Source organism: Lithobates pipiens, unplaced genomic scaffold, assembly GCF_037356315.1.
Source record: "Lithobates pipiens isolate NorthernLeopardFrog02 unplaced genomic scaffold, aLitPip1_a1.2 Scaffold_22, whole genome shotgun sequence".
NCBI lineage: Eukaryota > Metazoa > Chordata > Amphibia > Anura > Ranidae > Lithobates > Lithobates pipiens.
In genome coordinates, this window is record NW_027507784.1 from 127,110,569 (window position 1) to 127,254,747 (window position 144,179).

Genomic DNA, 144,179 nt, shown 5'->3' on the forward strand with positions numbered 1-144,179 from the left:
CGCGATGTCGGCACCCGAAGCCGATCTCTCGATCGTCTCTCGGGTGCTGCCGCCGCCATCTTGGGTATGGAAATCAGGAAGTGGAGCCTTTCGGCTTCATTTCCCGGTTCCTTCATGCGCATGCAGGAGTCGCGCTGCACAATAAGGATGGTCCCCGCTGTCTCTGGGATCCGTGTGTTTCCCAGCAGGCAGTGGGGGACCTTCGGAAAGGGGCGTAGATTCTGCGGAAAGGGGCGTACCTTCTGCAGAATCTACACCGGAAGTGGATGCAGATACCTGTACTGTACAGGTACCTGCACCCCCCTCCCCCCTGAAAGGTGCAGATTGTGGCGCCGGAGAGGGTTCCAATGAGCAGAAGCTCCACTTTAGGGTGGACCTCCGCTTTAAACATACTTGCATGTGTATATATACTAACGTGTCAGCAGAGCAATAGACGGTGTCAGTAGGGCAAAGATTGGTGTAAGTAGGGCAGTGGATGGTGTCAGTATTTTTTTTTTCTTTTTATTAATGTTTATTTTCGTTTTCAAAAGTAACATATGGTATACAGAAAAAAGAAGGGAAAAGCACCCAAAAGGGCAGCAAAACGGCACCACATCACAAATTACAATTAGTCAAGAATGGTATTAATGACTCATCGGTACATTCAGTTACGTACATTAAATAATCATTCCAATTTCTTCCTCAGACAAGACTGGGGGTTATGTTTGTGAGATGCCGTACCAATCATGAGCTTAAAAATCCACACCTGAAACCAGGAAAAAGAGAAAAAAAAACGGTGAAAATGGGAGTGGATATAAAGGGTGGGGAGGGGATAGGAAAGAGGGGAAGCAAAGGAGATGGGGAATAGGTTTATGCATAATAGAAAACAAGAATAACCTGTAGATAAACCAAAAACAATCAGCACTATAACTGGATTCAGATAAATCGATATCAAAAATGGTCTGAAAAAACGTAGATCTGCAGCAAGCCTGTCCCAATCTATAACAGCAGCATACAACATTGCTTTAGTTCCCCGGTAATAAAGATAGAGTCAAAGAGGACCCAGAAGTGGCAGGTTGGGGAGACTGGGAAACGTTAGAAGTATAATTGATCCAGGTGGCCCAAACACCATAGAACTTCTCATATCTGTCTTTACAAGTTGCCACCCACTTCACTGCCATAATGGTATTGACCAAGCGGATCGAATCAGCTCTGCTAGGAACATGAGCCATCGTCCAATGGATGGGGATCAGGCGTCGGGCAGCATTCAAAAGGTGAGGCAGAACCAACCCACTGCTGGACAGGTGAGAGCTGGGAGGACTGGTGCTTCCCGAGGTGTGTGTGACACTCCCTCCCACCTGTCCCGCTGCCTCTCTACCTGTGACACTCCCTCCCACCTGTCCCGCTGCCCCTAGGGTTGCCACCTCATCCCTTTAAGGCCAGGTTCACACTATAGAGATGCGGGAACGCCGCAAATCCGCGGCGTTTACCCGCATCGCACACCTCCCGCCGGCAGTTCACACTGCCCTATGCGGACGGCTGGGAGTGTCAATGTTATGTTAATGACACCCCCAGATCCGTCGGCATATCGCAGTGCGATCTGCCGACTCGCACAGGAATCGGATCGCATGGTGTGAACACCCATGCGATCCGATTCTGTTGCGGACCCAAAAAAGGGTCCCGTGCGAGTTTGCTGCGGGAGCGCTGCGAATTCAGCCATACTATCTGTATGGCTGAACTCGCATCGCTACGGAGATCGGATGTGATTTGCTGTGCGAATCACATCCGGATCTCCCCCCGCAGTGGTGTGAACCGGGCCTAAAACTGAACACATATTAATTACACAGGTTCTGTGGCTGATTAAGGTGGTAATTAAACTCACTTGGTGCCTTATTGCCCGCTGCCCCCCTACCAGTGACACTGCCTCCCATCTGTCCCACTGCCCCCCTACCTGTGACACTGCCTCCCATCTGTCCCACTCCCTCCCACCTGTCCCACTGCCCCCCTACCTGTGACACTGCCTCCCACCTATCCCACTCCCTCCTACCTGTCCCACTGTCCCCCACCTGTAACACTGCCTTCCACCTGTCCTGCTGCCCCCCTGACCTCCTCCCTTGACACTTCCCCCTCCAGTTCCACTGCCCGCCCCCCTTTCCTGCTGCTTGTCTCCTGTGACACTCTTCCCTCCTAACCCACTGCCCCCACCTGTTCCCCTGCTCCCTTCCTGTCCCACTTCACCCCTTTTGTGGTAGGAAGAGATGAGACTGAGGAGGAGAAGGAGGACAATTGACTAGAGGAGGATGACATGGGATGGAGGAGATGAAACTGGCGGAGGAGGACATGGGATAGAGGAGATGGGATTGCAGGAGGATGAAGAGGACATGGGAGAGAGAACATGGGATGGAGAAGGAGGACGTGGGATGGCCAGTGGACACATTCGATGAGACACACAGAGGGCGGGCCCTGGGGAATGTTGACGGTCAGGCCGGGGGGGGGCAGGCCAAAATCTGTGCAAGGGGCCTCACCATTTGTGATGGCTGACTTGCTCTCTCCCACCCCCTTAGTGTCAGTAGTTTTTATTTATTTTTTGGGGAATCTGCGCCACACAGGGTGATTAGGGTGTGCATGTCAGTAGTGGTAAGATTTAAAGTGATTGTAAAGGCATAAGGTTTTTTATCTTAATGTGCTCTATGCATTGAAATAAAAGACCTTCAGTGTGCAGCAGTTCCCCTCAGCACCCCTAATACTTACCTGAGCCCCATCTCTATCCAGCGATGTCCACGAGTGCCTTGGCCGTCCAGGACACTACCCATTGATTGGGTGAGACACAGCAGAGGCACCATTGGCTCCCGCTGCTGTCAATTGGGGGCACCACTCCTCCATGTACTGATCACAGGTGGCACACAACCAGGGAGGGTCAATTAAAGTTAGTTGTTAAAACTATATAATTTCAAGACAAACCTAAGCATTATGTGAGGTTTTTACAATCTCTGTACAATCTCCTTTAGATCTGCCAAAACTATGTTAAATGAAGGAACCCTAAACAATCAATGTGGATTAAATCAGGCAGGTCCTTGCACTACAATAGTGGATTTATGGGAGATTGTCCAATCACATTGTATGGTGTGTGGTCAGCTTTAGGAAATAAAAACAGCCATAGTCCTGTAAAAATGCAGACACCATGTCACTCTTCTGATCTCCGGAGAAGAACCAGTTGAAGTTCTCTGCACCGAAAAACTTCAGTCTGCGGATCTGAGAAAAGTTTTGTGTGTCCCAGCAGAAGGAGTGTGTGCCTGCTGTCACATCTCCATCTACCTGACCCCGCACTGCCAGCTGTCCCCATAGTGTGTGATCCGGGTGTACCGTCCTTCCTCCCCCCCCCCCCCCCCTCCTACAACCAACGTCAGTGTGAGCCGGGGGACATGCAGCGCGTGCGGCTGACCCTCCCTCCCTTCCTCCTATACACACACACGGGAGGGCTCCCCCTAGCGGCGCCGCACGTCTATCTTATATATAGAAGCTCATGAGCGCTGAGAACTCATAGAGCAGACAGAGAGAACTAGTGAGAACACTGCTCCGGTCTAGGTCAGCGCCATCTCAGCAGCAGGGTAAGCCGATGGGGTTAAAAGTCACCTATGTGACAAGGGAGGGGGGGATGTGACTCCACCCAGGCTTGTCCTATTACCTGATTGTCATTTTATGGTGGGCAGTAGTGGCGGGGGGACTTGTCACATAGAACTTTTTCTGGAATGACTCTGGAGAGGTGACACTCATCAGGGGGACCCTTCTTATAGAGATCACTGACTGAGGACCATTTATTATATGATGGGTGATGGGGAGTCTGGTGATAGACAGCCAGGAGGGCAGTGAGGGCACCTCTCCTCCATGTACTGATCACAGGCGGCACACCACCAGGAGGGTCCCACCAACTGGAGGAAAACTTCTGTTCAAGTCTACTATAATCGATCATTTCATGCGGGACATTAGTGCTAATCCACAGATCTATATAACCATATATTTATATGTCTATGCATATCTGTTTCTGTATCTCTATATCTATCTATCTATCTATCTATCTATCTATCTATCTATCTATCTATCTATCTATCTATCTATCTATATTATCTATCTATCTATCTATCTATCTATCTATCTATCTATCTATCTATATGCATGTGTGTGTGTCAGTATTGCATCTTCTACTTTACCTTTGTTTATTTTATGTATTTTGTAATGTATCATCTTTTTACTCCTAACAACTCTTCTATCACTATTTTGTATATTATAGATATAATAAACATACCTATTTATTTAAAAACATGTACAAAGTTGCTGATTTTGCAAGTTGCAGTATTAGAGCATCCTACAATGTTAGATATTGATTCATGGAGAAAGTTTGGAGTTTAACCCCCCATTCACACTTGAGTAATTTTGGAGCGTTTTTATTTTTTTTATTTTTTTGTGCATTTGTATACACTTTTTTTGGTGTTTTTAAGTTTGCGTTTTTTTTTAATTTATTTATTTTTTGCTAATGGAAGGCTAGGTGGAGGAGAATTAAGAAGTCACATAAAAAAACAGGCTTTTATAGATGCTCTTATTGAGGTCTATGAGGGCCAGAAAGAAGCTTTTATACTTTTTCAAGCTTTGAGCGTAAAGCTTTAAGTGACATGATGCTCAGGTGTGACTGGGCACTATTGAATATATTGGGTATATTGATGCTGTGTGTTGAAGTACTTTGGAAAAATGTGGTATAAATCGTTCAGGTGTGAGAGTGGTCTAAAAGATACCCTTTACTGGCTAACTTTAGGTATTAAGTATGCAAGATTTAAGGTTGCCTTAGATCCCCTCTAGACTTTATAAAATTGTACAAAGTTTGAAAAAGGGATCTATGTGATTACATTTTAATTATCTAAATTAGCCAAAAAATTTAATCACTTAGCCTAATCATACATTATATCATTTTCTTGTTCAGTTTTCCTTTATGTTTACCAAAACCATATGAGGTCAAACCTAAATGCGAACACATTGTATGCAGTCAGGCAGGCCCTTGCACTACATAGTTGAAGGTAAATTGAACAAGAAAATTGTATAATGTATTGCCAGCTTTACACAACAAACTTTCTGCAGTATAGCCACACTTAGATTGACTTGCTAAGGGAGCAGACAGTGCTTGTTCACTTTTCAAAGTGAGTGTTAGTGGATAAGATGAAGTTATGTTCACTTTGAATACAAATCTTTTATTTAACCCCCCCCCCCCCCCACCCAACCCCCTCTTCGCACATCATCAAGTGTTCAATGGTTCACCTTATTCATTGACATTCACCATGCTAGGTGAGCAGCCTTTAGTAAATCAGCCCCCGTGAGTCATTTTATTATAGGCGCAATGATGCAGGACCCAGTGACATGCTAGTGCTATATACAAGCTCTGTGCGTGACCTCTGGCCGCTGGGGTTAACTTCTATCATCCTTCAGCCATTTGTTTGCCACCCATTAACTTGTATAGCACTTTTAAATTGCTGCTTAGAAATAAACACTCCCCGGCCTGAACTCTGCAATATAAATCACAGCAAAGATTAACAAAAAAAAAAAAATACCCAGTAAATATAAGTATAGGCAGTCATGTGTCTTATGTGTCACCTAACTGCATCCCAGCATTTAGCTTTTTATTTTTATTCCTTGGGATGCTTTCAGAAAATAAAGTACAATGTTGTGCAGACACATTTCCACGTGCGGCAGTTTACTGCTGTGCCTTTGTTTTTTTTGTGCCCCAACCTGTGAAAAAACTCAGTTTGCATTTAAGAAAAGACTAGTCCAGACCACATCCAGTAGAGTCGTGTGCTTTTTGTTGGCTTCGTAGGGAAGTTGCAAGGTCCTGCATAGTCTGCTCTGTTCGTTTGGGAAGTTCTTGGGCTCCGTACAAAGTTATGAGTCTCAGTCAAGGTGATTTTGGGGGTTTATTTACTAAAGGAAAATCCACTTTGCACTGCAAGTGCACTTGAAAGTGCACTTAAAGTGCACTTGGAAGTAAAGTTGCTGTAGATCCGAGGTGGACATGTAAGGAAAATAAAAAACAGCATTTTAGCTTGCACATGATTGGATGATAAAATCAGCAGAGCTTCCACTCATTTTAGATCTACCCCTAAGATTTAGAATGACTGCACTTCCAAGTGCACTTGCAGTGCAAAGTGGATTTGATTTTTTTTTTTTTTTGATTTCGTAAATAACCCTCTTTATGTCAGCTTACCTGTCTTTGGGGCTGCTGGAAGTTTCATTGATTGCCGCTGCGCAATAGAGATGGGTTGACTGTGCACTTGTTGGCTTATTGTATGTTAAGTATTAGTAGATTAAGGATCAGATCCAGAGATCTGGAAACTTGCACTTGTTCTAGAGCAGAGCTGAGTAATAGAAGATAGACGAGAATGTATATCACCAGCACACCATAGATCTATATCATATTGAGGTTGATTTGCTAAAACTGGAGAGTGCAAAATCTGGTGCAGCTCTGCATAGAAACCAATCAGCTTCCATTTTTTTTATGTCAAATTGAACAAGTTGAAACTGGATTCTGATTGGCTACCATGCAAAGCTGCGCCAGATTATCTGACAAACGATTTGCGATGTATTGCCTTTTCAGGAGTTTAGAGATGGTTTACAGGCATTCAGGATGTGATACTGCTGCCTTGTGAATGTCTTTTTTTTTTACCCCAACGGATATTTCACATTAAAATACTGTACCGGCACTTGGCACGTGGTTGTGGCGCAGTCCCAAACCATTTGCCAAACTTGACATGCTGATTTAAAATTTGCCACACTGCAAATTTTCGCAGCAGTGGCACTGCAGACAACAGGGGGTTATTTACGAAAGGCAAATCCACTTTGCACTACAAGCGCACTTGAAATTGCATTGAAAGTGCACTACTTGGAAGTGCAGTCACTGTATATCTGAGGGGGACATGCAAGGAAAATAAAAAACAGCATTTTAGCTTGCACATAATTGGATGATAAAATCAGCAGAGCTTCCACTCATTTCAGATCTACCCCTCAGATTTACAGCGACTGCACTTCCAAGTGCACTTTGCACTTGTAGTGCAAAGTGGATTTTCCTTTCGTAAATAACCCCCAATGTCCCACTATAGGTGGGCGGTAAAAAGGAGGATCAACCATCTGTTTTTACTGTCCGTTTGTGTGAACTTAGCTTTAGTACCAGTGCAATGTTTTGGGGCAGCTCAAGACCCCTTTGTCAGGCATGCCTTCCCTGATGTGGTTGCTTCAATTAATATCTGGACTATATGGTATAGATCAGTGATGGCGAACCTTGGCACCCCAGATGTTTTGGAACTACATTTCCCATCATGCTCCACTATACTGCAGAGTGCATGAGCATCATGGGAAATGTAGTTCCAAAACATCTGGGGTGCCAAGGTTCGCCATCACTGGTATAGATCCATGGTGTGCTGGGGATATACCATTTCTCTTAGCCAGTTAACCAGATGGTTGTTTGCACAGCCCCCTCCCCTTACTCTAGGATCTTCCTAGGAAGAAGTGTGTTGGGAATATAACTAGTATGGTAATAGCAGACAGGGCGAAGTACTTGTAATAGTTTAGCACACATATCAATGAGTCATTTAATTGCTGTCCTACAAAGGAGCCAATAATTAAGAATTGGATCGTACAGAGAGGGGAAGGTGATGATGTGCAAGGCTTTTGGCAAGTTGAATTACAGGTGTTGTGCTAGGATTGCCAGTATACATAAATCACCTTTGCCTCACAATGCAGTCAAAAACAAATGACAAATCTGTGTGTGTAGACCTGAAGTAGATGAGGAGAAGAGCTTTTAAATGGCTCATTGAATCCGCTCACTGCCACGAAAGTTTATGATGTGCTGGAAAAACATTGTTTTAGCAAAACAGTGGAAGCCTTCCAGTTGTAGTAGCACAAAGTTGGCTTTTGATCAGCTAGGCATCACTTTGTGCCAAAGGTTGCCAACCCACCCATGTGTAGTACACAATCCTGGACAAAGGGGTCTCTGAGCATAGACTACATTCGGCATTAACCCTATCAGACACAATTCTGTTAAAGCAAAATTGAAAAAAACTAAAACAAATGTCTTCTTAATTCATTTACATAATTAAAGTAAACACAGCTTTGAATGGCTGATGTAAAAATACAAACTTTAATGAAGCTTCAGAACACCTTAATGAATAACAACATAGCTCACTAAAGGAGGTATGGAGAGAATTATTACAAAGACCTGTAGAAGTATATTGTTTGTAGGCAGGTGCCCAAAGTCTGCTACTTATGTCCATTAAGGTATTTCCATGTGAAACCTTTTGTTTATTCCAAACAATTGTGTCTTGCAACCTAGGTGACAAATCCTTTATTATTGTTAATTGAGGGATATACAAAGAATAGGAGGGCGAAAAGCCCTATGTAAAAGTTTACGAAATTGCTAGGAATTAAACACAAGGTAAAAAGTCTTAGTTTCTGTAACTGGACCTGCTAGTTCTATAGCCACAAGGAAGGAGGTAAGAGGCGCTCCACCTATAAATTTATGTTTTTGGTTATGGTGGGATCCGGTCATCCATTAAAAGTTATGTCTTAAGGTGTCAACATAGATTTTGAAATCATGTTTGAATCAAAATAGTCATGTTGATCTATAATCGTAAACCACCTCACCCCCGGGTAATTTTGACGTTAACCCCCTCTTACCTTTCCTGGGTTGAGCTAAAAATGTATACTCACCCACCCAGCAAATCCGATGCTGTCCTGCCGCACACTCGGTTCTTTGCTGATGTCATCAGAAGGCTGGCTGTCCCCAGATGATGCTCCGTCCACTGTACATGCACAGTGTGTTCTACACAGCCACAAAGCTTCTGGGGTGCATGACTTGGGTATCCCAGGTGGCTTTGGGAGGGGATATGTCATTCTCACCTAGGTGAGAAAGATATACCCCCCGATCAAAAAATAAATAAAAAATTTGGTTGCAGTTTGCTAAAAAGAAGAGGAGGAGGGTAAGATGGAAGGAAGTGGTAAAAGTGAGTGAAGGTGTGATTCCACTAGGGAAAGTTCTTTGCCATAATCCCCAGTCTTGGTCTTTCCTACCTTTGAGTTTGGGTGTTCTTATTTGCCCAGGGCTGTGTCCATTCTCATTATTCCCTTCTCCTAAATAGATAATATAAATACATTAAGATATAATACAAATATTATATAATGTAAATAATAAAAAGTCTTTGTTCACAATAATGTTCATAAAATCATGCTAATTTTAGTATTATTTTGGTATTTATCTAGAGTGTCTAGACCAGGGTTTCTCAATCAGGGTCCCTCTAGAAGGTTGATAGCGGTTCTTTGAGCAATTTTTGCCTCTTGGATAAGTTCCCATTTACGCCGTTGATCTTTTTATCTCTACGGGGATAGTTCTTTCCATTGACCACAAGTGTAAGGAGCATTCTTCCCACTGACCATCACACTAATGTATCATGAGTTGTAGATAGAGTAATTTTTAGTAGGGGTTCCCTGAGACTGGAAAATTATTTCAAGGGTTCCTCTGTGTTGAAAAGTGGTCTAGACTAATCTAAACTCTTAACTCCACTGCGGATGTCGTGGTGTTATAAATGTTTAAACAGAAGGCTATCATACTGGTTTTCCACTGCAAATTACTCAGCTTGATAAATGCAAAGCAACGTTAACATTACAAATGGTAATTCAACTCTGTTCTCTGCATACATGACAGAAGAGGTTGAATAATTGTTTATTTGTTATAATAAAATAATATGTAGCACTAAAAATGGGTATCCCTTGGGAAATAGTGCCTGCACAATAAAACAACGCCCAAAGGAGAATAATTAATGTAAAACAGGCATATACATTGTGTTCCAGGCCGGGTTTACAACGTCCTGTGATAGGGTTAATCTGCGTGGTTAGTGTGAGCACCCCAAGCCCGGGGATATGAAGGTACAGCGGGGATCCCGAGATCAGTCAGGCACAGCCAATTTGTACCCTCAAAGGACAGGAAGATTGCTAGAAAATGAGAAAGGAGATGCAGTTTGACTTTAAAGGCTGGAAGGGAAATAAGAGGAAAAAAGGAGTGTGAAAGGGGAGAGTCGGGAATGGGAGCTGATGAAGAAAAGGAAAGAAATGAGAGGGAGTGAGAGAGACAGACAGCAGGGGACAGAACAGAGAATAGCTGCTGGGTTTCTATGAGGTGGATGGAATAAAGAGCTCACCAGGGTGCCTTATTACCCCAGTTTCGGGGAGGATCATTTCTAAAGGGCATTTTCTGACATTTCACAAGAGCAAACAGTAAAGAAGTGAGATCAAGAAAAGTCCTGGGAACTGTGTCAAAAAATACATTAACTTTTCTCCTGCTAAAATCTCCTTCTGATTATTTCAAAACCATTTCGTTTTTTAGGACTTTTTTTTTTTAATATTAGGTAGTGTAGACATGAAGTAATATGAAATAAACTGTACAGATTTTGCCGGATGAGGTCATTATGGGTATGCTGTTATGACATAATTATCATCATTAGCATACAACACAGGCAAAACACTGTCTGTCCTCTGCTATACCATGAATTTGCTCTTTTGAAACATACAATGTAGAATAATTGTAGGACGAGGCACTTGGGTTTACATCCACAGCAGTGGAAGGGCCAACTTTAAAAACTTGTGTACTGATGGGGGCCAGTAGTAGCCACACCCTGTCTGCCTACTTTACAAGTGCCATTGTCTTTACACATGTAAATAGATAAATAAACCAGTACAGTGAACTTGTGTTTTGCCATACCCAATGCTGAAGTGAGCCTGTCACCTGCTGAGAGTTAATAAATGCGTAACATTATTAAACATCATCATGGGTGTCAATGAGCCGCAATACCCATTTTTTGCGCATTCAGATTTTTTTGCCCGTCTTCCGACCTTTCACACTTCAGTCGCCATTTATCACAGTAATGAATCAATAATTAGGGAAGGCCCATCCTTCAATTTTGGAGGGATAGTTAGAATTTACATAATAAATCTCCTTAGTTTGTTGGCTCCCAGGGTACTAATAAAGTTGTTGAAATGTAGACGCAGGCACCTCTAGGTGTTTGCATTTTACTTCTGTTACCAGTAGACATCAAGCTTACTTTAGTGTAAGTGTAAGTTGTTAGCCTTTTCACAAAAAAAGAAAAGGTGAACTAACTTCATAGGTGATTAGGTTTCACTGCCCACGCAGTCGATGCAGCAGTGTAGGAACTTGAAAGCCACAGTCTTCTTCTGGGATGGATCAGAGCAACTCTAGCTAGCGCGTGACTGCTTTGACAAATCAGATTCAGTCTGTTCTATCCCCAAGTAAAGATGGTGAAAAAAGAGGTAATCTTTCAAATCCCCAGACCGCTGCGCCAGCTGTGTAACAGCTAATCATCCGCGGAAGTAAGTACAGTGGGGACTGGGGAGGTGGGGAGGATGGAGGGTCTTCACCTTTTTTGTTTTTTGTGAAAAGATGAACATTTTAAGCAGAACAGTACCCTTTTTTCCCTCTCAACCTGATACCCTTAGTTTTTGGAACAGTTGGATTGGAATTTTGTGGATGACTGGTATGGTTACCCCAAGACAGATTGACATCTGTCTTGTTAGGTCCAAGTCACACAGGTAATTCTGCTGTTGGTGGAATGGACCAGCAACAGGATTTCTAAGTGAGCAGAGAGGACACTCACTTAGCCATGCAGAGTCTTTTATTTACTGGCTGAACCAGAAGAATGCAGGTGAGTGCTCTCTTTAGTGATCCTGTTGCTGAAGGGTTGTCACCTGTGACTCAGTCGTTATGTGCCGGGGCACTTTTAGGCCTTGTTCACACCATAGCCACTGAGCTGTATTCTTCTGCACACTATTACACATGTATGGTGTGAAGGAACATAGAAAGCAGTTGTTTTCTATATGCCTTGTTCACACCCAACATATGCAGTCGTGTGCAGAAAACTGCAGCTAAACAGACTTGGTGTGAAGAAGCTGGTTACTAATGGATGGTCTTTGTAGTGCACACAAGCCCTAATAGGCTCTCAACTTCCGGCTTTACAAGTTTAGGTTGCAAATGAATAGGACAGTACAGGTGGTCAAAAACTGGTTTATCTTTAGGCAGCTAGTGTGACACTTCTTGGATTTGTCCATAGCCATTAGTTGCTTATAACCACTTGTGCTTACTCCATCTGCTCCTTTTTAAAATAATTTGAGCAGTTAGCAAGAAGTTAGTAGGCAGTCTGTCATAGGTATTTACAAAAATGTTTTCCTATTTCCATATCATTGCCAGTTTTCTAAGTATTTTGCCACTGTTTGAAATGCTTTTTTGATGAATTTTGGAACTTTTTTTTAACCTTTTGGCAACCATGTCACATGGGACTCGCCTTGGAGTGTTCCAAGGCTGTCATAGAAAGCAAGCAATTGGGCACACTCCAGCAGCATCCATTCACAATAATGGAAGCCTTTAGCAAGTGGTTAGAAGGAAGGAATTCCTTATTTTTTCCTGTTTTTTTTTTTTTGCCTTAGTTTTTATCTGACACATGCTTTCTAGCAGCTCAGCAAATGCCAAGGAAGTGCTGTAGGCTTTTGATATACCATTGAACAAACCTTGCAAAAAAACACAATGGGATTGGTTTACTAAAACTGGAGAGTGCAAAATTGGGAGCAGCTCTGCATAGAAGTCAATCAGGTTTTTTTGTTTTTTTTCAAAGCTTAATTGAATAAGCTGAAGTTAGAAGCTGCTTGGCTGCCATGCACAGCTCCATCAGATTTTGCACTCTCCGGTTTTAGTAAATCAGACTCGCTCAGATCTTGAATTAGGTGGAAAAATTGTCAATGTATATATCCTAATTACTTTTTATACCTTAAAATATCTGTACATTTTAACTTAAAGTTGTTTTGTACACACTTGAGTGTAAAGAATTGAATGAAATGCATGTATATCTATTGAACATCCACAGACTGTTCATCTCAAGAGTGTTGTGTTAAGTGCTATGCTTTCTCAGCAAAGGTTGTATAGCCTTGACTTAGACGACATTAAAAGAGCGTTTGTAACCCCCCTGATTGTAACTAAACAAATTACAAAACCATCTTACCTAAATTACTTTCTGTCCCTGCAGGGATAAAGTACCAACATCCTTTGTGATTCCGAGGAAGACCGCAATCCAACAATACAATAAACCCCATTTAATCTAATTTGGATAAACCTGTTTAGCTGGACCTCTTTTGAAGGTAAATCACACAACTTGATCATACTTACCTGTTTCACTCAGATCCGCTTTCTATTGTCCAGAAAACTAATCATAATCCCTACCTCATTGTCCTAAATCACAGAGGAATTGGGTTACAAGGGAACTTGGTAACTTGCTGCAAAGCCGTATTCTTGTCAGTATTGGCAGATGCGAAGAAGTAATTAATACTGAGTGTAACTGTTTATTTAAACTTGTTTTGTATGCAGGTGCTTTTTTAAAAGGTCCCTATAGATAATAGATAAGTGTTGGTAGAAACAAACTACCTGTACACATTTTACTGCCTGAAAATCTGGGAGAGAAAAGATTATTTCAGATGCTAAAAATCGATTACAGTGAAACATTGGTTTACGAGTAACGCGATTTACGAGCGTTTTGAAAAACTAGCAATTTAAAAAAAAAATTGCCTTGATCTGCAAGCTCTGTCTTGAAATACGAGTGTTTTTTTTTGTTTTTTTTTTATGTAAAAAAAAAAAAGAATTACACTGACAATGGGAAGGAGTCTGCTGCTCATCCATGTAAAGTCGCTGTGTATATGTACAGTGAAGCCGCAGGTGTACAGCTTTGTATGTGACCAGAGATTTGCAGGCGGTGGTGGCTCCCAGCACTTCCTGGAGACACTCAGACACTCCCAGTAGGAGCGGGCGTACCCGGAAGTGATGTCAACAGTTCCCGAGTTCTCTAGGAAGCGCTGTCAGCTGAACCTGTGGCCACATCAGCGTTGTACTCTACACCAACAGCTTTACTGAACATACAGTACTGTATACAGAGCGGCCTTAAATAGATGAGCACCAACCTCTGCCACATACAGAGCTGTGTACACCAGCGGCTTTAAATAGGTGAGCACCAGATTCCTTAACATTGTCACTGTGAACGTTCTTTTTTTTACCTTAAAACTTTTGCATCACAGAGGTACAGTACAGTATTCCTACCACTGTACAGTACTGTATGTCTACTACTGTATAGTACTGTATTCCTACTACTGTATAGTACTGTATTCCTACTACTGTATAGTACTGTATTCCTACTACTGTACAGTACTGTATTTTGAAGTGCAATCTTATTTGTTTTATGTTTACAGTACACTTTATACTGCATTTTTTTGTTGCCGTAATCATTTTTGTATGAATAAATGGTTGTGGAACGAATCATCGGAGTTTCCATTATTTCCTATGTGGAAATTCGCTTTGATATAAGAGTGCTTTTGATTACAAGCATGCTTCTGGAACGAATTATGCTTGCAAACCAAGGTTTTACTGTAACATCTAACTTTCTGACTACTATCTAGCCAAAATGTTTATTGTTTTTGATGTGAGTTTGGGAGTGTTTTTGTGTGAATTCTGGCTGTTGACAGTGACAAATGACTTTGAACGCAGTGTATTCTGGAAGTGTGTTTTGTAAAAGCTTAGGCTGGGTTCACATTGGTGCGATGTCAGACATCGTATGTAATTTGCACCGCAAGGCTTTGCAGATCGCATGCTAAGTCTGTGAGATGCAAATGGCTGAATTTGCATCGCATTCGTACCAAAATGGTGCAGGACCCTTTTTTTTGGTCCACACTGGAATCAGATCGCATGACCAGTTGGCAGTTTGCACTGCGGTATGTGAACCGATCTGGGGGTGTCATTAACTTTCTATTCACACCAGCAGCGGGTCACATAGAGCAGTGTGAACTTCCTGCGAGTCCTATACGATGCGGGAGCCGCCACAGGAATCGCGCTGGTTCCTGCATCACGTTAGTGTGAACAGGCACTTAAAATGGTTGTAAAGCCTCAAGGTTTTTTTTCATTTTGGATAGAGTAAGGGGGGTTATAACCAGGGCTTTTTTTTTATCAGCGGACAGGTGCAGGAACTCTCTCCTTCCGAGTCACCCCTTGTCTTCACCAGTACCCACCTCAGATCACCGTCCCTTGGTTCCACCACCTACCCACCTCCCAGTACCACCCCTTTTAAAGAATACAGAACCAAATACAATTTTGTGGTTGGTGCTAAGTAATTTTTATGGAACTTGTTAATGATAACAAGAAAGGCAGTAAAATAGATCCCTTGCTGCCAGCAATAATATATACCCCCCAGCAACAATAGATTCCTGGGTAAAAATAGACCCCCACCAGCAACACTAAATCACCCTAAGTGATAACAGACCACCCCCCCATAAAAATAGTCTCCCCCTCCACCAACAGATCCTCCTCACATAAATAGACCCCCCCCCCCCAGCAACAATGGACCCTCTGCAACAAAATACCACCTAAGTAACAACAGATCTCCCAACAGCCAGCATCACTAGACCCTTCAGCAGTAAAATAGATCCCCGGCTGCCAGCAATAATAGATATCCCATCCCCAGCAACAATAGACTCACTGGCAACAATAGACCCCCACCAGCAACAATAAATCCCCCTTAGTGGTAGCAGACCCCCCCAACAACAATAGTCTCCCCCTCCACCAGCAGATCCTTCTCACAACAATAGACACCCCCTCCAGCAACAATAAACCCCCTGCAATGAAAAAACACAAAAGTAAAAATAGACCCCCAGCATCAACAACAGATCTCCCTGCATCAATCAATCTCTCTCTCAACAATAGATTTCACCCAGTAACAATAGACCCCCATGCAAAAATAGATTCCCTCCAGTTACAGTAGATCCCCCAGCAGACAGCATCAAGAGACCCTCCAGCACAACCCAGCTCCTCTTGCCATTGTATACATTCAGTGCTGGAGTTGCCGGAACTGCGTTCCTCCACATTCCCACTGAAAAAAGCCTTGATTATAACCCCTGTATTTTTTGCCCTCTTTGTCACATTGGGGAGATTTTCTGACTTCCTGTTTGGCTATAGGACAGGAAGTGAGAAAATCCTTGCAAATAAAGGGAATCTCTTGGGGACCTAGAGGTCACCAGAATAAGTGCCCCCATTGGAAGATCCCCCCAGCATACTTTCCTGGGGACAAAAACTGACAGATGTTCTAATTCATCTCCACTCTATCCAATCTATCCTAAAAAAATAAAAAATAAATAAAAAGGTTGGCCTTTAGGCTTCATGTTCACTGTTGCTGGTAAACGGACATTTAGGAGCAGTTGGGTGTTTTTTTCAGCTGCCCCTGAACTCTCCTCTACGTTATCTTTTTTAGTACATGTACACTGGATCGTTTATAGAAGTTTCTAGGCAGTTGAGTTTAGAAGACTTTTTTGGAAAGTTATACTTTAATATAGGACAAAAGCTAAAAAAAACTATCATTCAAATCAAAAGTTATCTAGAACATGAGAGAAGAATGATAAGTTTACTGTAAATAAAATTGGAAAGTAAAACGATTTCACTGTATTATATGCCCTGCAGTCACCCTCCAAATGAAGATAGAATTCCTGCTATAACTTTGTGAGCACATAAGGGATTGGCATATGTCTCATTTCCTATCTATGGACAGCTTGAGAATTGCAGCCAGATGGGACCTCGCTCTTTGAAATTCATATAGACAGTAAATGGGGGTCGCAAGAGCCAGTACATGTATGATCATTCTAATGCCTTGTACACACGGTTGGACTTTCCGACGACAAAATCTACTGGATTTTTTCAGACGGATTTTGGCCCAAACTTGTCTAGCATACACAGGGTCGCACAAAGTTGTCGGAAAATCTGATCTGAACGCGGTGACATAGAACACGTACGACGGCACTATAAACGGGCCAGTAGCCAATAGCTTTCGTCTCGTAATTTATTCTGAGCATGCGTGGCACTTTGTCCGTCGGAATTGTCTACACACGATCGGAATTTAAACGATCGGATTTTGTTGTCGGAAAATGTTAGATCCCGCGCTCAAATTTGTGTGTCGGAAATTCTGACGGAAAAAGTCAGATGGAGCCCACACACGATCTGATTTTCCGACAACACGATCCAAACGCACATTTTCCGTCGGAAGGTCCGACCGTGTGTACGAGGCACAAAGAATGATTGTGACATGAGTATGCTTGATTATTTCAACCAGGATTTCATGTTTATGCATGGAGCACACACCTGTGGGATTGATCAGGTGTTGAAGAAAAGGTTTAAAAGATTATCAATTTCCAGAAGTGCACTTTTCCCCTGTACGCTACAGTTCTGAAGCTAGCCATAGACATTGGATAATTTTTGTAAATTTTTGAGATGATATAGAATTCTGTGTAACTTCAGACCTAAACAGATGCCCTGTCTGACTAATGCTAGAGTCCTAAAACTTTCTCACCAAAGGGTCAGTTCAGTAACCTTCAAGCCTTAAGCTGCCAGTATTCAATCCATCTATGGGCAGGCTGGTTGTACTGAAGTCGATCCATCGATTGACTTCAGTACAACCAGCCTGCTGGATCTTTTGCATGCTATCACTGCCAGCAGCTATAGCCGCCAGCAGGAAGGCTCCCCGCTACCAGAACACAATAGCGCTGCATGAGGTATCCCCCAATGACTGTGTTGATGGGGGAATCAAGCAATTTTCTTTCCTGCAATCTATGGCTTGCTTTGGGAGGGGAGGGGGAGGATGGAGTACAGAATGCCCGAGCGCCAGTGTTCAGTTTGAGTAAAAAATGCCCCAAGGTTGGTGGTCAATGAGAATAAAAAGTGGCCCTGGGTTGGTGAGCAATAAGTGTTAAAAGTGATCTAGTGCCTGTGGTAAGTGGAAGGAGGAATAGTGCCCCATTGTTGGTGTCAGTGGAAGGAATAGTACCTCATTGTTGCTGTCAGTAGGAGAAATAGTGTCCCATTGTTATTGTCTGTGTGAGGAATAGTGCCCTATTATTGATGTTGGGTGTGAATAGTTGGTGTCAGTGGAAGGAATTGTTTCCCATTGTGTAATTGGGAGGAATAGTGCCCCATCATTGGTGTCAGTGAGTGTCGGGGGGGAATAGGGACCATCATTGGTATCATTGGAAGGAATTGTGCCCCGTTTCTTGTTTCAGTGGGAGGAATAGTGGCATATCATTGGTGTCATTTGGAAGATTGGTGCTCTTTTCTCTGCTGTCAGTGGGAGTAATAGTGCTCATTGCTGGTGCCAGTGAAAGGAATATCTCCCCATTATTGGTGTTAGGGATGAGAAAAAGTGACCAAAGTGCTAGATAAAGATAAGCTACGGTCTGCATCCTGTTTGTGGTGGACCATAGTTTGGAGACCACCGTTTTACTCAGTGATGCAAGAGGAAGCCAATTTAAACACACATTTATTTTTTCACTTTACTGAAGCAAACCTATCTATGTTTGATAATCTTGAGCACACAAATAGAATTCTGTATATTTGAATTTTTACATCCAGGGTTACTGAATATTGAAGATTTTCATAAAACACAACTGTCATACATTCATAGTGACTCTATGGGATTGATTTACTAAAGGCAAATAGGCTGTACACTTTGCAAAGTGCAGTTACTCCACAGTTTGGTAAATGAGGTAAAGCTTCACTTTGCAAAGAGTACCTAATCACGTGAAAGGAAGGAAAATTAAAAGACAAGAAAAAATGGACGGTAAAATTATGCCAGTCTAGTGCCACATCCAGTATTGAAAGCAGAAAAGAAAATATCCCCTAGGGTGGACTTTACAGGCACATAAAAGTATAGTTGAAGGACTATACAAAGTATTTATAATGCAAAAATATATTTATTAATGGTTAAACCATTAACCTCCCTGGCGGTACGATTATTTCGGATTTTAGGTGCTAAAAGCGGTACCATTATTTTGCATGAAAATTTGGCGTTTTATATTGTAGTCCTGCAATTCTTAGGAATAACTCTCTTAAATCTGTCCAAACCAGAGTCTAGCAGACATCCCGGGTATGATAAAGTTTGAAAAATGAAATCATAAATTATAATATAAGAAATAATTATAAATAATTGTACCAAATAATAATATAACAATAATAAAAATTATTCAATAATGTAATCACATCAAAAACACTGAAATTTGCTCAGTTGCAGAATTGTCACTGTCATTACTTTTCAGTATTTGATGACGAATCTCCCCACAAATCGCTATCGCTCAATTCTGCGAGTGATTCTAATTTATTATCGCTGTTTTCTAGCTGCTCTAAAATCATTTTTGATGTACAGTGACAGTTTTGGTTGCTATGGACAATCTCCAGTTTCCAGGCATAAAGAACAGTTTTTATTATATAAAACTGCATGCAGGACACTGGGCAGACCACTAGGGACAACGGGGATGTGAAATGTTTACATACAGCAATGTAATCTGTAAGATTACATTATACTGTATGTTTACTGTTTATTTCACTTTTTGAATTTGGCGCCGATCTCCGTGCCCGTGCGTCGCAACGCTCGCAGGGCACGGAGATCGCCGATGTGATAGATCGAGCGAGACACGGCTCGCTCGTACAGCGGGGAGACGACGCTGGATCCGAGGGAGAAGGTGAGTATTCCTCCTCCTGGATCCAGCGATGCAGTCCCGAGTCTGACTCGGGGATACCGCTCTTGGTATAAAAAATCCACCCCGAGTCAGACTCGGGAAAACCGTCAGGGGGGTTAATAGATATTTTTTTGCATTATAAATACTTTGTATACTCCCTTCAACTATACTCTTATGTGCCTTTTAAGTCCATCTTAGGGGATATTTTCTTTTCTGCAAGGAGAATTAAAAGCAGCATTTTTGCTTACACATGATTAGATGACGGAAGTCAGCAGAGCTGCTGCTCATTTACTAAGCTCTGGGGCAACTGCATAGTCTATTTGCCTTTAGTAAATCAACCTCATATTTTCTTAAATTTTTTTACAGTTTTAACAAGAAAATAGATGCACCGAGAGGTCAAGAATATGTGTGCATCTGTTGTTACGGAATTATTTAGAAGCATTTCCTAAAAGGTGAAGTGCCTAGAGTTCCCTAACATTAAACGCAATCGCTATGCTTTTTTCCTTTATTGGCTTTCTAGCATTTTCATGTATTTTAACATCTGATTAGATGGTGCGGGTAATAGTGTAACTTTCCTGCCTCGGAGACACTAAAAAAAAAGTCACACTAGCCTGACAGCAGCTCAGTGACTTTGGGAGACTGGGTTAGACAGGACCCCTGACAGTGCAGACACAGTAGAAGCCGCTAGGTTTGCCACTCTTACCTATTGTATGCAGATTTATCAGCAGGCAGCGTGCTAGGTAAAGGACTTTGAGAGTTGGTGCCAAAATCGCTTTGTTGCTTTTAAGATTGTGGAAATATTCAATCCAAACATTTCCATATGTTACTACTTGTACAAAAAGTTGTATATATTCCACAAAAGGTCAAGTCACCCGAATGTTATTTCCATTTTTTGGCAATGAAAAGTACAAGTTAGGACAGGAAGATTTTGTTATTGCTAAAAAGATGAAACTGGAAAATGTCTGGTGCCACTGAGTGATTCTTCCCTTTTCTCCAAAGAAAAGGTTGGCAGGGTTTCATGATGGCCTCTACGTTCAATATTAACTCAACTCGTATGTTATTCCATTTGGGGCTTCTTTTCAAACATGACTTCTTGATAGGTGATTTAGCTATTTTGGCCCATTTTAAAAGATTGGATACGTTATTTTTAAGGTCATCGGGGAGCCTTGGTCCACCTCTTTCAGTTGCTGTTATGGATAAGCAGGATAGTGGAAAGTTGTCACAATTTGTCTAGGCTTTTCCTGTAGTCTTTTGTATCTTTGATGCAATGTAATCACCCAACATAAACAAAGTTGTCTAATTGGAAGAATCCTCTTTCATGGACTTAATAGATAATTGTGTGCATGTTAGGTCAGGGAGGGTCTCTCTTTCTATTGTGTAGAGAGAAGTGATGCTGAAGTAAATCCCTGTCTCGCCTAATCTGTCACATTTTGTATGCCCTAATCTGCTGGATACACACAACTAGGTATCGGTTAGTGACCAACATATGATCTAAGGATACAGCAAAGAGGTAACGTCTTTAATGTCACATCACAATGGGAGCCAGAAACTGAATGTTTTCACACGTCCCCCAGTGTAAAATAAAATAATACTGTTAAAGTGCAAATCGCTCCTTTTATAGATCCAGCGATTTAACACTATAAACACTTAAACAAATATACACAGCTACAGCCAGATGTGTAGATCCATATATAGTAGCAATACACAATCCATTACATTCAATTCATGTAGCAACAGGCAATAATGAGGCCTTGAAGCTGCAATTATTACATACTGACATTTTTAAGCATGCGTCAAAATCTCTGCAGACAATCAGCTACGCAAGGAAAAGTATAACCATACATGGGTAGAATTTCATTCGTACAGAAATTCTGAGAAATCTTTTATCAAAACGTGATAGTATCATCAGTGGCTTGACAAATTTAATTAGAAAGCCCTTAAGAATTTTGTTATAGTGCCATACCAATGGTTCCAATTTTAACACTTGATTTTGGGATGTACAAAAGTGAGACAATGTTTTTGCCTGTGACCCTAGCACATACCATGTACAGTATAAAAGAAATGAATGTTTGTGATAAATCAATAAAAGTTCTACTTCTGGATCAAACTTTACCTAACACATGCACATTACAATCACAAGTACAATTTTTAAACAAAAACGACAGTACGTTAACCGTTAGAATTGTGTTTGTTCCAATAAGAAAAAATGAAAATTCCATCCTTTGATTTTTCTCGTTGCTACAATTGAGAACACTTGTTACAATAGAAAATTGAATGATCATTTTGAAAATAATTATTTTCAAATGAAACTCTAACTGTGCATGGCTAGATTTAGTTCACTGCCTTTGAGTTGCTTTTGTCTATAGCAGTCATTCTCAACCTTTTCAACACAGAGGAACCCTTGAAATAGTTCTCTGGTCTCGGGGGAACCCCTGCTAAAAATTAGAAATCTACAACTCATGATACATTAGTGTGATGGTCAGTTGGAAGAATGGTCCTTACACTTGTGGTCATTGGGAAGAATGACCTCCTTTCATATAGCTAAAAAGATCAATAGTGTCAGTGGGAACTTATCTGAGAGGCAGAAATTGCCCAATGCTGAAGGAACCCCTAACAACCTTTGGAGGAACCCTAGGGTTCCACAGAAACCTGGTTGAGAATCATTGGTCTATAGGGAGAGAGTATGTGACTGTCAGCTGGGCCAATGTGTGTCAGACACAAGACCAATTGTAAGTATCTTTATGTTTGAAAAAGTTCCGATATTTCCTCATCCTTCTTTTTATTGGGGTCTTTTGCCCATTTTTGACACACTTAAAGTGATTGTAAAGGAAAAAAATTAAGAAAACAAAACAAAAACAAACATGTCCTACTTACCTGCTCAGGTTTTGCATTGAGCAGTCCCGATCCTCCTCTTTTTGAGTCCCCAGACCAGCGCTCTCACCCCCCCCCCCACCCTGCCAAGCGGCTTGCTATGGGGGCACTCATGCATGTTCGCTCCGTGTCCATAATACAAAGAGCACAACTTAGCCCCGGACCCCTGCTCTCGCCCCACTGGCTGTGATTGACAGCAGCAGGAGCCAATGGCTCCCACTGCTGCATCTCAGCCAATCAGGAGGGAGAGACCCGGGAGAACCTCGGCTCTCATGCACATCGCTGGAACTGGATCAGGCTTAGGTAAGTATTGGGGGGGGGGGGGTGTAAGGGGAAGCTGAACACTGAAGGTTTTTTACCTTCATGCATTCAATGTTTCCAAAAATCTTTAGCCTTTACAACCACTTTAAGCTGGCCATACATGGATCGAAATTTGACCGGTTCAGCAGGAACTGGATGAATTCAGATCCATGCATGGGCACCCTTGTTGTGCAGAAGCTGATCTACAGATCGATTCTGTACAACCAGCCTGTCAGGTTTTTACCCAATCGATCAGTGTCGACAGCTATAGCCAGCAGTGCTGATCATTGTATTCTGACAGCACATTGAATGTGGGAACGGGGGAATCCGCTGGTTGAATGATAAAAAGGATGAATGTCTGGGCTGCCTTAGAGTGATAAAAGAATGTGCTTTGGGATTCAAGCTTCTTTTGCTAATAGCAAACCATGTTAAACAAAATAGTGATAGTGAATACGTTTCAGCTTTAAAAGTGCTTATTACTGCATTAAGAGATTTTTCAGCTTGTTTTAAAATCCCTAACCTGGTCCCTTTTCTAGATAACAAATGCTACACCATGAGTGAATTTGATCCATTAATCCTAATCCTAGTAAATTCCTAATCCATCTAATCTAGGAACAGTGGTGGATCAGGTCATTTGAGTAAAGGACCTTAAAGTGGATGTAACCCTCTCCTATACCCAGTGAAGTGAACGGCCTCAGATGATACACAGGGATGAAACAAAACTCCCTACATACATTTTACATGCATATCTCCTGTCTTCAGCTCTCTACACTGTTTAGAAAGGGAACATGTGTTATGCCCTGTACACACGGTCGGAAATTTTGCCGAAAAAGGTCCGATCGGATTATATTGTCGGAAAATCTGATCATGTGTGGGCTCTATTGGACTTTTTCCATCGTAAATTTCCGACTGAAAAAATTTGAGAGCAGGATCTAAAATTTTGAATCTGATCTGACTTTTTCTGATCGTTTGTAGAGAATTCCGACGGACAAAGTGCCACGCATGCTCAGATCAAATTACGAGACCAAAGCTATTGGCTACTAGCCTCTACTTAGTCCTGTCATACAAAACGAACATTACCACATTACAAATGATCGGATTTTCCGACAACTTTGTCCGACCGTGTGTATGCAACACCAGTTTCTGACAAAATCCGTTGGAAAAAATCAGACAGATTTTGTGGTCGGGAGTGTCTGACCGGGTGTACAACACATTCGAGATTTTCTCTTCCTGTTCAGCACTGGGTGTGGATTCTTGACATACACTGGAAAGGCACACACCCCCCTCTCCACAGGCAGAGGAAGGAAGGAAGGAATGTGCATAGCTGTGCTGTGACTGGACTAGCTCTCTGCTAATGTATTTATAGCACCCACCCCAACACAAATTTCAAGCTGGTTTTATCTTGGTTGTCTGAGAACTTTTCAGAAGTCATCATGCTTATAACAGAAGAACGGAGCAGCATAAAGACACAGGACTTAGAGCTTTGGAGAGAGATAAGAAAACACTGCAGATATATGTGCTTAGGTCAAATTTCATGAATCGGGTTTACATCCACTTTGATTCTCTCCACCTGTTCTTCAGCTATTTATGGTCACCCTCTATCAGTGATAAAATTCTTAACTTCAGTAAGGCCCCTTTCACATGGGTGCCTCCGCTAAGCGGAATCTGCTTGCTCAGTGGGGGATCTCTCCGCTGATCCCCATTGAGCAGGCGGATTACAGTTCTGTGTCTGCTCCACTATGCAGAGAGCACACTGGCACAGTCCCACTCTCCTCTATGGGAAAATCAGATGGAAACGGACCGCCCATCCTTTTCCATCTGATGCCATCCGATCCACCGGATGGATGGAAAATAGGACCACCATCCATTTGTTTTTGGCGGATAGGAGCAGACTGGAGGGTCTGACTGGAGGGTCCGATCACATCTGCTTGTCAGTTTTTCAGACCTGACAGCCTGTGTGAAAGGGGTTTAAAGATTTTTAAGCTGGCCATTCATGAATCGAAATTTGGCCGGTTCAGCAGGGACCAGTCAAATTTCTGTTTATGTATGAGCATCATAATTGATGGACTTGTGTACAACCAGCCTGTCTGTTTTTTCCCGAATGATTAGTGCCATCGGCTATAAGCTGGCAACACTAATCATTGTGCTTTGCCAACAGGGAGGCTCCTCACACTCCCCACCAGCAGAATACAATAGCGTCGTGGGAGGGATTATCCCATCAACATCGTATTGATGGGGGAATCAAGCAATTTTAGTTCTTTCTACCCGTTTTGGAAGGAAAGAAAATTGCATAATGTATGGCCTGCTTTTGCGTATAGAGTATCTGATGTTGGTGCTGATTGGAATTCAGGACTGCTGCCGGCTGAATGAGAAAATGAGGCCACTGTCACAGTGAGCAAAGTTATATCAGGTCATTGTCATAGCCAGCTAAGTAACGACTGAAAATCTTTCAACACTTAAGGACATGAAAGATATTTACCAATTAATACGTTTACAGCAGCCCTTCGTTAATTGCACTTGCTGTGTTTGTCACATGTGTTTCTTGTTAGGGGGAGGGAGCTGAACTGATGCACATGTGTCTTTGGGTTATTTAGTCATCAAAGGGCACGTGTAAAAAGAAAAGCAGATCTTGGGTCATTTTAGGCTGATTTCCTGTTGCTTATTTAAGAGAAGATGCATGGTTATGTAATACAGACTCAAAACGAGCATTAAAGAAAAGTATGAAGCCTAGCATTATATTCATAAACCTAATGTGGATATCCTGTACATCCGTTTTCTAATGGCACAATGCAAGATAGAATTTTAATGGCGTTCTGCTAAAGTATTTTGTCTCTTGATTGGGTGACCCCCCCTCTTTTGGAAGTAGACGTTTGGAAACAATGTCTACTACATATGTAGGGCTTACATTCTCATTGATGTCCCTTAAAAGTTCACTGAACTACATAGACAAATTACACTTCTGTATCAATCAATTTTTTCCGCAATATTTAACGTGATCGGTCAGCAGAGTTTTAGGAAATTCTCTTTCTGAAGAGACAGCTGTACATCGTTAAATGAGAAGTAACCATGTCAAGCTTCCAGTTTTAATGCATTGAAAACCTGGCCCTGTCCATCTCCATTAATACGGTATAAACGCTTACTGAGCTAAAATGAGATTTCATACTAATGTATAAATAAATAGGAAACACCACTGTATGAGCAAACATTCCTGAAAATCACGTATATACCAACATTGAGCGCCAAATTATTAAAGGAACATGTTCACTTAGCAAAGTTAATAAACCTCACTTCACTCATCCAATCAGGCAAATCTTTTATTTTTATTTTTTTTAAATATGATTGGAGATTTTTTTTAAAAAAAGCAACTTCAGTTGACCAAGTGAGAAATGTCTACTCTTTTGGTAAACCAGCCCCATGGTGTGCAGTTCCTGCCAACTCGCTTTCATGTTTCCAGAGGGTAGGAAATCTATAGCAGACATGAGTTATTCCTGAGCAGTTCCTTGTGTGCCTGATATACGCTTTACACAGAACAGCTTCCTGTAAAATGCTGCACATAATCTACCGGTAGGGGCAACTGTAAATTCCTGGGGGGGGGACAGGAGGGGCTGGAGGGTTACTGCTTTTCACATTGCTGGTACCCTTTGATCTCAGCAGAGAGCCTCTTGTGTGTATGTAAGCATCTCTAAAAGACGGCATCTGTCTGTTTTTACGTAGCTACACTTATATCCCTGCCTTATTTCCTACCAGTGTTAACTGTAAAAATGATTGAGTTATCATCTGCAATGAAAGAAAATTCTGGCCCATATAAATCGAATATAACCAAATATTTTAAAAAAATCATGTTAAAGTCACTGTTATCTAGTTAGTACCGGTGGTGCCGTATATTCATGTAGTGATGTTTATTTACTACCATGTTGACCTCAATTTGAATGGAATTTGTTCTCACCACCATGTTGTTGCTTTGACATACAGCAGGTCACTAATTAGGTAAAATAACATGTTACTTCTGAGTCTGGCAGTATTAAGATGATTTAATTCATGATTTAATGCTTAGTTCAGCATGAGCATTGCCATTTAACATAATTATATCCGGCATCCAGACACAGAGCAGTGTCAGGAGCTCCCACTTCTGTTATGAGGACATTTCAATAGAAGACACCAAGAATGGACATTATTATTATTATTATTTAAGGTACTTATATAGCGCCGTCAATTTACACAGTGCTTTACATATACAGTACATTGTACATTCACATCGGTCCCTACCCTCAAGGAGCTTACAGTCTAAAGTCCCTAACTCACATTCATATACTAGGGCCAATTTAGACAGAAGCCAATTAACCTACCAGCATGTCTTTGGAGTTGTCTCAGTTTTAGAAACAGCAGCGTTAAAATGGTTGTAAACCCCCCCAGACATTTTTACATATAGGTAAGCCTATAATAAGGCTTACCTATATATACTGAAAATATTAAGGTTTACCTATATGTACTGAAAATATCTTCTAAACGTGCACCATTTAGGAGACATTTACCTTGTAGTGTGCCAATGAGGTCATCGGCGCATGCGCAATGAAGAAACTGCCCTATGTGCCGTTTCTCCCCAGCGTGTGCTGTGACTGACATGCGCGGGACCATCAGGGTTTACTTCCTCTTTAATATAAAAATCTATTTCTACGTTTATTTTTAGAATGCTATATATATACACTATAATGCACACATTGGACCAAGACACCATTAAAGTACTTTTTTTTCCTAGTTTTGGATAGAGTGGAGATGGATTAGAACACCTGTCAGTTTTTATTGCTGTCTGTGTCCTGGAGATTCACCCTCTCTATTTGTCCAGTTTACCATTATCATTGAAAGGGAAAGTGAAAGAAGATCCCAAATTTTGGATTGTCCCCTGTAAAGTAATAGAGGGGAAATCTTACAATGGGGACACTAGTTCTGATGACCTGGGGGTTTGCAGGGTTTTCCTCTCAGTTTATGTTTGGCTATGGGGCAGGAAGTGAAGGGAAATCTCCCCAATGGGACAAGAAAAAAACAAAAATAAAAAATCTGACAGAGGTTATAAATGTTGTCTACAGTTCTATAGTTCTACCATAGTTTCATGTCACCATTTTATGAATTTTGTAACAAACTAATTTTAAGAGACTTAGGACCCTTTCGCACAACAAGCCCGCTCGGATCCGCCTGTCTGTTTTTCAGGTGGATCTGAGCGGGCCATCCATTGATCCCTATGGGGAGACGGATGTTACCGGAGATGTGTCCACTGACATCCATCTGCCATCTGATCCGCTCAAAGCAGACATGTTATTTTGGGGGGGGGGGGGCAGGTACCCTGTTTCCCTCTGGCTCCCACTTCCTCCTCTGGCTCTACCGTGCCAGAAGAAGGTTCACTTCTCCCCCCTCCCTCCCTGCAATCTTCTGAAACACGTCACAGGTCCCAGAGGATTGCCTGGCCATTCACAGCACGCAGTGTATGCCCGGCTGTGAAGCCACAGCCAGGCGCCCACAGTTATAATACTGGCGCAGTGGAGAGGAGGGGGAGAGAAGTGAGGCTTTGTGCAACCGCATCGCTGGACTGGTGTCTGATTATTAAAAGCCAGCAGCTACACTTTTTGTAGCTGCTGACTTTTAAATGGATGGAACTCTGCTTTAAAGTTTTTGTCTTGCAGTGCACCAAAAATAACTTTTTTATTTTTACATATATATTTAATTTAAAATATAATGTGAAGGATGTGCCTGGTTTTCGAGCACACATCATATTGAGGCGTGGCTCCAAAGTCGAAAAACGGAACAAACAAATGGAACGGTCTCTATTATTCTAATATAATTGGAGCGAACGAGTTCTCCCGTCAAACAAACCACCCGACCACCCTCCCCTCCCTTCCCATGAGTGATGCAGAGCACTGAGAGATCACTCTGGCCGGCCATCTCCCAAGTCCCAGATCTTCCTGTACATCCTCCCTCCTATTCAGCCAATACAATCACTTTTTCTCAGGGCCAGTCGTGCTCTTCCCGCTTCCTGATTGGCTGCAGGGAGAAGCAGGAAGACAATAGTGAATATTAATTCGCTATTGTCACACACCTGAGTGGGCCACTTAGAGCCCCTGCATGTACATTATGGGGGTGGTGCCCCTGTGCCCTGTATGGAGCTACCGCCACTGCAAGCCTGTAAAGAATATTTAAATGTTCCCCTATTGAGTGTAGGATATGTTTTCCATCTTTGATTTCTAAACAGTTTGAATGATTTGATCACACTGAATGGTTGATGACATGCACATATTGATGTGTGGCCACTATAACATCTGTTTGCATTTAGTGAATAAGACAAGTCACACTTGGCAAATTCTCTAGTTTTTACTGTAAAAGGTTTGGAGTCTTGTCTACAGGTTATGGTAGATCATTGGTATTGCAATCTATACGTTTTACAAACCTTTTTTATGCGTACATTTTAACACTCACCCACACAGACACTTGTACTGAAATAAGTGTTTTTTTGTTTTTACTGGGTTGTCATTCTGTTGTTTGTGCATTGCTTTCCTGTTATTGCCCTGTTTTGTCTGTTTTGATGTGCTGTTGTAGCTGTTGAGTGACTACGATTTAATGCTATTGTCAGAGACCTGTTGTGGCCAGGATGTTAGAGACCTGTCTTTAGGGGATTAAGTGAGCTATGCAGAAAGATGGACAGGTTAAATCATGTCTGTATAAACGCCAGCTTGATAGCTGCTAGTTCCTTCCTTCAACTGACAAAGCATGCTGGAACTTGTAGTGTCAGATCAGTTGGAGAGCTGGAGCTCATTTCTAGAATGTAGCAATTTAGATGATATCTGTATGTTTTTCTTTTTATAATGTATTGTTTTGTTTTGTGCAGGCTACTGTGTCCTACTGATTCTATACAACAATGAATGCTGCAGAGTACACCGCCGGAATGGATTATTCGGACAGCATCAACTCCAGTGACCTAAACAGCAGCTGCCTTTCTGGAGACTGCATCACCATGGAGTCTTTATCATGCCCCAACACATTAAACAAGAGCGCTCTGTTATATACTCTTGCCATTGTCTACATCTTCATCTTTGTTATGGGACTTCTGGCCAATTCTGTTGTCATTTGGCTCAATATTCAGTCCAAGACTACTGGCTATGAGACTCACCTTTACATTTTCAATTTGGCTGTGGCTGACCTCTGTGTCCTTCTAACTCTACCCGTCTTGGTAGTGTCATTAGTACAGCATAACCAATGGCCAATGGGTGAGGTGACCTGCAAAGTGACACATCTGATCTTTAGCATTAATCTTTACAGCAGCATTTTCTTCCTCACATGTATGAGTGTTGATCGTTACTTTTCAGTGTCAATGCGTGGAGCTGTTGGTAAACGCAGAAGGAAGATAATTCGCCGAATGGTTTGCGTTCTTGTGTGGCTCATTGCCTTTGTAGTCTCCCTTCCAGACACCTATTATTTAAAAACCGTATCTTCCCCAGTCACTAATGAAACATACTGTCGTTCCATGTATCCAGAGGAATCCGTCAAAGAGTGGCTATTGGGAATGGAAATTCTTTCCATTGTGTTGGGATTTGTTATTCCTTTTCCAATTATTGCAGTCTTCTATTGCATGCTGGCTTGGACTCTGTCATCCTCCTCCTCCTCTTCCTTGACTTCAGCAGGAGACCAGGAAAGAAGAATTAGTGGAAGGCTAATTGTTTCTTATGTTCTTGTATTTATGATTTGTTGGTTTCCATATCATGTTATGGTATTGTTGGATGTCTTGTCCTTTCTCCAGGTCCTGCCATTCACCTGCACATTTGATAACTTCCTGTATGCAGGAGTTCACATCACGCAATGTTACTCACTCCTTCACTGCTGCATAAATCCAATCTTGTACAGTTTCATCCACAGGAACTACCGCTATGAGATTATGAAGGCCTTTATATTCCGTTACTCTTCTAAGACTGGGCTTTCCAAACTAATTGACTCTTCTAAGGTCTCTGAAGCAGAATATTCTACTGTAGACCAAATCCCAAAGTGAAACACGAAGAAGATTTATTTGACTAGTTCCTTCCCTTACTACAGCACAGACTGAGGTCCCAGAGACCAAACTGGCGCATTCACATTCCTGCCAGGGCTGGCAGAAGCGAGAAGAGTCCCTTGCCCATGACTACAGCTTAATTAAGCTGGCAGCTCACCAGGATACACTTCCTCTACCAAGAGAGCAAATGCTAACTAAAAACAATGGAGCAATAATGACTGTGACCTGTCAATTTCCAAAACGCCTGCCACTGAACTGTTCTGTGAATAGGTATAAATGGCGCTAAAGAGCACTGACTTGTGATCCTGTCTCACTTGCCTTACTTATAAAATAATGTACTGCATGTATATCATTTAATAACCATAAAATGGTGTAACACATCAGCAACACGCCATATTTTTCCCCGCGTCTACAAGACACAACACTTCTGGAAAAATAAGGCCTGAAGCCAAGTATTTCATAACTGGCAACCTCCCAGCAAATGAGGTATATAAAACCCACAGGGTAAACCGAGCCCAAACTTGTCATGTCAGCCAATGCTTTTGTATATATGTAATGTAAAAGGTTTTCTGTAAAGCACGTATATATATATTTTTTTTCTATAGCTTATTGTATTTAAAAGCCATTTTTACTGGCGGTCTTTGTATTTGAAATTCAAATAGACATTTATATATATCTATATATGTATTATCTATATTTTTTAATTGTTTATGTTATTTGACCATTGGAAATATACCTTTTTTATATTTTACTTTGGTGGTTTTGCTAGTACACAAAAGCTCTTTTAACCATTAAAGCTTTGTACAAACCTCTGGTGTCGAAGTGTCGTGATTGAAAGGGTGAGAAGCAAGAGTGGGAGTGTTAAACAGAATTGGCCTCTTTGGGACAAGTCATTCTTCAGGCCAACGGGCAGTGGTTCAGCTGGAGTGTCTGGGAAAAAAGACAAATGAGATTGTCATTTAGAGAATAGTTAGCAGGAAGATGTTTAAACAGTAGATAAAGGAAATCTGCAACGAGATGCTAAAGTCTTGAAAGCATGAAATAGATACACAGTTTAATGAGAAAAAAAGGCAGTAAAAGGTGTTCTCAGGACAAGACATATATCAGTTGAAAGCTGAATTTCAGGCAAAACTAAAAAAATATAAAGCCAATGATATTTCTATTGAAAAATAAAGCTTTCTATGTACTCTAAGCCCTTGTACACACGGTCGGAGAATGTGTCCTATCGGACCGTTTTGTCGGATATTCCGACTGTGTGCGGTCTCCATCGGACTGTTTACGTCGGAATATCCGACGGACCAACTTTTCCAACTTGCCGGTAAAATTTTCCGACAAAATGCTCCAATCGGACATACTCCGATCATGTGTAGCCTACTCTGATGGACAAAGTGCCATGAATGCTCAGATCAAATTCCTAGACCAAAGCTATTGGCTACTAGCCTGAACGTAGTCCCGTCGTAACGAAATAACGTCATCACGTTATGTACATTCGGATTTTCCAACAACTTTGTCCGACCGTGTGTATACAACAGTTTCGGACAAAATCCGTCAGACAAAATCCGTCGGACAAAATCCAACGGATTTGGTTGTCAGAATGTCCGACCGTGTGTACAAGGGCTTAGTATTTCAGGATTTTGATTTTTATATGAAAGTATTACTTTGCCAAATGAGTAGTTAATGCTTTAAACAGACTTCCAGAAGAGGTAGTGAGGTAGGAGGCTATTCACACCAGCCACTGCATTACAACACAGTGTCTGGTGTGCGTTGCAATGCTGTGGGATCACTGCAGTGCCAATGTGGGGATAGTGGCGCATCACACTGTTCACTTTTGTTTTTTTAACAAACTTTATTAGACTGTCACACAGTGACATTTCATTAACTTCTCCCGGCAATCACACAGTTCGAAGTGATGAAAATCTCACGCTGCATTGGAAAAAAGTACAGCCTGCCATACTTTTTTCAGCACACACCCCCATATTACGGTGTTGGGAACCAGCCAGGTAGGAGACAAGCATTTTGCCTTGTCTTGTGTTAGAACTGTGGTGAGACTGTGCTGTAACAGCCACCCAACACAGTCCTACTGCTTCTGGTACTAATAGACCCTAAAGCCTAGTACACACTCAGTTTTTTCTTTCTGTCGGCCCGGTTGCCAGACACGGGCTGAAATTCGGACGTTTTTTATTGAACCGGCTGATGCTGCCCGGCATTCGAGCCCATGTGTACTAGGCTTTAGGGCCCTTTTCACACTGGTGAGCTTTTGCCATGCTAGAATGCACCTTTCCAGCATGACAAAAGCGCATCAAAATTATACCCCTTTAAATGTACCCTTTAACATCACTGTGCTGTGTTTGTGCTGTATTTTTCTAAGTACTACATGCTGCATCTTTGGTGCATTTTTCAAAAGCGCACCCAAAACACACCTTCCATTTTAAGTCAGTGGAAACACACCAAAAACACACCAAGGGTGTGTTTGTTGGTGTTTTTCTATAGTAAACCAAATATGCTAGTTGTTAAGGAGCCAGTACCCGCCATTGTTCTTAACAACCAGTGAATAGCTGGTTGTTAAGGATCTGGCAGCTGCAGGCATCCTTAACAACCAGTGGATAGCTACACATACAATGCTTCCATGGTGGTCACCCCCAGGTCCTCTCAGCTCTGTCTTTTAATGTAATAGAGTTGGTCCGGCCCTCACATTCACGAGCTGTCTGAGTTGAGAAAGTTCCCAGCTCTCCTGCCTAGTCTTGCTTTGCCTAGCCGCTCTTTGCACTGCCGGCTGGATCGACTCCTGCACATGAAGAGAAGAGAGGAGCTGGAGGTGACCACCAAGGAGGTATGCTGGGCATTGCATTTGTAGCTATATTCTCTGGTTGCTAATAATGGCAGCTGATGCCAGTGACCAGCAGCAAGCACGCATGTAAGCCACATATGGATTATATTAAATTTTACCGCAATACATTTAAAAACAAAATATGTGTTTTTGAAAATGCATAACGTGTTTTTAAAGTACACTAGTATGATGCTCCTTTATTGTCAAATTATCAAGTTGTTGGCAGAGAGGTGACACCACTGTCATACTTCTGCCTGTGTTGTGTGGCAGCAGGGTATAAATCCAAAAGGCGGCTGGACAGAATTGCATATCCTCTTGCATATAAAACACATTATAAGCAGTTATTTGGGCAGAGTTCTGCTTTCATGAATAATTCAATAGTGTGGGTGACAACTCCTTTCAATAATCATGGCAGGCAGATGAACCTGGGAGGTCAGGCGCAAAACTTACAAAAGCTTTACATCAGGAGCAGGCAACCTCGGCCCTCCAGCTGTTTGAAACTACAAGTCCCATGAGACATTGCAAGACCCTGACAAATCACAGGCATGACTCCTAGAGGCAGAGGTATGATGGGATTTGTAGTTTCACCACAGCTGGAGGGCCGAGGTTGCCTACCCCTGCCTTACATAGTCATAAACCAATACTATGTGGCAATTATAGATTTAAACTGGGCAAGGATGCTTAAGACCCCTTTCACACCAGGGCGTTTTACAGGCGCTATAGCGTTAGAAATAGCGCCTGCAATCCACCCTAAAGAAGCTGCACCATTGTATGTAGTGTGAAAGCCCGAGGGCTTTCACACTACAGCGGTGCACTGGCAGGACGTCAGAAAAAAGTCATGCCAGCAGCTTCTTTGGAGCGGTGAAGGAGCGGTGTGTTTACCGCTCCTCCACCGCTGCTCCCCATTGAAATTAATGGGGCAGCGCTGTAATACCGCCGGCAAAATGCCTCTATTGCGGCGTATTCCCGGCGGTTTTAACCCTTTCGCGGCCACTAGCGGGGGGGTAAAAGCGCTCCACTAGCGACCGAAATGCGCTGCAAATCCGGCGGTAAAACATCTCACTCAGAATGGGAAGCTATCTCTCTGATGGCCTCTCAAGACCTATCTCTCTCAGATATGTAATGCGGGTACACTCATTCATGTGAATGCAAAAACACCACTAATGGACGAGCCCCATATTCAACATATCCACAAAAATCCATATTTTTGTACCTCACCCCAGCATAAAAGGGAAAAAAGATGGAGGAGGAAAAGTTAATTCATGTGACCCCTAAGAAAAAAAGAATAGAAAAATATGTGCTCCCAAAGGGATCTTAAAACTTACATGTCTCGCTTCACATTCTCAGTGAGATAGGATTTCTAGACACTATTCCTTTCTTTCTTAATTAATGTAATTCATTTCATGGAAGGACAGGTGAACAGTAGTAGCTGCCATCAGCATCCTCTAAGACCATATTGGTAAGTATGCCCAGGTATATATTTTACAACTGTTTTGGCTATTCATATGATTGTACCATATGGGGATGATATTGCGATATTGCCATCATTGTGCCCAATACATATTGATTGTTCGCTATACAACTTGACATCCATATAGATTTATGTTACTTGGATGTACTTAAAGTGATAGTAAAGTATTTTTTTTTAAATGGTCCCCCGTGCAGGCTTAGGTCATAATGTACTAGTATGCACTGCATACTAGTACATTAAGAAAGACTTACCTGCAAACGGAGCCCTCCAGTACTGCACTGACAAGGCTTTCCTTGGTCTACCTCAGCTTCCATCTTTGCCTGGTCTTCCCTCCAAGTTCCCAATCATAAGGTGTTTGAATGGTCACGCCGTAAGTGACCTAACTCCTGCGCATCCATGGCACACAGAGCGAGCCATAATGTGGTCTGCACTGCACATGTGTCAGAAATCATGAACCAGACCGAGGCAGAAGTACAATTAAATCATACATGTTTATTAATAAAAAATAAAAAGGTAAATAGAGTAAGTGTAGTCAAAGCATATCCAGAGTCCAGTAACCGGATCTAATAGTCAGGCAGTCCAGAGTTCAATAACCAGATCGGGTAATCAGCCAGGCCAGAAGTCAGGGATCCAAGTGGAGCAACAGCAAGCAGGGTAAGGAGCCAGAAGGGATGTCAGCGAGCCAGTCTTTAAACAGAACCGCAGGAGATGGTTTCTTGTGATGTGACCAAGGCAAAGGCAGAGATGAAGTGAGCTGGACAGCTTTAAGTAGGCAGGTCAGACGAGTAGGATCAGCAACAGCTGGGTGACTGTGGAGAGAGATGAGAACTGGCAATTAGCTGACAGCTGAGCAGCCAGCCCAGAGAAGGAAGGGATAAGCCAGCCCTGACAACATGTGCAGCTCAAATCACATTACCTGCTGACAGGTGGAGGGGCATTTGTGACAGAAGAGAACACTAGGGTCGCTTCTGTTATAAAAAACCTGCTTGTCAGTGGATTGTCTTCCCCTTCCATCGATGCTCCCCATCAAAATTCCCCTTCAAAAAAACAGGACGCATGGATTCTAATGTGGGGGGGGGGGGGGTGTTTTTTTGAAGCACAATTAGAGCCAGAGGCTCTAATAGGTTTCAATATAGGGTTGGCTTGGGTCACAGAGAGTGCACTCTGATCTCACCCAGATGTTACAACAGCGAATGGATATTCGCTGTTGTAACACTGATCCTACTCACGGCCAATCAGGAAGCCGGTTTTGATTGGTCAATTGATTGGCTGAAAGGACTGGCGATCCTTTTGGACACCTAGGAGGAGAAGGGGAAGAGCTGGAAGCCACCATGGAGGAGAGGACATGAAGCCGCTGCACCATGTTGCCTGCCACCCACTGCACCACGCTGCTGATGGGGTAAATGCCAGACCAACCGGCAAACAGCAGGGGGTGGGTGCCACTCAGGAGGAGTTTTAATTGCTGTCTCCCCCCAAAAAAACACCAGCTGCCACAGGTTAACTACCACGTTAAAACAAGTATAATATATTTATTTTTACCTCACCCTATAGGAAATTACATTTATGGTCATGAAACATATTTTTAGATTACGGAAATAAAGATTACATTTTATCTTGGTGGCCCTTGGTGCATCAAGTTAAATATCGGTTTCGATCGTACATACCATTCAATTAGTATAGAAAGTGTAAAAAGTTCCTTTTTAAATTGAACAGCATTTTCTCTCTTTTGTTATCGTTATCCTGTATTTTATCCAAAGCACTTTCCATAATACCTTTCTGAACTTGTATGACCTCTCTATGGATAATATTTGAAGCATCCAAATTTTGGAAACTACACAAAATAAATAGGCTTAAGGGGAAAAATAGAGGATTTCGAATGACAGAGAAGAGTGAAGAATGCATGTCAGCCCTCCTGTCTGAAGGAGCTTAGTGTGTGTATATACATATACAAGTTCACACTAAGCTGTGAGAAAACAGACCCTGCCTGTAATGTCTGGTATCCCTGTGACCTCGAAGCACCTTGCTCATTACTGGACTTGTTAGAACAAGGGCCCTCACTCAGATCTGCTCTTTTGCCCCTCCACCCTAATGAATTCCAGACGGACAGAGGGAGACAGAAAGGGTGGGTATCACACCTCTCCCCCTAGGCGGTGAGCGGTGGGTCCTTCAGGGTGACATCTACATAGAGTTTGACAGGGACATTGATTGGGCAAGTCGCAAAGTCATCTTCTAAGAATTTGTTTGCAGGTCTAGCAAGTAAAGGATCTAAAATCATTATGTGTAATGAAATAGAATCAGATTCAATTCTGCAGTGTAAATCAAGTGAATACTTACATGTGATTGTTTGTGACTCTAAAGAACACCATTAAACATCCTCCAAAACTGAAATATAAAGAAAGGAAATGGCACTACTATTATACCGCTGAATAAAAGGAAATTAAGGTTATTTATCCAGAAAAACGAAGAGGGCGCCTCCATCTAAATGTAGATTATTCAAATGAATTGATTAATTGATTAACATTTTGAACAAAGAGAAAATGGTATAGCACTCACGTAGTGGGAATAGCTGCTGTGCGTGTCATCCTAGGGAATGTTGGTAACATCCAGGCTGGTGGCAACTGATGGATCCTCCAAAATGGGGCTACTTGCAGGTAAATGCCTAATGTATATAAAAACCTAATCACAAAAAAAAAAAAAATTGGCCATAATATGTATATGTGTATGTCAATGTTGTATGTGTTAAGTGTGTTGGGACCCTACAGGTTAAAGGACCGCATAAAAAAGCTGCAGATGGACACCGGTGGCAAGAAAGCGCCCTGAGGCGATTCAGTTCGCATAGGCAGCGCTATACAAGTCACTCATTCATTCATTTAATCACTAAAATTTCATATAAGATGTAACATGTTAAAGTAATTTCAAAAGTGTAATGATTGGGCATTTTTTTTTTTCAAAATCATTTTTCTTAAATTTTTCATTGACATACAAACTTGGGGCCAAACATTACCCACGCAGGGGGGATTCCTCCGAACGATTGGGCATTTAAGCTCTATATTTGACTTGGAGTGGTATATAGTAACTCATGGTCATCACATACAGTGGTGTGAAAAAGTGTTTGCCTCCTTCCTCATTTCCTGTTCCTTTGCATGTTTGTCACACTTAAGTGTTTCGGAACATCAAACCAATTTAAACAATAGTCAAGGACAACACAAGTAAACACAAAATGCAATTTGTAAATGAAGGTGTTTATTATTAAAGGTGAAAAAAAAATCCAAACCATCATGGCCCTGTGTGAAAAAGTGATTGCCCCCCTTGTTAAAACATACTGTAACTGTGGTTGTCCACACCTGAGTTCAATTTCTCTAGCCACACCCAGGCCTGATTATTGCCACACCTGTTCACAATCAAGGCATCACTTAAATAGGAGCTGCTTGACACAGTAAGGTCCACCAGAAGATCCTTAAAAGCTACACATCATGCCGAGACCCAAAGAAATTCAGGAACAATTGAGAAAGAAAGTAATTGAGATCTATCAGTCTGGAAAGGGTTATAAAGCCATTTCCAAAGCTTTGGGAATCCAGCGAACCACAGTGAGAGCCATTATCCACAAATGGCGAAGACATGGAACAGTGGTGAACCTTCCCAGGAGTGGCCGGCCGCCCAAAATTACCCCAAGAGCGCAGCGACGACTCATCCAAGAGGTCACAAAAGACCCCACAACAACGTCCAAGGAACTGCAGGCCTCACTTGCCTCAGTTAAGGTCAGCGTTCATGCCTCCACCATCAGGAAAAGACTGGGCAAAAATGGCCTGCATGGCAGAGTTCCAAGGAGAAAACCACTGCTGAGCAAAAAGAACATCAAAGCTCGTCTCAATTTCTCCACAACACATCTTGATGATCCCCAAGACTTTTGGGACAACATTCTGTGGACCGATGAGACAAAAGTGGAACTCTTTGGAAGGTGTGTGTCCAAGTATATCTTGCGTAGAAGGAACACTGCATTTCATAAAAAGAACATTATACCAACAGTAAAATATGGTGGTGGTAGTGTGATGGTCTGGGGCTGTTTTGCTGCTTCAGGACCTGGAAGACTTGCCGTGATAAAAGGAACTATGAATTCTGCTGTCTACCAAGAGATCCTGAAGGAGAATGTCCGACCATCTGTTCGTGTACTCAAGCTGAAACGAACTTGGGTTCTGCAGCAGGACAATGATCCTAAACACACCAGCAAGTCCACCACCGAATGGCTGAAGAAAAACAAAATGAAGACTTTGGAGTGGCCTAGCCAAAGTCCTGACCTGAATCCTATTGAGATGTTGTTGTATGACCTTAAAAAGGCCGTTCATGCTTGAAAACCCTCTAATGTAACTGAATTAGGACAATTCTGCAAAAATGAGTGGGCCAAAATTCCTCCAGGACGCTGTAAAAGCCTCATTGCACGTTATCGCAAACGCTTGGTTGCAGTTGTTGCTGCTAAGGGTGGCCCAACCAGTTATTAGGTTTAGGGGGCAATCACTTTTTCACACAGGGCCATGATGGTTTGGATTTTTTTTCACCTTTAATAATAAACACCTTCATTTACAAATTGCATTTTGTGTTTACTTGTGTTGTCCTTGACTATTGTTTAAATTGGTTTGATGTTCCGAAACACTTAAGTGTGACAAACATGCAAAGGAACAGGAAATGAGGAAGGGGGCAAACACTTTTTCACACCACTGTACATTGATGGGGTTTCAGTAACACAGCTGCCTATTCATTTTCTATTTTACAGTTGTATGTAGAATGGGAGATGTGATGCTGTATTTGACTTGGAGTGGTATATAGCAACTCTTGGTCAACACATATATAATTTCAAAAGTAATTTTAGATTTTTTTAAAACCTGTAGCTTTCATCAAAATAATACTGAATGATTCTGCACTAAATCTCCTTTTTACTCTACTTTCTGTGATAGGGTGACAATGCTTTTTACTGTCTTCTTATTGTGCTTCTACATTGTCACTGTGTCACTTGCACCTCTGGTGGATTACAAGTAACTATGTTGAATTAAATTTTACCATAAAGGTCAACCCACCATGAGAAATACCATGCCACCATCACTGGCGTGCATGCATATAGGCATGAAGTATCAGTATAGAGGCAGAGGAAAACATGGTGGCTTAGGGGTTTACACTGCTGCCTTGCCTCACTAGGGTGTCTGGTTCAAATGCCAATCAGATTGCTATCTGCATGGAGTTTGCATGTTTTCCTTATGCTTGTGTGAGGGTTCCTCCAAACCAAAGACATGCTGATTGGTTAATCCTATGTAAATTTTCCTAAGTACGTGAGATAAAGGTAGAATACCTGTCAGGTTTTTAGATTGTAACCTCCTTGAGAGTAGTTACTGATATGACTATACAATATGTACAACATAACGTGTAAATTGCTGGTAAATACATGTAATTATTATTACAAAATGGAGATCGGGTACTGTATATTAAAGTGATTGTAAAGTCTCGTTCAAGAAAAAAACAAAAACAAACGTGTTATACTAAACTTGCTCTGTGCAGTGGATTTGTACAGAGTGGTCCCGATCCTCCTCTTCTCGGTCCTTCTTCCCTGCTCCTGGCCCCTCCCTCCTGTTGAGTGCCCCCACAGCAAGCAGCTTGCTATAGGGGCACCCGAGCCGAGCTGCAGCTCCATGTGTCCATTCAGACATGGAGCTGCTGTTCAGGCCCATCCCCCTCTCTTCTGATTGGCTAACTGATTTTGATTGACAGCAGCTGGAGCCAATGGCGCAGCTGCTGTATCTCAGTCAATCGGGAGGGAAAGTCACAGACAGCCGAGGGACTCATTGACATCACTGGACAGAGATGGGGCTCAGGTAAGTTTTAGGGGGGCCGAGGGGGTCTGCTGCACACAGAAGGCTTTTTATCTTAATACATAGAATGCATTAAAATATAAATCCTTCTGCCTTTACAACCCCTTTAAAGCTGGTCATAGAGAGATCAAAATAAGGCCGGTTTAGCAAGGACTGACTGAATTTCTATCCCTGTGTGGCAGTTCCTGCTTGTCAGAGGTCAATCTAACAATTGACTTCTGTTGAACAGGATTCTTGGAAACTTTTTCTCAATTCGCAATTGCAGCTAAAGGGCTGCAGACACTGATCAGGACAGGAGTCCCCCCTGCCAGAATACAATGTCTTAGTGGGAAGGATTCCTCCACCCACCCATTCATTTTTTTTACAATCAACCCAATGGAGTCATCTATAGCAGTGTTGCCAACCATCAGTATTTTTAGTGGCCGCCAGTAAAAAAAAGGGGCATTTTTCTCCTGCCAGTAAATGCCAGTGACAGGAAAAGTTTGCCAGTAAAAAATATGGCTGTGATGCTAGGCTAAGAACAGTGCAGTTCCGGTCTGCAGCCAGCTGCACCATCCAAATGCCTGCTAGAGTGTGTTCGGACAGCGCTGGCAGGGGGCGGGTCTGGCAGAGGCCGTGCCCAAGCACGTAGTGTGATCTAATGGTGCAAAGGTGAGCCGAACAGAGCAACCGGAGCCTCGTATGCATGTTTGCAGGACAGGAGCAAGGCAACTTGTGGGACAGTCAATGCCGCTCTGACTGGAGTGGACTGGAGGGACCACCTGGCGCGGAGAGACACTGTCACTGTGACTCAGGAGGGGACATGTCATGTCAGTGAGGTGTAATCATCATCTGTACTGCTGCATACTGCAGGTAGTGTCATTGTGAGAGTCAATTTCATGTGCGTGCCTGCCCATTCTAATTTATTGTCCTCCTGAATCCTGTCCCTGAGCTACTTACTACATTGCAAATAAAATAAGAAATATGTTTTTTTGCCATATTATCTATCTTAAATCAAATAACTAATTGCAAACTCAGTATGAAATCTCACAGCATTTTTTGCTACTTTGTAAATAGTCTGACATTTGCATAGATACATTTTCCCTTGACATTGATATCTCTAATTAGTCTGGTTCACATCTGTGTGGTGTGTTATAGGTTCATTTTACGTGCTTTTTAGGTGCTTTACCATTGAATTCTATATAGCATTTACTTTTAAAGATGCAGCAAGCAGGATTTACTTATTTATTAACATATTGTGGCGCCATGTTATTTTTTTTTTTTCCTGTTTGGCTTCTTGTCCCAGTTACTGTCCTGTTCTTTGCAGTATTGTTGCTTTTGTTTATACCTCATACACTGCCTCTTTGTTACTTAAAGGCTTTGAAATGGTTCATATTAGCCACCATGTCTTTCTACTTATTAGTACACATAAAATCCATAGGCTGAAAAATACACCAACAGACCAGACCACTTAGCCTGCAGGAGCCAGAAAGACCTTTACAGAATGGGCTGTATTCTTGTATAAAACATATGTCAATGTGATTGAAGCAGTGCTGGATCTCTGTTATAAATTATTCCCAGGTCTTTGCAAGAGAGACAAAGAATTGCATGGTAACAGATTGGTTACATGCAATTTATATAGGTAAAACATACAGTTCAATTAAAATAATCATAGACATAATGGGGCTTTCACTGCTCATCTTCTTTTAGAAAAATGGGTATTAAATACAAACACCTAGAGTTGCTGGCATACTGTATATCTGCAGCAGCCTCCAATATTTTGCTTTTATGGCCATATGCCAGGCCATTCTGTCAATTAACACTCCAATATATCTGGATTCCTTTTGACATATCACTGTGGTGGGCTACCACATTGACCAATAAGAGTGTGCAGGAGGCAGGAAGGGAAGGGCATATGTAAGTACTACCAGAAAGTGCTGAAGCTTTACCGGTCAGAATGTCCTGGCATTTAGCCATAAAAGCCAGGTGTCTGAGCCTGCTGTAGGTACAGTATATGCAGGAACATTTAGGTTCCTGCACTTCATCCTCTGTAGAGGGCAGGGTCTAGAGCCCACCATACACATTACAATCTAACCCTACAAGCTTTCCATTCTTGAAGTATCGCTAATGACTCAATGAAACATTAATTGCAGTAGAATAGCCTTCTGTTTTTAGAATTTCAGCAAATGTTATTTCATTCTGTGGTAGGCCACCAGAGATTGCCACGAATACAAAAGTACCAATCCTTGCCTCAGCAGCCATACTACTGTGCGATATTAGCCACAACCAATTGTTTTAGTATTTCTTCCATCTCAAATTTTCAAATCAAACAAATCCAGTTGTGATGTTTGTGGGATTATCTGATCTCACAGAATATCTGCCAGTCATGAATGCTGCTAGGCTGGTTGTACATAATGGAGATGCTGCTATGTGTTTAGTTAGTTTGGCTCCCCCATGGCAAAATTTTCTGTATTTGGTGTTCAGCTACTCTAAAGCCTGGTACACATGATCATATTGTTGGCCAACAAAATGTCAGACTTATGTTTGAAGGGCGTGTGCCAGGAACTTGTCTTGCATACAAACGGTACACAATTGTCGGCCAACAAACACAAACGTAGTGACGTACTACAAGGAATTTCAGCTCTTGAGCGCCACACTTTGGGCACCTTCTTCTAATGTCGTGTTTGGTGAGCATTGATTCCGAGCATGCATGTTTGTACTTTCAACTTTTGTGTTACAGACTTGTGTACAGACGATAGGAAACTGTTGTCCGCGGAAAATTTACTAGCCAACATTTGTTGGCGGAAAGTTGGACAACAATTGTCTGATGGAGCGTATTAGCGGTCAGATTTTAGGCCAACATTCTGTCATTACACAATTCCCTGCCGAAAATGCGATTGTGTGTACGGGGCTTTAGATTTAAAGGATAGTTTTCAACACAGCTTCAAAAATGCTGCAAGACTGTGTCAGTTATTCTAGATTCTCAGGAACATGTCTGCTTTTTTTCTGCTCTTATTGATTCCCCCCTTTATGAAATAACATTTGCTAAAACTCTAAAAACAGAAGGCTATTCTACTGCAATTATTGTTTGGAGTCATTAGTGACACTTCAAGAGTCTGGAGCCTGAAGTCTGGATTTTATATAGATGGGATAGGAAAGAAATACACCAAGGAAAGATCACCAGTTTCTATATCTGTCCATAAGGCTTTCTATTCATATCATTGAGGTGAGAGTTCTGAGAGCGCTGAGCTGTTTGGTGAAGGCATTGTCATTGGTGGAAGCGTTATTAGAAACGACTGTATTCAGGTTTTTTTTTGTTGATGGATGCTTGGAAACTTCTTTTTCAATAGTTGTTTTTGTTCACTAAGAAGTTATATATTGATTGTTTTGGATACATGGTTCTTGTATTATAATGCTCAATACAGAGTGGCACCAGAGGAATTGCGCATGATCACTATATTTATATATTGGTTTTACGTGTACTCTGAACACATTCGTTCATGCAGCATTTCCACATTATTCACAGTTTAGTCACATTTTATTTTTATTTTTATTTATATTTTTGGATTATCACCAATACCTGGTAGCGCAGAGGACCATATTTATTTGAGTATGTGCGGAGTTGCCACCACAGCTGCAAAATCCATGGTTGTATTGAAGACATGAACAGAAGGTGAAAATAGAGAACAGCAGGTTTTTTTTGCAGAATACATAAAACAATTCCCATAGTGACTGAGTGAGTATGAACAGCACGTAATAACAGCATTTATTGATAGATGTTTATGAAGTGGGTTTAGTAATACTTTAAAGTGATTGTAAGGCTTCAATTTTTTTAAAATAACAAACATGTCATATTTTCCTCCACTGTGCAGTTTGTTTTGCACAGACTGGCTCTGACCCTCCACTACTGGGGTCCCCCGGCGGCGCTGGTAGCTCCTCCCCGCATCGTATAACCCCCTAGCAGAAGCGCTCTCCTGGGGGGGTTACCTTGCCGGTGCGCTCCCGAGTCTAGCATTTGCGTCAGAATGCCAGACTTGGCCCTGCCCCCAGCACCTGTGGAGCCGGTGTGCGGTCCAAGCCTCGATTTCGATGTGAGTCAGGGGCTGGATGTGACGTCAGCGTTGCTCCACTAGGCTCAATGCATTTCACTTTAATTATGCATCACCAGAAAGCTAGTGTCACCTTCCTGGTTATGGTATTCATGCCCTTACTTGTTAGAAAGGGCAACGTGACTCGCGCATGCACAGTAGGAAACAGGCTGTGAAGCCGCAAGGCTTCATGTCCTGTTTTCCTTAGTACAGATGCCGACGCCTGCACCCAAAGCCGATTGACGAATTGGCTAGGGATGCTGGCATCACAGGATCCCTGGACAGGTAAATGTCCTTATACTAAAAATCAGCAGCTACAGTATTTGTAGCTACTGACTTTTAATTTTTTTTTTTTTACAGACTGGAACGCCTCTTGAATTTGCTGCCCTTCCACTGAAGCCAGCAGGGACTGACTTTAACAGTTTTTAATGGGGCCATTAGTGGTTCACTCTTCCACTGGGGCTGCCATGGTTGTAGATACGTACAATATATACTTTCCACAAGATCGGAGTGGTCTGGGCTCTTATATACTTTACGTGAGGGCCAGCAGTAGGAGAACTTTATGGTATACTTCAACTTAATGAACCATGATAACAAAACGATGTACTGCTATGCAGGGCTGCTGATAGAAATCACGGGGCCCCATTCAGCCTACCTGATGAGGCCCCCTTCAGCCCCACCCCTGGTCCCTCCTTCAGCCCCATCCCTGGTCCCTCCTTCAGCCCCACCCTGGTCCTGCCCCTGGTCCCTCCCCAGACCCCACCTTGAAACAAGTGCAAGTTTGTCATCAAGGGATATCTATCTTTCTTCAGCCAGTTGTAAGTTTGATTATCCAAAATAAATACTGTGATGATACAAGATATAGTCAGAGACTGCAAACATGATACAAGAGATCATCAGAGACTACAGACATGATACAAGAGATGGTCGTAGACTGCAGACATGATACAAGAGATCAACGCAGCCTCACCAGTGCCCATCAATGCAGCCTCACTGTGCCAACCACAGCCTGATCAGTGCCCATCAATGCAGCCTCATTGTGCCCATCTGCAGCCTCACTGTGCTCAACTGCAGCCTCACTGTGCCCATTTCAGCCTCGTCAGTGAATATCAATGCAGCCTCACTGTGCCCGTATACAATCTCACTGTACCCCTCTGCAGCCTCACTGTGCCCATCTGCAGTCTAGTCAGTGCCATCAATGCAGCCTCACTGTGCCCATCTGCAGCCTCACTGTGCCCATCTGCAGCCTCATCAGTGCCATCAATGCAGCCTCACTGTGCCCATCTGCAGCCTCATCAGTGTCATCAATGCAGCCTCACTGTGCCCATTTGCAGCCTCACTGTGCCCATCTGCTGCCTCATCAGTGTCATCAATGCAGCCTCACTGTGCCATCTGCAGCCTCACTGTGCCCAACTGGCTCCTCATCAGTGCCATCAATGCAGCCTCACTGTGCCCATCAATGCAGCCTCACTGTGCCATCTGCAGCCTCACTGTGCCCATCTGCAGTCTCACTGTACCCATCTGCAACCTTGCTGTGCCCATCTGCAGCCTCACTGTGCCATCTGCAGCCTCACTGTGCCCAACTGCAGCCTCACTGTGCCAATCTGCAGCCTCATCGGCACCCTGATTACATCTTCCCAGCATTGAATCAGTGTTTTGTCTATCACAGTTTAGGAGGCAGGGCTTTGTTACAGTGAGTGGACGACTGCCGAACAGTTCAGGCCCCAGCTCCATAACACAGCGGGAGATTCCCCATGAATGAGTGAAGAGAGATATATCACTCCGCCAGGGAAGGCTGGCCGGGACTTGAGCCAACATTGGCATGTGGCGGCTGCGGAGGTGACCTTCCACCCGAAACACAAGAAATAGTCCCACCCGCAAGAACATCCCAGAAAGTAAAAAAAAAAAAAGCCTGCAAATAAGTCGGAGTCGGAGATGTGTTCTGGACAAGCACATGATTAGTGCTGTGTAAATAAAGCCCCATACACACTATCAGATTTTCTGCAGATTTTTTCCTTCAGATTTACCAAAAACCATATAATATGAGGTCAAACCTTAGGAGTTTCAATGTGTATGCAATCAGGCAGGGCCTTTCACTACATGGTTTTGGTAAATCTGAAGACATAAATCTGCAGAAAATCTGATAGTGTGTATGGAGCTTAAGGCCGCGTACACACGGGCGGACTGTTCGTCCAACTTTGTCCGCTGAACAGTGGGCGGACAGTCCGCTCGTGTGTGGGCTTTCAGCGGACAGTTTCAGCGGACAGTTTGACGAACAAGGTTTTACGGAATTTCCGAAAAACTGTCCGCTGAAACCTTGTTTCAGCGAACAGTCCGCTCGTGTGTAGGCTTGTTCGTCAAACTAAGTTCCGCGCATGCTCAAAAAGGATTTACACGCCGAAAGTTATAATGCAGTGTATAGGACGTCGTATTTTTCGTCCCGTCGTACGTGCCGTTCACGTCATCGCGCACGGTTTCAGCAAACTGTTCGTTCGTCGTGTGTGGCCATGTCCGTCCATGCTAATTTTGAGCGGACTGTTTGCCGAAACTGTTTGACGGACAAAGTTGGGCGAACAGTCCGCGCGTGTGTACGCGGCCTAAGAGTTTTGCAGTGATCCGGCTACCTTGTGTTTAGCTACAAAGGAGTGATGAAAGAATAAACCACCTGTTGTTTAAAAGGTGCGCGCTTTTTTTAAATTTAAAACGAATACCTAGTTCAATGCTCTCAGCATGATTGTTAACACGAGGTATGTAAATTACACATGTACAAATGAACTGCTACAGAAAAATTGTACGGCTTGGTGAAAGGAGAGTTCTTTCTTCAGGTTCCAAGGCATCTTTTCGGCATATATTATAACTTCAAAGTCACAGCTTTTAACAAGTTTATATTTGTAAAACATGACATTTAACAGCTGCTGGTATTACAGCTTCAGAAAGTAAAGACTGTAATTACATATTCATGCCTTCAAGCACAAGCATACTTGCTGGTCATGATGCTGTAAGGTCTCTATGATGGGATCCCAACCTGGTGGCTTGGTTTTCCAATGATGTCACTGCAGGCAAATATGTGATATCATTACAGTTGCCACACTGAGTTTTCTTTCTGTAGGCAAACAATGAACTTCCATACACGATCGTAGAGTTTATGTACATTCTAATTGTTTATTGTACACCACCTTGGTCAAAAAATGGAATGTCCCTGAGATGGCAGGGGTTTGTACTTAGTGCCGGAACAAGGTCATCTAGAGCCCAGGGCGAACATGCCAAATTGCACCCCCTACACCAAGATGTATGAGCAGTATGTGTAAGAAAATCCCCCCCCCCCCCAAAAAAAAAAAATTGAGAACAGTCTGCATGCTTACCCTCTAAGCAGAAATTCCCCCTCCTACCAGTACAAATCCGCCACCCTGCTGAAATTCCCCCTCCCAGCACAAATCTTTGCCCCGCCTCGCCTCACATCCTCTCTTTCCTAGTATGCCCCCAGCACAAACCCCCCCTCCTAGCACAAATCCTCTACCCCTCAAATTTCCCCTTCAAGCACAAATCCTCTCCCCCAGCTCCAGATTCCCCCCTCCTAGCACAAATCCCATTTCCCCATCACTCTTCCCAACACAAATCCCCCTAAATCACCACTCCTAGCACTCCTCTCCAAATCTCCCCTCCTAGAACAATTCTTATCCTCTATTGCCCCCCAAATTCCCCCTTCTAACATAAATCACCTCTCCAATCTCCTTGTGTTACCCCCCCCCCCCTCCTCACATGATACCACAGTGCCCAGGACAGCCACCCCTCCTGCTCACCCCTTGTCCTGGCCCTGACTTAGAGGAATGTATTCTGGGGCTGTTGGCATTGTAATATTTAGCCAAAGGAACTCATGAGCCTCAGCCTACAGATGTTAATAGGACAGCATAGTGTATTGTCAGCTATCATATATTTTGAGTTATTATTGCAGTGTTTATGTCAAAGTACACATACAGATTTAGAGGGAACTGCCCCAGTCTTCTCAATACATAGATCTTTCAGCACCTTTTCTGACAGTTGTGGTCTTCTGAATTGTCTATAGCCTGGCCAGTAAAAATCATAGTGTGCACGGGGTGGGCAACCCAGTATTATATTTTTAGCTGCTGGGCAGCAGACATCGTGGAAGGTGGCAGGAAGTACGGAGATGCTGAAGGGGAATCCACATCTATATATCAAGGGGACTAAGGAGGGGGCCTAGGGCTTTAGTGTCCAGCAATTTTTTTTTATGCCTGTTCATACCAGCAGCTATCCTAGAATGCAGTTACAGGTGTGTGGTAGGAGAATGAGGTGCCAATGCGCCAGCCCAGAGCATCACTCAGTTTCCTTTTTTTATGGGATTTTTATTGAAACATTTGTGACATTTCATTGAGTACTGTTTTCCTCAGCATGGTGCAATTTGTGTCACATAGCTAAAAAAAGTCCTGCTTGCTGTACTTTTTTTTAGCACTCATCACCACAACGTGGTGATAAGAAATGGCCTTTCCCCCCTCCTTCCTCTCTTTTGCCATTCTTGCTTTGCTCTCCCAACTTCTATCTCCTGAGGGTCACTGGGATCTAGAATTGATAGTCCCATGTTTTTGTCCCATGACAGAGGCGCTATTCGGCTGCCAGTGGGGTTTACCCCCCCCCCCCAGCTAGCGGCCGAGAAAGGGTTAAAAACCACCTAAAAGCACCTCTCCAGAGGCGCTTTGCCAGCGGTATAGTAGCGCTGCCCCATTGATTTCAATGCGCAGGAGCGTTGAAGGAGTGATATCCACACCGCTCCTTCACCGCTCCAAAGATGCTGCTAGCAGGACTTTTTTTTTACATCCTGCCAGAGCACCGCCCCAATGAGAAGGCCCTCGGGGCTTTCACACTGGAGACACAGCAGCGGCTGTTTCAGGGCGCTATTTTTAGCGCTGTAGCGCCTGCAAAGCGCCCCAGTGTGAAAGGGGTCGTAGTAAATCAACCCCACATACTTGCTGGGTGAGAAGGATCAGTAAAGAACAACTGTGTAGCACTGCAAAACAGTTAGCAGGACATATATAACGGTTAAAGTGTAAGTTCATCTTTTCAGAAAAAATGAGCAGGTGAGTTAAAGGAAAAATACAGCCAAAACTCATTTGGCTGTACTTTTCTTGTAGATCACAGGAGTGAAGTTCAATTTGCACTCCTGTGACACATTTTCAGCAGATAGCAGGCTGAAGTCCACTGTCAGCTGACATCACAGAGCCAGTCCAGGCTGGGACAAGATTGCGACAATCACAGGTGTGCGCAGTCCATTGCATTAGGGTGTGCATCCCAAAGCTCAGACACACACATACCTTTCTCTGCAGCCTCAGCTGCATGGGACAGTGAATGAATGGGAAGTGCTCTGTACTGAGCGGCTTCTTTTTATTCACAACCAAAAGCAAAGTAAACACAGTTTATGAATGGACACAGTGAGTGAGTGTGTTCATGGTGTTCATTTAGAAAAGGAAGGGGCCGGTAAATTACATATTTACTAGCCCCTTCCTCCGCTCTCCATCCTGAAGCATACCCCACAGCAGCCGGGGGAGAGGATGGAAGCCAGCAGTACTGCAGCGTGGGGGTGGGGGGGAACAACAAAAGGGGGGGGCCTGGGCAGTAGGGGGAATTGGCACCCCACATAGGTGTTGATTTACTGAAACTGGAGAGTACAAAATCTGGTGCAGCTCTGCATAGAAACCAATTAGCTTCCAGGTTTTTTTGTCAAAGCAAGCCAGAGTTAGTGGCTGATTGACTTCCATGTACAGCTGCAACAGATTTTGCACTCACTGGTTTTAGTAAATCAACCCCATAGTGATTAGGGTGTGCACAGGCACACCTGGCACACCCTCTGCGCACACCTATGGTGACAATAAAGTCAGGATCTGCCCACAACCCTGGATCAGCACCTGGCTCAGCCTCTCAGTGAGCTGCTAGGGTGCTGACCCTGCGGCTCCCACCCCCTCCACAGCCTAGAGCTAGAGCTCATTGAGCACAGGGGGGCAAAGCAGAGAGCTGACAACTGACAGTCACCAGTGCTCTGCTCATGGAGCTTTGAGAACCAAGCAATCAGTGTCCTTTGAGTGCTCGATTCTCAGTCTTAGAGCCGGCATGTGACAGATGCAACATCGGACTGCATCCATCTAGGCAAGTATGACTTTGAATAAGAACAAAAACATTTATTTCTCTTGTAACACCCTATACCAGTGATGGCAAACCTTGGCACCCCAGATGTTTTGGAACTACATTTCCCATGATGCTCATGCACTCTGCAGTGTAGTTGAGAATGATGGGAAATGTAATTCCAAAACATCTGCGGTGCCAAGGTTCGCCATCACTGCCCTATACCCTCCTTTATCCCCCCCAGTCCCGACTGTACTTACCTCCATGGATGATGAGCTGTCAGTGTTCACACAGCTGGTGTAGCTTTCCGGGGATTAGAAATCCTCTCTTCCTCTTCTTTCTGCAGCACTTCTAGCATGGATCACAATGATTGTGATTGGTTATCAGTAGGGATGAGCTCGGTGTTCGACTCGAACGCATGTTTGACTTGAACATCGGCCGTTCATCTGCTTGGCGAATTCAGAACTTTGTGGACCGTTCACACCCACAATGCACTACGCCATTGCAGTGCATTTCTGGCTCATGATTGGCCAAGCATGCACTGTGACCCCGCATGCTTGGCCAATCACAGCACCGGCAGTGAGGAGAGCCATAATTGGCCACAGGCAGGAGGCCTGTGGCCAATTATAGCTCAGGGGGTTTAGTACACACCCCACACTATATAAGGCCGCCAGCGTGGCGGCCTTGTGTAGTGTGTTCCGGCGTGCAGGGAAAGAGCAAGATAGGCAGGGACAGTGTGTTCTTTTCTCAGGCATCTGCAGGAGTTAAAGTGGGTGTTGTGTGCCTCCAGCACAGTATACACCTATAGCTATCCTTTTTTGCTGGTGTTCTCTAATACAGGCATCTGCAGGAGTTAGTGGGTGTTGTATGCCTCCAGCACAGTATATACCTGTATCTACCCTTTATTGCTGGTGTTCTCTAATACAGGCATCTGCAGGAGTTAAAGTGGGTGTTGTGTGCCTCCAGCACAGTATACACCTGAAGATACCCCTTATTGCTGGTTTTGTCTGTTGCATATCTTGCATATTAGCCTTTAAAATGAGCACTTTTGATTTCGAACGTTCGAGTCCCATAGACTTTAATAGGGTTCTAAAGTTTGTACTAATTTTTCCGTTCATTTGAAGGTTCTGGTGCGAACCGAACCGGGGGGTGTTCGGCTCATGCCTAGTTATCAGCACCTGCACAGAACTTCAACCCGATCCATCCCAGACTACAGAAATAAGTGGGAGAAAAGCAGGAATTTCAAATCCGAAGACCGCTACACCATTTGTATGGGCACTAACAGATCATCACCCACGAAGGTACAGCCTGAACTGGGGGGAAGGGTGCAGAGTGTTAGTTCACCTTTTTCATTTTTTTCTGAAAAGTTGAACTAAGACTTTAAATATCATCTAATATCATATATAGGAGTAAAGAGTTTAAAACATTTCACATTTTCACAGTTTATATTATTCTTTTTCTAGTCTGGTCTCTTTTCATTTTTGGGCATCTGCAGGCAACAGAAATTGAAGTACATGAAAAATGCTGATGAAATTTGTAAGATGACCTACAGCCAAGGAAAAAGAAATCATCTCTTTGCCTGCAGTCATTTCATTGGCTGAACTTTATATGCTGTACATTCACATCCCTCCCTGCCCTCAAGTAGCTTAAAAACTAAGAACCCTATCTCACATGCAAATACTAGGCCCAATTTGGACAGGAGCCAATTAACCCACCAGCATGTCGTTATTTAACATGTTGGGGAAAACAAAGGTGAAGCGTATATAAAAAGAAGTCATTGTCCTTTTTGCTTTGGTCAAAATGACAAAAGACATGGCATAAATGTTGAACCTGCTTCATACTCTTAGCTTAGAAGTCTTTTTCCCAGAAACCACGGAACATAACTCTCCCTTCCACTATTCTTTACTGAAAAAAGTTGCCTCTTATTTGCAAAATTTTCAAGAAAGACATTATTAGCTCCTACTAAATTGATTGGTTGAATTATAATTCAAGAATCATGGCCAAAGCTTTTTTGGCCCTATTTCTCCTATGGATCACAGGAGTGCAGGAGTTCGTTTTGCACTCCTGGGACTCGTTTTCAGCTGACAGAGGGCTAAAGCACTAAGCCAGTCCAGGCTCTGGATTGTTTCCTACTTTAAAGTCTGAAAAATCAAAGTACCCCCCGAATGAGACTTTAAATTGACAACACAGAAAATGTTTAAAAATTATTTTTTATTAAAAGTTCAAGATAAAAAGCCATCAATCACATGATGATGGCTGCTAAAACACATACATGTTGACAAACCACTCAAAAAACAAAATACAAAATATCTTGCGGTAGATTAATGATACGTTGCTCTCCAATGTCTGAAAACCTCATGGCGTGTTTCAGGTTCAAAGCCCTTTCATCAAGGGTATTTATAAAGGAGAATTTAAATGTCGATATGTGAATGGTGCAGCACTCAGGTACATAGCTAATCAGGCAAGATTAAAATGATCACTGTCAGTGGGTTGCGTGATTGGAAGTCTGGTTTAGCCTGTATTTCAGCCTGTCATGCCTAAGCCCTTGTACACATGGTCGGAAGAGGTCCGGAAGTGATGTTGCATAGACATGGTCAGACAAAGTTGTCAGAAAATCCGATTGTACATAATGTGATGACGTTATTTTGTTACAACGGGACAACGTTCAGGCTAGTAGCCAATAGCTTTGGTCTAGGAATTTGATCTGAGCATGCATGGCACTTTGTCCGTCGGAGTAGGCTACACATGATCGGAGTATGTCCGATAGGAGCATTTTGTCGGAAAATTTTACTGGCAAGTCAGATATTCCGACGGAAACAGTCTGATGCAGACCACACACAGTCGGAATATCCAACAAAACGGTCCGATAGGAAACATTCTGACGGAATCTCCGACCATGTGTACAAGGGCTAAGGATGGTACCGTGTCACTTCCCTCCTAGGTAGAGGGTATGCAGCTTGAAGGAGGAGCTTAAAGATTCAAACAAGAGTATCCTAGTAAAGGCCTTTCCACAATCCTTGATTGAAAGGAGAGGTGGAACGTATACTAGGTGCAATCAGCGCTCCTTGTGCTGTTTCCAAAGGTCCATAAGGTACGCCGTTCGCCTTTAGCATACATTGCCAGGGCGTACGGCATACCCTAAGGACCTTCTGAAACAGCACAAGGAGCGCTGATCGCACTGGCAGTTGTAAAAAAAACACAGATTTTTACAAACTGTCAGTAAATTTACTGGCAGTTGGCAACCCTGCTCTCAACGAACCACTGGGATCCTGAGCCAGCCACTCCTGCCCGCTGCACAGCTCAACACTCCAGTGAGTGCTGGAGAGCCAGAGCAGAAAGACTTGGCTCAGTGATGACTAAGAGCTGAGCGTTGATTGGTCTTTCCTCAGTCTAAAAAGCAGCGTGGAACAGACGCAGCATTGGTCCCATGCTGCATTCACCCAATTGAGAATATTTTTTTTTATTTTTTCTTAGAAGCCATACTTCTATTTTCAGAACACATGAACATGTCTTATTCGGTAAGGTAAATAGTATATATCAGGTATAAAGTATCTCATAGCAATCAATTTCTGACTAAAGTGAAATCTGATGGGTCGCTCTGGGTTAATGTGCTTGTATTTTACCCATTGCACTTTGTGCTGCTTTATATAAACAGTCAGAATGGGTTCTTCCATTGTGTGTAGGTGATAATGTACCATTAATGACAGTTGAAAATGGTGGCTGTCTACTATGTGCATGCTGTTCTTTTGAATAACTAAATAAGTAAAATAAAGAAAGTTTTTCTCTGTACTGCTTCAGTCATCACCCTCTTGACTGTGGCTAATGGACCCTCATGAAGCAGCAGTTTGAGTATTCATTTCCTGGCCAAGTAATGAGGGTAGTTTTAGCAATGGCTGCAGGAAATCAGTAATTACTGTAGGAGAAAAGGTGACCAGTCAGTGCTGCTAAAAAGAAAGTTGTGTAAGCTAAGCAGACAAGAGGGTTCACATGGCCTGGCCTCTGACTATGAGCGTTGTTCTGTAGTCACAATGGTGAAACGAAATAGCATTAAGTATTATGAACCTATTCACTTAATGAGGTAGGTCTGAGAAATGTGCAACAGAAGCTATCTCTCAGACCACTTTGATGTTGGTTTAATAGGTAATAGTTACTGAAATAATTTTTTTCATGTCTAGAAAGTCATTATTAAGCACACAGAATTACAATTTAATTTAGACAAATAAGCTTGTAAAACCTGATAACTATCTTTTCACCTGTGTGTTCCAGTACCAAGATAATGCCATATGAGATGCAGTTTTATATCTTCCTGATAACATTATTATTTAAAAACTCCTCAATCCCATGCCTATGCTTAGAAACATTTCTAATGAACCCCATTGCTACTAGAGCAATTGGAACTAACACAGAAACACCACAACAGCGTGCCCCACACCTTGTTCCCTTGTTCGGTGGTGGCCACGGAGGGTCAAAGTCCAGACCTTATCTTGTATGCCTTCTATACAGTTCTTAAGGCTAATTTACTAAAGGAGTTGATAATTCTCACACATTGTATTTGTCTCAGGTGGCATTCTGCTGGCCATCAACTGGCCCCTCACTGAGGATCTTGTATAGTGACTGAGGGTGTATATTAATGTCCGGTGGAATCACGTTGAAAGAAAGTGACTATACAATTATTTCTTATTCAACAGTTACAAATTAAAGCCTAAGTGCAACCAAAATCACAAAAAGAAAAATCAGCATAAGGGACATAACATATAGTCAGCAGGATGTGTCCCTTGTGATGATTCCTCTTATGTTTGTGAATACCTTCCCCCATCTCTCTATGAATGGAACATGATCTATGAATGGAGGATGGGAGGATGATTGATAGGTCTGCCCCTTCCATTCAAACATTGCGTTCCATTTATAGAAGCTATGGTATGACTTCTATGAAGGACAGAGCTGGGCAGAAAGGACGGGCATAGTCAGGCTCTCTTGATGAGAGCCTGTAACACCCTCTTAGTTCTATTAACCCCAATGGCAGTAACGGGGAAGAGGGGGAGCAGGGATGCAGGATGGTGGAAGATTTTCAGAAGAGAAATCAACAAGTAAGTTTTGTCCCTTGTGCTGTTTTTTCAGTTTTATGATTTTGGCCTCACTTAGGCTTTACATGAAAAGGTTTTCAAGGTGTACAGAACTGATTCCAGAGTGTAAATAGCAATATATTTACAAGAAAACATAATAGGGGTCAGGTAATAGGCACTTTAGGTATGCAGAATATATCATGGTAGCAATAGAAAAGATAATAATTATGCATTCGCTCTTAGAACCACTGACATACAACTATATACAACTATATGTCACTAAATTGTACAACAATAATACGATAAAGGGAAATGTAAAAGTTAGTTAGAAGAAGGATGAAAGCATAGTATCTCAAGGATAAATGGTAGTGAATGCGGTAGGAAGATGTAAATCAATTTTTGCTAAAAAGGATTAAGACCTGAGTTTTATTAGCTGTTATGACAGTGCAGATTCTTCTGTGCTGATAAAAATCAAAATATAGTTTCCCAATGGAAGCTAGATATGATCTTATGTCTATGGACATAGAAGACCAACAAACAGTACCAGCCAACAGATTTAGGGGTTGAAAGCGATTGGACAAGTTAGCAAACTTAAATCTATGTTCCTGCCACAAAGGTTGCCTACAGTGCAGGTGCCTTCCTTTCCCACCACCTATAGTATAAGCAGGACCTCTTGAATGATCTGCACACACATACAGTACAAGCTAGGCCAAAAGTCAATGAAAGTTGGGCAGATTGTGCTTTCACGTCCCCCTCACTCTCTGAGGACTACGGCCATCTTTAGTAAACCAGTAGCACAGATATTTAAGGAGGCTTTTAAAACTCAGTAGGATTTATTCGGCCAAACGGAGAGTTTGAGTTTTATTTGATTTTGCAACCCTGGTGATAGCAAAGAGAATGTGCAGTGTCAGATCTCTTGTACTTGATTTTAATACCAGACAGTTTTTTGGTGAGGCTCAGTTCATGTTGAGTTGTGAATTAGGAATAATGCATAACTATATATGTCATGGTACCCTTGTCTATAAGGTCATATGCTATGAACTTCCAGGAACTTCATACTTTTTTGGTACATCCCTGGAGTGTGTGTTTTGTTGTGAGAGGTGTAAACTAGGCAGAACAGAGGAATTAGGGTGAGAGCATCGAAGGATGATTTCATTCTATTCATAAACCCCCCTTTCACTTGGAAACCAGCCAGATAACAAATAGTCTCATTATCACAAGTGCAATATAGTATACCCTTGGCTGGGAAGCAGCCAGGGGTGCTGTATCAGTGTTTCCAGTGTACCCCAGTGCAGAGAAGCTGAGAAAGGGACCATTGTTGGAAAGTAACATTTGAAACCTATTAGTAATTAGAAGTATAGCATTATTTATGATTGGAAGGAGAGGAAAGAACAGGTCTCACTAGCTACGAGGAGCCCAGGGACAGAGGACTATTATATATGGAGACGGGTCAGCACATGTAGCTATATACTTTTTATAACTTTGGATTATGTATTCACATGTCTTTTACATATGCTCAACACAAATGGACTGCAATCTCCGGAGAGAGAAATAATTCCCCGGTCCTGTATTTTCATTACATGCTCATTTTTTCCCCACCTGTCAATCAAAAGATTGTCCTTCTCTACATAGAAAAGACTTGAGATACTAGTTCAGTAAATATAATTTACACACTACAATAAGGAAAAATAATGAGGCTCTCCTTAAGTGAATCTTTCATTGTGCTCACTTTACTTACCTTACTAAACCAAAGAAATAAGGTTTATTTGTACATCCCAATCAACGTGGTTTATTTTTTTTAATAAAATGAAAAGCCTCACTACTAATTTTATTGTTGGCGTTGACTAATATCAGGTTAATATGGCTGCAAGAACAGGGGTGAACAGCGGCGCTATATATGGTGATAACATAAAATTATATAACAACTGGAATATAGGTATACATAAAATGTGTGTGTGAATAAGCACACGTAATATTAAAACATTTGTTTAAAACATAATGTCCATGAATGATCTGAGATCTTGTATGATTAGCACCTGGAGGCAGCTCCCTTAGCCCTTGTACACACGTTCGGACATTCCGGCGGAAAATGTCCCATCAGACCGCGTTGTCGGATAATCCGACCGTGTGTGGGCTCCATCAGAATTTTTCCATCGGAATGTCCGACCAACAAAGTCTGAGAGCTGGATATAAAATTTTCCGTCAACATGATCCGATCGGACTTTGTCCGATCGTTTGTAGAGAATTCCAATCGGACAAAGTGCCACGCATGCTCAGATCAAACTACGAGACCAAAGCTATTGGCTACTAGCCTGAACGTAGTCCCAACCTAACGAACGAACGTCATTTTCTGACAAGTTTGTCCGACCGTGTGTATGCAACACCAGTTTCGGAAAAAATCTGACAGATTTTGTGTTTGGAATGTCCAACCGTGTGTACAAGGGCTAAGAGTGAAGCGATGCCCTCTGTGCAGAAATGGGGCCAAACTGAGTGCAGTATAAATCATATATTTAATAAAAACAACTTCTTTTTATTAAATATATGATTTATACTGCACTCAGTCTGGCGCCCCTCTGTTAACATGGCTGCTACAATGCTGCAGTTTTTGATGAGCAAAGGGCTTCAGACCCTAGGTTGAACCTTCAAAACCTGTAATAAATATACAAAGGTGTGCATCTACTGAGAAGTCTTGCACTTGTGGTGGTCACTGAAGACCAAGTTGATAAACTGTTCAGGAATCAAATCATTATAATTTATTGTATTTATTACATGCACTTATTCTGCACTGTCAATTTACGCAGTGCTTTACATACTGTACATATATTGTACATTCACATCAGTCTCTGCCTCCAAGGAGCTTACAATATAAGGTCCCTAACCCACATACATGCACCTACTAGGGCCAATTTAGACAGGAGTCAATTAACCTACTAGCATGTTTTTGGAGAGTTATAATAAAAAAAAAAATCTATCAAAAAAAATATTCAGCACTTCACACTTAACTTTACACTCCTACTCCATTACAGCAAATGGCGGTTCTGACGGTCTTCTTCCTGGTCTGGTGTATTCCATGTCTGCCACTGGGAAACACTCAAAACTAGAACTAAAATTTCCCGTACAGACGGTCGGACTTTCCGATGGAAAATGTGCGATCGGAGCTTGTTGTCGGAAATTCCTACCATGTGTAGGCTCCAGCAGACAGTTTCCATCAGAATTTCTGTTCCACAAAATTTGAGATCTTGTTCTCAAATTTTCCGACAACAAAATCCGTTCGCGTAAATTCCGATAGTGTGTGCACAATTCCGACGCACAAAGTACCACACATGCTCGGAATCAAGCAGAAGAGAAGCACTGGCTATTGAGCTTCATTTTTCTTGGCTCGTCGTAGGTGTCATATGTCAGCGTATTCATGACGTTCGGAATTTCCGACCAACTTTGTGTGACCGTGTGTATGCAAGACAAGTTTTAGCCAGTATCCGTTGGAAAAAATCCCATGGATTTTGTTGTTGGAAAATCCTATCGTGTGTACAGGGCAAAACTCTAATGGTAACTCAAAACTTTGGCTTTACCATTACTTTCATTCCCTAATGGGGACACAGACAGCAATATAAATGTGACAGTGGTTCTAACGCCTCATTACTCTATCCAAATCAGTGGTAATTGTTCCATTTTTGGGGGGAGGGATGGCAAACAAACCCCCCCGCCAGGTCCACACTTACCCCATCCAGGCCGGGGCTTCTCCCGGCTTCTCCTTCCAGTTAATCTGGTCTTAAGATCTGCCTCCTGTTCTGATTGGCTGATTAAAAAAAAAAAAACTCATAGAAACCTATGAGTCCGGCACCCCGAATGGAGATTAGGAGGTGGCGCATGGAGATTAGGGGGACGGTGCCCCTGCGACCCTTATGGACCTTATGCTGATCCAAATAAAAAAGAATAGATTTTTTTGCCTTTAGTTATACTTCAAATAAAGGGCTGCTAGGAGCAAAAGGAATCTACCTCGTAGCAGTTTTTATTCTCTGACTGTAGTTTAGCTTTAAAGGAACATTTAAAGTCAAAAACAGTATTTCATAATCAGATTCACTAAACATGTCATATTGGGCAATAGCGTGCTCTGCGGTCATCTGGAACACAATCATGCGTAACATGCTTAGGAAAACGAACTCAGCAATAACATGTCTTGAAAATGATTTTAAAACTCTGGCAACCAGGGCTTTGTGTTCAAAATATTACAGCAGAAGAGCAATGGCAAAAGAAACATAATTTTTTTAAATTAAAGTTGGATTGTTTTGCTCTTCAGTTGTGAAAAAAATGTTTATTGTTCTGTAATCATGGCGAACAGGTCTTTCAGCACACTCTACCCAGCATATTACATAGGGGCCTCTGTCTCTTATTTCCCCAAACCCTGACACTTGCCTGGAGGCTCATTCATCTCTCAGTTACTCAGTAACTCATAGATAAATGGACGTCTCTGCTAGAAGCTTAGTTCTTAATCATTTTCTATTATAATCAAAAGCACATGTAGAACTATCAGCTCCATCATACCCAACATTTACATCTGCAATCACCAAGACCATTCCAAACAAAAAGTCCTTAATGAAAGGGAGTCTGACCTGTCCTCAATTACTATATTAAGTAATCAAACCTTATTTATATACTTAGAGGTCTAGTTCTCCAAGACTAAAGATCGCATTGGGGTTGATTTACTAATGGCAAATAGACTGTTCACATTGCAAGGGAAATTGTTATTAGCAATGGATTTTGTCTAAGAGCTTATTGAATAAGGTGCAGCTCTGCCGACTTCCATCATCCAATTATGTGCGAGAAAAAATACTTTTTTTGTTAGTTTTGTTGTACCTGATTGGGTAATCTCTGGGGCAAATTCCCTTGCAAAGTGAACAGCCTAATCATCTTCAGTAAATCAACCCCTTTGTGTTAATCTGTGAACTTTTTAGAATTTACGTTTTTTCCAAATAACACATATACAGGTTACAGATGCTTATTGGACCCATCCCAATCCACGTTAAAGTATAACAACACTGAGATTCCTACTTTTACTTTGACTTTGCATTACAGCCCTTAAAAAACGTTATCTTACAGCATCCATTAAATGTCATGGCATATACAGTAGCACAATTTTTGTGCCACAGCTCCAATATGGCTGTTTGCTTTCGAGAAATATCTAAAGCAAAAATTGGCAGGGCTAATGTCTCAGTTCTAAAACAGCTTCTAAACATGAAATGAAAGTAAGACCTAGCAGTGATTTCATATCAATGGTGTTAGGAAGAGACTCACCAGTAGGGATGAGCCCGTGGTTTGAGTCAAATGTAAGTTTGACTCAAACAACGGATGTTCACCCATTTGCTGAATTCCAAATATTATAGGGTGTTCACAGGAAATTTGAGCGCCCTCGGAACGCCCCATAATGCACTGCGAGATGGCAGTGCATTGATGGCTTCTGATTGGCCAAAGCATACACCTGACCTGCATGCTTTGGCCAATCACAGCACGCTCTGCTGTGAGAGCCATGATTGGCCAAAGGTGCCTTTGGCCAATCATGGCTCAGGGGCTAAGTCCATGCCCCAGATTATGTAAGGCTGCTTACATAGCAGCTGTACATAGTGTAATGAATGAGAGCAGCAAAATGACATTTCTAAAGGAAAAAATTTAATTTAAAACTGCTTGCGGCTGTAATGTATTGTCGGATCCTGGCAATATACATAAAACTCATTTTAAAAAAATGGCGTGTGTTCCCCCCAGTCCATAACCAGACCCCTCAGATCTGTTACGGATATTAATGGGAACCCCACACCAAAATGCAAAAAAAATGACGTGGGGGTCCCCCCTAAATTACATACCAGACCCTTTAGGTCTGGCATGGATTTCAAGGGGAACCCTGTGCCAAAATTAAAAGAAAAATGGCTGGGGGGTCTCCCCAAAATCCATACCAGGCCCTTCAGGTCTGGTATTGATTTTAAGGACAACTCTGCGTCAAAATAAAAAAATGGCGTAGGGGCTCCCCAAAATCCATACAAGACCCTTATCCGAACACGCAACCTGGCATGCCACAGGAAAAGGGGGCGAGAGAGTGCCCCCACTCCTGAACCATACCAGGCCACATGTTCTCAACATGGGGAAAGTGCTTTGGGGTCCCCCAAAACAGCTTGTCCCCATGTTGAAGGGGACAAGGGCCTCACCCCCACAACCCTTGCCTGGTGGTTGTGGGGGTATGTGGGAGGGGGGCTTATCAGAATCTGGAAGCCCCCTTTAACAAGGGGGCCCCCAGATTCCGACCCCCCTATGTGAATGGGTATGGGGTACATTGACCAAAAAAAGTGTCAAAAAAAGTAAAAATGAAAGGAGACAGTTTTGGACAAATTTAATTTATATATATAAAAAAAAGTGTCCCACTCCAGTGGGTGTAACAAGATGTCTGCTTGCCGCCGTATCATTGTATCCTTATTGTGGACAAGTGCGGGATGTAGCGAGATAGCAACGTCCGTTACAAAATCTGAATTGTCGCCTAATCTGACGAAACACCAGAATCCACCGGTGACAACCTCCAAGAACCTGCAGAGGCCACCCTGACACCCGGCTCCAGTGATGATTATGAACCACAGTGCTACATGCTCATGATGTCTTTACTCTTATGAGTAACAGTCTTTACATCTACATTAAATATCTACATTAAATATTCATCAATGCTACACTTAGTATGGCGCTTGTGCTTTTTCCTTAGTTACTTCTGCCAAGAGGCTTATAATGGGGGCACTTGTGTGGGCTCAATCCCAAGCCACTCTCTGTGTCTCCTTAGACACACCGAGTGTGGCTTGGCCCCACCCCCGCTCTCTCCTCACAGGCTGTGATAGACAGGAGAGAAAGAGTAGAGAGTAACTGCTCAGTGCTGGATCAAGATCAGGCTCAGGTAAGTATAAGGATGGCTGGGGGGAGCTGCATACAGAAGGTTTTTTTTACCTTAATGCAGTGAATGCACTTCTACCTTTACAACCACTTTAAAGTGTATCTATGGGCAAAAAATAAAAACTTACATTCACTTTCACATTGGAGTTCAATACATTTTAGCCTACTCCTATTACTCTGATATTAAAGTTTGAGAACGTTTTTTTGTAAAGATCCCCACACATTTACTGTACATCCTTGAATTCTGTGACTTGTATTCACCATGCCCTGTTAGTAGGGACCGCTCTGTCAAACATTTCAGAGAACCTGCCTTTCGACCTACAGAAGTGCTGAGAGGAGGAGTTTCAGAAAGAGGAGTAGTACAGGAATCACTACTTAGAGAAGCAAGGTACCATGGGATATGTAGTCCTTAGAAATGCAAAAGAGAAGGCCAGCAGACAACAGCACTTACAACATGAAAGGAGATTGTCCAAGTAAGCTTATGTTGGACTATTGAATATAACAGTTTTTGTATTGTTATTACAATTCTGATATTATAAAATGAAAGTGTTGAATGCTGTGACTTTAGATCTGCTTTAATCAGATTCCCCATGTATTTCTGCTTTAGTTTAACCTTCATTTCATGTTTTAACATCACTCCAGCCAAAACCTTTTTTTTTCATGTGGTAGTGGGGTGTTGTTAGGTTTATGTGGTTTTATGGTTGTCTGTGTCCCTTTTGGAAGTTTTACTTTCACTTCTTTTCTAAGTGATAAGTGTCAGACAGAGCAGGAAGCGAAATCTCACTAAAGGGGACAGACGGCAACAAAAATATATTTTTTGACTGGGGAAAAGTAAGAACCTTGTCTTCCTGTCCTGACACCTGGTGACACCTGCGCCTCACAATTCTTGTCTTGCTGTCACCTGGGAAATCTCGCTAATAAGATAGCAGTAAAAACATACTGTATGTTAATGTGTGTATTACTACTAACAAATCTTTTTTTTGTACTGTGCTAGCGTCTAAAATGGCTGGAATTTTGGGTGCAGACACATTATATATCTGAACTTCTGGTGTTAGTGTAACTTTAAGAAGGAAGGGGCTGTCCCCAGGTGAGCCTGTTTTTAAGCCCCCTACACATGGGTCGAATGGTGGCCGACATCAGCCGGTTCAATAAAAAACAGATGACATTCGGCCCGTGTGTATGCTAGCCGATTAGACAGAAGCCGGCCGTTTGGCTGGCTTCTGTCGGACTAGCATGCTGGAAAACTGTCTCCCAATCAGCGCTCACCGCCAATGGCTGAGAGTGCTGATCGGAGTGTTCTGGTGGGGGGGGGCAACCCCCTGTCATAACACAACAGCTCAGCGGGAGAGATCGCTATACTGACTTTGGATCGTTAGTGTAGCTACTCCGACCAGAGTTGGCAGTTTTCTTTCATTCAACCAAAAACTAATAGTGTGTACCAGGCTTAAGTTTGTGCACTGCTTCTATATGCCCCATAGTTGGGGAGACAGTAGTTTTGAGTTAGGAATCACGCTCTACAGAGGTGCCTCAGTGTGGCTGTGTAGCTTTAACATTCAACATATTTTCAAATGTATACACCAAAGTTTGTTTTTAACTTAAGCAGATGAGTTTTTTTTCTTTCTTATTGTTTTATTTTATTTTTTTATGGCTAGCTTGAAAGTATGCTGTGGACCCCCTTTGGATGGTTGGGATTTTAGATAGCTTCCAATTAAATCAATTAGACAGTATCCTTTCACATCATAATGAATTTATTATTAGAAATGATTGTATTTTTTTAAACGTAACAACAAACCCCGTGCCTGCGCATTGTTCCTAATTTGCATATAAAATACAAAATAAAACTCTTTCAATGGTAAGAAATGGTACAAAATGTTAACAATTTCACCAATATAGAAATGTGATGGTCATATGTCTGGTTCGGGGCTTTGTTTACCATAATAATACCTTTAGGTCACTGCCTAGGACAGCAGGGTTAGAGGGCGCAACACCAAGCTTGAAAATATACAGATTATGGTCATTTTTTTCTGGTCATCTCTGGAAGTTGGGGGCTAAATTCAGCAAGAGGAATGTAAGGGGAAAGGGTTGCAAGGGACTTACAAGGCTCTATGTAGTTCGGGACAATGAGCCATTTCTCTGTGCTCTAGTTTGAAGATCAGTTGACCTGTTGTTATATGCATAAAGTAGACACATGCCTCCAAAATTGCAGCATTCTACTATAATTTTATTTTTATTTTTTTTACTGTACTAATCGCATCATAGAATGGGCAGAGCTTGTAAAAAAGGGATGTCATCGATCAGTTGTGCCCAGGGAAGCATGATGTCTAAATAGGGGCCTGATCAGGTTGTGTGTCAGTCCTTCATCAGGTGTTTTCACTTCTGTACCCACTTATCCCAATGTTCCTGTCATTTGCTGCTATACAACAATTAATTACAGCCAACTGTAGTTAGCTGACTGCAGTTCTGGATAGTATAATCAGATCCATGAAAATATACCATAGCTCAAGAAACTAAAGGGCTCTAAGCCCTTGTACACACGGTCGGACATTCCGATTTTGTCCGAAACTGGTGTTGCATACACACGGTCGTACAAAGATGTCGAAAATCCGATCGTTCGTAATGTGATGACGTTATTTAGTTACGACGGAACTACATTCAGGCTAGTAGCCAATAGCTTTGGTCTAGGAATTTGAGCATGTGTGGCACTTTGTCCGATCAGATTTCTCTACAAACGATCGGAAAAAGTCTGATCGGATCATGTTGTTGGAAAATTTTTATATCCAGCTCTCAAACTTTGTTGGTCGGACATTCCGACGGAAAAAGTCAGATGAAGCCCACACGTGGTCGGATTATCCGACAACATGGTCCGATCAGACATTTTCCCTCGGAATGTCCGACTGTGTGTACAAGGGCTAAGACATTACCAAATTGAACAATGCATTATGCAATACACCACTATCAGCTCAATTCACAAAGCTTTAAAGCAACCCTGTTAGTTTCCAAAAAGATTTTAGCTGGGTATAAACTAGTAGAATTTTGAACATAAATTTATAGGAAAATTTATATGAAAATTGTCAATAATTTGAATGTCATTTGAAAGTATTTCATGATTTTGTTTGCTTTTAACATTTGGTTTTGGAATGAATAAACATTAGAGCTCTTTCATACAGTCCTGCAGCCCAAACCATTGCTGTCCAGCCAGGGTTTTGGGCTGCAAAGCTGTGTATCGGCTGTTGCACCCTCCTAGTATAGGATGTTAAGTAAATTTAATTTTTGACTTGCCCTGTAATCAGAGGAGCAGTGATCATTTTCCTTGGTCTGATCATGGTTTCACAAGCTAGAAATTTGATTGTTTTCCTCTGCCTTTTGGGAGAAGCTTCCAGAGCTTATTGCAGGAAATTCAAATGACTAGCCTGAATATTTACCATGCCCTGGCCAATCCCTGGGGAGTTATTCCCAGAAGGTGGTCAGAAAAGTGGTATGTAGGCAGGTGAAGTCTGCGTTCTCCATTATAGGTGGCAATATTCACAGTGACACTGCGGTTGGAAAGGAAGTCAGGAGGAACATGGTTCCTCAGTGGTGTCCCGGGCCACTGAGGAAGCGATTCAATTGGATGCTGCTGCCCCATGTGACTCTGACGATCATCTTGAGTCAGGCAGAACCTTTTTAAGGCCCTCGCTCCCAGGTTTTGTACACTATTGGCAAGTTGATAGAGTAGGGACAGGGGCCACCTCTGTGAGGGACAGAAAAAGCATAGTGACACATCTCTTCTGAATACCTTCCTTACTGGGCACAAAACAGCCAGGCCACATTCTGTCCCCTCTCAGTAAATGCTGTCAGTTCAGCTGGAATCTACTTCTTCATGTAATTTAAAAATGTGAGTGTATCTGACTGGGTAGCTGTCCAACCAGGTTCTTTGTGAAGTGTTGCTGCATTACTTAAATACAAGTTTTCTGCTGCACCCAACTGTGTGAATTATTGTCACCACCCATGCTGCCCTCCACCTACAGGTATATAGTCTTAAGCCCTGGACAGACTGTCTTTTCACCATCAGGGATCAATCTGTGAGCTACTGCCAAGGGATTGAGTCTGAGGAGGTGGATGCCTTGAGATTTGTGAGTAGAGACCATGACTGACTCCCTACATAAGCAGAGAAAGAGACATCTCACGTGGTCGCCAGCTAAGAGACTTTAACTATTCTGGAGCTTATGGTCCCCAGCTATGAGACTTAAACTGTTCTGGAACTACCTCACGCTCCACAGCTATGAGACTTTACCTGTTCTGAAGTACCTCATGGTTCCCAGCTGTGAGAGCTAGACTGTGCTACCTTTTACAAAGAGAAGAGTGTACTCAGTCAACTGACCTCGAGTCCAAAGTTATGTCACAGAAAAAATAATTATTTTCTAAAACATTAGCAGTGCTCTAAAAGAACAATTTAACAATTAACAGGTGGTTGAAATAAACTTAGGTGATTCACACTGAAAGTCCACTATCTGCAAATGCAGAAACTAAAGATCCAATTTAAAACACTCAGTCAAAAGTCCATTAATATGCAGAAGTGACTGTGCCAAAGGGAAAACACATACAGACAGGGTTTAATAGTGATTTCAGTGTGGAATTCCTTCACCACATCTCCCATGCAGACCCCTGCAGGTATTCCACTTACCAGACCCAGCTGGTTTGCGCACTTATCAAAAACACAGATGCACGGTCTCAATATACTGGGCGTTTTTTATCTGTATTAGGCTCATAATCAGATAAAGAAAAGGACATAGCGTAATTCAGTCCAACTCTATTTTATTAATTAAAATATATCTCACGATAAAACCCTCACAAACATATCATCAAATAAAGGCATGTAGGTATATCGCCTGTCGCGCAATCTTATCTAACCTTTCACCGCTCTCGCGGTGTTCCCGGGAAGGCAAGACAAGCCCCCATGTCTGACACAGTAGGATGCTGGGTAGCAATGCCTTGACGCGTTTCAGTCATCACTTTCCTCAGAGGGCGTGGCTACGCAGCTCAGCTCAACTCTCCACATTAAATACACAACCGCATCTGAGAACCCCTGCTCCAGCAGTCACGTGCAGTGTGACAGCGCTCACAGCTCGTCAGCAAATGTCTGCAAAGTGTGACTAACAATGCAATATTATATAAGACTGCTTAAATACCTAAGTAATTTCCTAGCATCCTATTAGCAAAAAAACAACTGGTATGCATTTCAAAATGAAAACATACCTTATACAAATCAAAATGAGCTTACAATAATCATACATATAAAAATTAGACAAATCTGATCGGTACTGATAAAATAGACATACACGGCCAGATTCAAATCTCATGATCAAAATCTGTCCATATATGTCACTCAATTAGCATCAACTGACCTTGAGTGTTTTGGAGTATCCTATACCCCCTTATACCTCTTCTGTAAACATGTATTCAGCAATAAAACGTAAAAAGGACATCCCCTGGACAGGGGGTCGGCAACCGGTCGATTGCAAACAACATAGTTACATAGTTACATAGCCCGCTGTCAGCTGACATCACAGAGCCTGTCCAGGCTGGGGCAAGATTGCCACAATAAAGTCAGGATCTGCCCAAAACCCTGACACTTGGCTCAGCCTCTCAGCGAGCCGCTGAGAGCCTGAGCCAGCCGCTCCCACCCTGTCCACAGCCCAGCGCTCCAGTGAACATGGGGGGAGCAGAGCAGAGAGCCGGTGACTGATAGTCACCAGATCTCTACTCAGGGAGCTCTGAGAATAAAGTCATCGGTGGTCTTTGATCACTTGGTTCTCAGTCTTAGAGGCGGCGGGGGACAGATGCAGCATCGGACTGATGTTGCATCCACCTAGGTAAGTATGATTTCAAAATATAAAATAAAAGCAGAACTTCTCTTTTAATGGGCCCTTAACTCAACTAAAAACACATGCACTAATAAAATTTGTACTTTTGAGAAAAAGTTTCTATCCGACTCTTTCTAATTTTCCCGTCACAGCAGTGAAAATCAAATGTCCATTTGACCTCACTAATGATTAAAAAAAATAATGAATGTTCTTACAATGAAAAATGTTGAATGAAATTCAACTAATGTATACCCTACTTAAAATGAAACTGTCTTGAAAATCCAAACCTCTTATACTTACCCTTCCTATGTGTCCTACCTTACCTCTGTTCCAGTACTGCAGACTCTGTCAGTGTCTTCAGCATTCAAAACTTCTGAGATTGAGATTGTCAGATGCCTGTGTCCCCTGCCTTGTGCCGCAGTTCCATCCTTCAACCCCTACATCATATCATTACAGTGATGTACGGTCAGAGGATTGAACCACGACCCATAGTGAGGACACAGGCATCTGACACTACCACCAGAGGTATCTCGAAGACATAGACTGACATAGAAGATACAGAGTCCTGGAGAGGTGAGTATAATGGGTTTTTTTTGCAGGACACTTTCATCTTGAACTTTTTTGTTACCTGACAGGTTCACTTTAACGAATGGATGAGAGTTTATTTTTAGTAACTTTCAAATCTCTTCCCAGCTGAAAATAACTCACTTTTTAAATAATCTTCTTATGGTGTGTTAGTGAAGCTTTCGTGACAATGGCTATAATAGAAACCCAATATTTGCTTTCTTCAGTTTTTATTGCCCCGCTTATGTGATGCTTTTTTTTTTTTTGGTTGCAGGCTGTCTGCAGAAAAATAAAAACATTTTACTTTGTTATACAGAGAATCTGATCCTATACAGGAGCTGCCGGTAGCTTCATTAAAACCAGCTGAGTGGATATAAGAAAGGCTTCATCTGAGCTAGTGAAATGTTTCTGGTCTGAAGCCATGGGCTCAGGGATCGCACAGCCAAGTTCTACAGAGGATCAAAGAGAGCTTTGGTAGCACTATAAGGTATCCTGCAGGGGATTTGTTTCATAAAGGAAGTCCTGTTTTAGTGCCATATCTCTGTGGCTGTGGACAGAGCACACAAAAAAAAAGTTGGAAACAATTCTAAAACAAAGGAGTGACATTGCATTTAGTGTACAGAGGGATTAACCCATTTCTACACAAAAAAAGATAGATGGATTAATGTAATTATATTGATGGGTGGACTTTAAAATACTTTAAAATATTTTGTTTATTTATAATGCCTTTGTCTCATTGAACCCACTGCTATGACATTACAGTTTGGAATTACCTGTAAATAATTTTCAGAGCACTACTATGTTCCATACTTTGCAAGAATACAACAACCTTTGATGGGAGTATTTTAGTTGACTCGCGCACATGCTTAATATCAATTCCTGCAATTCTGCTGTGGATAGAAAATTCAGTTTTGTCACTAAACCTGCAAGACGGAATGGAAGTGTTATATTTAAAAATTGCGTCATAATCATCGCATTATGAAGTCCACTTTAACTTATTTAGAGCTCCTTCCCCCTTTCTAACTCCCTGTATAATAGTAGTACAAAAATGTACTTGGGGAAAATACTTGGAATATATACTAATATACACAGTATATACTACCCCTGACTTCCTCCTGCAGCTAGGTTATATAAACATATCTTATGTCTGAAGCAACATTTAACATGATACAATTGATATTGGATTAGTATCCTCACAGGGTGGTACTCTGGATACAAAGATTCATAGCAAAGTGCCACATCCTAATATAACTGTATGTAGGTGTAGGAGAACTTTTGGACTTTATAGGCACCAGAGTACAACATTGTTTATATAAAAAGTATACATTTTATCAAAGAATAATTTTGCACTCATTAAAATTAAAGAATTGATCAAGACTATCCACCCCTCCAAGGCCCCAGGACCAGATGGCTTCACTGGCCATTATTATAGAAAGTACCAAGAAATGCTTGCTCCCCATCTATGTTCTTATTTTAATGACCTTAGGCGGGGAAATAAAATACCCAGTCACGAGAATGCAGCTTACCTAAATGTAATACCAAAACCAGGGAAAGATCATGGAGATTGTGCCAATTACTACCCGATTTCCCTAATAAACACAGACTTAAAAATATTAGCTAAAGTTCTGGCCCTTAGATTAACCACTTGCTTACTGGGCACTTAAACCCCCCTCAGTCCCAGACCAATTTTCAGCTTTCAGCGCTGATGCACTTTGAATGACAATTGCGCGGGCATACAACACTGTACCCAAATGAAATTTTTATCATTTTTTTCCCACAAATAGAGCTTTCTTTTGGTGGTATTTAGTTACAGCTCGGAGTTTTATTTTTTGCTAAACAAACAAAAAAAGATGCAAAAAAAAATCATGTTTTAATAGTTTGTTATAAAATTTTGCAAACGGGTCATTTTTCTCCTTCATTGAAGTGTGCTAATTAGGCGGCACTGATAGGCTGCATTGGTGGGCACTGATGGGCTGCATTGGTGGGCACTGATAGGCTGCATTGGTGGGCACTGATAGGCTGCACTGGTGGGCACTGATAGGCATAGTTAAGGCGGCACTAATAGGCACAGATAAGGCGGCACCGATGGGCACAGATAAGGCGGCACTGATGGGCAAAGATGGGCACAGATAAGATGGCACGGATGGGTGGCACGGATAAGTGGCACAGATGGGTGGCACGGATGGGCACTGATAGGTACCACAGATAGATGGGACTGATGGGCACTGATAGGTGGCACTGATAGGTGGCTCTGATAGGTGGCACTGCTGGGCACTGATGGGCGGCACTGCTGGGCACTGATGGGCGGCACTGCTGGGCACTGATGGGCGGCACTGGGGTGCAGCACCTTTGAGGCAGATTGTGGGCACTGTGGGTGGCACTGTGGGTGGCACTGTGGGTGGCACTGTGGGGTGGCACTGTGGGTGGCACTGTGGGCACTATGGGCACTGACGGGGGGCACTGACGGGGGGCACTTACTTTTGCTTTTACTTTTACTTCAGGATGGCACTGCGGGAGGCAGGTGGGCACTGGCAGGTGGCAGGTGGTCCCTTGTATTGATGGCCGTGATCGGGACTTATGTCCCGATCACGGCCGCCGGTGATCGGCTTTTTTTTTTTCTCCTCGCGCTGTCAGCGCGAGGAGGAATAATAGCCGATTACCGGCTCCGTTCTATCACATGATCAGCTGTCATTGGCTGACAGCTGATCACGTGATAAGGGGTCGGGATCGACCCCTTGCACGGATCGGTGATCAGGCGAGTCTCATGGACTCGCCGATCACAGAGCGCGCCGCGCGCGCCCCTCAGGGGGCGCGCAGGCCGCTCGTACACGGGACGACGTCAATAGACGTAGTCCCGGAAATGTAGGTCCGCGCTAATGCCGTCATTTGGCAATAGCGCGGATCCCAAGTGGTTAAATACTTTTCTCCCTAACTATATTCACCCAGACCAGGCCGGCTTTGTTTCAAACCGACAGGTATCAGATCAAACTCGCAGAATAATAGATCTAATTTCAGAGGTCTAATTTCAGACTGGGATGGCAAGGGCCCTAGAAGGGGAATGCTGCTTTCGTTGGACATCCAGAAGGCGTTCGACTCCCTTTCCTGGGAATATTTTTTCAAAGTAATACGTCACTTTGGATTTGGCGAGCGCTTTCTGGCCCTCCTTTGAACACTATATGATACCCCGTCAGCTTCATTGATGCTTCGAGGGTACTCCTCACAGCCCCTTGCTATTAGGAGAGTGACTAGGCAGGGATGTCCATTGATAGGCATGTTACAAAAAAAAATTATTTTGGGATAGTTTCCCACATTTAGAGAGAGTATCCTATGTCTACCCTGTTTAGACCTTCATATAGTAGTAATTCGCCCGCGGATCTTTTTTTGACCAGTTTTACATTTTTAAAAAGTCCCTGGCCTGTTTATAGTTTAGCTGAATTTGAGGGCCTAATACGACCTCACCAAATAGGCCTCTCATTAGAGAAATGGTTTGTAGGACTGCACCTCATTGATGCCAGGTGGATACATGACATTGAGGTGTTCAATCCAGAGAGTTCTGTTATTACAGAATTCCATGTAACAATAGCAATACAATTAATGATTGTGGAGCCCCCACAGATGAGTAGAGGCACAATGATGTCGGTGTAGACGTAGACCTCAACAAGTTTTGCATCCAATGCTGCTTCCTCAACCAAAACATCTATAGAAAATATAATTGCAAAGTTACAGTATCATAGAAATCTGAAAAGTAGCTGTATAGCCAAAAGCACATTTGGAGTATTAACCCCCCTGGCGGTATTCCCGAGTCTGGCTCGGGGTGGAATTTTCATACCAAAAGCGGTATCCCCGAGCCAGACTCGGGACTGCATCGCTGGATCCAGGAGGAGGTTTACTTACCTTCTCCCTCGGATCCAGCGTTGTCTCCCCGCTGTACGAGCGAGCCGTGTCTCGCTCGATGCATCACATCGCCGATCTCCGTGCCCTGCGAGCGTTGCGACGCACGGGGACGGAGATCGGCGCCAAATTCAAAAAGTGAAACAAACAGTAAACATACAGTATAATGTAATCTTACAGATTACATTGCTGTATGTAAATATTTCACATCCCCTTTGTCCCTAGTGGTCTGCCCAGTGTCCTGCATGCAGTTTTATATAATAAAAACTGTTCTTTATGCCTGAAAACTGGAGATTGTCCATAGCAACCAAAACTGTCCCTTTACATCAAAAATGGTTTTAGACTAGCTAGAAAACAGCGATAATAAATTGGAATCACTCGCAGAATTGAGCGATAGCGATTTGTGGGGAGATCCGTCATCAAATACTGAAAAGTAATGACAGTGACAATTCTGCAACTGAGCAAATTTCAGTGTTTTTGATTTGATTACATTATTGAATAATTTTTATTATTGTTATATTATTATTTGGCACAATTATTTATAATTATTAATTATATTATAATTTATGATTTAATTTTTCAAACTTTATTATACCCGGGATGTCTGCTAGACTCTGGTTTGGACAGATTTAAGTGAGTTATTCCTAAGAATTGCAGGACTACAATATAAAACGCCAAATTTTCATGCAAAATAATGGTACCGCTTTTAGCACCTAAAATCCGAAATAATCGTACCGCCAGGGAGGTTAAACAAGGTCCAGCATGACCCACCAATGGAGGCCCATTGGGCAACAGATGGCATAAACTGAGATACCGGTGAACGGGTGATCCCCTTGGGGGGCAGACACGGGTGCGCTATTGGGATGGACTAGAAATATGAAAAAGATATCATAAATTCATACAACATGGGTTGTAGAACAGAGCACTTGCAAAAACAACAAGAAAATATGAGAGGGAGGAGAAGGGGGAGGGAAAAGGAAAGAAAAGAAGAGAAAATAAAAGGGGGAGGGAAGGAATAAAAACGGGGGGGGGGGGGGAGGAAAAAAGGACCTGAGGGTGGAAAATAAATAACAACGAACACCTAAGGAAGAGATAAATGTGATATACAAAGTGAACAAAAAAGAAGGAAAAAGAAAAACAATAACACGGCGGGGGGGGGGGGGGGGGGGAGGAAAGACAAGATGAAAGAAGGAGGAATGGGGGAAGGGGGAGGGAAAAGGGGAAAAAAAAGGGAAGAAACAAAGGGACAAAGGAACCCACACCCCTAAAAGAGACACGAGCAAAGGTAATTATTGTAACCCCTCTCCCTTTTTTTTCTTCCCTTTTTTTTTCTTCCCCCCCCCCCCCCCTATTTTCTTCCACACCCCCTTCCCCCATTCCTCCTTCTTTCCTCTTGTCTTTCCTCCCCCCCCCCGTTTTTCTTTTTCCTTATTTTTTGTTCACTTTGTATCTCACATTTATCTCTTCCTTAGGTGTTCGTTGTTATATCTTTTTCAACCTCAGGTCCTTTTTCCTTTCCTGTGCTGAAACCCATGTTATATTAATTTATGATATCTTTTTCATATTTCTAGTCTGTCCCCGTCCGTCCGCTCTCAGGGGGATCACCTGTTCACGGGTGTCTGAGTTTATGCCATCTGTTGCCCAATGGGCCTCCATTGGTGAGACATGCTGGACCTTGTTTACTATTCCAATTTAAAAGTGCTTTTGGCTGTACAGCTACTTTTCAGATTTCTCTGATACTGTAACTTTGCAATTATATTTTCTATAGATGGTTCGGTTGATCTCAACTCGATGGAACACCTTGGGGATGAATTTGAGTAGAAACTGCAGGCCAGGCATCCTCATCCAACATCAGTGCCTCACCTGACAAATGCACTTTTTGAAGAATGGTAAAACATTTCTGTAGACACACTCCTAAGCCTTGTGGAGAGCCTTCCCAGAAGAGTTGAAGATGTTATAGCTGCAAAGGGTGGGCCAACTCAATATTGAACCCTATGGACTAAGACTGGGATGCCATTACATTTCATGTGCGTGTAAAGGCAGGCATCCCGATATTATAGTTAGTGCACCAGCACTAATGCTCATATATATATATATATATATATATATATATATATATATATATATATATATATATATATATAAAGCATTAGTGCTAGTGCTGATGCCAATTGTCCAGAACACCACCTGGAAACTGGATTGTGGTGCTAAACAATCAGAATTTGCTTATATGATCAAATCTGGTATAGCCTTGTATGTGTAGCCAGCTTAAAACAGACCTTTCACCTTATGTTAGTATGCCCCCATCCTTGGCGAAACAACACATTAAACTTAAAAAAAACAAAAAACATAACATACATACAATTCCCACAGCTTCTGTATTGCAAGGGGTGATCTCATCAGCTTGCCAGGGTCCTAGGGAATGATGAGTACTCCAAATCTCATGAGAAGACACTGTGGCACAGGGCAGAGTGGTCTTTCCAGTGAGATTTGGGCTACTTAACATTCCCTTTTCCCAATTTTACCAGAAGGATGATAATGTCACCCAAAGTATTGTGGGCAGAAACCAAGGAAAAGGTAATTATATTATCTAACCTTGGGTGCAAGATCCCCTTTAAAAAAAACAGGTGTGGTCAAACATATATCGGACTAAACCCAACATTACATTTTTGCCGTTTTTTGCAGTTATCCTTCAATTCCACATCACAGAAATCTGCAAACCAGTTAGACCGGCACATGCCTAGGCATGCGAATGTCTTTAATAAACAGACCCAGTGTTTTAAATGCAAAATCCAAATGCATCAGGAAAACAATATAATTGGATGTATTTGCAACTGTGTTACTGCTTAACTGTGATGTAAATGTAAGGCGGGCTGATGTGCTAATAGAAGAGATCACTGTTTATCCCAAAACATCCCATCAAGAACTCAATGAATGGGTTAAACACCCATTAAGTTAAGCAGACACATGGGAACATAACAGGAAAACATTTATTGTCAATGTAACAATGCTTATGTAAACCAACAAGTTACAGAGCTCTGTCTGGTCTTTCCTGTGCTTGCTGCGTATTTATAATATCCGGAATAAAACTTTAATTGGGTTATGAAAGCATGTGGAATTGCGATTATATATAGTTCTTTTTTGTTTTGTGTGGCTAATCAATAACATGCAAAGTACCAAACATCTGGAAGGAGTACTTCCGATTTTAAACTTTACCCTGAAAATAACTTTACAAAAGGAAACAGGCCAATTTAATGCAAATAAATAAATAAAAAATAATGAAATAATAGGGAACTGGTGGTAAAATGACAGAGGTTATAGTGGGGCTGAGCTGCAATCCATAAAAGATGATGGGAATTTGGACTGAACTCACATCATAAGGGGGACATTCATCAGACACATATCAATGCCGGTTCTGCATGTATGATAACATTTGTGTATGGTGGGTTTAGTGTATATGGAGTATTATTGTAGATGGTGTTACATTGGGGACTGTTTGTAGAAGCAGCACTGGTGCAGTATCAAAAAGGAAGCAGATGGCGAAAATGAAAACAAATGGCAAATGATCGCCACCATTACTAGTAAAAAAAAAATTATTAATAAAAATGCCATAAAACTATCCCCTATTTTGTAAACGCTATAACATTTGCGCAAACCAATCAATAATCCCTTATTGCGATTTTTTTCCCCCAAAAATATGTAGAAGAATACGTATCGGCCTAAACTGAGGAAAAAAATTTTTTTTTTATATATTGTTGGGGGATATTTATTATAGCAAAATGTAAAATATAATGCGTTTTTTTCAAAATTGTAGCTTTTTTTTTGTTTATAGCGCAAAAAATAAAAACCGTAGGGGTGATCAAATACCACCAAAAAAAGCTCTATTTGTGGGAAAAAAAGGACATCAATTTTGTTTGGGAGTCACGTCGCACGGCCGCGCAATTGTCAGTAAAAACGACGCAGTGCCGAATCGCAAAAAGTGTTCTGGTCTTTGGCCTGCAAAATGGTGCGGGGCTTAAGTGGTTAACTATTTCCAAAACATGTCAGGATCTCTGAATCTTTATATAATTGATCGGCCTCCCACCATGAGACCAGCTCTTTGATTCAGAATTCAGCTGTATATTGTTGTAATATGACCATTGTTTTTTGGTTTTAATATTGCTCTATGTAAATTTTATTTTTTTCTACTAATAAATTTTGTACTTTTGTATATACACTTTATAACTCTGTATCTGATTATATCCCTTGCCCATAAAATCCCTGCGGCACCCCTTTTTTACTTTTTCTCTCTACAATTGGGATGTGGCTCGGGTTTCAGTTTTATAAGCCTACAGGTAGTCTTCATTTCCAATCACAATTTTTCCAGTGAGTGTCTGGTAGGTCAGTGCGCGTCAGGTAGGTGACACCCCCCCCCCCCCCCCCGGTGCCGGGCTCGGACTTCGGACTGAAGCCCCTGGTCTTTTTGCCACCAAGCAATGCCCCTGATAACATGCAAGTTTTGACCTATCATTAGCAGGTATTCATCTGCAGTGAGTGGTAGTCCATGTGGTGGCTTTTTATGTTGATATATCAGTTAGATCTCCCAAAATATTTAACAATAAAATATATTTTTTACTATATTTGACACAGCATGAAAGAGATAATGAGCCTCTAAATGACTAAGATGCTAAAACTAATTGCACCGCCTACACTGACAAGAAAGTATTTAGAGTTAGTGCAATTTGAATAGTAAAATATGCATGTGTGAAAAAGCACACTTGTGTCAGCTGTGAGAAAAAGACAAAAACACAACACAGTAATTATCTGCTGCTCAACAAAAGGGAAACAAATCATACTTGTGCAATGCATACCTTTTTAATTTCTGTATGCATGGGGGTAGAACAAAACACTATACTTTTGTGTATTTATACATTTGGCTAAAAACAATTTATATCGTTAGACTAGTTGCCTGCCAAAAAAACCCCAAAAACTTGTAATTATGTATTTTTAAACTGTTAAGTGTCTGATAAGCTAGAAAAAGTTGGTTGCTCAACCAATGCTGTAGGAACAATATATATATATATATATATATATATATATATATATATATATATATATATATATATATATATAAATTAAAAAATAAATAAATAATAATAATAAAAAAATATATATATATATATATAATTCCACTGTGACCTGTAACTATTCTACTAATAGAATGGGGCTCATTCACACAGTAATGCACCTACTACAATATGTTGATGTGCATCTTAATATGCACTGTGCTGGAGTTTTAAAGGATACCGTTGAATAGATTACAATGAGACAGCAATATACAGGTAAAGCTCAAAAATACAGCATGCAGAACTTCTTCCTAATATAGTGCAGCATGGTGCGATAATGGTAATATGTCATATGCCCCGTACACACGAGCGGATATTCCGTTTGGAAAAATCTTGGATGGTTTTTCCGACAGAATTCCTCTCAAGCTTGGCTTGCATACATGCAGTCACACAAAAGTTCGCTGAACTTTCGACTGTCAAGAACGTGGTGACATACAACACTACGACAATATTGATTCCGTGCATGCGTAGGATTTTCCGCGTCAGAATTGCTACAGACGATTGGAATTCCCGATCGGAAATTTTTCCGACCAAAAAATTGAGAACCTGCTCTCAATCTTTTGCTGGCCGGAATTCCGCCAGTAAAAGTCCGATGGAGCATACACACGGTCGCATTTTCTGACCAAAAGCTCTTATCAGTCTTTTGCTGGCCAAACTTCCGATCGTGTGTACGCGGCATTAGGCCTGGTTCATATTAAAGTGGGGTTCCACTGATGCCAATCTTTTTTTGGGGGGGGGGAAATGACAACGATTATTATCTTTAAATGTATCACTCACTTTCGTTTCGTTTCGTTTTAAAACTGTCCTGCTACCGTTTTTCCGAAAACATATAAAAAATTAGAAATTGTTATGATGCTGGTTTTCATCTTGCCTGTGGGCATGTGAAGCCCACAGGCATCCTCTTCCGGGACACTGTGCTGCTGATGGACCAGCATGCACCGCCCGTTCCAGCGCCGATCTCGCGCATGCGCAGTTAAATCAAATTAGAGCGCGGACAACAACTCAGGTTGCCATCACAACGGGTGGCGTCGTAGGAAGTCCCGCCCCGTTGTGATGGCAACTGAGATAAATCGGGCGATAACTCACACCTGGCCACCGCATAGACTCCTGGGAACAAGAAAAAAGGATCCCAGGAGACACTGCGGCAAAAAGGAAGTGTGTACCTGGCCACTGCAACCCCGCCCATATCCGCAGCCACACCACCCATATCCGCAGCGACCGGGACCCGGAAATGGCCAGAAATAAAAGAAAGAAAAAGTGACATGAAAGGTAAAGGTCCTCTTTGAACATAACAGCGAATAACAATATTAAGGAGATATTATTTATGATTCGGGTGGAGCTCCGCTTTAATGTGACACAACTGCAGTGCAACTTTGGGGGAAGGCACAGGTATTACTTTGGTGCAGCACAATGCGATTTTGTGCCCCATAGACTTTAATGGAAACACTCCAAAACACATCTAAAATGCATGTAAATGCATGTAAATGCATTTTTAGTGCAATTTTGGCAGAGTTTTGTATAGTCTCCTTCTCTTACAGGAAAATGGATCAGCATAAAAAACATGTAAAAAATGCATCAAAAACTGAAAGCTGCTTTAGGCTGGGTTCACACTGCTGCGGGGGGAGATCCGGATGTGATTCGCACCGCAAATCACATCCGATCTCCGTAGCGATGCGAGTTCAGCCATACAGATAGTATGGCTGAATTCGCAGCGCTCCCGCAGCAAACTCGCACGGGACCCTTTTTTTGGTCCGCAACAGAATCGGATCGCATGGGGGTTCACACCATGCGATCCGATTCCTGTGCGAGTCGGCAGATCGCACTGCGATATGCGGACGGATCTGGGGGTGTCATTAACATAACATTGACACTCCCAGCCGTCCGCATAGGGCAGTGTGAACTGCCGGCGGGACGTGTGCGATGCGGGAAAACGCCGCGGATTCGCGGCGTTCCCGCATCGCAGCGGTGTGAACCCGGCCTTAGTGTGAATCTAGCCTTAAGCCCCATACACACTATCAGATTTTCTGCTGATTTTTTCCTTCAGATTTACCAAAACCATGTAGTATGAGGTCAAACCTTAGGAGTTTCAATTTGTATGCAATCAGGCAGGCCCTTGTACTACAGGTTTTCGGTAAATCTGAAGACAAAAATCAGCAGAAAATCTGTGTGTAGCTTTACAGTTGCATTTATCCATACATTTGGCCTGTGTTGCAAAATTCTGTAACGTGCATTTCAACATGCCCCATATAAACAAACATTTGTAAAAAACTTACACAACATTGTCAGTATTTGTCAACCAACAGTAACCTGATAGGAATTGTAAACTTTATTTTTTTTTTCATTTACTTGACAGATGGTGCACTATGTCACATAGCCAACACTGCAAACAAATATTTCTCTCACTGTTACCTTAAATTTAAACCATAAAAGTACACAATATATCACTTTACTTGTGTGTTTAATGATTGCAAAGAACATAGAACACAGCCAGTTTTTAATGGGTATTATTTTATTTTACTTGGAATAGCATATATAATTAGGCAACAGAATGACTGAGACACTGCAGCTCGCCGTGCGATCAAAATCACAGAAAAAATAACTTTGACCCGGTACTCTGAAGTTTGATATTTATATATGTGATATACACACATATACTGTACAAATATGTGAAAAACACCGGCAAAGGGATACATATTTCACATGCTGCTCCTGGTGAGATCAGGCTCTACACTCCACAATCACATCTCTGGTGCAGGCTCAGCTCATCTCCACTGAAGCAACCGCTTGTATCAGCAACAGGAATGCTGCAAGCTAAGGCTGGCCATACAGTATACAATTTTCCTGTGCAATTTTCCTTTAGATTTACCAAAACCATATTACATAGTTACATAGTTACATAGTAGGTGAGGTTGAAAAAAGACACAAGTCCATAAAGTCCAACCTATGTGTGTGATTATATGTCAGTATTACATTGTATATCCCTGTATGTTGCGTCATTCAGGTGCTTATCTAAACGTTTTTGAAAATATTGATCCCCCTGCTGAGTCCACAGCCTGTGGAAGGGAATTCCACATGCTTGCCGCTCTTGCAGTAAAGAACCCTCTACGTAGTTTAAGGTTAAACTGCTTTTCTTCTACTTTTAATGAGTGACCACGTGTCTTGTTAAACTCCCTTCTGCAAAAACATTTTATCCCTACTATGGGGTTACCAGTATGGTATTTATAAATTGAAATGATATCCTCTCTTAAGCGTTTCTTCTCCAGAGAGAATAAATTCAGTGCTCCCAGCCTTTCCTCATAACTAATATCTTCCAGACCCTTTATTAGCTTAGTCGCCCTTCTTTGTACTTGCTCCATTTCCAGTACATCCTTCCTGAGGAATGGTGCCCAGATCTGGACAGTATACTCCAGGTGCGGCCAAACCAGAGTCTTTTAGAGCTGGAGAATTATTGTTTTATCTCTGGAGTTGATCTCCTTTTTAATGCATGCCAATATTCTGTTTGCTTTGTTAGCAGCAGTTTGGCATTGCATGCCATTACTGAGCCGTTCATCTACTAGGACCCCCAGGTCCTTTCCCATCCTAGATTCTATCTTCATATAATATGAGCTCAAACCTAAAGGTGCCAAATAAAATAAAATAGTCAATAGGAACAAACTCTATTCTGATATGATTTGCGCTAGGCACAGTGCTTTCTTTAAAAAAAAAAAAAAAGTGTGCAGTATTCCTGTTGCTCATGCTGAAAATGGAAAAAATATGTTGAAGCTAGAACCTTTTTTTTATTTTTTAGAAAATCTTTATATGATGGATCCTTCAATACTCAAAGTTGTTTTACCACCCACATGGAGAAGAGCAGCCCTTGACTTCCTAAATCTCTTCCTATAACTTCTAGTTTTGCTGTTACCTCTGACCCTTGACCATTAACAACCTTAAAAATGACCCTGCCCCATGCCTGCTGGTCCTCTTGTGTTACAATAGCAATGACTAAATCTAAGAACTGTGAAGAGATGGTGGAAGCTAGCAGTATGCACTGGCAGGTAGGAAATCATAGTAATGATAATCATTAACAACTATTTGTTAGAATTGTAGAAGATGATTTGACTGTATGTACGAATGTGTTATATTTTATGCTACATTATTACAGCAAAGAAATCGTCAAAAAACGATTTATCCAAGAAATCTTATTTTTTGATAGAGTGGGGAAGGGTTAGAATCCCTTTACTGCTGTCTGGGGCAGGACCTGTTAGGACCTTCTGTCCTGCTAACAATGTTTTACCAGACTGGAAGTGAATGGAACTCCCCAGTTGCAACACAGACAGAAAAACTGTATAATAATGTTTATTTATTTATTTATTTTTTGTGTAGAGTAAGGGAAGTCCAGAAACCTTTTCAAAAAAATTCCATCAGAAAAGGCGGTGCATGGTGCGTGCCACCAACTATAGTAACCAGGAATGAAGGTACAATATCAGAAGGAGGGGAAGGTGGTGGGTGAGGAAGAAAGCGAAAAAGAGAGAGAGGAACGCAAGGAAAGTAAAGTGAGAGAGAAGAGATGACAGAAGGGAGAAATGGAAGGATAAGGCTAAGTGAAAAATAGATATAGCTGCTTTCTCTGCTGCTTGTTTGAGCAAATGCCAGTATATAAATGCAGATAAGAGCTCTTAGTTAAGAGACAACTGCTGTCCCAAAAGGCCCACAGAAGGGACTACCTATCTTATCAGCGCATTTAGCTACCCAAGAATAAGGACTGCACCTGGGAGAGGCTTGAACCCAGCTGGAAGCTGCCAACTGCAGAGGTAAGGGACGTTCGACCACTATTCACTGACCATGAGGTATGAGGAAGAAAAGGAGAGTGCTGGGAGTGCACTAATCCTTTTCTTTTATAATATTTACTGGTCCTGATGGAGGAGCCAAGGCGGAGCTTGTCACAGGTATGCTGCCATGGAGGCACCAGGAAAAACGAACAGTTCTAATCCTTCCCGTCTCTTTTCAAAGTTAGAAAAAAAACTATTATGTATTGATGAAATTCAAAATGTATCTGCTTTAACAATTTACATGGGATGTTTATATATGAAATCCTAAACTCCATTTATGAATAAAATATTAGCAAAATACAGTTGTGTTGCGCTATTTCTATTTGTCTGCTTTTTAGCGAGTTAAGTAAATTTAAGATTTTGGTCCATATGATGCTCTGGGGCCTACCAGTGCTATTAATGTACAGCTGAGATTTTCCATTTGTAGCTGGGAAAAGGTCTACAACACTATAATTTCCTCTCTGTGTCTCTGTTCATATATATATATATATATATATATATATATATATATATATATATATATATATATATATATATATATATATATATATCGTTTTATTTTTTCACCAACGCTATAACAGTTTCATGCTTTGAAGCACACAAGGAAAATAAAATGGTGAAAATGGGTTCAATATATATACAAGCTGTGTGTGGGTTTGTGTGTCTAGGCACTGAAACAGAGTAGAAGAAGCAACTGGTCCTTTTCTGCCGTCAACTTCTCTGTTTTTCTATTTCTAAACAGATGACATAATGTCCCGCAGTCACACTTTCACAGCACTTATATTCAAAAAGCATTTATAAGCACATTCTCCCATGTCTTAGAGAATTGAAATGCGTGACTTTTAGACGCCATTTAGAAAAAAGAAAGTATAACACACATGTCATTTGAAGCCCTAGATATACCATCAATAGTGCAGATCTGTACTATTAAGCGAGTTTGGCCATTTGACCAGGTTAAATTTAAAGATTCAATCTTTCTAAAAAATGTTGAAAACACCAGTGGATAGTTGGTGGACCTTTAACCACTTAAGGATCGGGCCTCCTTTTGAGATTTGTTGTTTACAAGGTAAAACATTTTTTTTTTTTGCTAGAAAATTACTTAGAACCCCCAAACATTATACTTTTTTTTTCTAACACCATAGAGAATAAAATGGCGGTTGTTGCAATACTTTCTGTCACACCGTATTTGCGCAGATGTCTTACAAGTGCACTTTTTTTGTAAAAAATACACCTTTTTAAAATTAAAAAATAAGACAACAGTAAAGTTAGCCCAATTTTTTTTTTCATTGTGAAATATAATGTTACGCTGAGTAAATTGATATGCAACATGCTTCAAAATTGTGCCTGCTTGTGGAATGGCGACAAAATTTTACCCTTAAAAATCTCCATAGGGGACGTTTAAAAATATTCTACAGGTTGCATGTTTTGAGTTACAGAGGAGGTCTAGGATTTGAATTATTGCTCTCACTGTACTGATTACGGTGATACCTCACATGTGTGGTTTGAACACCGTTTTCATATGCGGGCGCTACTCACATATGCGTTCGCTTCTGCACGCAAGCTCTGCGGGACGGGGCACATTTAAATAAAAAAAAAATTCTTATTTGTTTTACCTTTTATTTTTTTATTTTTACACTGTTCTTTAAAAAAAAAAAAATTCTGTCTCTTTTATTCCTATTAAAAGGAATGTAAACATCCCTTGTAATAGAAAAAAAAGCACAACAGGACCTCTTAAGTATGAGATCTGGGGTCAAAAAGATCTCCGATCTCGTATTTACACTAAAATACAATAAAAAAAAAAATTGTCATTAAATTTTTTTTTAAATGCCCCCTTAAGAGCTATGGGCCGAAGTGACGTTTTGACTTTTTTTCCGCCCTGCAATGGTATGGAGAGCCATCTTCCCCTCACTCGTCTCCATGCCAAGGAAGGCACAACATCCGATCGCTTCTGCCGCTGCCGACGGCTCCGGTAAGCGGCGGAGGGCACCTGAGCGTGGCGGGGGGGAGCCCTCTCCCGCTGCCAGTAAAAGTGATCTTTTATTTATCTGAAAGCGGACCACCGGCCAAAGAAGCGGATACCAGCGTTATGGCAGCTAGCTGCTGCCATAACACTAATATTCCTCTTCAAATTCAGGACGTATATCGGCATGCATCGGTCTGTAAGTGGTTAAAGAACATAGTGATTGTTAACTCGTATGTTGCAAAGCTAAAATTCACTGAATCTCCACCCAATGCCAATGCAATAGACTTATCTATAGCATAAACTTGGAAGTTAAATTCCAACCGCTGATTTCTCTACATACTTTTCTGGTTTTGTGGAACATGTCTGTGGGTTAGGGGAGCATTTTTCCCTTAAAGAGTTTTACACTCTCTATTTTTTTTTGCCCAACTGATTCTTATTTTCATTTAGTTTTGGAAATTCCATAGCATGAAAATCGAGCAAAGATTTGAATTGTTACAGTAATGCCACACGATTGGAAATTCCACCAGCAAAAGTCCGTTGAGAGCTTTTGCGACCGTGTATATACTTCATCAGACTTTTGCTTGCGGAATTCTAGCCAGCAAAAGATTGAGAGCAGATTCTCAATTTTTTGGTCGGAAAAAGTTTCCATTGGAAATTACAATCGTCTGTACCAATTCCGACGCGCAAAATTCCTACGCATGCTCGGAAACAATTTGATGCATGCTCGGAAGCTCGGAAACACTTTATTATTTGCCATATTTCCAGTGGAAGCTTTTCCCCCTGGATCTACTCTCATTTCAGCATTTAAGATAGTTTAGATGGGGTCTGTAGAAGTATTTTAATTAATATGTTATAGATATCAGAAAGGAAGCTTTTATAAGAAGAGTTGGATAAGCATTTTTCTTTGAATGGAAAGGCCAACTTAGGCTATTGAAGGCTTAATAGAAGGGCTTCTTATTTCTTCTTGTTAGATACATCGATAAAGTCTTTTACTCTCTTATTATTGCCTCCCACCTGTCTGAAAGACATAAAGCTTACCTGATCTTTGGGGATTATAAAGGGCAAAATCCTGTTCAGTCTAAGTGCAAGCATCTTGGTAAATATTTTTTAGTCAGAATTTGACAGGGCGATTGGCCTTTAGTTAGAGCAAACAGTATTGTCTTTATCTGGTTGGGGAATCATTGTGATAAATTATGTTTGCATGTCCCTTGGAATTGGCGCTTGACGAGGACATTGAATAATGTGACAATTTCTTTATTTTTATTTTCTAATAAGTTGTAATCTCAGTATACTTTCTACCTTTCCCATTCGTTCTGCATAGTAAAATTGTTGTTTAGAATCTTCTAATGTCTTATATCTACTGTTAAAAAAAGTTCTTAGTCTTACACATCACTAGCAAACATTCAGTCAAGCGCCAATTCCAAGGGACATGCAAACATAATTTATCACAATGATTAAGCGCTGCGCAAACTGTTGGCGCTATATAAATCCTGAATAATAATAATAATTTGCTACAGGTACTTATATAGCACCATCAATTTACACAGAACATATTTTATATATATATATATATATATATATATATATATATATATATATATAAAATATATTCACATCAGTCCCTGCCCTGAAGGAGCTTACAATCTAAGGTCCCTAGCTCACATTCATACATACACATACTAGGGCCAATTTATCTTCCAGCATGTCTTTGGCATGTGGGAGAAAACCAGAGTATATCACAAAGAAACAAACAATTTCCCAGTACACTTACCTGCCAGCCTGCAAAACAACCAAATTAGCCCTGTTAAACAGTTTACATTAAAAACAGAAGGTTTTGTTTGCACAAATCCGCAAATATATGCGTAAGCCGCAGTGCCCATGCCAAGGGACATCTGTATATACTACAGTCCTCACTATAAATTTCCAGAGCCTTCATAGGAAGAACCCATATAAAAATGGATAGATTAATGGCAGGCATGCCTGGAGGCAGCTCACCCCTCCTTAAAGTGGTGTTCCACCCCCCAAAAAAAAATCATGAATGTGCCTAAAAAAAAAAATTTTTTTTTACTCCCTTCTAAATGGCTGTTGCTAGGGGGTCCCTCGTAGTCTGCCTCCTTCAGTGCCTGGGCTCATGACGTCACTTCCCCTCGGCACAGGAAGGGCTCAGTTCTGCCCCCTTCCTCTTGTCAATCATCTGGGACACGTGACAGGTCCCAGATGATTGCGCGGCCAATCACGGCGCATGGCGCCACTCGCGCATGCTCAGTGGGTGCCCGACTGTGAAGCCACAGCCGGGCACCCACAGTTACAATGCCCGCGCCGCTGAATGGAGGGGCAGACGAGCGGGGCTTCGATCCCCCGCATCGCTGGACTCTGGGACAGGTAAGTGCCCAATTATTAAAAGTCAGCAGCTGCAGTATTTGTTTTTTTAAATGGGAACCCCACTTTAAAGGCATATACCCCCTGCACCCAATTCTTCCAACTGTGCAAAAAAGTGGCATCTACCCCATCCTATAACTGGCCTTTGCAGCAAGGTGCACATGGAAGGGCAGTTTAGTTGTTTTGTAGGCTGGCAAGTAAGCCGGCTGGGAAATTGTTTGTGATGTGTATTGCCCTACTATGTGCTCCTTGCTGCAAAGGCCAGTTATACTGTAGGTTATGGTGGTTGCCACTTTTTTATACAGAAAACCAGAGTACACAGAGGAAACCCACACAGGTAGTTCATGCAAACTCCAGGCAGATAGCGCCATGGTTGAGATTTGAACCAACAACCCTGGTGCTGCAGGTGGTGTCCTCAGTGATGGCCACATACTGAAGGAGCACTAAGCAGCACATTGGCTGTGCTGCTTAGTGTTCCTTCAGTATGTGGCCAAAACTGAGGACACCTGACTATAAAAAAACTCCTTCCTTATCCCCCAGGAGGCAATCCCATGTTCCCTGTATCAACTTTACCTATAAATATTAGTATCCAGTTATACTATGTGTATCTAGGAAAGAATTCAGGTTTTTCTTAAAACAATCTACTGAGCTGGCCAGAACCACCTCTTGAGGGACTCTATTCCACATTTTCAAAGTTCTTACTGTGAAGAAACCTTTCTGGATTTGGATGATTTCTGTTATCATTAGGATTTAAAAAGGAGCCAAACAACTATGTGATAATAAATGGCTTCAAATTATCACTATCCTTAAATAAAATACAGTTTTTTGACATGATCAATCATATGTTCAAGAAATTCTACATGTATCAACACACCATGTGGTAAGGTGGATACAACATTGCAGGTAGAAACGTGCCACGTCCTAAATTTGAACTTTAAACATAAAAAAGGAAAAATTGGGCTATGGACTTTTTAGGCACAATACAACAGCTTGATTAATAAAAAATACATTTTTTTTACAAAAATTCTAAAACACACAGTAAATTTCATAATTGATCAGATAATCATCCCTTTTATGTTACCGCTGTTCTAAGATAATACTAGAATGGTGGAAACTCCCAGCAAACACTCTCAACAGTGAAATAGTAAGTAATCCAAAATGGCGGAACATCAAAAGGGATTGAGAAGTGATGTTATGCTCGACATGTTTCACGTGTCCTCACGCTTTTTCTGGGGCTTATTCTGACCAGCTGATAAGAAATAAAGTATAATAAACTACAAAGAAATACATAATATATAATATTAATTAATATGGAGGTGAGACCAAAAAATAAATAAATAAATTAAAAAAACTCCAGCTCTCTTCCCCCTTTTTTCTGAACTCTCAGACAAGCTCAGAAATTCAGCACTTTGAACAGCTGTAGATAAGAGAGGACTGCAGATAGACAGGTACAACTCATGTTGGATGATTTTTTCATCTCTGTGTATCACCTGAGAATAGTCCCTTCACTGGGTATATGTGAGGGCTTACAATCACTTATGTCTGACTAATAATCGCTTCAAGTATGGACATATAAAAACCCAGACTTTGACAGACAATGCCAAACTTCCTATATGTTTACAATAAAACTGGTACACATATATATTGTATGACTTTATATATTCAATGTATAGCATTTTCATTATGTACCAAATCATATTTGATAAATAATTGCTTATGTACAGTATGGACACCTATAGCCTTTAATATGTACTCTTTCTAGTCTTTGTATTTCTGCCCATTTTAGTCTGCCCTAGTGCAGATTCTCTCGCAGTCTGGAAGGTAATGTAATTTAGCAAACCAAAGCCTGGTATATAAAAGGATACAGCTGCATTTGTAGAACATAAAAACCATTGCTTGCCACAGGAAATTGCACACACATTTAAAACGGTTTCTCTGGTGTACTTTAGTGTGAAAAGGGAAGAATGGTTATCTGTCCCAAGACCTCTTGTAATATGGATACCGGGGCAGACATATTGCCCTGTAATACAATGTCACTCAGCCGTTCCCTGAAACAGATTGTGATGATAGACTCAACCAGGCTCTGTAAACTGGTGGGCCATTATGCATATGCTGTAACTGTTCCCAGAAGCTGTTTTAACCTATTATTTTGTAACCGGATTAAGGAGCTAAAAATGTGAGGTCATTAAAAATCAAAACCAAGAAAGGAACACACACTAAACCAAAACCAACAGTACACAGAAGAACAATGAAAACAACTCTCAGCTAAAGTGTATTTTGGATGAAGGCTTACAAAACCCACCAATTAATAGTAATGAGTGGTCATACTGTGGGTCTACCATATGTGATGTTTGAAGCACATATTTAGTTAGATAATATTCAATTTCATATGGCACAGAAAACAAGTGTGAATTATAGTGCACCTGTGCTTGAAACCCATAACCTATCATTAAGACGTAAAGCGGTAGTAAAGTCCGTCTTGCGATGGTTACTTACATCTAAGCTTATAATAAAAATTACCTGTAGGTAAAATAAATATCTCCTAAACTTTCACTGTTTAGGAGATATTCAATCTTTTTGTGCAAACCAATCAATATACACTTATTATGAAATTTTTTAACAAAAATATGTAGAAGAATACATATTGGCCTAAACTGATAAATATTTTTTTTTTTTGGGATATTTATCCATATTTTTTTATAAATGCAAAAAGTGTTTTTCTTTTCAAATTTGTTTTTTTGTTGTTGTTTATAGTGCAAAAAATAAAAACCGCAGAGGTAGTCAAATACCACCAAAAGGAAACTCAGTGGGAAAAAAAATTACATACATTTTGTTTGCGTAGAACTTTGCACGACTGCACAATTGTCAGTTAAAGCGACGCAGTGCCGTATCGCAAAAAATGGCCTGGTCCTTAAAGTGGAAGTAAATCCTCCTATAGTTTTCTGCCAAGGAAGCTGCCATCTTGGGCTCTGTTTGATCTACAATTGCCATGATGCTGCACATGTGATCAGCGATGACACAAGCCATTGGATGGCTTGACAGTTTGGTTGAGAGCACAACCAATGGGAGTGTCACATTCCCGGCATGTGCCGGAAATGTAACTGTTTTTTTAAACTGTTAAATGGATGGGTTTACTTCCCCTTAAGGGGGGAAATCCTTCCAGTCCTTAAGTGGTTAAAGCATGAATAACAGCACAATGCTTGTGCTTTGTAATTTGGCCCCATGTATCACCCAAAATACCTGGCTGATCCTGCCTGGCTATGTCTTCCACCTGTAAACTGAGCATGGTTAATCATGGCTGCTGATCCCTGACACCGCGGTCAGTTTATATGCCTCCATCATCTGCCGCCCTCCTGTGCTCCTCTCTGCTCTCTCCCCCTCCCCTTCCTGCCTGCCAGCTCTGTGTTTAATTTATTTGAGATTGAGAAACACATTATATATATATATATATATATATATATATGCACTTACATTTTTTTCTACATACAGGTATAAGCACCAGATTCACGTTTTAAGATATTTGCTTGCACAAAAGTGTATGTTTTCATATATTATTGTGTTGACACTAAACTTAGCTCACAGGTTCCTGTGTCTCCCTTTAAAGAGTTTTTTCTATGTGTGATCACACGTGTGTATTTTATAAATCAGGTCCTTAAGGGTAGGTTCCCCTTCATCGCCAAACACAAAAACATTATCCCTAAGGCGGGCAAAGACCCCAAATTATGTGCCTCTTATAGACCCATAGTGCTCCTTAATACTGACTAGTGATGGACCAACTTCCGACGGGACGTTTCGCGAACGCGAAACGCGAACGGACACAAACGTTCGCGAAAACGACCGTTCGCCGCGGGCTCCATTGACTTCAATGGGAGGCGAATTTCGCAAACCTTTAGGTCGAATTTGCGGCCACGGGGTAATTATTAGGGGGTAGCACGTAGTCCCACCACCTGGACAATAGCATAATACATGTATGAGGTGAATTTGGGATCGATAACTACAAGCATTTTTTTTTTATTTGGGAAATTGTTCTGACAATTCAGGACTATGGAGCTAATGAAGGCAATGGAGGAGAGGGAAGGTCAGGGACCAGGGTAGGCAAACAAGAGGGTGCAGGAGATACAGAGCACTGACAGCAGCACCGTAATACAGAGCACTGACATCAGCACCGTGACATACAGCGCTGACAGCAGCTCCGTGACATACAGCGCTGACAGCAGCTCCGTGACATACAGCGCTGACAGCAGCTCCGTGACATACAGCGCTGACAGCAGCTCCGTGACATACAGCGCTGACAGCAGCTCCGTGACATACAGCGCTGACAGCAGCACCGTGACATACAGCGCTGACAGCAGCTCCGTGACATACAGCGCTGACAGCAGCTCCGTGACATACAGCGCTGACAGCAGCTCCGTGACATACAGCGCTGACAGCAGCTCCGTGACATACAGCGCTGACAGCAGCTCCGTGACATACAGCGCTGACAGCAGCACCGTGACATACAGCGCTGACAGCAGCTCCGTGACATACAGCGCTGACAGCAGCTCCGTGACATACAGCGCTGACAGCAGCTCCGTGACATACAGCGCTGACAGCAGCTCCGTGACATACAGCGCTGACAGCAGCTCCGTGACATACAGCGCTGACAGCAGCTCCGTGACATACAGCGCTGACAGCAGCTCCGTGACATACAGCGCTGACAGCAGCTCCGTGACATACAGCGCTGACAGCAGCTCCGTGACATACAGCGCTGACAGCAGCTCCGTGACATACAGCGCTGACAGCAGCACCGTAAGCAGCCCCAGGAGGAAGTCAGCACAGCACAGGGATGGTGTGATCCCCTCATAATAAGAACCCCCAGGAGGAAGTCAGCACAGCACAGGGATGGTGGGAGCCCCTCATAATAAGAACACCCAGGAGGAAGTCAGCACAGCACAGGGATGGTGGGAACCCCTCATAATAAGCAGCCCCAGTAGAAATATGACACCGCTCAACCTCTTCAAAGAGGAGGGTAGGGGCATATAGTACGGTGTGCTTTTTTGGGTCAGGGAAGTGAGCCAAATGAATTAAGAAGGTCTGTGTGCTTGATTCCAAAAATTGTTTATAGACATATACATGGTCTACTGGTCACATGTGTTGAATTCCTCCGAGATCCATGCCTCATTCATTTTTAGAAATGTGAGGTAGTTAACACTGTGGTGAGCTAGGCGAGTACGCTTATCGGTCACAATCCCCCCTGCTGCGCTGAACGTCCTTTCGGACAGGACACTGGATGAGGGGCAAGCCAACAGTTCGATTGCAAATTGGGCAAGCTCTGGCCAGAGGTCAAGCCTGCCCACCCAGTAGTCTAGGGGTTCATCACTCCTCAGAGCGTCCACATCGGCCGTTAACCCAATGTAGTCGGACACCTGACGGTCTAGGCGTTCCCTGATGCTGGATCCGGATGACACCTGTCGATGGGTCGGCTGAAAGAATGACCTCATATCCGAAGTCACCAACACATCTTCAAACCGGCCTCTTCTTGCAGGCGCTGTTGGATTGGTACCCGCAAATCCTTCTCTGGGAGTGGGAATTGCTCCTCTGCCAGCGCACGCAAAAGCAGAATGCAGCATTTCTCGAAGCAAGGCCTGGAAGTGCTGCATTCTGACAGCCCTCTGCGACGGCGGTAACATTTCCGCCATTTTGTGTTTGTACCGGGGGTCTAAGTACGTTGCCACCCAGTACTGGTCCTTGACCCTCATGCTTTTTATACGGGGGTCCCTATTAAAACACTGGAGCATGAAGGCCCCCATTTGCACTAAAGTGGAAGCGGTGTGGTGGCCTGGCTCCTGCTCATCATCCAGGATAATGTCGTCCTCTTCATTCTCCTCTCCCCATCCTCGCACAACAGGGATCCCAGAAAGGTTTAAAGCATGCTCTTCTTGCTCCTGCTCATCCGCCCCGGCACCATCCTCCTCTGACTCCTCATCAGACTCCTGTTGTTGACTTGTCTCAGATAGAGTAGCCCCCCCTGGGAATTCATCCAGCATTGCGACTTCCTCATCTTCCCGCTCCTGCTCCTCCACAGCCTGATCAATGACACGACGCAATGCACGCTCCAGAAAGAAGGCATAAGGTACCATGTCACTGATGGCGCCATGGCTGCGACTGACCAGTTTGGTGATCTCCTCAAATGGCCGCAGAAGTCTGCATGTGTCGCGCATGAGCAGCCACTGGCGCGGTGAAAAAAAACCCAGCTCCCCAGAACCGTTTCTTTCGCAGAGTTCATACAGGTAGACGTTAACTGCACGTTTCTGCTGGAGCAGCCTATCAAGCATATAGAAGGTTGAGTTCCATCGCGTCGGGCAATCGCAAATAAGACGTCTGACCGGCAGATGGTGTCGCCGCTGAATGTCAGCAAGGCGAGCCATGGCCGTGTAAGATCTTCTGAAATGGGCCGAGATTTTCCTTGCCTGCCGCAAGATGTCCTGGACCCCAGGGTATTTGACAAGGAATCGCTGCACGACCAAGTTTAAGACGTGTGCCATGCACGGCACGTGCGTGATTTTGCCCTGTTTCAATGCGCTAAGCAGATTGGCACCGTTGTCACACACCACTTTACCAACTGTCAAATTGAGCGGTGTTAGCCACTCATCTGCCTGTGAACGCAAAGCTGAAAGGAGTGCCGGGCCAGTGTGGCTCTTTGCTTCCAGGCACAACAGACGCAGCACGGCATGGCAACGTCTCACCTGGCATGTGGAATAGGTTCTGGGGAGCTTGGGCGGTGCAGTGGAAGAGACGCTAGCAGCGGAAAAGGAGGAGGCAGCTGAGGAGGAGAGGGAGGAGGATGGAGTAGGAGGAGGAGAAGAAGAGTCAGGCCTGCATGCAATCCGTGGCGGTAAAACCAAATCTACACGGGTGCCACGGGTTACATGCTTGACGGCCGTCAGAAGGTTCACCCAGTGGGCAGTAAAACTGATATACCTTCCCTGCCCGTGTTTGCTAGACCACGTGTCTGTGGTCAGATGTATCTTGGCACCGACACTGTGTGCCAGAGATACATTCACTTGCCGCTGAACATGGCCATATAGCTCTGGGATGCCCTTCTCTGAGAAATACTTCCTTCCTGGGACCTTCCATTGTGGTGTTCCAATGGCCACAAATTTGCGAAAGGCCTCCGAGTCCACCAGTTTATATGGCAGTAGTTGGCGGGCTATGAGTTCTGACAAGCCAGCCGCCAACCGTTGGGCAAGAGGGTTATCCGGCGTCATCATTTTTTTACGCTCAAACATTAGGCCCACGGAAGCCTGCCTTTTTGCAGAAAAATGTGAGCTTGGCGTGATGGAAGGTGGAGTGGAGGACAATTGTGAGGAGAGAGGAGAAGGAGAAGTAGAAGACGAGGCTGGACGGTGAGAGCCTGCAGTGTGGCTTTGTGTGTTCCGTTGCTCCCACTGGGCTCGGTGATGGCTGCTCATGTGCCTTCTTAAGGCGGTCGTCCCTAGGTGAGTATTGGGCTTACCGCGACTAACGCGTTGACTGCAAAGATTGCAGATGGCAACGCTATTGTCAGCAGCGGACACGTTAAAAAAAGCCCACACTGCGGAGCCATGTGCCGGTGTCCTGGGAGCGCCAGATGTGACCGTACATGGTCGATGACTCGCTCCTGATACATTTGCAGTCTGCTTTGTCCCTGCTGTGCAATGTAAGTCATTGCTGCTTCTCCTCCCTATCTGCTGGTCCATATCTCCCTCTGAACTCCCCTCCTCTTCCTCTCTTGTGGGCACCCACGTGACATCACTAGACACGTCATCATCAACGTCACCTTCCCCACCGCTATAAGTAGAGTAGGCAGCAACACCGGGGACCAACCTCCTCCTTGGGCTGATCTGGGTACTGGCGTCAGACTGCTGAGTAGCGCTTGTTGCTACCTCCTCTTCCTGATCCAATACCAAGAGTGGCTGCGCATCAGAAATGTCCTCTTGATATGGATCGGAAAATAATTCCAGTGACTCAAGCGGAAGGTATGTGGTGGTGGTGGTGGTGGTCGTGTTGTTGGTGGTAGTGTCTTTGGGGGTGCACATAGCAGAGAGTGAAGAAGAGGGTGCAGATCGAGAGGATGAGGAGGGTGCAGAAGAGTAAGGCTGAGCGAGCCACTCAACCAAGTCTGGTGCATCCTTTAAAGTAATTGAACGCACCTTCTGCAACTTCCCACTTTGGCTCAAGCCTGTTGCTCCTGCCCTACCCCTACCACCCCTGCGGAAGGGCCTGCCTCTTCCTCTGCATGTCATTTTTTAAATGACCCTGTGACAAAACTCTTAGTCCCTATACCGCTGAAGGACTGCTGCAGTATAGGTGAGCGGTCAGCAGTGGTGCACGTCAACCCTATCTATTGTGGACCTATAGCGGTCCTTACAGAACAGCAGACTGTACCGCACTCAAGCCTATGTACCGTAGCACCCTATACCAAGTTACCAGTCCTTATAAGAACTTTTGTGGACCAAGCAGGTTGTGTGTTAGTGATTAGCAGACTGTACGTCAGTCCCTATACCAATGAAGGACTGCTGCAGTATAGGGCAGCGGTCAGCAGTAGTGCACGGCAACCCTATGTATTGTGGACCGATAGCGGTCCTTACAGAACAGCAGACTGTACTGCACTCAGGCCTATGTACCGTAGCACCCTATACCAAGTTACCAGTCCTTATAAAAACTTTTGTGGACCAAGCAGGTTGTGTGTTAGTGTTTAGCAGACTGTGCGTCAGTCCCTATACCGCTGAAGGACTGCTGCAGTATAGGGCAGCGGTCAGCAGTAGTGCACGGCAACCCTATGTATTGTGGACCGATAGCGGTCCTTACAGAACAGCAGACTGTAACGCACTCAGGCCTATGTACCGTAGCACCCTATACCAAGTTACCAGTCCTTATAAGAACTTTTGTGGACCAAGCAGGTTGTGTGTTAGTGATTAGCAGACTGTACGTCAGTCCCTATACCAATGAAGGACTGCTGCAGTATAGGGCAGCGGTCAGCAGTAGTGCACGGCAACCCTATGTATTGTGGACCGATAGCGGTCCTTACAGAACAGCAGACTGTAACGCACTCAGGCCTATGTACCGTAGCACCCTATACCAAGTTACCAGTCCTTATAAGAACTTTTGTGGACCAAGCAGGTTGTGTGTTAGTGATTAGCAGACTGTACGTCAGTCCCTATACCAATGAAGGACTGCTGCAGTATAGGGCAGCGGTCAGCAGTAGTGCACGGCAACCCTATGTATTGTGGACCGATAGCGGTCCTTACAGAACAGCAGACTGTAACGCACTCAGGCCTATGTACCGTAGCACCCTATACCAAGTTACCAGTCCTTATAAGAACTTTTGTGGAACAAGCAGGTTGTGTGTTAGTGATTAGCAGACTGTACGTCAGTCCCTATACCGCTGAAGGACTGCTGCAGTATAGGTGAGCGGTCAGCAGTGGTGCACGTCAACCCTATCTATTGTGGACCGATAGCGGTCCTTACAGAACAGCAGACTGTACCGCACTCAAGCCTATGTACCGTAGCACCCTATACCAAGTTACCAGTCCTTATAAGAACTTTTGTGGACCAAGCAGGTTGTGTATTAGTGTTTAGCAGACTGTACGTCAGTCCCTATACCGCTGAAGGACTGCTGCAGTATAGGGCAGCGGTCAGCAGTGGTGCACGTCAACCCTATCTATTGTGGACCGATAGCGGTCCTTACAGAACAGCAGACTGTACCGCACTCAAGCCTATGTACCGTAGCACCCTATACCAAGTTACCAGTCCTTATAAGAACTTTTGTGGACCAAGCAGGTTGTGTATTAGTGTTTAGCAGACTGTACGTCAGTCCCTATACCGCTGAAGGACTGCTGCAGTATAGGGCAGCGGTCAGCAGTGGTGCACGTCAACCCTATCTATTGTGGACCGATAGCGGTCCTTACAGAACAGCAGACTGTACCGCACTCAAGCCTATGTACCGTAGCACCCTATACCAAGTTACCAGTCCTTATAAGAACTTTTGTGGAACAAGCAGGTTGTGTGTTAGTGATTAGCAGACTGTACGTCAGTCCCTATACCGCTGAAGGACTGCTGCAGTATAGGTGAGCGGTCAGCAGTGGTGCACGTCAACCCTATCTATTGTGGACCGATAGCGGTCCTTACAGAACAGCAGACTGTACCGCACTCAAGCCTATGTACCGTAGCACCCTATACCAAGTTACCAGTCCTTATAAGAACTTTTGTGGAACAAGCAGGTTGTGTGTTAGTGATTAGCAGACTGTACGTCAGTCCCTATACCGCTGAAGGACTGCTGCAGTATAGGTGAGCGGTCAGCAGTGGTGCACGTCAACCCTATCTATTGTGGACCGATAGCGGTCCTTACAGAACAGCAGACTGTACCGCACTCAAGCCTATGTACCGTAGCACCCTATACCAAGTTACCAGTCCTTATAAGAACTTTTGTGGACCAAGCAGGTTGTGTATTAGTGTTTAGCAGACTGTACGTCAGTCCCTATACCGCTGAAGGACTGCTGCAGTATAGGGCAGCGGTCAGCAGTAGTGCACGGCAACCCTATGTATTGTGGACCGATAGCGGTCCTTACAGAACAGCAGACTGTAACGCACTCAGGCCTATGTACCGTAGCACCCTATACCAAGTTACCAGTCCTTATAAGAACTTTTGTGGACCAAGCAGGTTGTGTGTTAGTGATTAGCAGACTGTACGTCAGTCCCTATACCAATGAAGGACTGCTGCAGTATAGGGCAGCGGTCAGCAGTAGTGCACGGCAACCCTATGTATTGTGGACCGATAGCGGTCCTTACAGAACAGCAGACTGTAACGCACTCAGGCCTATGTACCGTAGCACCCTATACCAAGTTACCAGTCCTTATAAGAACTTTTGTGGAACAAGCAGGTTGTGTGTTAGTGATTAGCAGACTGTACGTCAGTCCCTATACCGCTGAAGGACTGCTGCAGTATAGGTGAGCGGTCAGCAGTGGTGCACGTCAACCCTATCTATTGTGGACCGATAGCGGTCCTTACAGAACAGCAGACTGTACCGCACTCAAGCCTATGTACCGTAGCACCCTATACCAAGTTACCAGTCCTTATAAGAACTTTTGTGGACCAAGCAGGTTGTGTATTAGTGTTTAGCAGACTGTACGTCAGTCCCTATACCGCTGAAGGACTGCTGCAGTATAGGGCAGCGGTCAGCAGTAGTGCACGGCAACCCTATGTATTGTGGACCGATAGCGGTCCTTACAGAACAGCAGACTGTAACGCACTCAGGCCTATGTACCGTAGCACCCTATACCAAGTTACCAGTCCTTATAAGAACTTTTGTGGACCAAGCAGGTTGTGTGTTAGTGATTAGCAGACTGTACGTCAGTCCCTATACCAATGAAGGACTGCTGCAGTATAGGGCAGCGGTCAGCAGTAGTGCACGGCAACCCTATGTATTGTGGACCGATAGCGGTCCTTACAGAACAGCAGACTGTAACGCACTCAGGCCTATGTACCGTAGCACCCTATACCAAGTTACCAGTCCTTATAAGAACTTTTGTGGAACAAGCAGGTTGTGTGTTAGTGATTAGCAGACTGTACGTCAGTCCCTATACCGCTGAAGGACTGCTGCAGTATAGGTGAGCGGTCAGCAGTGGTGCACGTCAACCCTATCTATTGTGGACCGATAGCGGTCCTTACAGAACAGCAGACTGTACCGCACTCAAGCCTATGTACCGTAGCACCCTATACCAAGTTACCAGTCCTTATAAGAACTTTTGTGGACCAAGCAGGTTGTGTATTAGTGTTTAGCAGACTGTACGTCAGTCCCTATACCGCTGAAGGACTGCTGCAGTATAGGGCAGCGGTCAGCAGTAGTGCACGGCAACCCTATGTATTGTGGACCGATAGCGGTCCTTACAGAACAGCAGACTGTAACGCACTCAGGCCTATGTACCGTAGCACCCTATACCAAGTTACCAGTCCTTATAAGAACTTTTGTGGAACAAGCAGGTTGTGTGTTAGTGATTAGCAGACTGTACGTCAGTCCCTATACCAATGAAGGACTGCTGCAGTATAGGGCAGCGGTCAGCAGTAGTGCACGGCAACCCTATGTATTGTGGACCGATAGCGGTCCTTACAGAACAGCAGACTGTAACGCACTCAGGCCTATGTACCGTAGCACCCTATACCAAGTTACCAGTCCTTATAAGAACTTTTGTGGACCAAGCAGGTTGTGTGTTAGTGATTAGCAGACTGTACGTCAGTCCCTATACCAATGAAGGACTGCTGCAGTATAGGGCAGCGGTCAGCAGTAGTGCACGGCAACCCTATGTATTGTGGACCGATAGCGGTCCTTACAGAACAGCAGACTGTAACGCACTCAGGCCTATGTACCGTAGCACCCTATACCAAGTTACCAGTCCTTATAAGAACTTTTGTGGACCAAGCAGGTTGTGTGTTAGTGATTAGCAGACTGTACGTCAGTCCCTATACCAATGAAGGACTGCTGCAGTATAGGGCAGCGGTCAGCAGTAGTGCACGGCAACCCTATGTATTGTGGACCGATAGCGGTCCTTACAGAACAGCAGACTGTACTGCACTCAGGCCTATGTACCGTAGCACCCTATACCAAGTTACCAGTCCTTATAAAAACTTTTGTGGACCAAGCAGGTTGTGTGTTAGTGTTTAGCAGACTGTGCGTCAGTCCCTATACCGCTGAAGGACTGCTGCAGTATAGGGCAGCGGTCAGCAGTAGTGCACGGCAACCCTATGTATTGTGGACCGATAGCGGTCCTTACAGAACAGCAGACTGTAACGCACTCAGGCCTATGTACCGTAGCACCCTATACCAAGTTACCAGTCCTTATAAGAACTTTTGTGGACCAAGCAGGTTGTGTGTTAGTGATTAGCAGACTGTACGTCAGTCCCTATACCAATGAAGGACTGCTGCAGTATAGGGCAGCGGTCAGCAGTAGTGCACGGCAACCCTATGTATTGTGGACCGATAGCGGTCCTTACAGAACAGCAGACTGTACTGCACTCAGGCCTATGTACCGTAGCACCCTATACCAAGTTACCAGTCCTTATAAGAACTTTTGTGGACCAAGCAGGTTGTGTATTAGTGTTTAGCAGACTGTGCGTCAGTCCCTATACCGCTGAAGGACTGCTGCAGTATAGGGCAGCGGTCAGCAGTAGTGCACGGCAACCCTATGTATTGTGGACCGATAGCGGTCCTTACAGAACAGCAGACTGTACCGCACCCAAGCCTATGTACCGTAGCACCCTAGACAGACCAAGTTACCAGTCCTGATAAAGAGCTTTGTGGAACAAGTGAGTTGTGAATGATTAGCAGACTGCAGCAGAAGGGCAGCAGTCAAGTATAATATTCTTTCTATATTTGGAAGAAAGAATATTATACGTGTACAAGCCTATTACCGTACCACTGATACCAGTCCTGAAAAGAACCTTTGTGGAACTAATAGTAACAGCAAGTCTTTAAAATTATCCTCACTGCCTGACACACTGCTTCCTGCCTGTCCCTATACAAATTGGCAAAAAAGAGTAGGCTGGAACGATTAGCTGGAACAGCTCTTTTGTGGACCTGATAGTAACAGCTAATGATGATGATGATGATGATGATGAAGAAAGACTAATCTGGCTGAGCTGTCCCTAAAATAGCAGCATACAGCGCTCTGTCCCTTTATCTAAACTGACAAAAGAAACTCAGGCTGCTGACCTAACACCTATACCAGTCCTGAAAAGAACTTTTGTGTACCAAATAGCTAGCGTTTTCTCTGTCCCTACTCCACACAGGATCCTTTCCCTACAGTGACAGAAGAAAGAATGTAAAATGGCCACCGGATCGGGTGTATTTATAGGTTAGGGGGAATGTCCAAGTGTCCATGAGCTGTCATGTCTCAATTGGTTGTCCTGTAACACATGATAAACGTGTCACGAAAGGTTAAAGTTCTTGTATACATTAAACACGTAAGTCCGCCGGGGCGAACGACGGAAAAAGGCGTTCGAACCCGCGGACGGCGAAAGTCGGAAATTCGCCGCGAAACGACCGCCGGGCGAACCGTTCGGCCATCACTAATACTGACCTCAAAATCCTAACTAAACTCCTTATCACTAGACTTAATCCATTACTCCCCTCTCTCATTGACTCGGATCAGACCGGGTTCATGTCCCGCAAGTCTACAGACATCAACCTTCGTAGATTGTTTACTAACCTTCATGCAAGGATACTAGAGTGGTTGCCTCTCTCGATATTGAGAAGGCTTTCAACTCAATTGAGTGGCCTTTCCTGTGGGAGATTCTGCAGAAAATGGGATTTCCCCTGGTATTCATTCGCTTGTCACAGACTATTTATCATTCACCTACGGCTGCCATTTGCTTGGGGGGTCGGCTGTCTCCTGTATTTGAAATTTTCAGGCTTACACGGCAGGGCTGCCCTCTCTCTTCGGCACTTTTTGCCATTGCCATGGTAGCAGTGGCGGAGGCGCTACGTGTTTCGCCACACATTAAAGGTCTACGGCTGAGCTGGCTGGAGGAGAGGGTGGCCTTGTATGCAGACGACCTCCTCCTCTTCCTGAATGACGCTGGCCCCTCCCTGCAGGGGGCTTTGTCAGTCCTGGAAGAATTCTCAGTGGTGACGGGGCTCAAGGTTAATTGGGCAAAGTTGCAGCTGCTGGCTATCGATGCTGACGCTAAAAAAGAGGCCTCAGCTTCTCTTCAGCTACAATGGGTGGACAAGTTCACCTACTTAGTGGTGTGTATTTCAGGGAACGTAACTGACTTCATTCCAATGAACTTGCTTCCAGTAATCGGCTCAGTTAAAGCCAAGCTGAAAGCGTGGGAGAACCTCCCTCTGTCCCTACTGGGTCACGTTAATCTCATCAAGATGAAAATCCTTCCCAAATTTACATACTTGTTCCATAATTCCCCTCAATGGATCCCCAAGTCATTCTTTTCCCAACTAAACAAAATTTTTTCCTCATTTCTTTGGGGTCCACGTCCCTCCCACTTTAAGCTGACTACCCTAATGTGCCCTTGTTCGCAGGGGGGCTTAGCATTCCCGGACTGTCATAAATACTTCATTGCGGCTCAATTGGTCACTGCATTTTGGTGGCTTGTTCCAGATAGAGCGAACTCGGCTTGGGCCACTGAGGATGCAGTGTTGCGATCTGCGGAGGCCTTGTCAAATCTCCTCTTGCGGGGTCCAAAGGCTCCATACGACCTAACACCTTCCATGCGTACCACCCTTAGGGCCTGGAGGGAAGGTCTGACCTGTGAAAGGTACCCTCGGACCGCTGTATCCCTGAACGCCCCGCTCTGGAACAATCCCAACCTACAGCACTTTCTTGAGATCCCAGACCCTGTGGTATGGGCTAGGTACCATATCAAGGCTCTCTCTGACATCACTGCAGATCTCACGATATTCTCCTTTGATCACCTAATATCTCATCACAATGCCCCGCTCTCGCACAAATTCAGATATCTACAGTTGTCCCACGCTTTCAGGGCTCAGTTCCCTCCAGGTGAGGGGCAGATGGTGCAGTCCGACCTTGAGCGGATTTTGTGATTTGATTGTACCGAAAAACCCACCTCAGTGCTGTATGCACATCTCCTCCGGGTCTCTTCTCCTGGGCTGTCCAGGCTCCACCAGCAATGGGGCCGGGATGTTCCGGAGATGGACTCGGAGGATTGGGAGGACGTGTGGGACTTCCCATTTGGAATACTGGTTTCCTTGAGAGACCGCCTCATTCAATATAAGATTGTCCATAGGGCGTATCTTACTCCCACTCGGGTGCACAAGATGAGGTCTTCTCGGGTGCACAAGATGGGGTCTTCTCTCTCCCCAGAATGCTGGCATTGTGACCATGCTCCCGGGGACTATATCCACATCTTTTGGCCCTGCCCGGTAATTGCAGGTTTCTGGTCGCAGATTCTTTCAGTGAGTGATCTGCTAAGTATCTCTATTGCTCCTTCCCCAAAAATATGCCTGCTGGGGTTGGTGGAGGACCTGGTGCCCAGAGTGGCTGAGAGAACCCTGTTGGGTCCAGGGGCGGATCCAGAGTCTAATCTCGGGAGGGGCACTGCTATAAAATATGTTTTTTTGGGGGCAATTTATATGGGAAATGGCTGGTATTTGCGCTTCAATCATTACGGCACCTGGGTTGTTATGGTGTCAGGATGATTGAAGCGCATTATTTCTATTAATACATTGTAATATAAAATTAAATGGATCAACTCACCATAATGCAGAATCAGTGGGAGCCCTGAGCGTGTCATTTGCCATGTCGCCTGCCACCAAATGTGGATTGTCACGTCACTTGTCACCAAATGCGGATTGTTACTTGCCATGTCACCTGCCACACATTGCGGATTGTCACTTGCCACGTAGCCTGCCACACATTGCATATTGTCACTTGCCACGTTGCCTGCCACACATTGCGGATTGCCACTTGCAACGTAGCCTGCCACACATTGCGGATTGTCACTTGCCACGTCACCTGCCACTCATTGCGGATTGTCACTTGCCACGTCGCCTGCCACACATTGCGGATTGTCACTTGCCACGTCACCTGCCACTCATTGCGGATTGTCACTTGCCACGTCGCCTGCCACCAGATACGGATTGCCACGTAGCCTGCCACACATTGCGGATTGCCACGTCACCTGCCACACATTGCGGATTGTCACTTGCCACGTCACCTGCCACACATTGGGGATTATCACTTGCCACGTCACCTGCCACACATTGCGGATTGTCACTTGCCACGTTGCCTGCCACACATTGCGGATTGTCACTTGCCACGTTGCCTGCCACACATTGCGGCTTGCCACTTGCCACGTAGCCTGCCACAAATTACGGATTGTCACTTGTCACGTCACCTGCCACACATTGCGGATTGCCACTTGCCACGTAGTCTGCCACACATTGCGGATTGTCACTTGCCACGTCACCTGCCACTCATTGCGGATTGTCACTTGCCACGTCGCCTGCCACCAGATACGGATTGCCACGTAGCCTGCCACACATTGCGGATTGCCACGTCACCTGCCACACATTGCGGATTGTCACTTGCCACGTCACCTGCCACACATTGGGGATTATCACTTGCCACGTCACCTGCCACACATTGCGGATTGTCACTTGCCACGTTGCCTGCCACACATTGCGGATTGTCACTTGCCACGTTGCCTGCCACACATTGCGGCTTGCCACTTGCCACGTAGCCTGCCACACATTGCGGATTGTCACTTGCCACGTCACCTGCCACACATTGCGGATTGCCACTTGCCACGTAGTCTGCCACACATTGCGGATTGTCACTTGCCACGTAGCCTGCCACACATTGCGGATTGTCACTTGCCCAGACGCCTTCCACACATTGCGGATTGCCACTTGCCACGTAGTCTGCCACACATTGTGGATTACCACTTGCCACGTAGCCTGCCACACATTGCGTATTGTCACCTACTGTGTCACTTTTTTGCTAAGGTGGTCTTTTGTTGAGTCCAGAGTGAAGATAGGCAGCAGAGAGATGATGTAATCTCTCTGCTGCACACAGCTTCCTGCACAGTGAGGGCGGAACTGGAGGGATGCAGGGCAGTGAGAGATGATGTCATCTCCCTGCTTTCCTGCCTGCTGGCTTCCTGATTGGCCAGCAGCCCTCCTAAGCCACCCAGCTGCCCCCCCTCACCCGTCCACTCAGCGCGGGTACCCGCGGAACCGGCCGCGCTGCCACCCGCGGAACCGGCCGCGATTGCACCCGCGGAACCGGCAGCGATTGCACCCGCGAAACCGGCCGCGATTGCACCCGCGGAACCGGCCGCGATTGCACCCGCGGAACCGGCCACGATTGCACCCGCGGAACCGGCCATACTGTCATCAGCTGCCGGTATTCTCGGAGGGGGCAATTGACCCGTTGCCCCCCCCCCCCTGGATCCGCCCCTGGTTGGGTCCCCTGCTGTTCTATGCCAGGAAATCCATTGTCCTATGCTGGAAGCGAAAGACTCCTCCCTCTATAGGCTCATGGAAATTACTTGTTAACAATGTGATACCCCTTTATAGGGACACCTATGCACATAGAGGCTGTCTGAAAAAAACATGACAGAGTCTGGAGTAAGTGGTTAACGGAACCCTCCACTGCTTAATTAAGTAACCTCTCTGAGATATGTTTGCCCTCCTTATTGTCCTAATAGACCAACCCGGGTTCGTGGGAGAATCTAGGTGTGCTAGCTTATTGTTAGTCCCTCCACGGAGCACGAGCTTTGACAATCTATTGCTGTTATACTATGGTAGTCATAGATATTCTAATGTTTTTTGATATTATAACAATACTTTGTGACCCCTATTTACGGCCAGATGTTGGCTGAGCTGTTGTGCGTCTGTATTGTTCTGTTTGTTCAGAAAAAAAAAAAGTTTAAAAAAAAAAACACAAAAACATTTGTAAGGCTCTTCCACAGCAATCCAGGGCCACCAAAGTCTTCTCCCTCCGGAGAGCATTCTGTTGTCTCCCCTAAATATCCCTGTGCTGTGTGCCATTGCAGAGCCCGATATCGATCGTCCAACTCTATCTCCTGCTGGACCAGCCTGTCCAACTCAGTTATCCATTGCTTCTGGAGCCGCTTTCCCAGAAATGCCATCCTCAACACCCGTTGGTCACTGGCCTGTTGCTCTGGGGTGGGAAAGTACTCGTCCTGTTGCATACCAGCGACTTGGAGGGCTTCAATGCAGAGTCCTACCCGGATCTGCTGCCTGAGCTCCAGGTATTCATCCTCAGACACAGTCCTGGAGTATGCTGAAAGGACAATCCCGGTGAAGGTTTGGGTGTCCTAGACTTAAGGAAGCATCCCACTGCTGCCACCAATGTAATGAAAAGTCCCACACTCCGCTTGAGTGCTTTTGTCATAACCTGCTTCCTTTCAGTCTGAATATATGTATCAGATATTCCAAACCACTGACAACCAAGAACTAGACAGTACTCGTTTTTGCTGCTGAACATCAAACTATTTATTAGAACACAGAATACAGGGTAGATTTTTAGTCTCCTAGCTCCCTAACTATAATACACATTATAGCAGACAATCCAAGACAGGTGGCTGGCTGATGACATCAGCATCTGCTATGAGTCCAAACAGTGTGAAACAGCCACTATTTCCAATATGGCATAGAGGCCCTATACAGGGTTCCAAGAGTTGGTGTGTCTTGGGGGGGCATTGATTAAATCCAAAGTAAAATTCCTTCAAGGGTCCCCAGGCATACACCTCACAAAGAGTATTGTTCCCTTAAAACCCAGGGCCCATAATCAGTGGGTAAGAGGCTTTCTCCTACTCCTCTTCAGAAGCCCCTTTCTTGGTTAGGTCTGTCACAGAAACCATAGAGGAACTAGGTTCCTCTCCACTTCCTCATCCACCTGCAGTGCCACTGAGGATGAGCGCCACCTGCAGTGGAGTAAATGGACTGCACCTGTCTACACCCAAGTATGGGGTGCCTGTATAAAATAACAACTCATGCAGCTTCCACCAAAGTTGAATAATGCCCTTGCTCTTGCTGTAGGCCATTTACATACCTCTTGAAGTTTGGAGATGGCATCATCCCATCCTTCCTTGTTGCTAGGACAATGATAGGACATTACTATGAAACTCTGACTCTCTACTCACACTGCTCACCCCCACAATCTCTGGAGTAAGAATTTTCTCCAATTCAACTCCCTCATACATGCACCCACAGATATTACAGTGGACCACACATGTGTGGGGGTTTGAGAGCTCATTCTGTTGAAGGTGAGAGTGAGCAATAATAGCGAGGAGTGTCTTAGCAATGTTCTTGCAACAAGGCAGGATGGAGGGATGCCATCTCTAGGAGTTTTTCAGCCAGGCTTTGGAAGGTACATAGATGGCCCAACACCTATAGCAAGGGCATTATCAAAATCAAAGCCACATAGCTTGTTTTTATCTACAAGCTCCCCTTAGTGGCATAGGCATTTTATTTGAAAAGGTGAATTGAAGCTTTAGGATATTATTTGCCCCGTATTATAAGCAGCTGATATAGCTGCTCAGTGAAAATGAGCTTCTGAAGTTTATTTAAATTTACATAGATAATGTCAACATATTTTGAAGAGCTTTACAGAGAACAATGAAAAAAATCCTGCCAATGCATTGTACTAATGGAGCTTACAGACTGGAGTCCCTGCGACAGTCTGGTGCACAAGGACAAAACACAACATTTTTACAGTGCTATAGTAAATCTCAAGGTTTATCACAGAATGTAGAAAAAGGGTATCTTATAAAAAAAAGTAGTCTGCAGCCAGAAGCACAATATCAGCAGTGTTATAGTTGTGTCTCACTGGATCTGGTGCCAATATGAGAACACCTGATGTCTGTGGAAATAGTCAAGTAGGAATATGTGTGGTAGGGTTTTCAGTTGCAACCAGGCACTTGCCTATAAGGCCTAGTTTGCAATATACCCAATGCCCTCTCCATCACCATCAGTGTAGCTAAATCACTCACGCAATCCCACACTCTGACTGTCTAAATGGCTAACACAGCTGTTATTTAGGTGGCAGGAGCATAAAGTATAATTTCTGTGCCCAGAGAGAGCATAAAGTGCAAGGGTTGAAAGGTTATGGGTGTGGGGGGGGGGGGTTAGGTGTGGGGGACTTTTTTAGGAGGGTTGGGGGTTTCCACACAGGAGGTCATAGGGATGTTAACTGTAAGGGTAGCTATAGGGGCTGAGGAAAGAATAGTGGGTATTGCTGCTTATGGACTCATATATATAGACATAAATATGTCAGGATATGTCACGCTGTGCAAGACGTGGCTTAAGAAGGGTAATGATCAGAATTTACAACTGTTTTCAGAATATATGCAGGCTTTATTCAGCCAATTGTACCGGGTTGATAGCTGATTGGGCTACTTTATAGATCAGGTCTTCTGATTTCTACTAGGTGGGGAAAGGTACAGCCCTGATAATGATGAATTGTAGTTCTGATAAAAATACAAGGGGCAGGGGAGTAAAACACCTTCAGATTTAAAATGTATATTGCCATCGTGGAGATTTAGTCAAGAGGGGTCTTATGATTTTATGGTCTGATAAAACTGAAAATAAAACGCATTGATGGGTACCAATCCATAGGAGCTGCTAGTTTTGGTGAAGATGACCTCTAAGTGCTATGCATTACAAATCTGGAAGGCAGGGAAGGTCAACCAATACCAGGCCACGTGTCCGGAGTCCTGAGTCTTGAGTTATCACTCCCAGCCCAGTCTCCAAGATACTTGCACACCTGGGAATGTTCATTGGTTTTTGCATGTAAACCACAGTGTGAACATCTAGTACACAACGAGTACATCTATGTACATAGAGGATAAGATAATGCCAGCAGAAATATGTTAGTTTATTTACTCCAAAACATTTTTTTGCAATTTCTGTGACTCTAATACTTCTTGGGGCTTTGGTATCCAAAGCAAACTGGTAACCAAGATCATGCTATGTGGATTGGAATGATTCAACAACTAGTCACTTTTAGACAATTGGGGTACTTTTAGCTCCAAAATAAAGGGAAAGAGTGATAAAGTATCCGTAGAATTAGCCAAAAAGACATCTTAAGACCAAGTTTTATTAAAGCAGACTTCTCCCTAAAAGGGAAGTTCTGCTTTATGTCACCCCACACCCTACCACTTTTAGAACTTTTTTGGGGGGAGGGGTGGGGAACGGGTACCTAGTGTTGCCAGGTGCCCACTCTCACTTCCACTGGAATCGCTGAGGTGATATCAGAAGTTTTTCCCCCACCTGAAAACCTCCTGGAAAATGTCACAGGTCCCAGGAGACTGTGGGATCATTCACACAACACAGGGCGGTTTGCACATGCGCAGTTAGGAGCTGGCTGTGAAGCCACAAGAAGTCACAGCTGGCTTCCCACAGTAAACATGCTAAGGACCCAAAGACTGGCGAAGAACTGGCCTGAATGAGGACAGTGCTGGATCGTTGGCACAGTAAGTGTCCTTTTATTAAAAGTCAGCAACTATTGTATTTATTTCAAACAGACTGAATAACCTCTTTAAATTGAGCTCCAGTCTCCCCCCCCCAAAAAAAAATTTAAAGTCAGCAGTTACAAATTCTGTAGCTGCTGACTTTTAAAAGAAGGACACTTACCTGCCCCTGAGCCGATTCTTCAATCAGCTTCGGGTGCAGGTGTCGGCCTCTTTACCAAGGGAAACCATTAGTGAAGCCTTGCAGTTACACAGCCAGCTTCCAACTGTGCATGAGCTGGTCCCATAGTCTTCTGGCTGCGGCAATCTGACCGGAAGTGTGGGAGCGGGGTAACTGTCAAAATCAGGTACCCGCCCCCCCCCAAAAAAATTGCCAAATGTAAAGGGGGGGGGGGTGGAAAAGTAAACTTCCCCTTTTGAGTGAAAACTAGGTATTGTCATTTGCATTACCTTGGGCAACATAAAAGTATGGCCAAGTTTATCATTCAAACATGTCGAGTGTAGTGATTAATTTGGTTCTAACTAAAACAGAGCTCTAAATATAATTGCAGTATGTAACTCAGTAAACCATAATTATAGGAAATCAGTGATAATTTAACATGATCTCAATCACTAAACATCTGCTATTTTAATTTCATATTTCAAATATTTGTAATACCATTGACAATAGCTGTAAAAGATAGGGTCACTGCTATAGGGGAAATGTAAAAATAATAGATCTTTAATATAAGCTTGTATCAATCAATATACCTCTTAAGGCCCCATGAATTGACAGCCTTTTAAAACCTGATCCCCTCTTTGACCAGTTCTACTTAAAACAAAAGTGAGATCTTTGAAAACATTTAGACTCAAATACGAGCTGGACATTTATGTAACTGTCTGTTTTTGGAGGTACCCGTCCCAGTAGGGGCTATGGTTTGGAAGTCAAACTTTTACATTTCACCAATGGTTTATGGTAACCCAAGCTTTATTTATATACTCCTTCAGTTATATTACTAGAGAAAGACCGCTTGTTTTGACAGGTTTACAATTTCTTTAAATAAAATGTTTGATAAATGATCTTCTGGAGACTAAGGGGCCAGGGGTCCTGGCATAGTTTAAAAAGGTTTAGTAGAGGCACAATCTTGCACTGTGATGGACAATGATCAGCACCCAACCTTCTGTTGTTAGAGGTCTTCTGAATATCTACACCAAGTAGCTTGACAAATGTTAAATGTTTATTGATGAAGATTTACCGGTAACTTAGAATTCAAGCTACTTCCAGACAGAACACATCTGTTGTACAATTGGAAAAAGTTTATTTCTTTGCACGTGTGTATCAGTTGCTCAGAATTCACCGTAAATCTTGCTGCTTTCATTTAAAGTGTATGTCAAGGTTTGTAAACATGGCAAGGAATAGAACAACTGTCTAGTTTTTACTGCTGTCTAGAAAGTTTTTCTGTCCTGGTAATTAGTAAAAAAAGTATTTTGATAGCCATCTGTTTTAAGCCCCATAGACACGATCAGAATATTTTACGAAAAATACCGCTTTCTAAGTGATCATACGATAGTACACAGCTTTAGTCTGAAATTTTCAGAGGGAACAAACATAATTTATTTCTCCTACGATACCAAATCATACAATTTTTGTTTTACTCCATACAGTTTTCATCTGAAAATACAAGACAAATACATTGCATAACCTCTGAATTTTTATTCTGTCATTGGAGAATTTTTGTACTTTAGTAACCTATTCGTTTTTAATATGGAGACTAGCTGACAGCAAGATGGGATATTAGGAGAAATATCTTTACCAGAACCAAGGATAGCAGTAAAAACTTGACAAGGGTTCTAGTCCTTACCCACCTTAAGAAAAAAGGTTTTGGCTGTACATACACTTAAAGCGTAACTCCACTTTTGTTGAGAAAAAAACATTCCTCTCTGGGTGATCAATGTACATTGCAATGATTATAACATCCTTTGTTGTAAATTCCTACCTTTTGTTATTCTGAAGAAATCCTTGTATGTTCCTCTGTGCCTCTGGGCTGAGTGGGTCTAATGGGAGTTATTTCATAATTATCTATCAGCCTTCCACCTGCACAGGACTAATGAGGAAATCTGTTGGGCCTGCATCCCTTTAGATGTGTTCCTATTGGGAGTATCTCACCAAAAATGAAATTTTGTTGCAGGGGATGCCTGAAATCTAACTTGTATTTTAGTCAGACTTCTGGGAAAATTGGTGAGCCAATCACACAAAGCAGGAAATTATGTTTGAGGGGGTTGGTCAGTACTCTGTGTACAGAACAACTCCAGGTAGACATATTGCACGGCATTTACGGCAAATGACAGCGGCAGCAGATTGAAAGGAAAGGTAAGCTCTGTTGAGCTCCATTGAGCTCCGGGTTCACCGGGCAATTTAAATGAAAGCTGTTACAGTGGGCAATGCCCGCTCTGTAATGATCCGGCCAGCTCGCCTCTTCCTGTCCTCTTTCTTTCCCTGGCTGGGAGTGTGGCTCCCATTCAACCACGCAGCTCCACACCCGCCAGCAATCACTTTCCACTCATAAAATGCGAGTAGGCAAGTGGAAAATGTGAGGGCTGCGGTACGCCACACATACAATACTTGCTGAGGTTTATTTAAAGCTGAAGTGTAAGTATGGCAATATTTAAATATTTACATTGGTCCAGCTTGGACCAATGCAAGTATGTATGTTCCATATCTGTGGGATTCCCTTGGAAGCTGGAAATCACTGTAGTAGGCACCACTACTATAGTGATCTCCACTAGCTTCTGGGTCACGTACCGGGCGACTGCCCTGCTGTGCTGACGTCACTTGGCATAGTTGCCTTTCAGGGAACACTTTACAGCTTCTCGATGATTTTCAGCTTCCATAGGGGTTCCCACAGGTATGGGTTTTTAAATATTGTGGCAATGGAATCTTAGGAGAAGGTCCCTCTCTGCAAGAGCTTAAACATGTTCTTGATTATGAAAAAAAACAGTACAAATGAGACCACTTGTGGCATCAGAAACAGGAATATATAGTAGGGTTGCCACCTTTTCTTCAAGTCAAATTTGAACACTTTAGCGGCACACACCAATTTTAAAGGGAGGACACTGTGGACTCTAAAGTGTAAAGGGGAACTCTGATGTAAGGGGGGGTTTTGTTTCCCAAAGCCCCCACTTACATCAGACTTCCCAGCATCCACCCTTAAATCAGGGTTCTAAAAGCCTCCCCTTACATCAGAGTCCACAGAACACCCTTTACATCTGAGTCCCCCTTACCTTAGTGCACTCACTCGCTTGGTGGCAGGAGAGAAAAGGGAGGGGCAGACTTCAGTCACAGACAGTGGATGGTGAGCTCACACATCCGAGAATGGAGGCTTAGGCATCGGCACCTTTTATCTTTGATGTATCTGCCTGCTGCTGGGCTTCAAATTGCCCGCCCACACATCCCTTTTATGAGCCATAGCACACTGGCAGACACAGAGGGGTAGGGGTGGGAGGAGCAGGAGCTGATCGAGCCCTCTTTCCTCTCCTGTCTGTGTGGTGGGGGGGGGGGACCAAACTGTGCTGGCTCTAGATAGTATGAGGTAGAGTGTCACAGGCACTTGGCTTAGACAATGGCAGCAAGCCCTCCAGATGCTTGTAAACAGAAGAAAAAACAGCGCCAATCTAAGTGCAGTATTGTTGAATCAAAGACATTTAATTTGTGAAGTTATGCACTCACACTCTACCAGAAGGTTTCAGGCACATCATGTATCTAGAGGGCATCGCAGGGCTCTCGAGGAGAAGCGGTAACTCGTTCGGCTGTATCTCTCGTCCGGTGGCGCCGGTGGTTCCCAGCGTCGCACGGCTTGGTGTAACAGCGTCAGGGAGGTGCCTGATGAAGGAGCACGCATGCTCCGAACGCGTGCAACGTAAACCACAACGAAACGTCATCGCAGTGCGCCCCTCAACATAACAACGAACGGACGAACGGACCTCCCTGATGCTGTTACACCAAGCCGTGCGACGCTGGGAACCACCGGCGCCACCGGACGAGAGATACAGCCGAACGAGTTACCGCTTCTCCTCGAGAGCCCTGCGATGCCCTCTAGATACATGATGTGCCTGAAACCTTCTGGTAGAGTGTGAGTGCATAACTTCACAAATTAAATGTCTTTGATTCAACAATACTGCACTTAGATTGGCGCTGTTTTTTCTTCTGTTTATATGTCTTTTACAAGGTACCTTCTATCCTTGAACATGCTGCCTACCTGCCTGTGCTAAAGAAATCATCCCCTTTCTATGACTATTTTCCACAACCAGTAACTGTGGACTATAATTTGTGATCCTGCCAGCTATCCATTACTTCTGCTGCATTTACTGACATACACAGCAAGGATTGCAAAACTCTGTGATAAGCAGACTTGACATCCCTAAATCCGCCACACCAATTTATCAACTTCAGCGTTTTTTTCCCCCAAACCTTTTTCCCCTCCCCCATAAAAAAAACCCTCTTTTTTCCTTCCTCACTCCCCCCATCCAGGACATATATAATCCAGCAGCGCAACGCACAAAAAAACAATTTTTTCCTCCTCCAGATGCTTGGCAACCCTGGTAAATAGAATGTGCCCAGGCACACCCGGCTCGTGTGCACGCCTATGCACTCGGCGGTTGTAGCACTCGGTTATTTGAGGACTCAGTCCCCTATGTTGAAGCGGCTGACATACTGTATTGTTCAGGGGAAACCCAGATGGGTGGCAACCCTAGTTATCATCCGAAGTAAAAGAAAATTCCACATTTTGTGTTGTCCCTAAAGGAAGGAATTGGAAGAGAGAGGAAACCTTCCAATGGGACACTGGTTCTGGTGACAACCAGAGATTTGCTAACTTTGGAGGGATTTTCTCTCACTTCCTATTTTGGCTATGGGACAGGAAGTGAAGGGAATTACCCCTAATGGGACACAGATGGCAAAAAAAACCTGACAGGGGTAATAACCTTTCCTTACTCTATCCGAAAAAAAATTTTGACTTTAGTTCTACTTTAAGAGCTTGCTCACATTTGCTGGTATACGGCCAAACTTCTGAAAAACAATCTTCGGTGGATCGCTTTTCACAGTTTATTTGCCAAGCTGTGAGAAGGTGATATGTTATCTCCTCACTGCCTGCTCTAACCCTCAAAATGCAGAACCACTGGAGTTGCAGGGTGGTTGGCAGTCCAACCCGACACATTATGAATGGGTCGTGTTCAACAGTGGTATCACCTGTCAAATGCAATATGCCATTTAATTTTGTTGCAGATGCGAAGCAAAACATTGTGGCCGCGGCATGGGTATAGCCCTGAGTTGCTGCATTTCTTTCTACAGGTGGGCAGGATGGTAAAACTGTTACTCAACCGCCTGATTTTACCGCTCCCCATCCCTCGCACCTTCCCTTTGAAAAGTTATGAACGCTTGGGGGGTGGGAAGGACTGGCGATCATATGACTACTGTGATCAGCTGTCACAGTGATCACATGGTTAGGGGCCAGTCCCAATGGATAATGATCGTTAGTCTGGACCAATAACTGTCTTTGACAGTGAGCGCAGTCTCAGCATTGAAGCATCTGTCGCCCAGTAATGCATATGTGCAGCAGGTGGGTGTTAAATCCCACCATTTTGCCGCCACACATATGGGTTGCATGGGTGGCAACAGGTTAAGGTCTATAAATCCAGAGACAGAATATATTTAAAATAAAGTTACATTACATTTCTGGCACAGTGATTTCACCTATTGATGCCACCAGTTCATATCGTTAGAAAAGGACATAACTATACATGTATTACATAGAGAATTAAAAAATATTGATGGAGTAATATAGTGCATGGTGTAAGATACCTGTGCAGTAATATGTATCTTATAAACAAAAGGCAAAAAAAACTGTCTGTGTTACATTATCTATGGGGAAAGAAATGTCCCTCCACCCTTTTAACTGTTCTTGCGTTAATCATTCTTCTGCTACATTGACATACAAATTTTATTGGTACTGCAGACTGAACCATGGGTGTATCCACGGCTCCGTCTCTCCAACCTGTCTTTTAGTGTTTCCTGAGATTGTGCCAGTTACTGCAGGTGCAGGCATCTCGGATACATATCAGTAAATGAAAACTGGAAACACTGTAGACAGAAGTCATAAAATGCGATCACTAGGGCAGCATCAACCATAAGGACAATCCCGGCTAGACGAAACTGGCTGAATAAAACGTGGATGTAATATAAATGTGGAATGTGGTGGAATGTGTATGGAAGGCTTACATATTATGGCTCAAATACAAACACATAAAGTACAGGGTAGATGTAAACCCAGTCAATACGATAACATAAAAAGACTTAAAGATTAAAATTGTGGGACTTTACATATGCCCCCAATACTAAAACAGACTTATTTAAAAATACCATCACATTTTATTGATACAAATATTAAAAACAATGAAAACATTTATAAAACCATTATTACATTCCTGAATATTTGAGGTCACAATCAACAGTTCATAAATAGCCAACTTGGGGTACGCAGTGGTTACTGTATTACGGTCTACGCGTTTTGCGGAAAAGCCTGCTTCCTCAGGACCTTACGAACCACGTGTGCACAGGGCGTGCCGGGTGTGCCTATGCACATTAGTATTATCGCTCTGTGTAGCAGCAAGAACATGTGAAAGATCTACCTCTTACCGTCTCTGCCATAAGAGAAGTGTCTATGCTCTTCACTTTCACTGTGCCGGCATGGAGGTCAATTTGCTGGGGTCATATATAAGTAGACACAAACATGCATGTGTGTTTGAGCTTTAAGGTGCACAACCTAATATAATAGGCTGCGCACACCTATGGGACCACGTGTATATTCCCATACAGCCACAAATGGAACTAGAAATAGACAAAACATGGAATGAGTATAATAAGACTAGATCATATCACATAGTAATACAATAAAAAAACAAACCATGATTTTAACTCTAGGGAGGATAGTGAATAGGAAACACATACAAATAAAAAAAAAACACATCAGCATAGACACTCCAGTATGAAATTCAAAAGTTGTATATGTATATAATAATTTTAAATAAAAAAAAATATATTTATGATCAGAAAAAAATATATACTGTATATCTACTGTATATCACCTCCAAGATTTTGCGAGAAGTATAACAATATATCCCAATCAATATAACAATAAAATTGTAAAAATAAATGTGCCATCTTTGAATGTTTTTTGCTGCTTACACTCACATTGGAAGGAACGAAAGTGTGAGTGTCAAAATCTCTGGGATTATCTCTGCAAAAAATACCCTGGAAAAGGGTTATTTGCGTTTATTCCTGATTGGGATATTCAAGAGTGTGAGAGGAGAAGAATTACCGTTTGACTGTTGGGGCCAAATAAGAGCACACTCCCTGGATTTGAGGACAGGTGGAAGTGGTCGTTGCCGGCAGGCTGATGTAACAAGATCCTTTGATCTCTATAACTTGAGGTCCAACTGATCTGGTAAGCGGCAGTAATATACAGTAGTATGCTTTTGGCTGCGGGAACATATTTTCACGCTTGAATAATGAAGATTTCAAGAATTATTGTGTATATGGACTTTATAGCACAATTGCTTTAGTTCCTTGAAAATAGGTTCCACGGCATATATCACTGTTCACATGGATGCTTGAAGCTGCGTTTGAATTGCGTTTTTATTTATTTATATATATATATATATATATATATATATATATATATATATATATATATATTTTTTTTTTTTTATTATTATTATTATTATTTATTTATTTATTTATTTTGATATTTTCACTAGTGTATGGTCATTTTTTTATGTTCACTGTTTGACATTAGTGAAATCATATTGGATGCACACTTGTTTCTTTTGGATTAAAAAGTAAATGATATTGGGGCTTATTTACGAAAGGCAAATCCACTTTGCACTGCCAGTGCACTTTGAAGTGCAGTCACTCTAAATCTAAGGGGTAGATGTGAAATGAGTGGAAGCTCTGCTGATTTTATCATCCAATCATGTGCAAGCTAAAATGCTGTTTTTTATTTTCCTTGCATGTCCCCCTCGGATCTACAGTGACTTTACTTCCAAGTGCACTTTCAGTGCAATTTCAAGTGTACTTGCAGTGCAAAGTGGATTTTCCTTTAGTAAATAACCCCATTTTTTTTCAAAATTGTCACTGTTTTTTTGTTTATAGCACAAAAAATAAAAACTGCAAAGTCAATCAAATACCACCAAAAGAAAGCTCTATTTGTGAGAAAAAAAGGATTCAAATTTTGTTTGGGTACAGCATTGCATGACTACGCAATTGTCAGTTAAAGCGACGCAGTGCCAAATTGTAAAAAGTGCTCTGGTCAGGAAGGGGGTAAAATCTTCTGGGGCTAAAGCGGTTAAACAAATTGGTTGTTAAATGATGAGCCACAAGTAATCAATATTTTAAGCATTCTTAACTACTGTACTGTATTGTGAACAAAAGGTCTAAACACAAAACTCCAGCTCAATAACATTGTTATAATTTGCATAAGTACAGAACGCAAACGGAAATTCTATATTGTACTGTACAATACAATGATGTATATTGCGTTGTTTGGGTGGCGAGAGCTGGTTGTAAGTCTGAGTGGTCAATAAACAAGTAAGTAGCCTACGGTCACATCACCCCGAATGCGCCCAATCTCGTCTGATCTCGGATGCTAAGCAGGGTCGGGCCTGGTTAGTACCTGAATACCAGGTGCTGTAGGCTAAAAAAATAAAAATAAACAAGTAAGTTGTTAAATGAGGAGTATCTGTACTATGATTCTTTTTTACTGAACTGATGTTCATCTGTGAAGATCTGCAAAGGTTTTGGATGAAAGCTTTCTACTATATTCTGCAAAGTGTTATTTGGATCGAGTCACAGTCTGCCAACACTACTGACATTGTAAAATGATATATAGATATATATATTTATAATTTACAATGTCAGCAGCGTTGGCAGACTGTGACTTGATCCAAATAACACTTTGCAGAATATAGAAAGCTTTCATCCAAAACTTTTGCAGATCTTCACAGATGAACATCAGATAAGTAAAAAAGAATCATAGTACAGATTCTCCTCATTTAACAACTTACTTGTTTATTTTTAATTTTTAGTATTTTAGCCTACGGCACCTGGTATTCCCAGGCGGTCTCCCATATATTATAGATATCTCACCACAACTGGATCAGTTATAGAGAGCGCACTTGCAATGCTTTGACTGGGGAAGTAGAACATGGGCTGAAGGAGAAGAGGCTGGTCAAATGGTAAAGTGAATGCAAGTAAAACATTAAACGGTGTTTACTTTGAATATCCAATCATTTGAAAGAGAAATTCAATTTTCAGATTTTTTTGCTAGCACGTGATTGGCTGATTTGCTAAGTGAACAGTCGCTTCTCCTTCAGCCCCTGTTCTGCTTCCCCAGTCAATAAATCAACCTCATAGGGTGGAAGGTTTCACCAATTAGTTTGTCATAACTGGTATTATAACAAGACCAGTGTTAAAATACATAATATCTGGCTAATAAGAAATTCTATGCAGTTGCTATTTACGCTCCCCCAGTGGGAACATGTTCTCCCTTCTAATGGTACTAATTCTCCAACACACTTTTGCTTGTTGTCTTCCTTTACCTTCATCTCCCCACTCACTTTTTAGGAAAGTTATATGGTATTGTTTCTAGTCTGGCGCTCACATGCTATATTTAGGAGTTCTACTGGGGGGTGTACTAGGAGTCAGTAGCCACTTTTGCAAATGCCTTAGCCCTGTCTTGAAACAAACACTTCTTTAAGCAGGGGAAGATTAAATACAAGCCAACAGTGTAAGAATAAATCCCTTAGTGACACTACAAAACCAAATGTATTATGCAGTTATGGCCTGTGTCAGCACCAATTATTGCTCAGGGATAAGTGACCCATACGTGTCACTCTAATGAAGGTATTTTTCTATTGGTTCATCTGATAAGGGCTGTCCCTGACTACCTCTCTGTTACACTGACAGAATGCTTGTTAATGGCCATTTAACTAATGACTGGTTGTCTGAGTGCTTTTGTGATACTGGACATACAGGACTTTCAGGCTTATTTATTGCAGCAGTGAAAAGATCAATACAGTAAAACCTTGGATTGAAAGCATAATTTGTTCTGGAAACATGCTTGTATTCCAAAGCACTTGTATATCAAAGTGAATTTCCCCAAAGAAATAATGGAAACTCAAATGATTTGTTCCACAACCATTTATTCATATGTCATTCAGTTTATGGTCCATATAAAAAGATTATAGCAATGTGATGGGTTGTGTAACCATAAAATGTACATTCACAAATGGCAGCCTCCACAGGGGGATTAGGAGCAAAATTCAGCAGGAGCTACAGAGTATAAAAGAGAAGAGAGGCGTCTCTAAGGGTAGCAATATGTTGCTAAATGTTGTACCTTCATTAAATGCAACCATATTGCCACACTTAGAGGCTCCTCTCTTCTGTTTTATATTCAGTTGTTAGATGGCACTACTTTGCTTGTATACCAAGACATTGCTTGTATACCACGTCCAAATTTATTAAAACATTTTGCTTGTCTTGCAAAACGCTCTCAAACCAAGGTTTTACTGTATTGTGCAGAGTGCAATAACCCAGATAAGCCACCATTTTTCAGTTTACTGTAGTCAGATTGGTTAAGTGATGATTTATAATTTGTTGAGGTGGATAATTGTCCCTAAAACAGCATCTTCAATCTTTCAGGTTTTTCATGAATAAGCCACTTTATAAGTCAATGCTGCAGTAACTCATACAACCAATAAGAAATTATCGTTCATTTTTTTGTAAAAAAAAAAAAAATGGAGGAAAGTTTAAATTTTGTAAATTCAAATGATGGTTATTGCAGGACTCCAGTCGAAACATAAATAGCCCAAAAAAAAAAAAAAAAAAACTCCCACTTTTGATTCAGAGCTGTCCTTTATAGCACAATATAGTACAGTAGCCCTCTGTCTACCGGGTTAAATCATAAACAACATTATTCAACCCACTTCCTTTGAGCCCAGCCTGACATGTGCCCATCCCCAGTCTGTGACTGTACAGTCTGCCCATACTAATGAGATCATCTCTCTGTCACTTGGCTTTCTTCTCCTATCAGCATGCTCCTTGCCAGCACATATAATGATTGGTTCCTTGTGCTGCATCTTCCTCTCCCACCAGGAAAAAAGGCGTAGGTAAATTTATATATATATATATAAAATGTAAGTATGCATTAATGTATTAATGTTAAAATGTAAGTATGCATTAATGAATATAGACTTGCATTGATCTGTGTCTTTTGAATATCTGCCCAGAGTGTAAACTGTACAATATGAAAATGAAAAATTAAGCTATGCTTCAGGTTTTATACATGATCCAAAGCAAATTCTAAGCCTGCCAACTGCAGCCATTATTGTCACAAGAATTTGATGCATAAAAATTAAGACTGATTTGTATCAGTTTGTCCAACCTGAACCAGATAATCCTAGTGTAAATCTCCATGTGACCATGTCCAGTTGAATGTAATGGGCTATTGTGAGACAGGTTTGATGAATACTGGAAGGCCTGCCAGATCTTTAAGAGAAACTGATGTATAAAATTAGATTTAACTATTTTGTTCTTTTAAGGCAACCTATTAATTTGTTGGCAGTCCTCAATGAATGGGAAGGAATGTGTCCTGTGAAGTCACTGGCGTTGATTGATCTGTGTGGGTGGTCTTGCATGCACACTGCCGATACCCTAGTGCTGGTCAGCTTGCCTGGGAGAATTACACACCCCATTGTGAGATGGCACTGTGAGTGAGAGAGGTGCTGATTAGCCAGTTACAGTGGCCCACCGGAGCAGACAAGGACGAATGCTGTACTGGCTGTTATCACCCTGCTATGTAGTACAGGCCAGGAGCTCAGGCACAGCATAAGCGGAGATCCACATGATGGGGTTTGTCCAGAGAGGCTATAGTCAGGAAAGGGTTAAGTTAATGTTGGTGACTATGGGGAAGAATTATGAGATCTTATTTAATTGGAAGAGGTTGGGGTAGGACAGGGTGGGGTCCTAAGGGGTTATTTGGTGGGAGGTGACCCTCCAGCATCAGTTGGACCAGGGGACAGCGCCAGAGAAGTTTCTTCACTGCATGCTGTGACTGGAGCTTTTGCTGCACTTTAAAATGGAGGATATTGAGAGCATGCTGGCCAACATTTGTTTGGCTGCAGTTGCCAACAGGCCGCAATGGCTCTGTGCCCAGCTTTCTGGTTTGCTGTCGGGGTCGGGGCAGGTGCCTGCTACACCTGCCCCAGAACTTCCATGCGATAGGAGGTCATGGCCTCCTGTGTGCCTGAGCCCTGACCTGACCCGGAGGGGTTGTTGCCGTGCTGAAAGCCCACTTTTTCTTCCACCAAGAGAATGCCTGCTCAGTCAGCTGGGGGGCTGGGAGGAATCCCCATCTCAGGAAAGCCCCAGGGGGAGCATGGGTCATTTCAGCAGCCTCATCCCCATCGGCCGGAAAGTGAAAAGGTTTCTGTTGGCAATTCAACTAGGGGACCTGCAGATTTGGTGGATCCTGCTGTTTCCATTACGCATGCTCTGGCTGCGGAGGTTCCCATCTGCTCACAAAGTGCTTCAAACATACAAAAGGTAAGTCTGGTGAGGATGGCAAGAGGGAGGACTCCGCTGAAGGTGTAAAAGTTGTCTCCCTTCCTAAGTAGGTACCCCGACCGGGCGGCGGCGCATATCCTTTTCCTGGGTTTTTCGCAGGGTTTCTTGATCCTGTGCTGAGTTGTCCAGCGTTCCTCCAGTCCCCACTAACTTGCAGTCTGCCCGACTCCACCCTTCGGTGGTGTTGGCAAAACCCTCAAAGGAAGTGGCTTTGGGGAGGATGGAGGGTCCTTTCACTTTTCCTCCTCTGGAAGATCTGGTGGTTTCTCCGCTGGGAGTGATTCCCAAGAAGGAGCCCAATTCCTTTTGGCTGATACATCATCTTTCCCATCCAAAAGGCAATTCGGTCAATGATGCCATTGACTGTGAGTTTTGCGCTGTCTCTTACGCATTCTTTGACAAGGCAGTTGCATGGGTTCGTAAGTTCGGTGAAGGGGCTCTGTTGGCTAAGACTGACATTGAGTCAGCTTTTCGCCTTCTGCTGGTGCATCCTCACAGTTTCCATTGGTTTGGCTACGTTTGGGAAGGGCAGTATTTTGTGGATCTATGCTTGCCTATGGGGTGCTCTGTTTCCTGTTCCTTGTTTGAGATCTTTAGCTCATTCTTGGAATGAGGGGTGAAGGACGGGTCAGGCTTGCAGTCCATTATCCACTACCTGGACGACTTTTTGGTGATCGGCCCTTCAGACAGCAGGGTGTGTCATACTCTGTTGGCCACCCTGCAACATGTTTTTGAGGTGTTCGGCGTGCCGCTGGCTTGGTATCTTGGCGTCTGTGGAGAGGGTTAACAAAGCCAGGATCAAGGTACACAAGGAGGTGGCAACATTTTGGTGTGATGATGGTGTGCATTTGAATGCGGTGGGGATTGATCTTTGGTCTTTAGGTCAGCAGGAAGGTATACAGCGTGCCCTTCAGCTGTGGAGGGCTGCCCAGGTGTAAGGTTTCACGCTGGGTCTTTGTGGCAGAGGTTGTAGGGTTTTTGAAGGAGGGGATGGTTGCGTTCGTTGGTGAACGATGGGTTGGGCCCATCTCTGGTATGGGTGTTCCTGCCCTAATAAAGACGGAAGTAAGACGTGCTGGGGCCGTTGGCTGCATCGTCTGGAGAAGTTGCCAAACAATTGTCTCCGAGGCGGTGTAAGTTGCGGCTGGGGGCCATAAAAGGGCAAGGTGGTGCCAGGTACAGCTAGTCAGTCAAGGGTGCCTTCAAAAATCCTAAGACATAACACAAAACAGGCAGTTACATTTAGTTTGAGTTATATTTTAGGTTTATTACCGGTTATATTATGTAAGAAAGTGATTTTCATGGTTGTTATTTGTAATAAAAGGGCTGCTGTGGCCATTTAAAACCCAAGAAGTATATTTGATCTGATTTATTTAAATAGGTAAGGTGGTATTTGGAAAATGGCATAACAGCCGGTACTTGGGCAATACCCCAGTCATGAGTTTACATTTCAGGGTTTTTCTAGAAAAGAAATTAACTCTTGACTACCTGCGAGGAACCCTTAACTGACATCTTACTGTAAAGATGCATTTTAAACAATAGAACTTTTGTCAAGTTTTGTCAAGTTGTCATTGTTGTCTGGGTCTGCATTAGAAGGACTCAGGTTATGTCTCTGGGACAGAAATTGAGGGGAAAATTTTAAATTTTAAAGTTGTCACTATGGGAGTAGAGGTGAATATTCCCAATGGGAACATCTGCTCTGGCAATACATATCGGAGGATACATTCCTTTACTTTTGAGCACAGCTTTTTTCTCAGTGAATAGGTGCAGGTACCCCCCTTCAGAGTCACCTCTTGTCTCTGCTCCTACCCACCTCCAAACATTGTCCCTTGGTACCACCCCCTACCCACCTCCCAGTACCTCTCCTTTAGAAAATACAGAACCAAGTTTTGTGATGCTAAAATTTTTAATGGAATTTGAAAAAAAAAAAAAAAGAAAAACAGTAAAATAGATCCACTGCAGCCAACAATAATAGACCCCCCAGCAAAAACAGACCCCCATCAGCAACAATAGAACTACCCCAGCAACAATAAATCCCTCCCTGCAACAATAGATTCAACCAGCAATAATAGACACCCCCTCCAACAAATACCCCACCAGCAACAATAGATCCCTCTCAGCAACAGTTGACCCTCCAGCAACAATAGCTCTCTACCAGCATAAATAAAACCTCCAGCACCCCTTGCCATTGCGTATAGTCAGTTCTGGAGAACTGCCTTGCCCCGCATTCCCGCTGAAAAAAATCCTGCTTTTGAGAGATTTATCTCCTTCCCATCTTTATAGAATGGTGAAATCTCCCCAATAGAGGCAGGAATACCAATAAACATTTGACAAAAAGTTGTAACCTTTCTCTTTTGTATCCAAAACAGTTTTTGTTTGAGCTTCAGTTTTAAAGTGTACTTACACAGGAAATGAATGAACTGAACCTTGCCAGAGTTTTATTGCCTCCCCCCACCTGTTGTTCTTCACTTACACTGTGCTTTTAGGGAAGAGTTCCCAGGTATGCTTACATCATCACCTCCGCCACCCAGACCACAGCGATCCTGGCTTCCATGTTTAGTGCTCTATGGAGAGTTCCGTGCTTTGACCTGTTTTGCACCCACACTGAAATTAACTCTACTGGACCACAAGTGAAGCCTGCACAGGACCACCTCTTCCAAGTGGCCCCAGGCACGGTACTCTTAACGGTTCCAGTGCAAGGTTTAGAGCACTAGCACTACACAAATTAACCTGACCAAAGGGTGGACTGTGCCTGGGTATGTTTAAAACTGCCAGTGTGAGTAACACCCTAGTTAGTGTGTGTATAAGGACTTATTTTTAGAAGAACTGAAGCTTACAATCTGGATATGCCCTGAAGGGTTAGGCCTCATGCACACGAGACGCAGTTAAAAGCGCGTTCAGATGCAGTTGGACAGTTTTTTCAACTGCCCCTGAACTCATTCAATGTTATCCTATGTGTCCATGCACACAGTCTCGTTTTTTTCCGTTTTTATGCAGTTGCGTTTAATCTAGTTTTTCCAGAAGCAAAAAAATGCGTTCAGAAGCAAAAATGTCCACGTTTCAGACGCAAAACGCGGCTAAACGTGGCTAAACGCGGCACCCGCGGCTAAACGCGTTTGCGTTTATATGCGTTTTTAAAGGTGGCCTTTTTTTTTACATTAAAAATCTCAAAAATGATTGCAAATTATGAAAAACCATAAGAAAAATATTTTAAACAATTGCAATTGCAAGTGGACAATCCACAACTTGTGGCAAGTGACATGGCAGGTGGCAAGTGACGTGGCAAGTGGACAATCCACAACTTGTGGCAAGTGACATGGCAGGTGGCAAGTGATGTGGCAAGTGGACAATCCACAACTTGTGACAGGTGACGTGGCAAGTGATGTGGCAGGTGATGTGGCAAGTCACGTGGCAAGTGGAAATCCACAACTTGTGGCAGGTGATGTGGCTGGTGACGTGGCAAGTGGACAATCCACAACTTGTGGCAGGTGGCATGGCAAGTGATGTGGCAGGTGATGTGACAAGTGGACAATCCACATCTTGTTGCAAGTGACGTGGCAGCTGACGTGGCAAGTGACGTGGCAAGTGGACAATCCAAAACTTGTGGCAGGTGACGTGGCAGGTGACGTGGCAAGTGACGTGGCAGGTGATGTGGCAAGTGACGTGGCAAGTGGACAATCCACAGCTTGTGGCAAGTGACATGGCAGGTGGCAAGTGATGTGGCAAGTGGACAATCCACAACTTGTGACAGGTGACGTGGCAAGTGATGTGGCAGGTGATGTGGCAAGTCACGTGGCAAGTGGAAATCCACAACTTGTGGCAGGTGATGTGGCTGGTGACGTGGCAAGTGGACAATCCACAACTTGTGGCAGGTGGCATGGCAGGTGACATGGAAAGTGGACAATCCACATCTTGTGGCAAGTGACGTGGCAGGTGATGTGGCAAGTGACGTGGCAAGTGGACAATCCACAACTTGTGGCAGGTGATGTGGCAAGTGACGTGGCAGGTGATGTGGACAATCCCCAACTTGTGGCAGGTGACGTGGCAAGTGACGTGGCAAGTAGACAATCCACAACTTGTGGCAGGTGACGTGGCAGGTGACGTGGCAGGTGACGTGGCAAGTGGACAATCCACAACTTGTGGCAGGTGACGTGGCAAGTGACGTGGCAGGTGATGTGGCAAGTGACGTGGCAAGTAGACAATCCACAACTTGTGACAGGTGATGTGGCAAGTGACGTGGCAGGTGATGTGGCAAGTCACGTGGCAAGTGGACAATCCACAACTTGTGGCAGGTGATGTGGCTGGTGACGTGGCAAGTGGACAATCCACAGCTTGTGGCAGGTGGCATGGCAGATGACGTGGAAAGTGGACAATCCACATCTCGTGGCAAGTGACGTGGCAGGTGATGTGGCAAGTGACGTGGCAAGTGACGTGGCAAGTGGACAATCCACAACTTGTGGCAGGTGACGTGGCAGGTGATGTGGCAAGTGGACAATCCCCAACTTGTGGCAAGTGACGTGGCAAGTGACGTGGCAAGTGGACAATCCAAAACTTGTGGCAGGAGACGTGGCAAGTGACGTGGCAGGTGATGTGGCAAGTCACGTGGCAAGTGGACAATCCACAACTTGTGGCAGGTGATGTGGCTGGTGACGTGGCAAGTGGACAATCCACAGCTTGTGGCAGGTGGCATGGCAGATGACGTGGAAAGTGGACAATCCACATCTCGTGGCAAGTGACGTGGCAGGTGATGTGGCAAGTGACGTGGCAAGTGGACAATCCATAACTTGTGGCAGGTGACATGGCAGGTGATGTGGCAAGTGGACAATCCCCAACTTGTGGCAAGTGACGTGGCAAGTGACGTGGCAAGTGGACAATCCAAAACTTGTGGCAGGTGACGTGGCAAGTGACGTGGCAGGTGATGTGGCAAGTCACGTGGCAAGTGGACAATCCACAACTTGTGGCAGGTGACGTGGCAAGTGACGTGGCAAGTGGACAATACAAAACTTGTGGCAGGTGACGTGGCAAGTGACGTGGCAGGTGATGTGGCAAGTCACGTGGCAAGTGGACAATCCACAACTTGTGGCAGGTGCCGTGGCAAGTGACACGCTAAATACAAGTACACTGCAGCTCTCACAGCTGCTGCTACTCACTCTGGTCTCACAAAATTGCTGAAATAGTTAATAATACTGTTTTTTTGAGCTGGGGAGGGTCTATGATGTTAGCTTAACTAAACGCTTCTAGACGCAAACGCGGTAAAACGCCGCTAAATCGCGGTAAAAATCGCGGCAAAACGCGCGTTTCTAAACGCCGGTTTCAACATGTGTCCAGCAGCGTTTGCATCTGCGTCTCGTGTGCATGAAGCCTTAGTCAGTCGTCATGTATCTGTGGGTCTACGTGAGCCTTCTCAGACTGCTTGGTCTCAATGAAACTTGTTTTTCTAAATTGCAAAGGTAAAAACTTTTTACTTGGCATTCTGAGTCATAAAGCAAGCCTATGGTAAACATAAAAGTAATAAACTAACATTTGTAGTGAACAGCTGACAGCATAAACTGTCCACACATACCTTTTATGAAGTGTCATTCACTCACTCATGGTGGAGAATAGGCTGGCCCTTACCCATGTCCTACAGTCCAATGCCTAGTGCCTTAGTGACCTATCATGAGACCTGGGTTTTCCACATGGGTCATGGCAGTAAGATTATTTGCATTTAAAAAAAGGGACAATGAAGAGGTCACTTTCTGCATAGAACTCTGAATGATGGTGCACTTGACTGCTTTTTGTCAGGTCTGCTTCCTATTCCAAATGAAGTCCTGTCATGAATGTGGCTGAATGTGGAACTTCATTCCATTGGCTTTCCAAATACCACTGACGCAGTGTTTCATAACACCAACATTAAGAAATAAATGCATTCTACCAGCAGGATTATGTCATCTCCTTGTGCTGGCAAAAATGTTTAAACAAACAATGGTTTAGCCCTCATAAAAATGTATTGATAAGATATATGATTCTATCAAGAAAAGCACAGTTTGTAACATAGAATGTGCCAATAACCTATGCAGCTTTGTTTTTTATACTTAGTAAATCATGTCATAAGGATATACCTATCAGCAACCAAACAATAAAAAGTGCGCTATCGGCTATCCTTGTGCTAAGTGTAAGTTAATAAATCATATAAGAATATGACTCATCCTATCATCCTAAAGTACAAATAAAATGTGCAAATAACTGTGCAAAAAAAAAAAAAAAAAATATATATATATATATATATATATATATATGTATATATATATACACACATACATATATATATATATATATATATATATATATAGTGCAAAAAGGCGCTCAGATTTTCTAAACTTTAACCCTTTTGCTGCCAGGTCCGTACCGACTTGACAGTGGGGGGCTTCTTAACATACAATCCTTTGGCTGCAGTCCCTGGGATTGTTTTCAATCCATTTTTATTAATTGTGTAAATATTTTATGCAAATACATATACATTCACGTTTTACTACTATAGCTATCCCTACTATCCTGTATCCCTGACAAAAGACCCCAATATCTTTTATATTCATCTATCTTCTTTTTCTATGCCTATTCCTTTGTCCCTTGTCCACGGGACCTTATTCTATTCCATTCATCCAACAACCTTAACACAACAATACCAAAAATAAATATATATATATTTTTTTCTCCAACCTCTTCCTGGGCGGTGTGTTCCCCTTCATAAGTATTTCATCAAATATGCTGAGGACCGAAATTCCTCCAATTGTTGCCATATTTTCGACCTTTGATTCTTTTCTTTTCTCTACTAATCTGTTCTTCCATATATTGTAATTCACAAACCAACTCCACTATTGTAGGACTTTTTATTTTCCACCATCTTCGGGCTATTACTGTTTTGCCAGCTGTTGTCATATAGTGAAGGATATCCATTTTTTTTAATTTTATTGACCCTGGTATTATAGATAATATCAAAACCTTTACATATGGTTGCATTTCAATACGTGATACTTTCTGATGTATTTCGAATATCTTACTCAAGAAATCTCTCACCCTATGACACCCATACCAGATATGTATTGTCGTCCCCTATCCTTAACCTCCCTGGCGGTACGATTATTTCGGATTTTAGGTGCTAAAAGCGGTACCATTATTTTGCATGAAAATTTGGCGTTTTATATTGTAGTCCTGCAATTCTTAGGAATAACTCTCTTAAATCTGTCCAAACCAGAGTCTAGCAGACATCCCGGGTATGATAAAGTTTGAAAAATTAAATCATAAATTATAATATAATAAATAATTATAAATAATTATGCCAAATAATAATATAACAATAATAAAAATTATTCAATAATGTAATCAAATCAAAAACACTGAAATTTGCTCAGTTGCAGAATTGTCACTGTCATTACTTTTCAGTATTTGATGACGGATCTCCCCACAAATCGCTATCGCTCAATTCTGCGAGTGATTCTAATTTATTATCGCTGTTTTCTAGCTGTCTAAAATCATTTTTGATGCACAGTGACAGTTTTGGTTGCTATGGACAATCTCCAGTTTCCAGGCATAAAGAACAGTTTTTATTATATAAAACTGCATGCAGGACACTGGGCAGACCACTGGGGACAACGGGGATGTGAAATATTTACATACAGCAATGTAATCTGTAAGATTACATTATACTGTATGTTTACTGTTTGTTTCACTTTTTGAATTTGGCGCCGATCTCCGTGCCCGTGCGTCGCAACGCTCGCAGGGCACGGAGATCGGCGATGTAATGCATCGAGCGAGACACGGCTCGCTCGTACAGCGGGGAGACAACGCTGGATCCGAGGGAGAAGGTAAGTAATCCTCCTCCTGGATCCAGCGATGCAGTCCCGAGTCTGACTCGGGGATACCGCTCTTGGTATAAAAAATCCACCCCGAGTCAGACTCGGGAATACCGTCAGGGGGGTTAAGACATCTCCAACAAATCTCTGTATTATCTTTATTTATTTTATTTAGGACCACTGGACTCCAATACCATCTCATGATAATCTTATCATTTCTTTCTTGATGTTTAACCGCTACTAATGCTTTATTTATTACTTAAAATGCCTTATCCCATTCCAATAATGGAATTAGACTCTCTATTTAATTTTTCCATTTTCTCATGCATGCTAATTCAGTAAGAAGTCCGGAAGGGAGCAACATTTTATATACAATGGATAGTTTTTGAATCGGTTTTCGCTCCTCCATTAACAAATTTTCAAAACTAATTAATGGTCTGTTAGTCAAAGATGGCCTTATCTTTGAATCTATGTATATATTTAATTGATGGTATTGTATCCATTTATTTTTATGTTCAGGCACCATGTTTGCCAATTGTGGGAGTTTGCCATCTACCAGGGTCTGAACAATCCTCGTGTTTTCCATTCTATTCCATTTAATACATTTAGAAAACCCCAGTGCTGGTGGATTGGGCCAATGACCCCAGGGCCGTGGTCATTGGCCCAATCATTTCAGAGAGTCCTCCCTTTTTTAATGCTATATCCCATGTTCTTAAAGTTGCTGACACAAGGATTATGGCCTGAAATATATATAATAGTTTTGGTAATATATCCATTTTAACTACATTAATTCTTACCAACCAAGAATTAATTATTTTACAATTTTTTTAAGTGAATCTATAGTTTTTTTGAATATTAAAGAATAATTGTTGTAAAGCGCTGTGTAAACTGCCGGCACTATATAAATCCTATATAATAATAATAATAATGATTGAATTCCTGCAGTTTAGTCAAATCTCTTGGAATATATATCCCAAAAAACTGAAAAAAACTCTGCCTCCATGGGAGGCTCCCACTGACTGCAGACCTTCTGCATTGACAGTTGTTATATATTTGAGGGTAGGGCCACCTTGTGACGTAAACGGGTGACCCCACCCCACCCCACCTCCCTATGTTGAGGGCATGTGGCCTAGTACGGTTCAGGGAGGGAGGCACTCTTTTGTTCCCCCCCTTTTCCCACGGCCTGCCAGGTTGCGTGCTTGGATAAGGGTCTGGTATGGATTTTGGGGGACCCCTACGCCATCTTTTAAAAAATGTGGGGTTGGTGTTCCCCTTAAAATCCATACTAGACCTGAAGGGCTTGGTATGGATTTTGTGGGGGACCCCCACGCAATTTTATTTTTACATTTTGCTGTGGGGTTCCCCTTAATATCCATACCAGACCCAAAGGACCTGGTAATGGACTGGGGGGGGGGGGGGGGGTGGGGGAACCCATGCCGTTTTTTCAATGATTTTTATCTATATTGCTGGGATCCCACAATAATTACAGCCGCAAGCAGTTTTTAATGACATTTTTTCTTTTACAAATGTAATTTTGCTGTTCTCATTCATAAAACTATGTACAGATGCTGTGTAAGCAGCCTTACATAGTGTGGGGCATGGACTCAGCCCCCTGAGCCATGGTTGGCCAAAGGCACCCTGCCTTTGGCCAATCATGGCTCTGAAAGCAGAGTGTGCTGTGATTGGTCAAAACATGCATGTCAGGTGCATACTTTGGCCAATCAGCAGCCGTCAATGCACTGCAATCTCACAGTGAATTGACGGTCTCGCCATTTGTAATGGCACGTTCGTTCCGCGGGCACTCAAATTTCCCGTGAACACCCCATAATGCTCAGTATTCGGCGAACAGGTGAACACCCGATGTTCGAGTAGAACTTGCGTTCAACCCGAACATCGAGCTCATGCCTACTCCTTACCAGTTGCTCTGATCCCACAAGGAGACCATCAGACACCTATAGCAGCCATATACAGCATACCACGATCTTGCATGCAAAGGTTCCACGAACTCCTAAGCCAAGATAAACATAATGGAGGAAGTTACAGAGTAAAATCCACATAGTGTAGTATTTCATCAAAATGTTATTAAAATTACACTTACAATGTTGAAGGAATTACACAGCATGTGTTACAAACAACCAGCAGGTCCAATCGATCAGGCCGACTTGCGGAATGATGTCATGTGTGAGGCCCCTCCCAACACATGCGTTTCTCTGTAACCAGTGTCATCTGGGGATATGAGGCTCCAATTTTGGGTTTTGTATAATTTACTAAAGTCAGTGAGTATAACTGAAGTCTGCTACAAATAAATCAGCATATGGAGGAGACATTCCTTTTTTGAAATAAATTCCCTGTAAATGACTGGTGTTTAAGGTCATTTTCACTTCAGCTGACCCTGTTTCATTTTAGTAAATCAATGCTTTAAGATTTTCCCTATACCTTCCAAAATTCAGAACTGATCTTTCCAACTGAGATATCCCATATTTAACCACCTGACATCCGAGCTATAGCCGAATGACGGCCACAGCACGGATGTGAATTCCCAGGAAGCCACCATAAGACGGCCTCCCCTGTGCACGCTCCCTGTGATCACCGAGTCAATGACAGCTGATCGCATGATCAAAACAAAAGCTCAGTGATCTTTTTTTTCCTCCTCACGCTGACAGCGGAGGAGAAAAAAAAGCCAATAACCGGCTTACCTTAAAGGGACATCGGTCCCGAAAAGGAAGAGGCAATTATGCCTCATTTATACCATCTAACAATGCCCACAAGTGCCACCTATCAGTGCCCACAAGTGCCACCTATGAATGCCCACCAGTGGTGCCAATCAGTGCCACCTAGAAGTGCTGCCTATCAGTGTAACCGATCAGTGCCCATCACTGCCACCTATTGGTACCCATCAGTGCCGTCTCAACAGCGTACATCAATGACAGACAAAAATTACCCGTTATAAAATTTGAAAACAAAATAAAAAAATTTTTTTTTTTTTAATTCTGACTTTTTACATAAAAAATAAAATAAAAATCGCACAGGTGATCAAATACCTTAAAAATGATAAACATTTCATTTGGGTACAGTCTTGTATGACTGTGCAATTGTCATTCAAAGTGCGACAGCGCTGAAAGCTGAAAATTGGTCTGGATAGGAGGGGGGTTTAAGTGCCCAGTAAGCAAGTGGTTAATAAGCTCTGCTCCCAGGTAAAGTTAGTTTAGTCCCTCTGTAATCAAAAGAGATTGTTTATTTTGGTCTGTTCAGGGTTTCACAGGCTGGGAGTTTGACTGAAAGTTGTTCTAAAGCCTAAACATTTTGTAACTTAATTTATTTCTTGCATTGAGATAAACACTCCACATACCCAGTGAAGTGAACAGCCTCAAATGATACACAGGGATGAAACAAATCTCCCTACATACATTTTGCATGTATAACTGCTGTCTACAGCTTTATATACTATTTAGAAAGTGCACTTTCTCTTCCTGGTTCCCCTGTAGGAGGGGAGTATTGCTAGACACTGTGAGACAGCTGATAGGAGGAAAGACACACACCCCCTCCCCACACATGGAGAGCATGACTGTGTAGTTTAGCAGTCTGCTAATCTATTTGCGATGTCTGCCAGCCACCCACGATTGCTCCACAGAGAGCCAGAACGGGGATCTGTCAATGTAAACAAACAGATCCCCTTCTGTTAGGGGAGTACAGAGTGATCGTCTGTTCCTAGTGATTAGGAACAGCGATCTCTCTGTACTCCCTTTCAGTCCACTCCCCCCATAGTTGGAAACACCTCCCAGGGAACACACTTAACCTCTTGATCGCCCCCTAGTGTTAACTCCATTCCCTGCCAGTGTCATTTATACAGTAATCAGTGCATTTTTATAGCACTGATCTCTGTATAAATGTCACTGGTCCCAAAAAAGTGTCAAAAGGGTCCGCCGCAATGCCGCAGTCCCACTAAAAATCACTGATCACCCCCATTACTAGTAAAAAAAAATTATAATAATAAAAATGCCATAAATCTTTTCCCTATTTTGTAGACACCATAACTTTTGCCCAAACCAATCCATATATGCTTATTGCGCTTTTTTCTTACCAAAAATATGTAGAAGAATACATATTGGCCTAAACTGATGAAGAAATTTGTTTTAAAATTTTAGTTTTTGGACATTTATTATAGCAAAAAGTAAAATATATATATATTTTTTCAAAATTGTTAACTCTATTTTTGTTTATAGCACAAAAAATTATGGGAATGAAGGACAGAAATTTTGTTTGGGTACAACGTCTCACGACCGCACAATTATCTGTTAAAGTGACGCAGTGCTGTATCGCAAAAAAATGGTCTGGTCATTAAGGGGGTAAATCTTTCTGGTCAATAAGCGGTTAGGGGGAAATATGTTTAGGCATCAGCATCCACCTCACTCCCCTTTTACTTACCTGAGCCTTTATTCGATCCAGCGCTATGCACGTCTTTAGCTCTTTTCTCCCCCCACTTCCGGGTCTCACTGGCTTTGCTGGGGTACCACAGCCATTGGCTCCCAGTGCTGTCAATCAAAGCCAGTGATGGGGGAGCAGGATCGGGGCTGAGTCCTGATGTCTGTGTCAATAAACGCAGCAGCTTGACTTGGGACCAAGCATATACGAGTGCCCTCATGGGAAGCGGCTTCCCATGGGGGCACTGGACAGAGAGGAGGGGCCAGGATCACCAACAGGGGACCCAAGAAGAGGAGGTTTGCGGCCACTCTGTGCAATTCCATTGCACTGAGAAGGTAAGTATAGACATGTTTGTATTTATTTTGTATTTTTTTTATTTTTGCCTTTACAATGTTAGAATCCCCAGCCTTAGAAGGGACTGTTGTCTTTTTGAGGCAAGCCGTGGATTGTGCTGCTGTTCTCTGAGGTCTAGTGACTGATGACCTGGAGGGGACCTGGAACTTGCTGCAGAACTTCACCAAAGGAATATGATCTTGTAAAGGATTTTTCTCACTAACTGGGAGGTATCCAGAGGAAGCTAGAAGGTGGCAGCTGTCCTGGGGACTTGTGAATAATGACCCTGTACTGATTCCTGGTGGCTATGTTCTATTGGAATATAAGTGCCAGACATTGCAGTGACTGAGACTGCTCTTATAGGGTGTCAGGTACTGGTTATTTCTATCATGTACCTGGTAGCAGAGCCTGATATAATGAGGAAGGCCTCTCTTACATCTCTGACTCGGGCCCCCTATTAGTGTAGACTTGAGGCGCAAGAGTGTAACTTTTGCCAGCAGAGGGGCAGGTGTCCTTGCTGGGCAGGAGAAGTCGTCAGATGGCTTCAGCAATCAGGCAAACATGAATGCCGCATACACCCGACTGGACTTTCCGGCAGACAAGGTCCGACGGAATCAGTCCGTTGGACAATCCGATTGTGTGTGGGCTAATCCGATCATTTTTCATATTAAAAATCTGACGGACCTAGAAATAGAACATGTTTCAAATCTGTCCGACGGACTCAATTCCTATCGGGAAAACTGTTCGTCTGTATGCTGGTCCGATGGACCAAATACGACGCAAGGGAAGCTATTGGCTACTGGCTATTGAACTTCCTTTTTTTAGTCCCATTTTATGTCATCACATTCAAAACGAAGGACTTCCGAACGGACTTAGTTCATTTGTGTGTGGCCAAGTTTGGAAGTTGGTCGGAACTCCGCTGAAAAGTCCATCGGGAAGACCGTTGGCCCTAGTGTGCCAGAAAGTCTGGTCGTGTGTACGTGGCATAAGAAGAAAAACAATAACATACATTTTCATACTGCGCTCCTTCTATAATAATTATATAATAAATGTGCAAACCAACATAAAGTGCTAAATATGTGAGTAGGTGAGTAGGATGTTTGCCTAGGGGCTGGTGAAAGAAGGCATCTTGTTTTTTTCCACATATGAATTATTAAGAAGATATACTTCATTTTCACTTGATTGGAGACATCTGGTGGTGGTGTATGGACATTTTTATATTCAACATTAATTTTATATTTAGCACTTTTTTTTATGTTGGTTTGCACATTTATTATGAATAGGACAAATTTATTGTTATTGTTTTGCTTCTATATTTTTGACATTGAGTCTCACTACAGGCTGCTCTTTTTTGTTTATTAATATTTCAATAATAAAAATGTTTTTCACATATATTTTGTATATCCAGAGTGCTCTGATTGAAGGGTTTTGCAAAACTTGTTTTTTTACTGTTTCAAATCAGGCAAACAGGCAGGCAGCTGGTGCTGACGACAGCGGGCAGAGTAGCAAGGTCATGCAGGCTGGGTCATACACAGACAGGATGGATTGGTACAAGGCATAGACAGGAGCGTGGTCAGGAAACAAGCCGGGTCTGGAACCGATCAGTGGAACAGGAGCCAAAAGAGCAGACAAGAGCGGAGGTTAGGGGACAAGCCGAGGTCGATGTAGGTGGAGTTCAGAGAATGGTCAAGACAAACTGGGTCAGCAACTGGAGGCAGGATACAGGATCACAGGTTACACAGGAGGCTGAAGACAAAGCACTGATTCTGAGCACTGGCTGAGTTTAAATGCTTGGTGCCACCTATCACAGGTGCACGCCAGTACCCAATTCTTGTGAGCACCAAAGGGAATATATTTTAGCCTGTGCACACAATTTTGTTTGCTGGCATGTGCATTCTGACAATTTTCCTATCCTAAACTCCGCAGTGTCCTTAGTAAACAGTGCTTTCCTGTACTGTGCAGTTTTCCTGAAGCTGCACTGGTTACCTATAGCTGTGAAATTGTGTAGGGTAACAAGGTGACAAGGAGACTTGCCTCATGGTATGCAGCTTTGAGGCTTTAAAATCATTCTAAAGGTGGAAGGTTTTTGCCTTAATGCAGTCTTACACTTTCCCATACAGCTAGGGTCATGGGCTCTCTGTACCACGGGTTTGGTCCAAGGTGCTTTGATCACTGATCACTAGGAATGGAGTTAGAGCACCAACCCCCTTGCTACGAGTGGACCCATCACCCATACCTGGTACCACTCTTTGCTGTCTGGCTGTAATTACATTCCCACCAGTTCATAGGTTACTTGTAGTAGCTAAGTTTCTTTCTCCAACTCTTCTGTTGAGGGGAACAGGAGAACTCATGGGCTGCTGTTGGTTACATCTTCATTGGCGGACTTCTCTCCACCTTCTCACGCAGTCCTTGCTTCTTCTTTTCTGAGTCTAGCCTTCTATTTATATATATCACAGGATGCAGGGCAGAACCCAGAAAAGCCCGGGAAAAAATGCAGTACCCACATTAACCCTTCCCTAGCGAACTGCACAGCACTATAGTTGGCACCTGCCTACAATGAGCCAATAAGAATGTGTGTAGGTGGGGATTAGCAGCAAGCTTTTACACATCCAGGAAAAGTCAGTGCTTTGCCTGTCAGAATGGCTGGAATTTGGCTTTGACAGGAAGCTGCTACAGGTACAGTATCTCCCAAAAGTGAGTACACTTTTGGGAGATACCTCACATTTTTGTAAATATTTTATTATATCTTTTCACAACACTGAAGAAATTAGGCTGTAAAGTAGTGAATGTATAACTTGTATAACAGTGTAAATTTGATGTCCCCTCAAAATAACTCAACACACAGCCATGTCTAAACCACTGGCAACAAAAGTGAGTACACCCCTGAGTGAAAATGACCAAACTGGGCCCAATTAGCCATTTTCCCTCCCTGGTGTCATGTGATTTGTTTGGGTTACAAATTCTCAGGTGTGAATAGGGAGCAGGTGTGTTAAATTTGGTGTTATCGCTCTCACTCTCTCATACTGGTCACTGGAAGTTCAACATGGCACCTCATGGCAAAGAACTCAGAGGATCTGAAAAAAATTATTGTTGCTCTACATAAAGATGAACTAGGCTATAAGAATATTGGCAAGACCCTGAAACTGAGCTGCAGCCCGGTGGCCAAGACCATAAAGCGGTTTAACAGGACAGGTTCCACTCAGAACAGGCCTCGCCATGGTAGACCAAAGGGGTTCAGTACACTTACTCAGTGTCATATCCAGAGGTTGTCTTTGGGAAATATACGTATGAGTGCTGCCAGCATTGCTGCAGGGGTTGAAGGGGTGGGGTCAGCCTGTCAGTGCTCAGACCATACGCCACACACTGCATCACATTGGTCTGCATGGCTGTCATCCTAGAAGTAAGCCTCTTCTAAAGATGATGCACAAGAATGCCTGCAAACAGTTTGCTGAAAACAAGCAGACTAAGGACATGGATTACTGAAACAATGTCCTGTGGTCTGATGAGAACAAGATAAACTAATTTGGTTCAGATGGCGTCAAGAGTGTGTGAGGTCAACCAGGTGAGGAGTACTAAGACAAGTGTGCCTTGCCTACAGTCAAGCATGGTGGTGGGAGTGTCATGGTCTGGGGCTGCATGAGTGCTGCCAGCACTGGGGAACTACAGTTAGTTGAGGGAACCATCAATGCCAACATGTACTGTGACATACTGAAGCAGAGCATGATTCCCTCCCTTCGGAGACTGGGCCGTAGGGCAGTATTCCAACATGATAATTACCCCAAACACACCTCAAAAATGACCACTGCCTTGCTAAAGAAGCTAAGGGTAAAGGTGATGGACTGGCCAAGCATGTCTCCAGACCTAAACCCTATTGAGCATCTGTGGGGCATCTTCAAATGGAAGGCAGAGTAGCGCAAGGTCTCTAACATCCACCAGCTCAGTGATATTGTCATGGAGGAGTGGAAGAGGACTCCAGTGGCAACCTGTGAAGCTCTGGTGAACTCCATGCCCAAGAGGGTTAAGGCAGTGCTGGAAAATAATGGTGGCCACACAAAATATTGACACTTTGGTCCCAATTTTGTTGCCAGTGGTTTAGACATTAATGGTTGTGTGTTGAGTTATTTTGAGGGGACAACAAATTTACACTGTTAGCCCTTGTACACACGGTCGGAAATTCAGATGAAAAATGTCTGATCGGACCGGGTTGTCGGATAATCCGACCGTGTGTGGTCTCCATCGAACTTTTTCCATCTGAATGTCAGACCAACAAAGTTTGAGAGCTGGATATAAAATTTTCCGACAACATGATCCGATCGGACTTTGTCCGATCGTTTGTAGAGAATTCGGATCGGACAAATGCTCAGATCAAATTACAAGACCAAAGCTATTGGCTACTAGCTTGAACGTAGTCCCGTTGTAACCAACGAACGTCATCACGTTCCGAACGATCGGATTTTCCGACAACTTTGTCCGACCGTGTGTATGCAACACCAGTTTCATACAAAATCCGTTGGAAAAAATCAGACGGATTTTGTTGTCGGAATGTCCAACCGTGTGTACAAGGGCTAATGCAAGCTGTACACTCACTACTTTACATTGTAGCAAAGTGTGATTTCTTCAGTGGTGTCACAAGAAAAGAATATAATAAAATATTTACAAAAATGTGAGGGGTGTACTCACTTCTGTGAGGTCCTGTATATGAATGCACCTCTAGTCGTATCACTTTGGCATGCTTTTCCCATGGCAAAGTCTGTTTAAATGTTTTACAGGGCAGTTTAACATAAGGGTATTTACAGTATATATTCCAATTCATAAAAAAAAAAAAGTGTTTGTAGTGCCCATACAAATCAGTTGTCATTTTTGTTTTGTTTTCCTACCTGCACATGGAGAATGACAGTTGGACTTTGTTTGGTTGTAATAGGCAATGCCCCACATTAAGGTTTGCTTCAAGAAAAGAACCACATTCCTTTCCTTGCATCATTTTTTAATTCATTTATGTTTTTACCATTAATTTGTAGGAGACTTGGGTAAAATAGCACATTGCTTCACCAACTCATACCTTTCTTTATATGGGAATTTCCAGCAGACCTGACAGCATCTAAAATAACCGAAAAGGCAGTATTACATGAAGCTAAAATAGCTCATTCTAATCTAGCCAGAATCCCAGAGATAACTAGGCTTAGCTATGAGATTTACCAGCTTTCCCCAGGGAAATGGATGGGGCAGATGGATGAGAGCTATCTGAGCAAAGTACAGCTATTAAAAGACGTTTAAAGTGCTCGGTACTAGGTACTGTGAAGAGGCTAATACTTGTGAGAACATGGTGACCACACAGGGAAAACAAGTAGTGTCAGGCGGAGGAGTAAGAAGACTAGGAGGGAAGGTATAATGGTCATGGCAGCCAAGACAGCAAAGTACAGTTACTCATAGCAATCAATTGGATTTCCATGGAAGATTAAATCTGAATGGTTGTAACAGGTTACTGCGTTTTGCTGTATTTAGTGAGCCTGATAAATGTACAGATGCTTTCTATTGGGAAATGTTTATTGTGAGTATCACAGAGCAAGGCATTGTACAAAAGAGTAATGTCTGAGCTCTCAATTTTCAATATCAATGAATTGAACAATAGAAATCATTGAGCAAATGACATATTGGGGGTTATTTACAAAAGCAAATTCACTTTGCACTTCAAGTGCAAACTACAAGTGCAAAGTGCACTTGAAATTGCACTGAAAGTGCACTTGGAAGTGTAGTCGCTGTAAATCTGAGGGGTAGATCTGACATGAGGGGAAGCTATGCTGATTTTATCATCCAATCATGTGCAAGCTAAAATGCTGTTTTTTTTATTTTCCTTGCATGTCCCCCTTGGGTCTACAGTGACTGCACTTCCAAGTGCACTTTCAGTGCAATTTCAAGTGCACTTTGCACTTGTAGTTTGAACTTGTAGTGCAAAGTGGATTTGCCTTTTGTAAATAACCCCCATTGTTTTTCTATCACAGATCATGAGAAAATATACTATACAATGCTGCAAAAACTCAGTTTGTATTAGAAATGGTTTAAAAAGCAGTATTAAACCCAAAAGCAGACATTTATTATATTTTAGCTTACCAATTCTTAAAGAGGAAGTAAACCCTGATGGGTTTACTTCCACTATGATTCACTGCAAAGTAAAGCATAATGGACTACTATGCATCGCATAGTAGTCCATTATGTGTCACTTACCTGACACAGGAGCCAGCAAATACACCGCTGTCCCCTGTAGTCCGGAGCATCCATCTTCTCGGTGGATCTCGCTGCTCCGCCGCTGTCATTCGACAAAGCCGCAATGACGTCACACCCGCGCATGTGCACGGGAGCCGCCACTCGCGGCATATCGCTGTTGACAGCGGCGCGCTCAGTGCGCCTGCGTGCCACTGTCTACGGCGCATGCGCCGTAGACAGCGGTGCCTGTCTTTCGGCAAATATCTCTTAAACCGTGTAGGTTTAGGAGATATTTCTCAGACCTACAGGTAAGCCTTAATCTAGGCTTACCTGTAGGTGAAAGTGGTTTGTAAGGGTTTACAACCACTTTAAATATGGTGGCTCCGTTCGTTTTCTTTTTTTGGTCTTTCTTCTATTTTAATTTGGTGATCTGGCAAGTAAATCTGTTGTTTTCAAAAGAACAGGCTCTCTTGCAGATGTATCAGTTAAGAGATTAACAATGCTACTGTCTGCTTTTCCCCGTGGTCATTCATTCAGAGTGGGGGCACTCTAATACAGGAGGTGTGTTGTTTGCTGGGTCACCAGGTGAAATCAGAGGGGGAAAAAATATAAAACGAATGCAACCACCACATCTAAGGCTTGGTATTCTGCAAAATATACATTTTTGGTTTTGGGTTTATTGGCACTGTAAAGGACAACTGCTTTGGTGGGGAAAAAAAGCGAATGAAAAAAATAATATAGCGAATACAATTGCGGAACAAGTCATATTGTAATTGAATCTTATTAGAAATTACCTTTCCTTTTCAATCTGTAGCGCTGTCATTTTCTGTAAAATGCAATGCAATATGGTAACCTAGAGGCATTCTGTACAGAAATGGCATACAGAATGCCCACAGAAATGTAATTTCTTGCTTGTGTGATTAGTTTACTGATTTCCCAGAAGACTGTACTAAGCTACAAGTCAGATTTTGGGCAACATCTGTCACCAAAAAAATATTTTTGGTGAGATACTCCCAAAGTGAAATCACATCCAAAGGGATGTAGAACCTGTCACTTTCCTCATTAGATTCCTGCAAGTTCATCAGCTAATTGATAATTATAAAATCACTACCATACAGATTCACACACATGGAAACAAACAGCTATTTCTTTAGAATAACAAAAGGCAGGAATCTACAACAAAATTCTTGCAATGTACATAGATCACCTACTCTTCAAAGGAGAAGTACAGCCAAAGCTCATTTGGCTGTACTTATCCTGTGGATCACAGGAGTGCAGATCGTTCTGCACTTCTGGGACCCGTTTTCAGCAGACAGCAGGCTGAAGCCCTCTGTCAGCTGATGTCACAGACCTGGTCCAGGCTGGAGCAAGTGCAAGACAATGAAATCAGGACCCGCCCTCATGCCTGGATAGCCACCTGGCTCAGCCTCTGAGCAAACCACTGAGATCCTGAGCCACCTGCTCCCACCCCCCTCAACAGCCCAGTGCTCCAGTAAGCATGGGGGGGGGGGGCAGAACAGACAGTGGTGACCAGCTCTCTGCTCAGGGAGCCCTGAGAACCAAGCGGCTGGCGGTGTTTGATCGCTCGGTTCTCAGTCTTGGAACTGGAGGGGGACAGATGCGGCATTGGACCATCCACCTAAGTAAGTATAATTATGAAAAAGAAAATCCCCCATACTTCTCTTTTAAGCTATAATAACATTGATGTAACCAAACTCTTTGAACAACATTCAGAACTGATGGAAGTAAGAGTGAAACCCCAACTGCAGCAATAGCCGAGGCTCAGGAGAAGACTCAGAGTGTATATTGTGGATTAATACTTGGGCATGGGGAAGGATGGTCTTGGTGGGTTAGTGCAATGGTAATGTTTTTGTGATATTGAAATACAAGGTGGGTAGCACTTACTAAACTGATTGTGTCTAGGAGGACGCCAGTGGTGGGGCTTCAATGCCAAGAGACAAAAGTGAATTTAGAAGAATTTCAGCAATCCCAAGTCATTCTACATCCACTCTATGTTTGCAAACCGTGGGTGGCATTCTCCAGAGCAACACCCAACACCCTCATCTAACAAATTTTAAACAAGCTAATATCACATATCTGCATAGCTGCTGGAAGCATATCATCCACCAGTTGAAAAAGCCTCCACCCAAACAGAGATTAATAGATAAGATAAGGTGTACCACATGAAACAAATCACATACACACAAAATAACTGACTCCTTTAATAAAATATGGGCCCTTATTATTATTTTGTACCTAGAGAACACCCAAAATCCATCCTAGCTGAAAAGCATTCCGAAATGAATGCAGCATACTCATACTCTCTCTCTCTCAAGATGTAATGATTATGCATTCTGTATCTTATGTATGTGTATACCTCCATAATATATTCATGGCAAAATAATTCAGATATTATTTCAATGTTATTATTATGAGTAACCAGGTAGAGAAAGCTAAAATGTACTAACACAGACACCTGCTTGAAGTGTTGCTGACATGTTTTATTGAGCACCGTTTAGAGGGGTTACAACCAGGCCATAGCAGTTAAGAAACTTAACAGAAATATTATAGACATGCTGGTAGGTTAATTGGATCCTGTCTAAATTGTCCCTAGTATGTATGAATGTGAGTTAGGGACCATAGATTGTAAGCTCCTTGAGGGTAGGGACTGATGTGAATGTACAATGTATATGTAAAGCGCTGCGCAAATTCACGGCGCTATATAAGTACCTGAAATAATAAATAATAATAGCTATAGGAAAGTCTGCGTTTTTTACAAGAGTACCCATCACTGTGTGTAGCCAGAACACTTCTGCTAGCAAATACTCTTCACTTGTGCCTAATTACAAGAGGCCTGGCACAGTACTGCTTTCAACAACTCAACACTTGTTCTCTTTCCACCCCACGCCACCCTGCGTAATGTGTGTCAGAGTGTAGTCCCAATCAGGGGCACGTATGACAGGGTATACAGGAGCACAATTAGGAAACAGTTGTCACCTTATAATAGGAAATGCCTTAACCTCCCTGGCGGTATTATTATTTTGGATTTTAGGTGCTGAAAGC

The 144,179-nt window shown here is 42.9% G+C and overlaps 1 protein-coding gene and 2 long non-coding RNA genes across 4 annotated transcripts; 1 reads left to right on the plus strand and 2 right to left on the minus strand.

Annotated features, from left to right (window-relative positions):
• Positions 1–411: 411 nt before the first annotated feature.
• On the minus strand, positions 412–67,450 carry LOC143924158 (uncharacterized). The gene is made up of 4 exons (XR_013261831.1): positions 67,403–67,450; positions 31,609–31,729; positions 9,082–9,141; positions 412–745 (listed from the first exon to the last, which is right to left on the minus strand). It is a non-coding gene; the product is annotated as an uncharacterized LOC143924158 (long non-coding RNA).
• On the plus strand, positions 3,475–31,608 carry ACKR3 (atypical chemokine receptor 3). 2 transcript variants are annotated; one of them, XM_077448239.1, is made up of 3 exons: positions 3,475–3,587; positions 13,095–13,206; positions 29,645–31,608. In XM_077448239.1, the coding sequence occupies exon 3, from the start codon at positions 29,675–29,677 to the stop codon at positions 30,797–30,799; it is 1,125 nt and encodes a 374-aa protein (XP_077304365.1). In that variant the 5' UTR covers positions 3,475–3,587; positions 13,095–13,206; positions 29,645–29,674; the 3' UTR covers positions 30,800–31,608. The 2 variants fall into 2 exon arrangements, with proteins under 2 accessions (XP_077304365.1, XP_077304366.1); XM_077448240.1 differs by lacking the exon at positions 13,095–13,206 and having other exon boundaries at positions 3,516–3,587.
• Positions 35,602–37,769, minus strand: LOC143924159 (uncharacterized). Its single transcript, XR_013261832.1, has 2 exons — positions 37,651–37,769; positions 35,602–35,906 (listed from the first exon to the last, which is right to left on the minus strand). It is a non-coding gene; the product is annotated as an uncharacterized LOC143924159 (long non-coding RNA).
• Positions 67,451–144,179: the final 76,729 nt, after the last annotated feature.

What these genes read in the sequence shown, in the direction of transcription:
- ACKR3 (XM_077448239.1), top strand. Translation starts at nt 29,675, where the DNA reads ATGAATGCTGCAGAGTACACCGCCGGAATGGATTATTCGGACAGCATC.